General features: G+C 48.3%; 1 protein-coding gene across 1 annotated transcript; it reads left to right on the forward strand.

Moving 5' to 3' along the window:
* The first annotated feature begins 59927 nt into the window (after positions 1-59927).
* Positions 59928-114678, forward strand: SHISA6 (shisa family member 6). The gene is made up of 3 exons (XM_054046717.1): positions 59928-59985; positions 88979-89131; positions 114025-114678. The coding sequence occupies exons 2-3, from the start codon at positions 88990-88992 to the stop codon at positions 114576-114578; spliced, it is 696 nt and encodes a 231-aa protein (XP_053902692.1). The 5' UTR covers positions 59928-59985; positions 88979-88989; the 3' UTR covers positions 114579-114678.
* Positions 114679-144179: the final 29501 nt, after the last annotated feature.

Here is a 144179-nt window from a genome sequence, read left to right on the forward strand (position 1 = left end):
TCCATCTAATCCAGTGCCTCCAAAACGCAGCTAACCCAGTACCTCCATAACCCAGTGCCTCCATAACCCCAGCTAACCAAGTACCTCCATAACCCAGTGCCTCCATAACTCCAGCTAACCCAGTACCTCCATAACCCAGTTAACCCACTGCCTCCATTACCCCAGCTAACCCAGTGCCTCCAAAACCCAGCTAACCAGTGCCTCCATAACGCCACATAACCCAATGCTTCCATTACCCTAGTTTACCCAGTGTCTTCATAACCCAACTAACCCAGTGCCTCCATAACCGAGCTAACACAGTGCTTCCATAACCTAGCTCACACAGCGCCTCCCTAACCCAGCTAACACAGTGCCTCCCTAACCTCAGCTAACGCCGTTCCTCCATAACCTCACCTAATCCATGGCCATCCCTAACCCCAGATAACGCTGTTCCTTCATAACTTCACCTAACCCAGTGCCTCCATAACCCCAGCTGACCCAGTGCCTCCATAATGTCAAATAAACCAGTGCCTCCATAACCCCAGCTAAACCAGTGCCTCCATAACCCAGTGCCTCCATAACACTGCTAACCCATTGCCTTCATACCCCATGGCCACCATAAACCAGATAACCCAGTGCCTTCATAACGCCAGCTATCCCAGTGCCTCCATACCCCAGCTAATCTAGTGCCTCCATAGCCCAGCTAACCCAGTGGCTCCATAATCCAGCTAACCCAGTGCCTCCATAACCCCAGCTAACCCAGTTCCTCTATAACCAAGCACCTCCATAATCCAGCTAACCGAGTGCCTCATAACCCAGCTAACCCAGTGCCTCCATAATCCCAAATAACCCAGTACCTCCATAGCCCAGTGCCTCCATAACCCAGCTAAACCATTGCGTCCATAACCCAGTGCCTCCATAACACAGCAAATCCAGTGCCTCCATAATGCAGCTAACCCAGTGCCTCCATAACCCCAGCTAACACACTACCTCCATAACCCAGCTAACCAGTGCCTCCATAACGCCACATAACCCAATGCTTCCATTACCCTAGTTTACCCAGTGCCTTCGTAACCCAACTAACCCAGTGCCTCCATAACCCAGCTAACACAGTGCTTCCATAACCTAGCTCAAACAGTGCCTCCCTAACCCAGCTAACCCAGTGTCTCTCTAACCCCAGCTAATGCCGTTCCATCATAACCTCACCTAACCCATGGCCATCCCTAACCCCAGCTAACGCTGTTCCTTCATAAGTTCACCTAACCTAGTGCCTCCATAACCCCAGCTGACCCAGTGCCTCCATAATGCCAAATAAACCAGTGCCTGCATAACCCCACCTAAACCAGTACCTCCAAAACCCAGTTCTTCCATAACCTCAGCTAATCCAGTGCCTCCATAATCCAGTGCCTCCATAACCCAGCCCATTGCCTTCATACCCTATGGCCGCCATAAACCAGATAACCCAGTGCCTTCATAACACTAGCTATCCAGGTGCCTCCATAACCCCAGCTAATCTAGTGCCTCCATAGCCCAGCTAACCCAGTGGCTCCACAACCCCAAATAACCCAGTGCGTCCGTAGCCCCAGCTAACCTAGCACTTCCAATACTCTAGCTAACTCATTTCCTACATAACCCAGTGCCTCCATAACCCAGCTAACCCAATGCCTCCATAACCCAGCTAACCCAGTGCCTCCATAACCTCAGCTAACCAAGTGTCTCCATAACACAGTGCCTCCATAACCCTGTGCCTCCATAACCCAGAGCCTCCATAACCCTGTGCCTCCATAACCCAGCTAATCCAGTGCCTCCATAACCCAGTCCCTCTATAACCCAGCTAACCCAGCACCTCCCTAACCCCAGCTAACCTAGTACCTCCATAACCCAGCTATCCCAGTGCCTCCATAACCCCAGTTAACCCAGTGACCCCATATTCCATGTATACCATGCCTAACAGATGACATCAAGAACACTGAAGTGTTTAACGCCCATTTTGCTTCAGTCTTCACTAAAGAGATTAATATCTTAGGGTCACACTGATCATATTATTACCGCAATTAATATTAACAAGAAGGGGCAAGGACAGAAGCCAGATTAGGGAAAGAACAGGTTAAAGAATATTTAGTTAAATTAGAGGTATTTAGGTCAGCAGGGCCTCATGAAATTCATACTAGCCATGGCACTGAAGGAAGTAGCTGAAGCAATCTTGGAACCATTAGCGATTATCTTTGAGAATTCTTTGTGGACAGGTGAGGTCCCAGAGGACTGGGGAAGGGAAAGGATAGTACCTATCTTTAAAAAGAGAAACAAAGGACCTGGGGAATTATAGACCAGTCAGCCTAACTCTGATATCTGGAAAGATACTGGAACAGATTATTAAACAATCAATTTGTAAGCACCTAGCTGATAATAGGGTGATAAGGAATAGCCAGCATAGATTTGTTAAGAATTAATTGTGCCAAACCAACCTAATTTCCTTCTTTGACAGGGGTACTGGCCAAGTGGAGAGGGAGGAAGCTATAGATGTGATGTGTCTTGATTTTAGTAAGGCACAGTTCCACATGACATAAGCAAACTAGGGGGCAGTGTGGTCTAGAGGAAGTAACCATAAGGTGAATGCACAACTGGTTGAAAGACTGTACTCAAAAAGTAGTCGGCAATGGTTTGCTGTCAAACTGGAAGGATGTATCTAGCAGGGTCCCACAGGGGTCGGTCCTGGGTCTGGTACTATTCAACATTTTCATTAATGATTTGGCTAATGGAGTGAAGAGTATGCTTTTGCAATGCGTGGATGACACCAAGCTGGGAGGGTTTGCAGGCACTTTGCAGGGCAGGATTAGAATTCAAAACAACCTTGACAAATTGGAGAATTCATCTGAAATCAATACAATGAAATTCAATAAAGACAAGTGCAAAGTACTACACTTAGGAAGGACAAATCAAATGCACAACTGCAGACTGGGAAATAATTGGCTAGGTGGTAGTACTGCTGAAAGGGGTCTGGGAGTAATAGTGGATCACAAACTGAATATGAGTCAACAATGTGGTGTAGTTACGAAAAAAGTTAGCATCATTCTGTGGTGTATAACAGAAGTATTATATGCAAGGGATGAGAGGTCTATTCGCCACTTGGGAGGCCTCAGCTGGAGTACTCTGTCCAGTTTTGGGTGCCACACTTTAGGAAGGATGTGGAAAAATTTTAGTCCAGAGGAGAGCAACAAAAATGATAAAAGATCTAGAGAACCTGACCTGAGGAAAGGTTAAAAAATTGGGTATGTTTACTCTTCAGAAAAGAAGACTGAGGAATGACCTGATAAAAGTCTTCAAATATGTTAAGGGCTGTTATAAAGAGGAGAGTGATTAATAGTTCTCCATGTCCACTGAGGGTAAGACAACAAATAATTGGCTCAATTTGCAGCAAGAGTGATTTAAGTTAAATATTAGTAAGGCTACAAGTTGGTCATGGATTTCATGATTTTATGTGACCTCCACGATTTCAGCCCCAGGCAGAGCGGCTCCAGCTCTCAACCCCAGGTGGTGGCACTTCTGCTGTCAGCCCCGAGCAGCAGGACTCTGGCTGTGAGCCCTGGGTGGCAGGACTTGGGCTGTCAGTCCTGGGGCAGTGGGGCTATGGCTTCCATGTCCTGTCTGTGACTTTTACTAAAAATACCTGTGACAAAATCTTAGATATTAGGAATAACTCTCTAACTATAGAGGTGGATAAGCTCTGGAACAGGCTTCCAAGGGAGGTTCTGGAATCCCGTCAATGGAGGTTTTTAAGAACAGTTTGGGCAAACAGCTGTCAGGGATGGTCTAGATATTACCTAGTTCAGGCTCATTGCAGGAGAGTGGACTAGATGACCTATCAAAGTCCCTTCAAGTCCTACATTTCTATGATTATATAATTCTATATAAACCCAGCTAACCTGCTACCTCCACACCTTGGCTAACGTGCTGCCTCCATATTCTATTTTATTCTATTCTGTTCTGTACAGGATCTTATCCCACCCTCAAAACCATAATCTCCAATAGCCTTCCCCAAGTGCATAAACAACATGACTACCTCTTTCCTGTGTGGGCCATTCGCTCTCTCATCTTCCCCACAGGGGAGAATTATGTGCAGCGGAGGGTTTGGTTTTTATGTCCCTGTTACTCTGTGCTGAAGTCAGAGAAGACAGGTAGAAGTGCTCCTTGCACTTGGAGCGGGAGGTGGGGAAGTTTAGGATGGACCGTGGTTTCTGGGGAGTTCAATCCACAGCCTGGGACCAGGCCCTGAGAAAGTTCTGTCTCCTGCACAGACGAGCTGTAGCCTAATGGTGGAAGGTCCATTGTGCCATGGGAGCAGAGCTGTTGACCATAGTCCTCATCCTGGCGCTTTAGACTCTTTTAGATACATTGAGACAAGACTCTTGAGTGCCTTGAAGGTGGGGACTGAACCCTTGAGTGTGGCTGGCTGTTCTGTGGGAAGCCCATGTAGCAAGCAGAGGACAGATACGATACCCTGGTGATACCCTGTATTGCCAAGGAAATACGTTGTATTCTGTACTAGTTACACCAGCTAACCAGCTTGCTTCCATAACCCAGCTAACTAACTGCCCCTTATATGGGCGAGGTCATGCCTCGCACACCACTGACAAAAGAGGAGTCATGGCTGAACTTTGGCATGAAAAGAGGTGCTGGACTGAGCCCCAGAATACACCAGCTCTGCTGCTAACCTTCTGCTTCTTTACACCAATTAACCAGCTACCTTCATACTCTGCCAACCTCCAAACCCCAGCTACACACATGTGCGTAACCTGGCTAACCCAATGGTTTAACATCCCAGCCAACTGGCTGCCTCTGATCCCCAGTGAAACTGCTTCCTTCATAGCCATAGCTAACTCACTGCATAATTAACCAGGATAGTTTCCTCCTACCTACCACACTTAGGTAGTGGCCTCCAACCAATAGATAAGCTGCTGCTTCTAAACTCTAGGCTGAGCCAGTGTCCCCAGAACCTGGCTAAACCCCCGCTCGTATAGCTCAGAAAACCTGTTGCTCCAGTGACTTGCCTAACCTGCTGCCCCGTTTTCCTGGTTAAATTCTTGCTCCAATAAACGAGCTACCCCTCTGCCTCCATAACCCCAGCCAACCCATTGCCTCCATAACCCCAACTAACCCACTGCTTCCATAACCCCAGCCAACCCACTGCCTCCATAACCCCAGTTACCCCTCTGCCTACATAACCCCAACTAACCCACTGCTTCCATAACCCTAACCAACCCTCTGCCTCCATAACCCCAGTTACCCCTCTGACTACATAACCCCAACTAACCCACTGCTTCCATAACCCCAGCCAACCCACTGCCTCCATAACCCCAGTTACCCCTCTGCCTCCATAACCCCAGCTACCCCTCTGCCTCCATAACCCCAGCCAATCCACTGCCTCCATAACCCAACTAACCCTCTGCCTCCATAACCCCCGCCAACCCTCTGCCTCCATAAACCCAGCTAACATGCTGCCTCTATAACCAGGTTACCCCACTGCTCTAATATCCCCAGGTATCCCTCTGCCTCCATGTCTTGCATAACCGACTTCCTCTATAACCCAGCTATCTTGCTGCCTCCTTAACCCCAGCTAACCCTCAGCCTTCAGAATACATCTAACTTTTCCTCAATAAACTCAGCTAATCAGCTCCCTCTATAACACCAGCTAACCCACTGCCTATGTAATCTCAACCATCCCGCTGCCTTCATCACCCATTATCATTCTCCACCTGCATAACCCAAGCTAACCTCCTAACTCAAAAATGCAGCTATCCTCTGCTTCCATGACCCCACCTAATCTAGAACCTCTGTAACCCCACTAACCCGCTGCCTCTATATCCCAGCTAGCCCACTGTCCCGAGAACCCCAGCTAACCCGCTGCCTCCATATCCCAGCTACCCCACTGTCCCGAGAACCTCAGCTAACCCGCTGCCTCCATATCCCAGCTAGCCCACTGTCCCGAGAACCCCAGCTAACCCGCTGCCTCCATATCCCAGCTAGCCCACTGTCCCGAGAACCCCAGCTAACCCGCTGCCTCCATATCCCAGCTAGCCCACTGTCCCGAGAACCCCAGCTAACCCGCTGCCTCCATATCCCAGCTAGCCCACTGTCCTGAGAACCCCAGCTAACCCTCTGCTTCCATATCCCAGCTAGCCCCACTGTCCCAAGAACCCCAGCTAACCCTCTGCCTCCATATCCTAGCTAGCCCACTGTCCTGAGAACACCAGCTAACCCTCTGCCTCCATATCCCAGCTAGCCCACTGTCCTGAGAACACCAACTAACCCTCTGCCTCCATATCCCAGCTAGCCCACTGTCCTGAGAACACCAGCTAACCCTCTGCCTCCATATCCCAGCTAGCCCACTGTCCTGAGAACACCAACTAACCCTCTGCCTCCATATCCCAGCTAGCCCACTGTCCTGAGAACACCAACTAACCCTCTGCCTCCATATCCCAGCTAGCCCACTGTCCCAAGAACCCCAGCTAACCCTCTGCCTCCATATCCCAGCTAGCCCACTGTCCTGAGAACCCCAGCTAAGCCACTGCATCCATGTCCCAGCTAACCCACTGCCTCCATAATCTTAGAATCATAGAAAAGTAGGACTGGAAGGGACCTCAAGCCCCCTGCGCCGAGACAAGACCAAGTAAACCTAAATGCTATGTAACACTGGAAGATAATCAGAGCAGTGATCCAATACAAATAAGGCCACTCCCAAAAGAATAGCAGAAGGAAATAAATCTTTTGGGCCACTACATGTCAAAGCTGATGGACCCAGGGCCATTCGAGGTACTAATGGCCTGTGGGGAAGAGTCGCAGATAGAGAGAGCCAGAGAGAGGTTGGGAAGGAATTGTTGGTTTTCCTGGCTATTCCCCTCTGGATGAGTGAATTTACCAGGAATGCAGATTCTCTCCTTTGTAGTAACTGTGTCTAAGTGATTTCAGAAATGAGTCATCACTCTCCTGATCCCCGGGGTAGGAATTGGCCTCTCCAGGCAGGGCACATGTACAATCAAAGGGCTGCCCTTGCCGGTCAGATTCACCCCCCTGGGTTCATCCAAACAGGTCACAGAACTCTGCTTTGGCACATGACTGATAATGGATCTGTGGACAGTCGGCCCCTCATGCTGGACACTGCCAGCCCGGAAGCTATGGAGTTATTGGAGCAATTCTGAGCTCTTGCAGGCCCTGGGAATGTGCCACCTGTGTGTGTTTAAACAAGGGCATTTGTGAACAGAACAAGTGTGACTGAGTGGGGCCTCTGACCTAGCAGCAGGTAGGAACCAAATTAGTCTGGGCCCAGGCTTTGCCGTGCTGGGAGCATAGGTGGCTTGGCTGCACATCACAATGCAGATGGCAGGCTTCCTAACTAGAAATCCTGGCTGCAGGCAGAAAGGCCTCTGCAAATCAGGTCAGCGCTTCAGCACTGAGGCAGAACTAGAGCAACAAGTGTGGTCTTCCTGACACCCAGTTCTGCTGATTCCTGCCTAATGGCTAACAGAGATTCTGGGCCAGATTCTTACGGCTGGTGTTGGCATGGCCAGAAGCAGAAACGTTTGGACCCAGCAAGGGCCCTTCCCCTGAGCATGGAAGGGCAATCGACAAGGAAAGAGAAGCACAGAGATGGAAACAGGCAAGCTAGTGCTCTTTGCACTCACAGCGTTCCACCTGCTTTGAGTGACCTGCTCAGACCTGTGGCTGTGGCACTGGCCCAGGATTGGGGAACTGGGCTCAGGGCTCCCATATGTCCACAGCCACACCTCCCTGCAGCCCAGCTCCTCATGTATGAGATTCTGCCCTCCCCCCGAGGGGCGCTGTGAGCGTACATTTATTAATGGCTTTCAGCCACAGGCTGCATCCAGGTAGACAGACACATTCTACATATCTGTACAGAGCTCTGAGACCTCTGCCTGCTGCCAGACTAGTGAGGAGTTACGCTAGGTGTAGCTGTCGCAGTAGCTGCCGTGTGGCAGTGTACGTCTCCTGCACTGGAATCTCTGCACTCTCATCTGAGCAGCAAGAAGTGCAGGAAACCCAGCCTCGCGCAGCAGAGTCCTGCTGACAGATTATCACTCAGGAGTTTGGTTTGTCAGAGCATATAATTCAAACCAGAAACCTGGCAGAACCTGGCTGGCTGCAGAGACGAGATAATCACAGGCTGCTTCTTTAGGTGCTGTGCGGGAGCTAAGTAGGCCGGAGGCTGTTGACAGACTTCAGGAAGCACCAAGCCTGGGTGTTGGGAGGGAGACCCGTGGGCAGGGCAGATGCACTGCTGACCCCATCTGACATTGCACTGCTAAGCACTCGTGACATTGTGATGTCCCTGTTCATGGCCATCCCACCCATAATACTGGCCACCCAGCAATGACCCTGCTATCACCTGAGATGTGCTAGCATATGACTGAAAGCTCCACTTTGCGACTCTTGGGAAGGGTGCTCCAGTGGTTAGAGCCCTAACCTAGGACCCTGGGGAACCACACTCTGCCCCAGACTCCCAGGGTTCCTTTGGCCCTGTCACAGTCTCTCTGGGCCCCACTTCCTCTTTGCACTAATCATTCTCAGGAGGCTGTATTAGTACCTGGGAGCTGGTCATGCCCTCAGAGTTAGGCAGGAGACCTGCCATGGGACCAGGGAAAGGTGGAGCCACCTCCACAGGCACTAGCTGGGGCCCAGACCTTCAGGGAGAGGGAAAGACTGGTAAGGACAAGGAAGGAAGGAAGGCTGGGGGAAGGCTGACAAAGGGTTCACTCAGCACTTGCTCCTCAGGTAGCCCTCACCACTCAGAGTCATAGATAATATTCCTGAGTGCTGGGTTTGTGTAGTTAGAACCTAACAAGCTTTGTCTCCTTCCAAACACACCAGGCCTGTGTCCTGGGCTGGCTCACAGGGAGGGGAGCCTGTCAGCACCTGGGAAAACTGCTCTCGTTCCCATAAGTGGCTAAAACATTCAGAGTGGGCCAGGATGGAGCAGGATTTGCACATAACTCCAGGTTCTAGCTGAGCATGACCCTGAAGATCAGAGCTCCTCAGAGCCTCTTGAGTGTTTACCTTCTGGGGGAGGGGGAGAGGCAACGTTGCACTCCATGTGTTTTATGGAAATACATTTATAAGTGCGAATATGATGTAACTGGAATATGCTTTATGCAAAAGTTCTCTTGTAAGGTATCATTACAAAGCTTATAATCCACTGAGTGTGATCATCCTATTTGTTTGCATGTGTTATTTCTACGTCTGGAATTAGGAGAATAAGATATAAACTTGTATTACTGATGTAAACATATTAATTGGAAGCCATTAAGGGTGCTTCAGAATCAATGACCTGTAAATGGCTCTGTTTACTTGCAAACCTTCCTGGGTACCTGTGGGCCAGCCCTGGAAGAATGGAGGCTGGGGTCTCACAGGACATGTGAACATGTCACCTGATACTGGAATCCATCTTAAACCTGGTGCTTTTCCATTTAGAAGGCGGGATGGGGATCCAGAGAAACAAAGGATTCCCGCCTTGTGCCAAATCTATAAAAGGGGGTGGATCAGGACAAAGGAGGTCCCAGCCATGAGAAAGCCCCTGCTTGCCACCTAAAATGTCTTCTGGAACTAACAAGGACTGTACCAGGGGAAAGGATTGGGCCCAGAGTAGGAGGGAATCTAGTCGGTGAAAGAAGCTTATTGGAACATCTCTGAGGGTGAGATATTACCGGTAATCAGTTTCTTAATGTATTAGGCTTAGACTTGAGAGGTTTTGCTTTATTTTGCTTGGTAACTCACTTTGTTCTGCCTATTATTACTTGAAACCACTTACATACTACTTTTATACTTAATAAAATCACTTTTGTTCATTAATAAACCCAGAATAAGTGATTAATACCTGAGGGAGCAAACAGCTGTGCATATCTATCAGTGTTATAGAGGGGGGACAATTTATGAATTTATACTGTATAAGCTTTATACAGAGTAAAATGGATTTATTTGGGGTCTGGATCCCATTGGGAACTGGGTGTCTGGGTGCTGAAGATAGGCAACCTGCTGAGCTGTTTTCATTTAAAGCCTGCAGCTTTGGGGGCATGATTCAGACCCTGAGTCTGTGTTGCAGCAGGCTAGCATGTCTGGCTCAACAAGGCAGGGTTCTGGAAGTCACAAGCTGGCAGGGGAAATGGGCTCAGAGGTAATTTCAGCACATCAGGTGACAGTCCCAAGGGGTCTCTGTGACCGAACCCGTTATAGGGGGAAAGTCTTTTTCCTTCTCGTCTTGTCTTGTGTTCTCGCTGGTATGTCCTTAGAGTGGAAGCGATTGCACCAGGTGATGATTCTCCAATCATCTGGGACCTCCCCCGATTGCCACAAGTTTTCAAAGATAATGGCCATTCACTCCGCAATCACATCAGCCAATTCCCTCAGCACCCTTGGATGCATTGCATCTGGCCCCATGGACTTGTGCATGTCCAGCTTTTCTAAATAGTCCATAACCTGTTCTTTCACCACTGAGGGCTGCTCACTTCCTCCCCATACTGTGCTGCCCAGTGCAGCAGTCTGGAAGCTGACCTTATCTGTGAAGATGGAGGCAAAAAAAGCATTGAGTACTTCAGCTTTTTCCACATCATCTGTCAGTAGGTTGCCTCCCCCATTCAGTAAGGGGCCCACACTTTCCCTGACATTCTTCTTGTTGTTAACATACCTGTAGAAACCCTTCTTGTTACCCTTCACATCCCTTGCCAGCTGCAACTCCAGTTGTGCTTTGGTCTTCCTGATTACATCCCTGCATGCTCAAGCAATATTTTTATACTCCTCCCTAGTCATCTGTCCAAGTTTTCACTTCTTGTAAGCTTTCTTTTTGTGTTTAAGCTCACCAGCCAAGCTGGTTGCCTGCCATATTTGCTATTCTTTCTGTACATCGGGATGGTTTGTTCCTGCGCCCTCAATAAGGCCTCTTTAAAATACAGCCAGTTTTCCTGGACTCCTTTCCCCCTCATATTATCCTCCCAGGGGATCCCTCTCCTGAGGGAGTCAAAGTCTGTTTTTCTGAAGTCCAGGGTCCGTATTTTGCTGCTCTCCTTTCTTCCTTTCGGCAGGATCTTGAACTCAACCATCTCATGGTCATTGCTGCCCGGGTTGCCACTCACTTCTACTTCACCTACCAATTCTTCCCTGTTTGTGAGCAGCATGTTAAGAGGAGCACAGCCCCTAATTGGTTCCTCCAGCACTTGTATAACCCTCACACCTTCTGGGTGTGGTGTTCTGTCCCATCTAGTGGCACCAAGACCACTTTTAGAGAGCAAGATTAAGCAGTCTGCTCTACAGCTTTAGCTAACAGTCATGTAGCTTTTACCTCATGCAGTAGAGGCTCATGCATTTAGCTCCAGAGGTCCCAGGTTCGATCCTGCCCACTGACGACTGGCATCTGGGATCAAAACTGAGATCAAAGCCACATTACCCTGTAGAGTAGACTCATTTCTCTAAGCGGTCTCAGTGCCACTATATGGGACAGAGCACCACACCCAGGAAGTGTGTGGGTTACACTTGCACCAGGAATTTGTCCCCAACACTCTCCAAAAACTTCCTGGATTATCTGTGCACTGCTGTATTGCTCTCCCAGCAGATGTCAAGGTGATTGAAGTCCCCCATGAGAACCAGGGCCTGTGATCTGGAAACTTCTGTTCATTGTCCAAAGAAAGCCTCGTCTACCTCATCCTCCTGGTCTGGTGGTCAATAGCAGATGCCCACCACGACATCCACCTTGTTGCTCTTGCCTCTAAACTTAACCCAAAGACACTCAACGGGCTTTTCTCCAGTTTCATACTGGAGCACTAAGCAATCCTACTGCTCTCTTACATACAGTGGGCATGATTAAGGAAGGGTTTCTGAAGCTAAAAGAGCAGGGAATGGGTGTGCTGGAAGGCACTTAAAAGAGTTAGTAGTTACTGCAGGTCCTAGGAGGCCTAGTCGCAGTGCTAGGTGTTGAGCAGATTTCTTGAGCAGCACTGAATTTTGTAGCCTATGTACATTTTTTACAAAGAACAGATCCCAAGGTGAGGGTATGTTGAGGCAGCTGCCACGATCCATGTGACTGGGAGTAACCGAGGCTGATCTTGGCATGGCCCTCACACCAGCATGAGGATTATATACAGCAGAATGACTGGGAGGGGCACATCCCACCCAGCAGAACTCTCCTCCCATTCGCAACAGAACAAGCCCCAAGGCTGTAACTGCTAATTAAACAGCATCTCCCATGCAGTGCAAGCCAAGCGGGTGACATTTACCACTTGCTGACTGTGAAGAGCCAGCCACAAGCCAGCATTTCTAATCAGTGATTACCGGGGAGATTATTTTGCCTTCCATTATAAATGATCGTTGGTTTGTTCAGAGTTAATTGGTAAAATCACACTGGGGTATCTGGCAGAGGATCCAGACCTAGTGCTGAGTGGAACTGAGGGGGCATTGCATGCGCATCATGCTGGATATGCATCAGCAGGCTAGCAAAGATGACCCCGTCACATGCCGGGAGATGCAGGTTAGGCTCCATTTTGGATTCCACCCTCCCACATCTCAGAGCCCTGCGGGCCTAGGAGTAAAGCCCAGGTGGAATGGACGCGGAGAGCAATAGAGTGTGTATGTGATGAATGAGCCACTAGGTCTCAGAAGTGGCTGCAGAGGGAAAGCAGGAAGAGACACTGAGTTAGTCTTTTTGCTGTGGGGTCCCCACAGCACCCATCATGCTCCACAATCCCTGGAATGACAAGGGGCACCTAGCGCGCTCTGCCAAGACGTAGTGGGGGCGCTCAGCAGCCCAACATGAGCGCTCTGCCTGGACATAGTGGAGTCGCTCGGTGGCCCAGTAGGGGCGCTCTGCCTGGATGTAACAGGGTGCGCTTGGTGGCTCAGCAGGGATGCTCTGCCTGGATGTAGCAGGGTGTGCTCGGTGGCCCAGTAGGGGTACTCTGCCCGGACGTAGCTGGGATGATTGGTGTCCCAGTAGGGGTGCTCTGCCCGGACGTAGCTGGGGTGATTGGTGGCCCAGCAGGGGCACTCTGCCCAGACGTAGTGGGGGCGCTTGGTGGCCCAGCAGGGCGCTCTGCCTGGATGTAGCAGGGTGTGCTCGGTGGCCCAGTAGGGGCACTCTGCCTGGACATAGTGGAAGCGCTCCGTGGCCCAGCAGGGGAGCTCTGCCTGGATGTAGCAGGTGTGCTCGGTGGCCCAGTAGGGGTGCTCTGCCCAGACGTAGCTGGGGCGATTGGCAGCACAGCAGGGGTGCTCTACCTGGATGTAGTGGAGGCGCTCGGTGGCCCAGCAGGGGCGCTCTGCCTGGACGTAGTGGGGGGCATTCAGTGGCCCAGCAGGAGCACTCTGCCTGGATGTAGCAGGGTATGCTCGGTGGCCCAGCAGGGGCGCTCTGCCCGGACCTAGTGGGGATGCTTGCTGGCCCAGCAGGGGCGCTCTGCCTGGATGTAGTGGGGGGCATTCGGTGGCCCAGCAGGGCGCTCTGCCTGGATGTAGCAGGGTGTGCTCGGTGGCCCAGTAGGGGCACTCTGCCTGGACATAGTGGAAGCGCTCAGTGGCCCAGCGGGGGCGCTCTGCCCAGACGTAGCCGGGACACTCTGTGGCCCAGCAGGAGTGCTCTGCCTGGATGTAACTGGAGTATTTGACAGCAGCAGGGACATCCAGCCTCACAGCATGTGAATTTCATCTTGGGGAGTTCAGAGTGTGGCTGGGTGTGCTCCTCAGGCAGCTGCATAGTGACAGGTATCCAAAAGCCCCTGGAGGAATGCAGGGATGTCCCAAAAGTGCCCTGTGCCATAATTCCCTGGGACGGGTCCCTTCCTACTCCTGGCAGCCAATATTAAACATGGGGAAGTAACTCCACAATCAGAGCTGGGAGAGACGGGCACCGAGCGGAGGTAGGTCCGCTGCTCTGCAAACCGCCTGTGCTTGTGTCACTGTGGTTTATTCAGTTGGCTTGTGCTGGGCAGGCTGGAGTCCTAGTGCCATAGGGACAGAGACAACCATTCTCATCTGGAGGCAGGAGAATGCAGCCGGCATCTCCTGGGGCAGCAGTGCAGGCCGACTGGAATGGCTGTTTTTCCAGCTCTCACTTCCTAACGCCTGCTGACTTCTCTCACTTAGACTCCAGCCTAGCAAGACCATGTGCCTAGCTCGAAGGCCACAACCAGTCGCACTGAGGTCAGTGCAATAACTCACGAGCTGAAAGCTAAGCCACTCTTGTCTCATTTGTTTAGGCCATTCATGGCAGGGACGGCCGTTCCCTCTGTGTCTGTACAGCACCCAGCGCAATGGGGCCCTCGTCTTGGCTAGGGTGCTACTGTCACACCGGTAAATCTTATAATGTGCTGAAGTGCACTGTCGGGAGCAGAGGTAGGTAATACAGAAGCCTGAGGAGTTGTGTGCAAGCCACCAGTGACCCAGAAAACTAAGGACTAGATTCTGATCTTACCGCCTCTGATGTAAATCCTGGGTAAAGCCACTGAGTTCAGCATTACACCAACATGAGATCGGAATCAGGCCCTAATTGCATGTGGGCCTTTGATACCATGAGTTAGATTATTTGAGCATGACACAGCATCCCCATGCCACACATGACTGCACAGTAGCACTGATGTTGGGCACTCCAGGCTGGTTGGCAAGCACCTAGCAGTCTCTCTGTAACCTTTCACACCTGGGAGTGCCAGTTCTCGGTCCTCTCCACAGTGACATGACTGCGTGTATGGCCCTGAGCCTTCCCATCATGTCAGAGCACACAGCCATTGTGTGTGGGGGGGGGAATCATCCACCGTTTTATTAGCGCTGACAAACGGGATGTGCCTGCAGGCTCCTGGACAGCGCGTGAGCCGCAGTCCACCAAAAAGGCCTGGGTTTTGTTGTTGTTTTTTTCAGTTTTGGGCATCTCAATCTACGAAGAACCTTAATGCTGGTATCAAACCCCCAACTCAAAGGAAAGGCTTGGAGCTGGGATATGGCTATTCATCTCCAGACTATTGGTTTGCATTTAGCTGAAAACTCATTCCCTCAGAAGGCAGCGTGGTGGAACGATGTGGAACGAACCAGCAGCCCTATTTGAGCTTGGAGCAGACAACTGTCCACCTGACAACCTACCATTACATTGGCACCAGGACTGGTCACAAATGTTTTTGAACTGTTTGCACCAAATCTGTCTGCTTTCCATAGGAAACTTCAATATTTCAGCTAAAAGTCGAATGCCCCCAAACTGAGCAGTTTTGAAATATTCTGATTCCAAATGGTGCTGCGGTGCCTGAAAAGAATGGTAGTTTAGACGCCTGAGGCTCCCATTCTGCTCTCTGGGCCAGTTTCTTTAGCTGGACTACATCTCCCAGAACACACCATAGCCAGGGACCTATGACGCACCCATCCCTTTACCAAGGGGGAGAAAGTGGTGCAACATGAGAGATGTAGTCCAGCCAGAAAGCCCAGCCATGGAGGAGAATGGGTGCACCAGGCACTTGAACTAGAACTCCCACGAGGCAGCACAGCACCATTTTGAACCAAAATATTTGTTTTCAGCCAGATATTCTGGTTTTCAGTATTTCACCAAAAAGTTGAAAATTTCCATGGGAAAACCCCTCTATTTTCAACCCGCTCTAATTGACTCCCATGTTGGAGGGCTCAGCTGGGAAGGCAGGCGCTGACTGGACATGAGGTACCATCCCATCCCCCAAGCTGGCACGCATGGCTATGGTTGTACACACATGTGAGGAAGATTGCCCTGCTACTACACATGCTATATAAAAAAACAGAGGTCAACCCAGCACCTTTGATCAGCACCAAATCCACGGTGTACCTTTTACATGATACTTGGCCTGGTCCTTGTGCTTTCACTTTTCTCTCTTGGGTAGTTAAACAGATCATTTTATAAGCCAATCAAAACTTCATAACCCTCCCTTAGTTGAATAGTAGTGATTACTAATAATTATCCATACCCAGATGTCATGGTGATGGGCAGGTTAGAGCTATCCAGACAGATTTGATTCAGTTAGATTTAAATAAATATAAGGCGATATACCTTATATATATATAGCTCATAGAGCTGAAAGGGACCATGAAAGGTCATTGAGTCCAGCCCCCTGCCTTTACTAGGCAGGACCAAGTACTGATTTTGCCCTAGACCCCTCAGTGGCCACCTCAAGGACTGAACTCACAACCCTGGATTTAGCAGGCCAATGCTCAAATCACTGAGCTATCCCTCCTCCTCGTTAAGCATTATATCAGACGCAAGTTAACAATTCAGTGTAAAACCATGATTTCCTTATTATCCCCTGTTCCAGACATGGAGTTAGTTCTTCTGGCCATTGTCATTTAGGATTGGGTCATCAGCCACATGCTTCCTTCTGTTGCTAAGCTATCATCATCTGACATTCCTCTTCCAGGCTCTGTTATTCAGCCCCTGGGCAGTGTCTGAGGAGCCGTGTTCTGAGATGTCCTTGCAGATTGCAGGATAACTCTGGGGTGGATCGCACTTTTGTCTTTGCACACCCTGCAGTTTCCCATTAGTATTTAATAGCCCAATTGTTCCTATTATTAATGATATTGAAGTGGTAGCAGCAGGTAGGAACCCGCCCAAGGATCAGGGCCCCATTGCACTAAGCCTTGTCCAGAGAAATTAACAAAGACAGTCCATTCTCCAGAGACCTTGTTCTGAGCAAATACCCAGAAATCCTCGGCATTAGCGCTCCTTTAAAAAAAGTCCTCTGCCTGCCCATGGGAAGGAGGGAGCCCTAAACTGATAAAGGGGCTGGGCTGCTCCAGGGGAACTCACTTGACTAGGGGTTAGGAGATGCCTCTAAGCAAAAGCAAGTGAAATGTTCCCTAAGCTAACAGGTCTGATCCAAGGTCCATTAAATCAATGGGCGACTTTCCATTGAGTTGAGTGGGCCCAACTGGAGGTGCTGAGCACCTTCAACTCCCACTGCTGCTGTTGGGAGCTTGGGATGGTGTTCGCACCTTCTAGGATCCATTGTTAAGAGGTGTCGTTGCCTTGCTGGGGCAGCTAATGCGAGTTCTGCAGGGTTTGGCCCTATTGTGTTTTTGGTTGGAACCTCTATATTGCAGTGGCCTGCTTGCTGTGATGATAGGAAACACTGTGATCACCATGGGAGCATCCTTTGCACTTGGCTAGCACCTCAGAGCATGTCAGACTCACAGGAGCTTTCTCCAAGGGGAGTTGTGAACCGGCTCCCCCTTCAGCTCCCACAAATCTGGGCTGGTCCATTCTCCTGATGGATTATACAGCACACACAGTCCACCGGGGAACCAGCACCAAATGTTTATTATTGTTTCTTTCTTTTGTCCCGATATTCCACAACAATTAATCTAGTGTTGATGGGCCTCATTTGCTGGGTATTTCACACAGGTTAATGCTTCTCTCCTGTCTGGTAAGTCACAGAGCAAAAACTTATATTATAATAGAGGATACAGATATTGTAAATGAGGTTAATGCAGGCAACAACTTACAAGCATTTTATTAAGTCTCAACACTAAACACATTCTTATAATTCTGATACCTATTTTAACAACATCAACATGCAGGTGAGCCAGACTGGTTCCAGCTGTGAGTTTGTCAGTGCTCAGTTGATACCTAGGGGCCATGGCTTGAGCTGGCACCTGGTCACAGAGGGAAAGGGGAGAGAGGAATGGAAGAGACTAGTTTTCATCCTGTGCACCATCACTGGTGCTGGAGGGAGTGTGCACCAATATTTTCTCCACTCTTTTCCCTCTAAGGAAGTGGGGATATGGTATTCCCACCTGCCTGCAGGGGGGAGAGGTGTCCCGGGGTCCCATGGGTACCTGCGCTGCGTTATTCTCACTGGCTGGCTGCCACATCTACCCTGGGGGTGTGAAATTGCTCACAGGATCTGAAATAACTGTCACTTGGTGCAGCTTCACTTTCAGCCGGGTCTAGGGATCAAACTGAACAGTGAAATGGGGCCGCCAGGGAGCCAGCGCTCACGCTGGGAGGGGGAGGTTTGCTTTCAGTTAGCTTCACTAAAATTTAGACTCTGATTCAGGGCTCACTCAGTTATGCCTGGGAGCAAAGTCACCCAGGTCCATGGAATCCCCTCCCCCTACCCCCAGTCCACGAATGTGTTCCAAGCCCAACCCAAAACACAGCCACCGAGCTGAGAAATTCACCCAGATAAATGTAAAACAGTGGGAAGACTGTTGGAAGATCTGCCTTCCCCTCAGCCTGGCAGCAACTCTTCAGCCAACAGAATGCTGTTCTACGCACTGCAATTCCCAGGCTTCCTTCGGGGCAGAGAGAGGCAGATTTTCATTATCTGGAGGCATCTAGTGTTGTTATTATTACATCCTCCCTCCTCTGTCATTTACTCCTCCTTGCCTCTGCTCTATTGGGGTTCAGATTGACAGGTCTGCCCTCCTGGCTCAGGGTTTTTCACCCTCTTCCTCACCCCAGTTGGTTTCCAGTTGTGACCTTCATGTGGGACTCTGTGTTGGCATCCGGAGTGTGTACCTGAACATGTCCAGTGCTTCCTGCTGAGTCCATAGGTGCCAACTCCGTAGATGCTCCGGGGCTAGAGCACCCATGGAAAATAATTGGTGCTCAGCACCCATCGGCAGCTCCCCGTGGCCCCGCCCCCCTGCTCCAGCTTACCTCCACCTCTGCCTCCTCTGTGAGCACACCGCCACATCCTGCTTCTCCTCTCTCCCTCCCACCACTTGCGACACAGCTGATTCATGGGGCAGGGAGGGAGGGGGGACAAGGGGGAATGCGGTGCACTGGGGGAAGAGGCAGGACTGGGGCGGGGATTTGTGGAAGGGATCCAATAGGGGCAGAGAGGGGGCAGAGTTAGGGCGGGGACTTTGGGGATGGGGTTGGAATGGGGGTGGAGCCAGGGGTGGGGATGGGGTGGAGTCGGGGTGAGGAAAGGGGCGGGGGGGCACGGGCACCCACCGGCACCGAGAAAGTTGGCGCCTATCGCTGAGTCTGGTGGAAACAAGCTGGTTTCTTAATTGGGATGACATCTTTCCAACCCATGCCCAGACTCTTTCAAAGGTACTTATGTTCGGAGGTGTCTAGTTTTCTGTCTAGCATGTTGGTAGCTCTCCAGCTGTCACAGATGTATGTTAGCACTGAAATTATGTTTGAACTGAAAATTCTCAGTTTGGTTGTGATGCTGTATATCTTTGATTGCCATATGTTGTTGAGTTTAGTAACTGCTGTAGCTGCCTTTTCTATCCTTGAGGTCACTTCCTTCTTGAGGTCTCCATTGGCCAATATGGTGCAGCCTAGGTAGATGAACTGTTCCACTTTCTTGATCTTTTTGCCTTCTAATGTAATGTTACTGCTTGACGTCTGGGTTTTAAGGATGTTTGTTTGAGCATAACAAATGTTGAGCCCTGCTGGGCCTGCTGGATTTGCCAAGTTTGTCTTTGTTTTTACATTTTCAGGGGTGTCACTCAGAAGTGCAAAATAGTCAACAACATCTAGGTCTTCTTGGCATTTGCCATGTACCCAGGCTATACCAGTGTTTGTGTTGCTAACACACTTCTTCATGATCCTATCTGTGCCAAGCAATAGTGGAGATAAAATGCAACCCTGTTTCACACCATTCTGCTGTCTAGCTGTTCGCAGCTGTGTACATGGCGTTGAGGATGTTGATGACTTTAGCGGGCATTCTGTAGACCCGAAGAATATCCCACAGCATATGCCTGTGCAGGCTGTCAGATGCCTTTTGGAAGTCAATGACAATGATGATTAGGAGAACTTGCTGTTCTAAACATTCTTCTGTGTTGGTCCTTAGTGTGCATATCTGGTCTACACAGGATCTCTTGGGCCTGACGCGCCAGCCTGTTTTTCTCCAAGCTTTGCATGCATTGCTGTTTATTTGGGAAGAAAGCAAAGCATAGCAGCTTCTGCTTTTCTCTGGGGGGCGGGGGCGGGCGCACAGGGGGTGATCAGGGAGACGTGCATTAGAGCTGGTGTCAAGTCACCTCTGAGCAGCAGGAGACTGGGCCGATCGGTTGTGGTGCTAATGTGTGTGGAGCTTTCATTTAAACCAATTACCAAACCCCCTTGGACATAAATGAGAGCAGGACTGGAGCCTTCAAAATTCAGCTCCGAGAACTGCATGAGCTCCCAGACCCCTGTGATCTCTACATTTCCCAGGGACCAGAGGTGTGGCTGCAAGAGCACAATTTTGCCCTTAGTCTGGTGAATCGGGATGGGTGCAGCAGCCGGTGTTTCGTGATCTAGTGAGCTGCACTCAGGGCTGGGAGTCAGGAATCCTGGGGGTTCTGGTCTCTGATGGGTTCTTTCCCGTGATGAGGTAAGTGAGAGACTCCTGGGAAGAGGCACAGCCAGCAGGCAGGCAGGCACATAACAAAGTCGTATGTTGTATGTCTGCTTTATCTGGGGCCGGGCGATTGTAATTAGACTCTGGTCAGCCCCACTGATCTATCTGAGCTACACAACAAGTGGGAATCTGGATGCTCTACCTGTTCTTAGCACCAACAGAGTCTAACACTGAGACACGTGTCTGGCTGTGCAGACCAGGACTGCATGTGTCTGGAGCAGAGCAGGGGGCTATTTTAGGGTGACAGACGTTGAGACCTTTAGCTCCTCCAGCCAACCTGCTGCTGCTCCCGCTGAGGCTGGCAGGGTGAGTCGGGAACAACTTCATTGTGCTGGGTGTCTGCACTGGGGGAGTCTGGAGAGATACCCCATCTGCCCTTCCCCCTTGTGTCGTCCACACATGACCCAGCACAATCCCATCCTACGGCAACATGAGCAGAAGAGCAATATAACATATATATGGAGATATACCTATCTCACAGAGCTGGAAGGGACTCTGAAAGGTCACCAGGTCCAGCCCCCTGCCTTCACTAGCAGGACCAAGTACTGATTTTGCCCCAGATTCCTAAGTGGCCTCCTCAAGGATTGAACTCACAATCCTGGGTTTATCAGGCCAATGCTGAAACCACTGAGCTATCCCTCCCCCAAACCACCCTTGTAAGCCCACCAGCCAAGGAACAACTGGAGAGGTGCTAAAACTGCAGTAAAGGGATGCTGAGGTTACACATCGACAATGGCGACTTACTTAATCAGGTCAGTAAGTTGCCATTGTCCTCTACTGGATGGAATCAGGATTATTTGTCTGTGTGTCATTGGCCCAATACAGCTAACAGAGATTCTTCTTCTGCTCGGGTGGCAGGAGCCTGTAGTTAGGACCATGCTAAAGATGAGTAAATAGTGTAACACTATTGCAAAAAAAGCAAACATCATTCTGGGATGCATTAGCAGGAGTGTTGTAAGCAAGACATGAGAAGCAATTCTTCCTCTCTACTCCGCACTGATTAGGCTTCAACTGGAGTATTGTGTCCAGTTCTGGGTGCCACATTTCATGAAAGATGTTGACAAATTGGAGAAAGTCCATAGAAGAGCAACAAAAATGATTATTAAAGGTCTAGAAAACATGACCTGTGAGGGAAGATTGAAAAAACTGGGTTTGTTTAGTCTGGAGAAGAGAAGACTGAGAGGGGACATGATAACAGTTTTCAAGTACATAAAAGGTTGTTACAAGGAGGAGAGAGAAAAATTGTTCTCCTTAGCCTCCGAGGATAGGACAAGAAGAGATGGGCTTAAACTGCAGCAAGGGTGGTTTAGGCTGGACATTAGAAAAAACTTCCTGTCAGGGTGGTTAAGCACTTGAATAAATTGCCCAGGGAGGTTGTGGAATCTCCTTCGCTGGAGATTTTTAATAGCAGGTTGGACAAACATCTGTCAGGGATGGTCTTGATAATACTTAGTCCTACTAGGAGTGCAGGGGACTGGACTAGATGACCTCTCAGGTCCCTTCCAGTCCTACAGTTCTATGATTCTATGGAGTCTGTCTCCACTGTGCCTGTGGAAGTTGCCAGTGGCCATGGCTCAGAGTACAACAGTCCCTAGATCCCCATGGCTTTAGTCACATTGCAGACTGAGCTCCTGCGAACCAGCCGTTGGATTTCTGCTCCCCAAGGCACTTGGTTAGTGTGACAAAAATAGGCTGCAAACGATTTAAGCATAGAATTGCTGGCCAAATTCCTGCCATGGACACCAATGTCACCCACCCACGTTACCCCCCATGCTCTCCTTTACATCAGTTTCCAGAGTCAGACTGTCAGAACAAGAGAGCAGCGAGCCCGTTACGCCTCCTCGCAGTTCTGCTGCCTGCCCTGGAGAGTGAGGGAGGGCAAGACCAGCCCCATCATCAACCAGATTAGATTTGATATCAGCACATTCCCTGAGGACAGCAAGCCCCAGGTTCATGCTCTCACTGTCAAGTGCCTTGAACAATTTCTCTTCTAGTCAATGAGTTTTCAAGGAAAATGACTCCAGTGACGGAGACATTGGCTTTGAAAGCAAAGCAGGAAGTAAAGCTGCCTTGCTGGAATATAAATGCTAAATTGCCATAGCCAGCACCTGGCAGCACTTGGAAGGGACCGGGAGGTGGCTCTCGCTGTCTTGTGAGCTGTTAGAGAAGCGATGGGTATTTCTCCTTGGCCCCTCTGCTGTCACCTGGCAAGCAGCTGGCCTGACCCGGATCACAGCCTGGTTGGTGAGAGAGGGTAGAAAACAGCTGGCTGGAGATAAGTGCCGTCATGGAAGAACCTGTGCTGTCCAATGTGCCATGTTTTGTCAGGACATACCGGAGGAGCCATGGTTAGCATGGCCTTTGCCCAGACAGCTCTTCTGTGCCCCGCCAGCATCTCCAACTGGCCTCGCCTACTCAGCCAGCAGCAGCTACTGATTTCTTCCTACGGCCAATCGTTTCCCAGCCTTGAGATGAAGGTGAGGCAGTTGCCTTCCCCTGCAGGAGCCGAGGGCAAGGCTGGCCTGGCATCCACAGGCCCTCCTGCAAAGACAAATGCCCAGGCAAATGCAGTGGCCTGCTCTGCCTGTGGGTGTGGTGGGGCCTACAGCAAGCCCTGTAGGGTCCTCACCCCATCCTGCTACTCTATCTGGCTGGAGCTGGGATTGCTCAGTAAGGGCAGGAATGCAAGGGCCCCCAGCAGCTGAGCTCCTGGGCCCAAGCCCCAGACAGGCCAGCAGAAATCACATTGTTGCATATTGCACATATACTGGACATTCCTGGGGGAGCAAGCCAGAGTCTTAACTGGGGGCACACAACTCTAATGGCAGGGATTCTGCCCAAGCAGTGCCCCAACACAGGGCAGGCACATGCCGCCCTCTTTGTTCTTCTCCTGGGGAGCACAGTGTTCCTGGCAAAGCCCAAGGGGTGAGATGGGCTCCAGACCAGCCTGCCGACTATCCCGGCATGCCTGGCTAGACGCTGGAGCCAAAGGAGGACTGCTCGGACTCCTGGGCCCTGTGCTGGTTCTGCCACTGACTTGGGCCTCCTCTCCATTCCCTATGTGTAGGAAGGGGATCATGATGGGGCGCTGTGGGGCTGACTGTAGCAATGCTGGTGAAGTGCTCTGAAACTTTTGCTAAATGGTGCTAGAAATGTGCAGAGGTGTACAGGGTTACTGTCCATGGGCAGGGACCGCCGTCAGGGTGCGGGTGTGTACATGTGTTTGTGTGTACATGTGTGTGTGTGTGTGTGTGTGCATGTTCATGGGTGGCATGCACATTTGTGTGTTTACACTGGCCGTCCCAGTGAGGGTGATCCAGAGCTTGCAGCATCTTCCTGACTATGCGGGAGGCCTGGTGGCACCAGGCACTAAAGTCCAACGGGAAGGGATGGTCAATTCCGTATCTGACTTCAATCAGAAAAACTACTGCAAAGAGCGAATCAAAAGAACATTGCTACCCAACAAGCCAGAAACCTCAGCAGCCCTTTACTGCAGTTTTAGCACCTCTCCAGTTGTTCCTTGGGTGGGCGGTTTGGGGGAGGGATAGCTCAGTGGTTTGAACATTGGCCTGATAAAACCGAGGGTTGTGAGTTCAGTCCTTGAGGAGGCCACTTAGGAATCTTGGGCAAAATCAGTACTTGGTCCTGCTAGTAAGCCAGCCTCTGGAGAAGTGATCTCCTGCCCAGCTGGGGCCCATGTCTGGGTACTGAGGTGGGAGGCTGTACATGGGGGAAGTGGCAGGACAGGTTTGGCAAATGAAAAGGGAAGAGAACCTGGCCTGGGTTTGTGTGGGGCAGGGCACATATAGGAGGTGTGAGGAGAGGTAACTGCATTCAGGCTTGTGTTAAGGGTCTGAAACAGGAGGGGAGCTCTCACTGCACCAGCCCAGAAGGAGAGGGAACTGGGGGGGGTCATTGCTTAATTACCCCGGCAAGGGAGTGTGTGGGCACGGGGAGGGAAGGGGAAGCTCTGCTCCCCTTACTTGACCCTTCACTCAGCAATCTAGAGCGGCAAATGCAAATCCTACAGGGCCATGCGCCAAGTGCTGTACATCTCCCCATGGCCCCTTCCTAGCCATGGCTTACAACATCCACTGGGCAGAGCGGGCGGGTGGGAGCATTTGTCAGACAGTGCCGCAGCATTTCCAACCCTTGCTCCAGCTCCGCGGAGCCAAGTAAGTTAGCTGGACGCAGTCCTTTAAAACCAGCCACGGCAGTCCTGCCCACGTTCCCCAGCAAAGGGCACACATGGAAGGGCTACAGAAGCTGCATTAGATGCTTTGAAATATTGACGTCGCTCCATAAACAGTGATCTGCAAAAGCTGCCCCTTCCCTTGCTGGGCCCAGGGCCATTCTCTGGGGCGCGAGTCCTGGGCAAGCCCTGCTCCCAGAACCAGAAGCCAAAAGGACTGGCAGGGCGTTTTCTGCTAGCTCCTCTCCTCCCTGACTCCTGTGCTGGCAGGACATGGGCGGAGCACAGGAGGGGCCAGGCAGTGCCAAGGCTGTGCTGGGAGGTTGTGAGCCAGAGCGTGGAAAGGCTAGTGCTTATTGATGGTAGGGCTGTGAAACGTGCAGCGCCTGCATCCCATTCTCCAGCCTTTACAGGCGAGGGCAGGAGGGAGTTGAGCAGGGAGCTTCCTACACAGGGACAGAGCTAATAATGCCGAAGTCCTGGGCAAGGGCAAGGAAGGGAGCTCAGGCATACAGCAATGCATTGCAGCCCAAGGAGAGGAGAAGCCTTTTCGCCCCCTAGTGCCATCTGAGCAGCTCTGCACTGCATTTGGGAAAGGAATATTTCACATAGGGCTTCTCTGCACTTAAATCACAGCACTTCAGTGTAGACACTGTCTGCGCTGGTAGGAGGGGTGCCCCACGCCCCAGGATCTGGTGTTCCCTGCTGCACTCTGCACACTGGGGACTGGCATTACCCGCTGTGCCCCACACCCTGGAGTCTGGCGTTCCCCTCTGCCCCCCACAAACTGGGTCTGGCATTCCCCACTGTGCCCTGTGGTGCAGGGTGGTGTTCGGGGTTAGGCCACTGAGAGCCGACTGGGCACACAGTGCCAATTCCCTTCTGTGTCCAGGAAGAAACTTCTATTAATGACGGCAAAAAAAATACATGAAGCTCTTCCCCCTAATGCTGCTTACTGTGTTGGCAATCGCTGCCCCAGCATGGCTGTGATGGGAGAGGAAGGGGGGGCTGCGACATCACTAAGAGGGTATGTGGGGGGTCTATGCCATCACTAGTGGGCCATGGGGGGGGGGGGCTGTGCCATTGCTAAGGGGCTGTGGGAGGCTGTGCCATTGCTAAGGAGTAGTATGGAGATGTGCCATCACTAAGGGGCAGTGGGAGGCTGTGCCATCACTAAGGGACGTCAGGGGGTTGTGCCATCGTTAAGGGTTAGTGGGGGTCTGTGCCATTGCTAAGGGGCCGGGGGCAGGCTGTGCCATCACTAAGGAGCAGTGGGGGGGGGGCTGTGCCATCACTATGGGGCATTGTGTCATCACTAAGGGACAGTGGAGGGTTGCCATCGCTAAGGGGAAGTGCGGGGGGGGGGGTCTGTGCCGTCACTAAGGGGCCACAGGCAGGCTGTGCCATCACTAATGGGCAGTGGGGGGGGGGGCTGTTCCATCACTAAGGGACCATAAGGAGGCTGTGCTATCACTAAGGGGCATTGTGGGGGCTGTGCCGTTGCTTAACTTAGTGCAGCTGCTATTGGCCCGAGCTCGGTGTCTCCTCTGGAGAGAGGGGTCTGAGTGCTGGGGCAGAGAGCTGCATGCCCATTCAGTCTCCGGCCCACTGGCAGAGCACAGGCTGAGTGTCTAGAGAACTGGCCAAGCTATCTGATGCCAAGACTATCAAGGAAGGATTCAGCCCCTCGTCCTGAGAGAGGATGATTTGGGGCCCCTCCAGCATGTATTTGTGGGGGGTTGACCCAACAGCCTGGGTAGTGGTGTGGCCTAATGAGTAGAGCTCTGTGACTCAGGAGTCCTGGGTTCTATTCCCCAGCTCTACCACTGGTGCTGGGTCACTTTCCTGCTCTGTGCCTCAGTTTCTCCACTGTAAAATGAATGGGGATGATGCATCTGAGCAGCCTTTGTTAAGCTCTTTGAGTTCTACCGATGAATCATAGAATATCAGGGTTGGAAGGGACCTCAGGAGGTCATCTAGTCCAACCCCCTGCTCAAAGCAGGACCAATCCCTAACTAAATCATCCCAGCCAGGGCTTTGTCAAGCCTGGCCTTAAAAACCTCTAAGGAAGGAGATTCCACCACCTCCCTACGTAACCCATTCCAGTGCTTCACCACCCTCCTAATGAAATAGTGTTTCCTAATATCCAACCTAAACCTCCCCCACTGCAACTTGAGACCATTACTCCTTGTTCTGTCATCTGCTACCACTGAGAACAGTCTGGATCCATTCTCTTTGGAACCCCCTTTCAGGTAGTTGAAAGCAGCTATCAAATCCCCCCTCATTCATCTCTTCTGCAGACTAAACAATCCCAGTTCCCTCAGCCTCTCCTCATAAGTCATGTGCTCCAGCCCCCTAATCATTTTTGTTGCTCTCCGCTGGACTCTTTCCAATTTTTCCACATCCTTCTTGTAGTGTGGGGCCCAAAACTGAACACAGTACTCCAGATGAGGCCTCACCAATGCCGAATAGAGTGGAATGATCACGTCCCTCGATCTGCTGCAAATGCTCCTACTTGCCCAAAATGCCATTAGCCTTCTTGGCAATAAGGGCACACTGTTTACTCATACCCAGCTTCTCATCCACTGTAACCCCTAGGTTCTTTTCTGCAGAACTGCTTCCTAGCCATTCGGTCCCTAGTCTGTAGCAGTGCATAGAATTCTTCCATCATAAGTGCAGGACTCTGCACTCAGGGACGGCTCTAGGCACCAGCAAAACAAGCTGGTGCTTGGGGCGGCACATTTTTAGGGGCGGCATTCTGGTGCGGGCCATGCTGCCTCTAAAAATGTGCCCCGGCCGCCCTAACTCACCTCCACTGCTGCTGCTCGCGCGCCGCTGCTCGCCCTCCCTCCCAGGCTCTCAAACCCGGGAGGGAGGGGGAGACCCCGAGCAGCTGCGGCGTGCGAAACAGCTGATTTGCGTGCTGCGGCCACTCGGGATCTCCCCCTCCCTCCCGGGTTTGAGAGCCCGGGAGGGAGGGGGAGCAGCGGCACACGAATCAGCTGTTTCGCGCACCGCGGCTGCTCGGGATCTCCCCCTCCCTCCCTCCCTCCTAGGCTTGAGAGCCTGGGGGGAGGACGCAGGGCTGGGGATCTGGGGAAGGGGCGGAGTTGAGGCGGGACCGGGGCTGGGGTAAGAAAAAAACGGCGGGGGTGCGCAAAATTGTTTTTGCTTGGGGCGGCAAAAATCCTAGAGCCGGCCCTGACTGCACTTGTCCTTGTTGAACCTCGTCAGATTTCTTTTGGCCCAAACCTCTAATTTGTCTAGGTCCCTCTGTATCCTATCCCTACTCTCCAGCATGTCTACCACTCCTCCCAGTTTAGTGTCATCTGCAAACTTGCTGAGAGTGCAGTCCATGCCATCCTCCAGAACCAGATCATTAATGAAGATATTGAACAAAACCAACTCCCAGACCGACCCTTGGGGCACTCCGCTTGATACTGGCTGCCAACTAGACACGGAGCCATTGATTACTACCTGTTGAGCCCGATGATCTAGCCAGCTTTCTATCCACCTTATAGTCCATTCATCCAGGCCATACTTCTTTAACTTGCTGGCAAGAATACTGTGGGAGACTGTATCAAAAGCTTTGCTAAAGTCAAGGAATAAGACGTCCACTACTTTCGCCTCATCCACAGAGCCAGTTATCTCATCATAGAAGGCAATTAGGTTAGTCAGGCATGACTTGCCCTTGGTGAAACCATGCTGACTGTTCCTGATCACTTTCCTCTCCTCAAAGTGCTTCAAAATTGATTCCTTGAGGACCTGCTCCATGATTTTTCAAAGGACTGAGGTGAGGCTGACTGGCCTGTAGTTCCCCGGATTCTCCTTCTTTCCTTTTTTAAAGATAGGCACTACATTAGCCTTTTTCCAGTCATCCAGGACCCCCCCGATCACCATGAGTTTTCAAAGATAATGGCAAATGGCTCTGCAATCACATCAGCCAACTCCTTTAGCATCCTCGGATGCAGCACATCCGGCCTCATGGACTTGTGCTCGTCCAGTTTTTCTAAATAGTCCTGAACCACTTCTTTTTCCACAGAGGGCTGGTCATCTCCTTCCCATGCTGTGCTACCCAGTTCAGTAGTCTGGGAGCTGACCTTGTTCATGAAGACAGAGGCAAAAAAAGCATTGAGTACATTAGCTTTTTCCACATCCTATGTCCCTAAGTTGCCCCCCCCATTCAGTAAGGGGCCCACACTTTCCCTGACCTTCTTCTTGTTGCTAACATACCTGTAGAAACCCTTCTTGTTATTCTTAACATTCCTTGCTAGCTGCAACTCCAGTTGTAATTTGGCCTTCCTGATTTCAGTCCTGCATGCCTGAACAATATTTTTATATGCCTCCCTGGTCATTTGTCCAAGCTTCCACTTCTTGTAAGCTTCTTTTTTGTGCTTAAGATCAGCAAGGATTTCACCGTTAAGACAAGGTGGTCACCTGCCATATTTACTATTCTTTCTACACATCGGGATGGTTTGTTCCTGCAACCTCAATAAGGATTCTTTAAAATACAGCCAGCTCTCAGCTTAAAATATAGCTAGAGCAGATCTGGGGATTATTGTTTGATCCTAATCTGACACTAAGGGGCTCACAAATGTTTGCTTCACCTGTTCCATGCTCAGCTGTGTGATTGGTCACCCAAGTCACTTGCCGGTGTTTCTGCCCTTCGATTGGATGCCTGAAACAGGGAAAGCGAATCATATGCTTTCCTATGCGGATTTCTGGATAAATCGTTTGTCCAGTAATCCATGAAAGGGGCAGGGCTGGTGAGCACCTGTCAGGGATGGTCTCAGCACAAGGGGCTGGACTTGATGTCCCCATGAGGGCCCTTCCAGCCCCACATTTCTGTGAGTCTATGGTTTGCACGAGGGCAAATGGGGCAGGGCTGGTGAGCACTTGTCCCAGTGTGCAGCTGCCATTCGAACCCTGTTGAATGATGAATCATTCGGCCCCAAGGATCTGAACGCACATGAGGTGTTTTACTGGTCAGACAGATCTAGTGATAACAACAGGCCTCAGGCATGGAATCAACGGCCTATAGTGGTCTGTGATAATCGCTCAGCAAGCCCCAGAACTGCAAGGCTCTCACGTACCACAGTACTCACTAACCGAAAGGCTAATTTGCCTTTCGGACTCTGGTCTCATTTTGAGCTGTGGGAAAAGTGACATTTTGCCAACAGCTTCCAGCCACGTGTCTCCGCAAGGCTAGGGCCAGGATTAGCAGAGAATGTGCATCACTCATAGCCAGGGCCGGCTCCGGCATTTCTGTCGCCCCAAGCAAAAAAAAAAAGCTGCGATTGCGATCGGCGGCGACAATTGGGAAAAAAATAAATAAATAAAGCCGCGATCGGTGGCGGCAGTTCAGCGGCAGGTCTTTCGCTCCTAGAGGGAATGAGGGACCTGCCACCCCCGAATTGCCGCAGGTGCTGCCCCTCTCCCTTGGCCGCCCCAAGCACCTGCTTGTTAAGCTGGTGCCTGGAGCCGGCCCTGCTCATAGCTGTGGCTGTTTTGGGGCCTTCTCCGGCCCCCGCAGATCCCAAGGGCTGCGTTCCCCCATGGCAGCTCAGTGTTGAGCATTTGCTGGACATAGCTGTGGCGGCTGGGGAAAGCCTCCCTGCTGCATGGCGAGGATGCTCTGTTCCTTGAACGCTGCTGCAGAGGAGAATTTATGCTCCTCCTGAAGTCTCCGCTGGGGCATGTTCATGCACAGCCGAGCTTTGGCTCTGAATCCAGACAGCTCACTTCACACCTCTGCCACTACTCCTGCCCAGTGGAGAGTGCAAATGGGGCCTAGCTGCTGCAGAAAACCAAGCTCTGAGCAGCCAGTATTCACACCTCAGGCTGCTCCAGGGAGCCAGTTGTGCTCTTCAGAGCCTGTCCCCTCACTGGCATGTTCCTGTGTCTGGCTGCTCTCCCTCGGCAGGGGCAGGGGAGGGGTAGTTCCTGCCCACGGAGTAGCCAGTGCTCACTGCGGCCGCAGGGCTCCTGTTAGCAGAGCACTGAGGTACATGTGGCATCCCATTGGCAGCAGAGCCTAACTGCAAACCCGTCTCAGACCAGCCTGTGACTGGAGGGGGCCATCTTAATACGGTTCAGCAAGCAGACGGGTCCCCTTGCCCGAGATTCATCTGTGCCTGTCATGCCCTGGGCCCAGCTGAGCAGGTGCTATTGGCGAGCCCTCAGGTGTGGCTGATGCTCATTGAGGCTTTCTGAAGAGCATGCAGCCCTGGCCAAGGGCTGGGCTGGAGCAGAGGGGCAGGAAGCCATCCAGCACCTGGGGTCTGTTTCAGGCAGAAGGGCAGTTCCTCTCTGCTCTGGCAGCATGGAGCAGGCCACGCTTCCTGACAGAGCCGGACACTCACAGATCGGCCCTTGCTACTCTGACGATGTGAACACTGCCCCTCCCTGGCCCCAGAGCCCAGGCTGCCTTTGCTACAGGATCACACATTGGCACTAGTGAGCCACGCCACCTGTTGGGTGGCTGCTCCCACCCTGCCCTGCAGATGGCGCTCTCTTTGTAGGGAGACAGACTGTGTTGCACAGAACTGCCCCAGGCTGCAGGGTGCTACACCGCAATTGGCAGGGATCCCAACAACTGGGCCGACTGGGGACAATCCTACAGCCCCGAGTGGGATGGCATGGGGGTCAGAGGGCTAGTGCTGCACACCCCACTCAGCCATGCACCCCGGGCTGGTAGCCCACTGGGTCGTGTGACACTGCTGGTGCATTGCCACACTCGGGGACATGCCAGGCTGGCTCACATGCACATGCGTGTAGGTCTGGCTTGTCAGTATAGCTGCTAATGCTGCAAACGGTGGGCTGCAGTGTCACTAGTTCTCATGAGTTTGTCTCCTTGGCTGCAGGGAGGAGCAAAGGGGCGGGGTCATCCCCAAACTGGGGTCTGCCCGGGAGCACTGATGCTGTGTGAACTGGTCCTGGTGTGTGTGTGCGCACCATGGAACCAGAGCGGCTCGTCGTCGTCCTCCTGGAGCAGAGTCTGAGTTCCCTTAGCCCACACTGACAGCCACGCCATGCTGTGAGCAGCGGAAAAGCCCACCCCTCCCCTTCCCTCCCAGCCTGCCAGTGGGGCAGCTAAACAGAGCCAGCCCAGCTCTGCGGCGTCTGGGGCCTGAATCCTTCTGACTGGCCCTGACCCGGCCCTGTGCTCAGCCCAGCCCCCTGAAAGCTCCTGACCCTTACCGCGTGGCTACCCAGTCCCGTGACCAATCCCCAGCCAGGATTTGCAGCTCTCTAGCCCACAGCTTGAATGCAGCTGGGGCTTCCCTTGTGCCTTGTTGGGCTGAGGGAGAGTAGCCCAGGGACATGGCCACAGGACAGTGTCAGAAGAGTCCCTGCACCAGCAAATTGGGGCTGCAGGAGGTTGCCTGAGCTGGGGACACTAACGGTGTCTCCTGCCTCAGAGGAGCATGTCAGCATCCCGCGGAGGTTGATTTTCTCTAAACGCTGCGACATTATCCTGCAGCAGGGGATCATTATTCAGCCCCTGCCTGCACTTCCCTGACATGCTCCCCTAAGTCAGGGCCTTCATTGGTACCAGCTGGAAGCAGAGTTAGCGTCTTGCTGAGCGGTGACTCCTGCCACTTCTACTTCATTTGCGGCTTCAGGTTTTTCTTCTGTCTGAAAGGATTTAATAAAACAATTCCTGGCATCTGAGCGGCTGGCAGCCCGTGCTCACTGCAGGACCGATCAGTCAGACGCCACCGGCCACCTAGCCTGAGCCATGGCTTTCTGCAGGCTCTGCCCTGGGTAGTCCCTCCCCTCCCCCAATCTGCCATGAACCCCTGGCTTCAGGCCATCAGGGTATGCTGCAGTCAGCACAAACTGGGGGTGCCGGGGCTGACCATGGCCATGGTTTGTTTGCCACATGCTGTTCTTCCCCACGCTGCATGCTTTAACAGCCTCCTCCTTTACACTGCCATGGCACCACTGTAGGTACAGTTAACCCAGACAATGCCCCAGGGCAGCATCTGAGTTAACCGTTTGCGTAGCTCTGGATGTTTGGAAGCTGCTCGTTCCTTATTTCATCTGATTCTCCTTTATGGATGGAAGGCGGACCCCAACCGGGATCCAAACACCTCCTGGGTTTAGGTGAATTCCGATCTAGATCCAAACTTGGCAGCTTGGGCCCAGCACTGGCTTCCAGGAGCTCTGTTCTGAAGATAATGCAGCACCTGTCTCCACTGCACCCCAGGGAAGCCTGCAATAGGCGCAGAGGGGCAGGCTGGGATCCAGGCAAGAGAGCTGGATGTCAGTGCAGAGAAGGGCTGGATCCTGTCGGGGCTCAGCCTGCTGCCTTCGCGATGGCAAAGCCTATCTTCCCTGCTAAGGGCCAAGCACGGGAAAGTGGCTCCCTCAGCAGAGCACTGGGGTTTCCGGTGTGGGAGTGAGCAGTGCTGCGTAACAGGCAAGGAGCAGTAGCTGTGTGAAGGGGAGAGATGCCTCCAGGATGAGAGAGATTTCAGCAGGGGCAGCTGAGGAAGGAGCTAGTGGCAGCAGAAGGCCTGGGGGAGTTGGGGGACTCTTGCTTTACAGACTGCGTAGGATCAGTGAAGCAGCTGAATATTTTCAGTGAAGTGGCTGGAGAGCTCCATTCCCCTCATGCTCCTACCAGTGTGACTCTAGAGTGCCTCCACTGAGGGTAATGGGCTCATTCATCCCTGGTAGAACCCCTCTGGAGTGAATGGAGTTGCACCAGGGGATGCTCTGGCCTGGAGAAGTTACTCTAAGGAGAGAGGAGACCCAGTGTGGCTAAGGCACAGAACTGGCAGAGGCGGCAGAGGGCACAGGGTCTCCCGAGAGCCAGGCAGGAAATGGTTTTCCCATCCAAGGAACATTCTGAAATTTCAGAAAGTTTCCTGCTCTGCATTGGGACAAACTCGTGACCTTTCCTGTGTTTCTGGAAACCCAGAGAGAGAATGAGCCTCCCTCTGGAACAGCCAATAGTCAGGCACTTGGGAACCCCACCTCCACATCCAGCAGAGCAAGGACCTGGCCACAGCCTCCACTGAGTGCCATGACCAATGGGCTGCTCTGGACTGGGTCTCTGACTCTCCTGTACTGTGAAACATTGTGAAAGGTCTTGGGTTTGTTCCGCATCAGAACTAAAACCACTATCAACCCCTCCCCATTAGTCGTGAAAAGGAAGTCTCTGGCCAGCCCCTGACCCGGTGTGGTCAGACGGCTCAACGCGGCATGGTTCTGTAGCTCAGGCCCAGCCCACTCAGCGATCTTGCCCAGCAGCACTTTGAAGACCGACATACACGTTATTGCCGTGTCCTCTGAGCACACGGCACAGCAACGTGGGTTCCTCCTGGCGACCTGATTGCACAGCTGAGCTGAGTGAGCCCAGCAGCCTGGGCAGGTCAGCATGTGAGGTTGTCACAAGGAGCGACCTGGCTGGAGAGCGTCCCACGTCCAGGCAGGGAGGGCGTGCACAAGCTTTCAGTTCAGGCAGAGCTTTTCCAAATGCTTGCTGGGAATGATCCTGACTCCTCCTGCTAGAGTTATTTGAGCACTGTTGCCTGGTGGCCTCCTGACTGGAGGCTGTGTCCAGCGCTCTGCAATGGAGGGCAGAGGTCACGTCTCAGCACGTGTGCTGGGCTACTCCACGGTGAATGTGTTGCACAGAGAGACCAACAGCGGAGGGGTGTTTTCAAGGAGCAGGTTCTGGGTGTTTGCCAGCTAGATTGGCATTCCAAGTGGAGACAAATTTGGCAGATGTAACAATGAGAGAGGGGCTCAAAGGCCTGGCCCACCCATGGAACAGAGCTCTCCTAAACTGGGCACCGCTGGCTGGATAGTGAGGGGAACATTTCCAGGGAGATCAATGCAATAGTCAGGGAAGAACAAAATTAGGTGTGCATGGCACTGTGGAGAACTATAGGCACCGCAGGGTGCTACAGGTGTGCGTGGCACCGTGTGGTGCTATAGGCATGCGTGACACCATGGGGCACTATTGGTATGTGTTGCACTATGGTGTATTATTGGTGTGCATGGCACAGTGCAGCGCTATAGGCATGCGTGGCACCATGGGACACTACCAGCGTGCATGGCACTGTGGGATGCTATCAGGACGCATGGCACTGTGCAGCATTAATGGTATGCATGGCACTGTGGAGCTCTCTAGGTATGTGCAGCGCTATAGATGGGCGTGGCACCATGTGGCACTAGAGGGACTCAGACATGTGACCCAACTAGCTGTTCTGTGGGAAGCCATGTAGGGAGTGGAGAACAGGTTTGAAGAGCTCGCTATAGCCCATATTGCTGAGGAGATGTGCTGCTGCAGTCTGTACTAGCTGGAGTTGATGATTTCATGCCCAGGTACATTGTATTGCTGGTGTCCAGACGGGAGGTCGGAAAGCCAGGTGGCCATCCACGAGGATAGCTCGCAGACACCATCTTGTAGGTGGTGGTGATGGGGGGCGGGGTGCTCTTGGCTCTAAGTCAGGGCTGAGCCAATCCCCTGGCATGGAGCATCTGACAGTGCTGTATTGACCAGATGTACAGCCGAGAGCGTGACCCCATTGTAGAGCCCATGAAAGCTCATTTGCACTCTTACTGCATATTGTGCCCATGGATCCCAGATCTGTTATTTCACAGGGTCTTAGCAATGGTGTCCTAGGCCAAATTACAGCCTGGGTCACTGTAATTTCACCACTTCCAATTAGCTCTTGTGTAGCATTTTTCTAAATAGCTGCCATGTTCCACCCCAGAGCTAGCTGCATTTCAGTGGTGGGTGAAATTGTTTACAAAGTTATACCTTATAAAGTGCCTTGGGTTCCTTTGGAATGAAAGATTCTGTGTAAATGTGGGCTCAGAATCCTGGCACACCAGCAGGTCGGATCTGCTAGTTTTGGAATCGCATTATGCTCCTGGATTGCTGAGATCTGTCATAGCCCAGAGCTGGAGTGGACAGGACACAGTCCCTGAAGGAAGGGAGTGTAATTGTTTAGAGCTGTGCCGCATTCTGTGCTTCCATCACCATTTTTTTCTGAATTTTAGATGCAGAACATGCATCCTGGTCAGAAACTAATGAATCACAATTCATTATTTCCCTGCCACTGGCTAAGAATGCAGAATAGCCAGAGGAGAAAGAACCATGCAGCAGGAAAAATCAATAGTCTAGGGGTAAAAGGGGGGGTTCTTTCCACCCTGCCCTCTGTGATCTACTATCGCATTTCAGGGTGCAATCCACACCAGTGAGGGGTTGTGTCACCACTTGCCCTGCAACCTGGGGTACCTCACACCCTGACTGTCTGTGTATAGCCACAGCCCTGGTCCAGCAACTCTGATCCCGCAGCCTGTTAGCAACACCAGCCACATTCTGGCTGCCTCCTGCCTTGATTACTACTTGCAGGGTGACCCCAACACACTCCCAGTCCTGGATCGCGTGTTCTGCACTGTCCCACCCTCTCCTGGGCAGTTCAGATACTAAATGTCCATTACCCCTACAAAGGCTCAATGTACAACAGTTTGCTACTTTAAATGGAGTTGTCAAACAGTTCAGTTTAAACACAGCACTGGGTTAATTTTGATTAAAGAATAAAGCAAGTTTATTTAACTACAAAGAGAGAGCTGTGGAGTGAGTACAAGTACAAGGTATTACAGTCAGAAATGGTTACAAGATAAAATGCTGCCTAGTAACTTAAACTAGACTTGGTTCGGGGTAAAACCCTTACCACAGGATCCCAACAACAGGGCTGACCAGATTCTCAAATCAGAAGCTGCCCTCCAAGTCCAAAGGGCTGGGTCCTTTATCGTCTTAGGTGAAAGGGCAAGAGAGAGAGAGAGAGAAAGAATCCCAGGGCTGGTTTTGTCCCTCACTTGTATATTCCACTCACCCTTGGAAATGCATGTTCCTGAAGGTTTCCCTTAGGGAAAGTTACTTCCAACTGAGACATGGAGTCTCATGGTGAAGGAGGTTCCATCTTGTTGCTAAACTGCAGATCGATCTGTTCCTGCCCCCTTCCTGCCAAAGAACGGCCACTTGACAGGTGATGAGCAATCAGCTTTGATGACACCTGGCTAGAGGCATCAGCTTGTCCTTTGTCTTTGAGGAACAGGTTTATCCTTTCCCCAGACTTGCCGGGTAAAGACATTTCAGTCATAATTTTAGTTTATGTTCATAACTATATAACTACATATATAACTATAGTTATAGTTATATATAATTTTCAAATGATACCTCACAAGGCATATTTTGTACAAAGATTATTACACTGGTGTGCAGGGTGTGACTACAGTAGTGCATTTAGTCACACTTACACTGTACTGCAGCACATCTCACACCGAGACCGCCTTGCAGTTTGGAACTAGTATAAGCCACGGCTGCAAGTCCAATCTATTCTCCCTGTGCATCGCCTTTAGAGTAAAGACAAATAATCCTGATTAAAGTCTGAAACCACAAGAACAGAGAGGCTGAAGGGACGGGGCCTGGGCTCTGAAAATGTAGATGGAGGGATCTGATCCTGCTTCAGCTGCTGTCCTTTCTGGGAGTCGCCTCCCAAGAACCTGTGGCTGCCCTACTGTCCTGCCTTTCATCCTGAGGCTTGCGGAGCAGTGGCCAGGCATTGCGCGCGTGCCGGGCTGCTCTGCCTTGAGGAACCCTGTATGGAGCCGAGCGCTTTGTCCCTGCTAATCGCCCTGCTGTGGAATCAGGTTGCAGGATCAGCTCACCTGTCAGAAAGTTCTAATTTGTGCCATGGCCTCAAGGCCAGACAGCAGAGTCTCTGCTGCCACCCACATGACAGACTGCAAAGCCCCGTAGTCAGGGAGGTTTACAGCCATTTACAGATGGGCAAACTGAGGCACAGAGAGGGCAAGAGAGCACCTCGAGCTGACACTCTGAACCAGCTGCAGTGCCTGTGATAGCACCCAGGTCTGCTTCCTCCCAGTCCATTGCCCAACCGAATGCAGAAGGGGCTGGTGCTACTACTCTGCTCTCCTGCCCCCCTTGAGGGACGGATGGCTCCCCAGCAGCAATAGCTCAGGAGAGCACAGGAACTGTGATGGCACCGGATGTCAAGACAGGCTGTGGGGATGGAGAGGGCAGAGGCCAGGCACATGCTACTGCTTTGCTGCTGCCCCTGAAACGTTCCACAAGAAATGTCCCTTTCTCCATTCAGAAAGATCCCAGCCTCATTGCTGCAATTCGTGTCCGGCTGAAGCAGAGATTGCACTGGGGGCTGAGAGCCAAGAGAACCTTGTGTGTCCCTTCAGCTCTTCCTAGATAATCCAGCCTGTCTGTGGTGACAACGCAGGAAACAGAACGCCAGGTTTGTTGGTAGCCAGAGAGCTTTACAAGCCTCTTGCAAAAAGCCTCCCAGGAAAACTTTTTCTGGGGTTTTTATTTCTCTCCTGGCTTTGTTTACAACACTTCTTAGTGGTTACATTCCTGCGCATAGAAAAGCCAGGCAGTATACATGCACATAAGATAACGAACCCATCTCGAGCGCGTGAACGCCAGCTGCGAGGAAACAATCAAATCAGCCAAATAAGTTTCCCAAACATAGGCGCTAGAACAAGGTCACTCCTGCCTCATTGCTAAGGGAACAGTTTGCCGTTCTTCAAGGCTTGTGATTAGGGAGGAACACATTCCTACACCTGTCCCCCACCTCCTCCAGCAGGGGCCTCCAGGAACCCTTTACTGTTGGCACTAGGAGCATAAATATCAGTGGTTTGAGCATTGGCCCGATAAACCCAGGGTTGTGAGTTCAATCCTTGACGGGGCCACTTAGGGATCTGGGGCAAAATCAGTACTTGGTCCTGCTAGTGAAGGCAGGGGGCTGGAATCAATGACTTTTCAAGGGCCCTTCCAGTTCTATGAGATGGGATATCTCCGTTAATTTATATTTATAACATAGCCTGAAGGAGGGATGGTCAGTTACTAGGGTGATAATCTGGAGCTCAAATTCCTACTCTGGCACTGACTTCCTGGGCAACATTAGGTGAGTCACTTAGTCTTGGGGTACCTTGATTCCGACCTGCGCAATAGACCCACTCCATCTCCCAGGGAGCTGGGTGAATAAATATAGTGAAGATTCAGAGGCACTCAGATATTGTGAGGGGGGCCAGAGAAGGACCATAGATATGGAGTGGGAGCAGGAAACATTTTCTCTCTCTCACGTTTATCCAAGGGAAACAATGTGGAGACATGAGATCATATAACACGAAGCCGATTTTGTGGCGTCTCATATTGACCTGGACTGTGAGATACAGACTGAATCTGGGATGCCCCTTCCCAGGCGCTTAGAAAGCAAAGCTGGTTTGGGAGGAGCTGGAAGGCTGGTGCCTTGATTTCCCCTTACAACAGACAATCTCTGGAGTAGCAAAGTTGCTGTCCCCAGCTGAGGCCATGTGCTTCACGGCTAATGTGCAGTGAAAACACCTCTGTCCAACAAGACCTCTGAATAATGCTAGTGCTGTGGACGGGGGCACTGGGAGGGTAGCTCAGCATGAGGCATTGGGGAGCACAGGCCATTGGCTGCACAGAGGTGGGAGATCACTGTGTAGCTCCCCCCACTCCAGAACATGGACTCAGTGGTGAGGCTGCACCAGGCCTGCCCCAGAAACACCCCAGGGCCCTGCCCCTCTGTGCCAGGTGCATCAGGTGTGGGCAGGCAGGCTCAGCAAGGCAGGATCCAAGTGTGGAGGGGCTTAGTGTGGGGGGATCCAGGTGTGGGTTGAGAGGGTTCCGTGTGGGGCAATCTGGGTGCGGGTGGATCTAGATGCACAGAGGCTTGCTGGGGGGTTCTGGGTGCAACAGTAATGGGACTATGCAGGGGGGTCCAGGTGAAAGTGGTTGGGCCTCAGCAGGGGGGTCCAGATGCTGGGGGAGTGGGACTCAGTGGGGTAGGGATCCAGGTCCAGCTATTCAGGGCTTGGTAGGCTGGGGATCCGGGTGTGGGTGGCTCATCAGGTTGCTCCAGATGTAGAGGGCGTGGGGCTTGTTGGGGGGGGGTCTGGGTGCAGGGGGGTGAGGCTCAGTGGGAGGGTCTGGGTATGAGGGGATCTGGATGCACAGGAGTTGGGCAGATGGGGGAGCAGCTCCCTGTACAATGATCCCTCCCCCTGCAGCTAGCGATGGGTGCAGGAAGTGTGGCAGGGGGAGTTTGCAGAACTTCCTACAGCTGGGGAAGAAATATAGGGATGGGTCTGACATGGCCTTGGGTGCTGTGCAGGGGAAGAGGAAGTCTGTCCTCCCCAGTCCAGCCAGGACTAGCAGCTGAGGCCGGCGCAGGGTAGCAGCCAGGTCTTCCCTAGTCCCACCCCCTGCCTCACAGTGATTTCCTCTCTGCTGGCTGCCCTGTGCACATACCGCTGGGGAGGGTCGCATGACTGCTGTTGTGGCTTCCCTTTGCTTCCCCGTCAGAAAGTCACTTTTCTGCAGGGAAGCAAAGAAATCTGCAGGGGACGTAAATTCTGTGCATGTGTAATGGCGGAAAATTCCCCCAGGAGTAACAGCTAGAACCTCGTACAAACAAGACCAAGCCTGGGGAGACAGACTGCACAAAGTGCAGGAGGGAGGAGGTGGCATGTGCAGAGGCATGCCTTGTGTGAAAACTTGGAAGGTCTCTGAAGTACAGAGTTGCTGATTTCTTGGGGCCACATTCTGGTGCAAATACAAAACATGCAGCTCTCATCGGCCTTGTCGATGCTAGGGAAATGCACCGTGTTAGCATGACATGCTTTAACCGGCCTGATGTTAAACCTGACTTTATCCCTGGATGACATGCTTAGAAACATGATAGCCCAAGGAGTTTGGACTCCAAATACAAATGGGAACATAATGGCCCCACTGCACAAAGGCTCCTGTCCCCTTCACCCAAAAATGCAGCTTCCTGGTGACTGTGCTGTATTGAAAACTGTGTAAAAATTACAAACTGTCACTTTAATTCTTAAGGGTTTCCTGGTCCTGCTTGCAGGCTAGGGGCTCTGTAGGGAAGCATGTGTCTTTCAACACTGCTGCAGTCAGTCTGCAAAGAGCCAGTCTAGAGTAAGGTGGGGTGAGTTGTGCTGCTCTGTTTTGGGGAGCCGCCTGCTTTGTCTCTCTCTGGTTCTTGTGTGTTAAGGTTCTGGATGCTAAGAAATAATGTAGTTCAGGTTAGTGCTGACTCAACTGGTCCGTCCATCACAAAGGGCTTTCAAACTGAGTCTTGAGTGTCCCATTGGTGACCTAGCCAGCTGTGCACAGAAGCGGGTACAGCTGTGAGGGCAGAGGCAGGAGGGGCAAGGAATGGGGCTCTTGATTCTGCAAAGTCCTACAGAATCACTTGCAGCTGGCATCCATGGAGGGGCCTAGTTGAAGAGGCCACAGAGCTAAGCAATAGCAATTGTCAGCAACCACAGCAACAGCAGTGAAGGGCCAGACCCAAAGGACCTGGTGTCACACTCAGTAGACAAAACTACTTAAACTTGGGTGAGTGTCCCCTGTGCCAGCACGCTGCTTGGCATGAAGGACAGCTCCAGCCCTGATGACGCATATTACTGCTGCCAGGCAGCTCTGCGTTCTGTCACTGGCATAAGATCCTCTATAGTGGATGGAGGGTTGCTCCATTCTGCCCCACCCCATCCCAGTCCCCAGCATGCCTTGCTCCCCCAACATGTCCCCACGGCTGGGAGGATGGGTGGATGCACAGGGCCGGCTGTGGTTCCCCTCTAATAGAAGCATTCTCTCCTGGGCATTTGTAGCTGGATTTGTGCCCCATGGATTAGGGCTTCTTTGCACCATGATGGCACTAAGGGGCTGTGACTCAGTTGGAGAATCTGTCCCAGTAATTGTGGAATAAGAGTGTGACGGGTTGGATCACAGAAACCCCCTTGGGAATTGCCAACTGATGTGCCAAGACTACTTCTGCCCCTGCTTTCCCTGCCAGCCTGGGAATCCAGCACCCTGTCTTGCTGAGCCAGACACACCAGTGTGCTCCAACACAGACCCAGGGTCTGAACCACATGCCCCAAAGCTGCAGACTTAACTGAAAGCAGCTTACAGAAGTGTTCCTGTCTTTAATACTCAGATGCTCAACTCCCAATGGGGTCTAAACCCCAAATAAATCCGTTTTACCCTATATACGGCTTATACAGGGTAAACGCATAAATTGTTCACCCTCTATAACACTGATAGAGAGATAAGCACAGCTGTTTGCCCCTCCCCCCCCCCCGCAGGTATTAATACATACTCTGGGTTAATTAATAAGTAAAAAGTGATTTTATTAAATACAGAAAATAGGATTTAAGTGGTTCCAAGTAGTAGCAGACAGAACAAAGTGAATTACCAAGCAAAATAAAATAGAACACGCAAGTCTAAGCCTAGTACAGTAATCAAACTGAATACAGATAAAATCTCACCCTCAGAGATGTTTCAATAAGTTTCTTTCAAAGACTGGACGCCTTCCTAGTCTGAGCACAATCCTTTCCCCTGGTATAGACCTTGTTCCAGCTCAGGTGGTAGCTAGGGGATTTCTCATGATGACCGCCCTCTTTGTTCTGTTCCATCCATTTATATATCTTTTGCATAAGGCGGGAATCCTTTGTCCCTCTGGGTTCCCACCCCTCCTTCTCAATGGAAATGCACCAGGTTAAAGATGGATTCCAGTTCAGTTGACATGATCACATGTCACTGTAAGACTTCGTTACCCACTTGCCAACACACATATACAGGAAGACTTACAAGTAAAACAGAGCTATTTACAGTCAATTGTCCTGGTTAATGGGAGCCATCAAGATTCCAAACCACCATTAATGGCCCACACTTTGCATAATTACAATAGGCCCTCACTAGAAATATGAAATATAACTCTTTCAGATACAAGAATGATACTTTCATACAAATAGGATGACCACACTCAGTATATTATAAGCTTTGTAATGATACCTTACAAGAGACCTTTTGCATGAAGCATATTTTAGTTACATTATATTCACATTCATCAGCATACTTTCATAAAATCATATAGAGTGCAACGTCACAAAAAGGATGGCAAAAATATTCCTATTTGCTAGAGCTAATCAAATAGCAAAATCCACTGGAAATTGATTAATGTTATTGATTGATTGGCTTCCACCCTATGCACCTTTGTGCCGCAGAGCTCTGTTCAGTCAATGAAGATGGGCAGTATGGATTCTCCCCATCTGGCTGCCATTCATTCATCTCTGGAGCTTGCTGCCTGGCTTTTACCAACTGCCTGGCTTTTTACCAGCAATGTCACCTGGCTTGTCAGCTGGGCCATGGCGGCTTGTCCCTTTGTGGACTGCAGAAGCTCTGGAGTTCCTCTGATGCGCTGCCCATCCATGTTTCTCCGGTACATCTGTTTGTCACACATCTTGAACTGGTGGTACAGATTTGAGGAAATGAGATCAAGATAAATGCTTGTTGGGCTGAATAAAATATGGTGTCCCTGAAGAGGAGTCACCGTTGGGCTGGGTTTGCAACATGATCAAATGAAATGAGATTGTCATAGGACTCCGATGGAACTGCCCACAATCTGTTTTTAGACAGATCTATTTCCCCAAAGAGAACAGCTCGGAAGGAGGCTGGGAAGGGAAACTAAAAAGAAGGAAGATGATGTATGCACTCCGCAGTTACACAGCTCAGTTAGCAGGGCTTGAGTGGCAGGCACTTTACACTTTGTTATCCGAGTTTACAAAATGCTTTTGACAGTATAAAATTGGTGTTAAAAACTGCAGGTCTGAGACTCCTAGGTGTCTGGTGATAAGGTCAGGGTAAGTGACATTCACCCAGGACATGCTGATTTTCAAGCTGCTTGCAGGAGGAAGGCAGCTGGAGTCACAGAAAGGGAGAATACACTCCCCAGCAATGCTTCTGGAGAAACACAGGGACCAGGGAATTGTGCAGAGTAGGGAAAACGGGCTAGAAGTGGTGATGAAAGGTACTGAGGGTATGTGACACACAATAGACACCTAGCAGGCCAGATTGGTGTGAGTTATAGAGGTGTAAAAGTGGGCTAACCCACTCATGTCACCGGAGTTATACCACTGGGACCATAAGAGTAGAATTTAGCAGCTGTGCAAAGGAGGGTAGGATTTTGCTCTGTCTGTACTGAAGGCATCTAGGAAACTGTGTATAAATAGAGATGGCTGAAAAACTTTAACCAGAACTGTCTCACGGAAATCAAAACATTTCTCAGGAACTTACTGATTTTGACAAAAATGGATGGGAAAAAGTTGAAGCAAACTCTTTCAGTTTGATAATGTCAAGCTGTTGTTTCAATAAAGTAAAAAAAGATTTGTTTTGACTTTATCATTTCAATTAATTTCATGTAGATACATATTAAATATTAATTTGATTGTTCTAGGATCTATTATATTAACATTTAAGTTATACTACAGTTTTGACATTATTGAAATTAAACTTTTTTACCTCATCAAACAAAACAGGTGGACATTATCGTAACCAAATATATTGCTGGATCCAAAGTGAACTTGTTTTTTTGAATTTTCATTCTGTGGGAAATTTCAAAATTTCAACTTTTTGTTCCAATTCCAAACTAAATATGAAAATGTAGGCATTTTCTGTGGAATGGATATTCCATTTCCCAGCCAGCTCCATGTTCAATGTTCCAACCAGCTGAAAAATCCTGAAGTCCATCACACGAACCCTGATGCTTCCCAGGCTATGGTGTTGCCTACAGATATATTGGAGATTGCTGAGTTTCTGTTGCATTTAGTGAGAACACCAAGCTCTCCCCATGGTGATAGCTCTGTTTCCATTTGGCCCCTTTCTCCTGCCCCAGCTGACCACAGTGCATACCCTGCTTTTCCCTCTGCCATAAATTACTGACTAGGCTTCAGTGCAGAAACAGTAATAAACCCTGTATAAACGATCATCAAAGTTTCTGTTTATACCATTCACGAACATTCCAAAATCATGAGTCAAGCATGAAAAAATCATGAGATTGGATTACAAATCATGAATTTTAATAAATAATGATGATATCTATTGCTTTTCATTAGTAGATCTCGGAGAACATTACAAAAGAGGTAATAAATGTTGGTTCTTGTTATTTGTCTCTGGTTTCTGACCCTTGGGGGTGTACTTGCGTCACATTTTCAACTCTAAGGGCTAGAAACTTCCTTTTGTTTTTAAAAAAAGCAGAGGGTCTCACCTAATCATATGACTCCAGCAGCTGGGGCTATAAGAAGAATACCAAATATTGTGAGACGTGATAAAATTGAGAGTTGGCAGCACTGTCGTTTGTTTTATGTTACATATTTCAGTGGACAGTTGAAAATATTATCATACTAGGAGCTATAGTAGATATTACCCTACATCTGTAAATCCTATAACGTGTTTGAACACTCGTAAATCATACAATGATAAATTAGTGTAACTGATTGGCATTATCTATTTATGTATTATTTACAATGACTTTACTGCCCTAAGCTGGTGCTACAGGTAATAGTAATGTGTGTTTCCTAGGTTATCTGGACTCTGCACATTTTCCTAATGTGCTCTAAAGAGAAGTCAGTTCCCTGCTCTATACACATGTGGCAGGCCTGCACTGTATGTGGAGAAAAATAGGCCCCACTTTGTGATGCTCTGCAGCAGTGCCAAAACTTCTCCAAAAGTCACTGTGCAGACTCGTGTCTGGCCCGGGGCCTGTGAACGTTAGTATTTTGTTTACTGCTGGTAAGTGGGAATTTCCAAAGAACTCAGCACTGACCTAACTCTGCTCCCAGTGAAGTCAGTGACAATGCTGAGTCAGGGGCCTTTAAGAAATCCCACCCGATATGTAGATGTTCGTTAACAGTTTTTGACATCTCCCGGCACAGCTGGGTATTAGCGCAAGTAGTTAAAACCATAAACAGCTGGCAAAGCACACTAGATGCAATGAAATTAAATGTGACACATCAGCCTTTATTCAACAAGGTAGAGAACTCAAACGCTGAAATGTTCCACACCCTATAATTTTTAGGGCCTATATTACAAACATAAAAATATGATAGTCATATTTCTAGTTCAGAAGGAAAAGAGGGGTAGAAAACTGCACAGAAAGCAGGGCCGGCTCCAGGCACCAGCCAAGCAAGCTCGTGCCTGGGGGTGGCAGATTCTACGGAGTGGCATTTCGCCCAATCCTAGGGCGGCATGGCCTTTGGGGGGGGGGGGGGGGGGGGGGTTCGCCGATCCGGCCGTCCTGTAGGGTGCGGCGGCGCAGAGGAGGGGAGCGCCCTGCTGGGAGAGGGCTGAGCACGCCATTTGCCCCAGCCGGTGCCAGGTTTGTAGCAAGCCCGGCAAGTGCCCCGCTGAAGTTCTGGCTGCCCTCTTTCTCTCTCTCCCCCTGCTCCCTCCCCCACCCCCACCCCCCGCTGCCCGGGGCACGTCTGCAGCGCCGGGAGTCCCCCTGCACTCTGGCTCCGGATGTGCCGCAGGTTTGTTTTTTTTTTTTTTTGCTTTATCATTCTGGCCACCCCGATTTTTTTTTTTTTTTTTTTTGCTTGGGGCAGCAAAAAAGCCAGAGACAGCCCTGACAGAAAGAAGGAGTCCAATCTGAGCAATTTAACTCCCGGAATTTCCTGAGTTTTGATTGCTTGATTGCTACAGTTGCATCATTATGGTTGTTTTCATTTTATGTCCCTGAGCTTTTGGAAATAAAGGCAGAAAGAAGAAAACTCGAATCTAGCAATCTGGCTGGAGGAACTTAGCAGTTTCCCTGCTGCTGATCGTAGCCACATTCAGTGGAAGTTTTCACAGCCCAGCTAACCTTTAGTTTAATGGGGCAGCTAAACAAAGGCACTGTTAAGCATCCCACAGCACTGTGCATCAACAGCCGCCCCCGACTCCCGGGGAAACAAAGCTCTACTGAGCGTGTGTAAAACTTCCCATAAAACTTGCAACTGTGAATTCTCAGCCAGTTTCCCTGATATTTACATCTCCATGAGCTTTACACACAAATCAGCTTCCCAGCTTCAGCCCTTTTGGAATTAGCTGAGCAGAAAAATTCTAATGAGAACAGTTGTTTTTCTTTAATTAAATATTTATTCATGTTTTAAAAAAATAACAAGCCTGCATAAAGCATCCCTAGATCAGTGTCTGATGTGAGGAAGGCAGTGTTGTTTTGCAGTCAGAGGTAACAGGCCTCTGTTCCTTAGAGAACATTTCCTAAAGCCTTCTAATAGCATGCATTCAATTCCCCATCAATGGATTAACTCAGTGGAGTGGAAGCACCCAGAGTGTGTGATACTAGACAAACAAGACAGGCAGTTACTAACCCTGGGCAATAGTCTGATATCCTTGCTCTCAATGAGTGATAGCAATGATTTCAGGGGGATTGCTGGTGGAGTAAAGCACTACCCACTCTGACTTAACTGGACTTAAGCACCTGCTTAAGCACTGTCCTGAATAGGGATGGGCATAAACTTTCATGTTTCAGTACCTCATGTAGGGCTCAATCTTGCATGGCGCTGGCTGAGCCCTCTGTCCCTGTCCCAATACAGCACTTAAGCACAGGATTAACAAGCACATGAATAGCCCTATTGACTTCACTAACTTCAAGTTAAGCATTTGCTTAAGTGCTTTGATGGAGCAGGGCTAGAGAACTCAGCCCACTGCTGGCTCAAGCCCATATTGAACACGTAACGGATACAATGGACGGACATACAGGCAAGGCACCCAGTACTGGGTAGAAAGTACCATAAATCAGCTAACAGGGGGGAAATAAAACAAAATTCACCCTGCAGGAGCATTTATTTGCCTATAAATTAGCAGAAGGTGGCATGATGTGACGAGAAGTCCTAGTTCTTGTTCAAATACCTTCAGGCTGGCTGTAACCTCACTAACAAATAAGGAGCAAGTGTATTTTTCTCTCACTTGCAAAGTTCAAAAAGATCAAATAAAGATTGATCACACTTAAAAGCAATCGTTTTAGGCTGGGGCCAAGGTTGGAACAATTCTGCCCAAATTCTACTCTATATTGGTTCATAAACTCCCTTGATCACTGTAGTATGAGTACCTTCCAGTCATGCATCAAGTGACGTAACTAACACTGTCACAAGCAACTGAGAAAGGAGGCATTGGAAACCAAGCTGGAACTCAGCCTTGTGCCCTTCGTTCCTTGCTGCCTGGTCTCGCAACTGTGCATTTCAGAATGTCCCCTGCTCTTGATTTTCTTATGAAGATCACCTTTGTTAAAGTTTTGTATCACAGAAACCCCGTGGTCCAAGGACTGGCAACATTCCCTTAACTCTCCAAGATGTGGGGAACATGCAGGCCGGACAGATTTCATTTTTAAGGAAGTTGCTGGATTAGGGTTAATCTTGGACTTCTAATGGAAAGAGGAGTTAGAACCGTTTATCTATGGAGTTGCAACCAGGCACTGTAATTTACCTTATCTACTAACATCATGTTGTAGCAGAGGTGATGGGATGCGCTGGAACCAGTTATCACACTTATTGGGCCATGGGAACATTTGGGTGCGACAGGTTGGTTTTACTTGCTATAAAGAAAATAACCCCCTGATAATAAAATGAATGCCGGTTGGAGTTTTCCTTCCCATAGTGTGCAGTTTGGAGTCTTTCCCCACCATGTTAGAGGAAGGCATTGCATTGTCTATATTGAGCAACAGAGGGTCCTGTGGCACCTTTAAGACTAACAGAAGTATTGGGAGCATAAGCTTTCGTGGGTAAGAACCTCACTTCTTCAGATGCCACTTGATTAATTTAAATTAGCTGAGATCCTTGCATCTTACAGATTCAGACTAACATGGCTACCCCTCTGATACATTGTCTATATTGTTTCTCTCTCTGGATGCTGGCCACCCATCCCCTCTCATGGACTCCTCCTTCCCTTTGAGTCTCTTGAGGAATTTATTCTTGTTTACCCTAGAAAAAAGCAGGCCAGCTGAATGCCTGTTGTGGCCAGGCCCAAATGCTCACAAACACCTACAGAGAGGCCTTGATTAATTTAAATTAGTTGAGATCCTCTCAGGGGACAGACCTGTCCATCAGCAAATGTTCCAAGGTGCTTCAGGGATTAAAAGCCCTTGAAATTTTAGCTGGCAAACGTGAATGCTTGCCAATTGTTCTTGAGAGCAAAATTTTCTACTCAGCCTGGATCCAGAATCCTGCTTGCCTTAATCTTCAACAGGATCCCATCCTTGTCACCAAAAAAACGTTCCTGCTGTTTGTGTGATGAGGAATACACGGAGTCACAATATAGTCTTATTGGGGAGGCAAGGGGTTTGGGAAGAGGAAAGTCAAGGACGGCTGCCCATTAGCATGGAAGCGGAGCCACAGGGACTAACCCCAGTGAATCTTTTTTTTTTTTTCCAGATAACAACTCATGGCTACTCACAGCATTGCCTTTGATGAGCACTTTCACCCCCATAGAAACTACAGTGCCCCCTATGCATACATAACAGAGTTACAGCCAAAGCATAATGTAGAATCTGGCCTGGAGGATCTCACCATATGCCCTTGTGGCTGGATTTTGCTACAATGCCTCACTTGCACACCTGCATTTCTGACCTTGAGCTCTGTGTGCTGCCCCTGCTTCTGTTATTGTTGCTGCCCTCCTGTTGTTTTCTTGTGGGCAAGTCTTGTATCAGTTTTGTACTGCTGTGGATCTTCTGAAGTCTGGCATTCTTAAAAGGGGGTTGATGTTTAACGTTGACACAATTGGGAAATATTTTCTCTGTATGATTTTTCCTTTAGCTGCAAATTTTTTAGTGCTGGTTGATGCAGAATATGTGAGCCTTATACTTTAGCCTGAGCAAACACTTCCAATAAACTTTATTCTTTGCTGTTCAATAGTGCATGGGCCACAGGCACTGAGAAGGTGGCCCTGTGGCTTAGGCAGTTTACTCTCGCCCAGGAGAAGTGTGACCTATTCCCACCTCTGCCACAGCGTTCTGTGTGATGCTGGGCAGGTCAAGTCATCCACACTTTTCACAGGTGTTATTCTCATTTTCTGGGGCCCAGATTAAGAGACCTGCACCAGGATTTTCCAAAGTGCTGAGCACTCATAACTTCAATGCAGGCAATGGATGAGAGTTGTGGATTCTCAATATCTTCACCGGTAAGATGTAGTCTGGAGTAATAAGCACTGGGTTGACTATCGGGGGCCTGCTGGTCTAATCCTAGGTGTGCTATGAAGAGGCCTTAGGCAAATGACTTCACCTTTATTCATTGCCTTTCCTACATGTAGCATGGGGATAATTATACTTATCCTATGTATCTCACAGGATTGTGAGGATTAATTAGTTAATGTCTGAACTGCGCTTTGTGCAGATAAAGAGCTATTAAAAAATCTAAGCGCTCTGAAAAAATCAGGCTCTAGAGGTCTTATGTTGAGTACTCAACAATAATAAGGACTTTTGCAAATTTTGGCCTTAATCGCTCTGTGGCTCCATTGCCCATTTAAAATATGGGGATAGTAATACCTTCCTAACACAGAGGGGAGTTGTGTAGATAAACTTGTGTATGCGTGTGAGACTCAGGTACCAGAGTGAAGAGAGTCAAAGAAAATCTCATGAGAAATTTAACAATTCCATATTCAGTGCAGGGTTTGGATGGTGTGTAATAAAGTATGGGCCATACATTGATTAATGAGGCTAAAACGAAATGTTGAATAGGTGCCCCGTTCCCAGAGTTTCCTGTGCAATGAATGAGGCAGCAGTCCTGTTGAAAAAATAGCATGTGATAATGGCATTAAAGGCTGTCATAATGCATATGTAAAAGGGGTTTGAATTAAGGTTGTATGAGCAACTTAAATCTGCCATTTCCTAACTTTTAAGAGATTGTCATTGCAATTTTGCTAATATTCTTTTAATGCATTTTTTGTATTTTTCACTGTATATTGTTACATATGGTATAAGCATTCTATAGCACAAGCAATGAAGATGTAATGACGTAGCTGTAGATGTAGATGAAGATGTAACAGCCCAGCTGTCCTGCTCCTGATTGCCTCGCCATGATTAGGATTTGAAGGTGTGATGTTCGAACATATTGGCTAATCCACCCTAACCAACACGTTGGAAAGCTCTAGTGTAGCTAAGGCAATGTGAATTTTAACACATGCTTAACTGATCAAGTTAAACCCTAGGCTTCCTCTTGGACTTTAACTTGATGTAGCGAAGCGACTACTCACCGGCATGGCGCCGCCTGCTGGTCGTCCTGGGAATTAGCTCTCCAGCTCCAAAGCGCCCTCTGTTGGCCGATGTCCCTCATGCCTTAGGCCCCATGTCCCTCCTGGACCCCTTACCTCAGGGGTCTGTCCTCTGCAGTACCCCTGCAGTCTCTGGGTCTCCCCACCCAGGGGAACCCCCAACCCTCTATCCCCACCTTGCCTCAGTGACTACTGCCAGTCATCATCTAGCCCCCACTCACTGGGGCAGACTGCAGTCTGTAAACCACTCATCAGCAGCAATGGGGGGTTAGGACCTGCTGCCTTTGCCTAACCTTGGGCTGTACTTCTGCCACCCTAGTACCTGCTTTAGGCCTTCACCAAGGCCTGCAGCCTGGGGAGTTGCCAGGCTGGAGCTCCCTGGCTCCTCTTGCCTTTCCCCAGCCCTGCTCAGCCTCAGGTACCTTGCTCAGCTCCCAGGCAGGCTGGTCCTTCTCTCTCTAGCAAGAGAGAGACTCTCTCAGCAGCTGCCTGACAGCCCTTTTTATAGGGCCCGGTGTGGCCTGATTGGGACATGGCCCCAGCCGTGGCTGCTTCCCCAATCAGCCTAACTCTATTGGCTCCCCGGTGCAGCCCTTTCCCAGGGCTGTTTTAACCCCTTCAGGGCTGGAGCAAGCTAACTGCCCCGCTACACTTGACAAACTAACACATGTTCAAGGCAGCATGCCTTGTCCATGCTAGATGTTTCACATGTCAGCTTGTTATTCTAGTCTGGGTAAGGCCTTGTTTAACAAAGTCTTCCTTGCTTCCTGGTCTGCAGCATTTATTTAAGCCCTAAACTGCACAATAGCAACAACAAAATAAGACACACCATGAACTTCTCTGCCTAGTGACTCAGACGAGGTGTTTCTGTTACAGTCCTTGGACATCAGTAATTTTTAAGAAAGAGATATATGAATGGCCTAAGTCATGAAAAATCACCCCTCTCTATTTGGAGCAGAGTCCTTAATGCAAGATTTCTTAATGCTTCACCTGCCAAGAAAACTCACTGCTGGACTTAATATATCCACTGCAGTGGAGACAGAGAGAATAGATTTTCTATCCAGGGCCCAGGGTTCCTTGCCCTGAATTCCAAAACACAAATGCACATTGTTACAATAGGGTGGATAAAAATATTATTACTAGGTTATACCAGTGCAGATAAGTAGATGTTATATTTTTCAGCCGTGGCTCTTCTTTCTGATCTTCTGAGGCTGCTTTGCTTTCTGTCCCTAACTCTTGGTTTAATTCCTCTTCAAGGCAGATTTCTTACACTTAAGCATTGTGGAATCTTAGCACTTGAAGAGAATTCACTATCAGTCTATGCTGGTGCCAAACAGCTACCTTGTCATAAACCACTTGTTAATTTTTTCTCTGACTGTTCGATAAAAATTGGGTGATGGGAGGATGTGGAGATTATTGGAAAGAGCAGATCATCAGGAAAGGAGATAGGTGGGAAAACAAGGAAGCGAAAGCTGTTTCATAGGTGGATTGAGTCTGTTTAGTATATCTCTTTCTCCCCACTGGACTAACGATTCCAGAGGAGTTACCTGCATTAAATGCTATAAAATGAACGTAAAAATATTGTATAACTTACAGAAACGTCATATATCTGTAGGATACTTGAGATATATTACAATATTTTAGTACTCCGCTTTTTATAAGGAACTTATTAGCAAAGACAGACCAGAAAATTTACTCTTTTCTCTGCAGAATCTATTTTTTCCATTGCAGAACAAAATTAATCCATTTTTATTAACAATAAACACGTGGGAAGAATTAACTGCATAACCATGCCCTAGTGTAAAGAGAGACAAACATTCTCCAAAGAAAGGTTGACTGCCTGCACAGGAATATCTCTCTTCAATGGAAAGTACAATGAGGTCTCTTTGGGGGCTATTTAAAGTTTTCTTCATCAATTACCAGAAGTTCAAGACCTTGAATCAGGAGACTCAATGAGTGATTTATGCTGCAAATTAGAACTGTCAGTCCCAGCCCTTGGAAGAACAGCTCCTTTCTAAGTTCAGATCAATACATCAGTAGCTGAGAAGATCCTCTTCTGTCAAGAATCGGGATGAAAGGCTGTCAGACACCTTCAGATCCCAGAAAGCTTACTGAAATGTTCTGATCTGAGTTGCTTATTAAGGGCTCCATCCTTAATGCTGTGGACTCTCAGTTCCTACTGGGCCTAATCCTGAGAGGTACTGAGCATCTGCAATGTCCACTGATGTCAGCAGGCGTGCAGGTACTCCATCGCGCTCAGAATTTGGTCCAGTGACTTCCATGGGATTAAGGGTGCTCAGGCACCTGACTGAGGAGTTGCTCAGTCCTTGGCAGGATGAGGCCCTCAAACACTGGTGTGTCCTGTAAGATGGAAATGGATGATTTTATGAGGCATTTGAAAGGGGACTCACCCATTTTTAAATCACTTGTTTGTCACCAACCAGACTAGCCAAGTCTTTCCCAAAAGTCACTTGTACCCTGTCCAAAACTGGGGGAATCAGTAATTTGAATGGTTTAGGAGGCTTTACCCTGCTCCTTCTGAAGTACAGCTGTGAATTCCTCAGTCGGGGGAGTTCAGAGGAGCACCCAGCCCATGGATGTCTCTCTGCAGTCTCTTTCCCAAATCAGCATTTCCTTTTGAAGCCCAGCTCCACAAACTTCCCAAACCTCCACTCCCCAGCAAAGGCCCAGTCTCCCTCTGCCTGGCCACAAGGCTCCTTCAGGGTGGTTCCCCCAGCATGTGTGGGGAGAGGAGAGAGTGTGGAAGGAGGAGGGAGAGGCGGGACAAGGTGAGGGGAGGTTAAGGTGCTGGCTCACTGGACTCTAGACCCAGCTGCTACAACAGCAAGGATGCTGTGTTCATTTCCTCTGCAGAAGAGACTCCCGTCCACACTTCCCCTGTAAGGTAACCCAGGCTCGGGCGTGGCTGAGCTAGCCACTAGCAGGGGAGAGCTGCTAGAATGCTGCACCCGCACGTGCTTGGGAGCTGTAATGTGTGCAAATGACAGCTCCACCCAGGCATAGCCGGCAAAGACCATGCATCCATCTAGTCTGATAGCCTGCCTCCAGCACTGGCCCTTACTTGGTGTCTCTCCTTGCACAGACAGCCTCCCCACCTTGGCAGCCTCTCCCCATCCCCCACATTGACACTGCCCCCCGTCCCCCCAAAAAATGAGACTGCTGAGCGATAGCAGGATGCGCTCTCCTGTGTGCTAAGTCTTGTTTCCTGGGGCAGCAGTTACTGGCTTTATGTATGACTCGGCCTCTTGTTTAATCTCTTGGGCTGCTGCATTTGGCTCTATTCTAATTACATGAATTTGCTTCCTTTGCAAAGACGTGAAAAGTCCTTAAAAGCTCCTGTCTGTCCACATGGCTTCTCCTGGGGTTTGAAGTAGCTCAGAACACAGTGTTTTTTAGGGCTCTCTGGCTGTCAAACAACCCCCATTCTAGCCATTTAGTCTTGCTCTCTCTTGCTTAGTTATTGTTAGTTAATGTCTGCTCCAGCTGTGCCCAGAGAATTCATATTGTTAGCTGACAGTCAAGAATGCTGTTAATCTTTCATTTCCTTAATGGAGCATCCCAGTAACTAGACGTGAGCTCAGGGCTCATCTCTAGGGCTGTACATCCATCCACTAGACATCATCCCTCTGCTGAGCCAGCATTTCACCATGAACATCAGCACAGTAAAGCTGGACAGGTGCAGGAAACTCTCCCATCTTTATTAAAGTCGTTTATTTTTTTTTAAGTGGGTTCGGCACGGCGTCCAAGAGAGTGAAACTGAGGCCAGTATTGCATTCAGATACCTGAGCAGCCCAGACATATTGGGTACTGTAATTAAACACCTGCAGCTGGACCAGGTCAGCTGACTCAGGTTCGAGGGGCTCAGGCTGCAGGTCTGTAAAACTGCAGTGTAGATGTTCAGCTCGGGCGGGAGCCCAGGCTCTGGGACCCCCACAATGGGAGAGGGTCTGTCTATCCTTCAATGCAAACCCAAGGTTAGTAGAATTAGAGTCAGCAGACCCAGCATTTGTTAACCTAGGGCGTGAGCATCTACACTCACTTGTAACCCCAACTTAGGAAGTGTTGGACCCTGGATCTCAACCTGGGGCTCCAGCATCTGCATTATTCAAGCCCAAATTTAACCACCCATGCCCCAAACTCCCTAGCACCTGCCCAAAATGTGGCCATTCTAGCCCTCTGTTCATGGTGCAGTGAGGAAAAACTTGACTGTCCAGACAACAAAGAAAGTCAGACTGGGGGATTATGGGATACTTTTGGAGGATTCCCAGAGCACCATTCCAGTGGGGCTGCATCTACATTGCACAGCAGTAGTGCTTGAACTACACCAAAAAAATTAAAATTTCTGCGCACGATATTTTAAAATTCTGCAAAATTCTGCATATTTTATTTGTCAAAATAACACAATATAATCGCACAATTTTCAATTATTTTGGTCATTTACTTCAACGTACTTTGAAATAAATGACTAAAATAATTGAAAATGGTGTGATTATATTGTTATTGTGTTTCTGTTTTATTTTGATAATTCAAATATGCAGAACTTTGCAGAATTTTAATTTAAAAAAAAATTGTGCAAAATTCCCTCAAGAGTATCAGGGTTCTGTGTGACACAATCTTTGTGTGAGCAGCTCAGTGTGGGGTCTGGGTGCAGAGGGGAATGGGACTCTGCAGGGGAGTCCAGGTAAAGGACGTTAGGGCTCAGAAGGGGCTGGGGCTCGGTGGGGTGGGAGGTCAGAGTTTTGCTGGTTGAGGCTCAATGGGATAGGGGTCTGGGTGTGGGGGGTTCCTGATGCAGGGGATGAGGCTCTGTGGGGTGGAGATTTGGGGGGGCTCAGGGTGTGCAGGTGGGGGGAGTGGTCACTGTACAGGGAGCTGCTCCCCCTGTTCACCCAACCCCATGCATCCAGACCCCCCTGCATCCAACCTCCCCACTGAGCCTCACCACCCCCTGCACCTGGAACCCCCACCCTGAGCCTCACCACTCTCCCACACACCCAGACCCCCATGCAAAGGCTCCACCCCTGTGGTGCAGAGCTCCCTGCAGCCAGAGGAAGTTTTTGGGGCTTGATCTGACCCAACCCAGCTGCTGCTCCATTCAGAGAAGAGGGAGGGGGAACTCTCCCTCCGTTCTCCTCCCCTCCCCCTGCCCAGATGGGACTAATGTCCCTGGGCGGACGGAGCATCATAAGAACATAAAAACGGCCATACTGGGTCAGATCAAAGGTCCATCTAGCCCAGTATCCTGTCTTCCGACAGTGGCCAATGCCAGGTGCCCCAGAGGGAATGAACAGAACAGATAATCATCAAGTGATCAATTCCCTGGTGCTCATTCCCAGCTCCTGGCAAACAGAGGCTAGGGACACCATCCCGGCCCATCCTGGCTAATAGCCATCAATGGACGTATCCTCCATGAATTTATCTAGTACTTTTTTGAATCCTCTTATAGTATTGGCCTTCACAACATCCTCTGGCAAAGCGTTCCCCAGGTTGACTGTGCATTGTGTGAAGAAATACTTCCTTTTGTTTGTTTTAAACCTGCTGCCTATTAATTTCATTGGGTGACCCCTAGCTCTTGTGTTATGAAAAGGAGTAAATAGCACTTCCTTATTTACTTTCTCTACACAAGTCATGATTTTATAGACCTCAATCATATCCCCCCTTAGTCATCTCTTTTCCAAGCTGAAAAGTCCCAGTCTCACTAATATCTCCTCATATGGCAGCCGTTCTATACCCCTAATCATTTTTGTTGCCCTTTTCTGAACCCTTTCCAATTCCAATATTTTTTTTTTAAATAGGGCAACCACATCTGCAGACAGTATTCAAGATGTGGGTGTACCATGGATTTATATAGGGGCAATATATTTTCTGTCTTATTATCTATCCCTTTCTTAATGATTCCCAACATGTTGTTCGCTTTTTTGACTGCCGCTGCATATTGACCCCCTCCCCCCCCCCCAGTGATTTACCTCTCTGCCCAGCTGACGGAACAGATGCATCTGAGCTACCAGGGAGAGGTGAGTGAGCACTGGTGCCGCTTCTCTTTACTTCCCCACAGAAATCATTTTCTGCAAGGAAACAAAGAAAATCTGCAGGGGGGCACTTTTCTGCCACGCCACAGTGGTGCAGAACTTCCCCAGGTGTATTGAACACTGGGTCCCACCTTATCTCAGGCTCAGACCCTCCACCCAGGGCTGAGCCCTGAGTTATGTGATTTGTGTGTAGATAGAAGGGGGGTTAGGCTTGTGCCTGGACTTACATTGCAGTGGAAAGGAAGCTAGTTCAGTGTCTCCCCGCCACTAACTATTCTAGGTCCAAGCTCCAAACTAATAGCTACACAGAAGTGAACATGGCTGTAAAATGACCCCAGAGCTTGAGTCACATTAGGGTTCAGAAGAGAAAAAAAATGACCAATGAGGAGACTTGAGGTGGAAGGGGCATTTGGGCAGAATGATTTAATGCAAAGAGGAATAAACACCTGGGGTGAAGTCCTGGCTCATTAAAGACTATTGACTTAAGTGAAGCCAGGATTTCACCCAGGGGTAAGTTCCCAGAGTAGGTGACTGCATTGTAGTGTTCTTCGTGGACTCTGCAGGAGAGGGTAGTCTCTGCTGCTTCTCTCTTGGCACATTTTAGATATGAAAGTTTTGTTGACTACAGTTTTAAATGTGGGTTTTTCATATACAAAACTGTATCCAACCTCCATTCGTAAACCATTATCCATTTGCTGCTGAGGAGTAAATGGAACCAGTTGTGAATACAGGTAACAGCTAGATCATTGTGTAACCCACACACCTCCTGAGTGTGGTGCTCTGTCCCCTTTAGTGAGTCTGCTCTACACCGTTAGCTAAGGGCCACATGGCTTTTAGAGCATGCAGTAGAAGCTCATGCACTAAGCTTCAGAGGTCCCAGGTTCCATCTCACCCACCAACGAGCGGGGTCTGTTGGCATTACAATTGCTTTGATGTCTAAATTAGCCCGAGCTGGTCTCTTAGATTCTGATTTTGCAAACTGATCCTCCATCAGTGTGCAACCCAGTGGAGCTCAGAGCAAGTGTCAGGGTCCCCTGCACAGCACAGCTGCAGAATGGAGGCCTAACTGTGGAAATGCTGATGTTCTCCAATGAGGAGATGGGAGTGGGGTGGGGAAGTTTGTAAAGACACATTTCAAAGAAGGGTCATTTTAAAATGCACCAGGATTGATGTGGATTTACTTGCAACTTTAAAAAAAAAAAAATGAACGCAACCAGCAAAGTAATTGGTTTGAGACTGAGACTGGTGCTCAGCCTAAGGCAATCTGACGGGCTCCTGAGAACCTACAACTGCTCTTGAAGTCAATAACAGTTGCAAGTGCTGAGCAGGGGTCTGACCCAAAGCCCATTGAAGTCAGGCCCCATGTGCTCCTCCCCTTGCAAGATCAGGCCTAAAAGGATTTGACTCCACTTTCACTACAGAACTCAATACACACCTCTGCATGGATTTGTCAGAAATCACATCTGACTGAATTGTATGGCCCAGATGGTGGATTTTTCACTTTTAAGGAGATCGGTCTGTTTAGTTTATCCAAGAAAAGTCACAGAAGTCCCGATGTGGGGAAGAGATTTCTGATTGGGGAAAGCTCTTTAATCTAGTAGGAAAAGGTAGAATCCAGATTAGAAATAAGGTGCAATTTTTTGAACAGTGAGGGTGACAAACCAACTTACCTAGAGATGGGATGGCTTCTCCATCACTTGAAATCTTTTAAGACTGGGTATCTTTGTAAAAGATCTGCTCTAGCTCAGACAAGAGTGATGGGCTTAATGCAGAAATTGCTGGGGAAGGTCTCTGACCTGTCTTATACAGCAGGTCAGATCAGCTTATCACAATGCTCTGTGGTCTAGGTCCTTCTGGCCTTGGAATCTGCGAACCGGTGAAAGCCATCTAGGCTTTTTGTGAGATTCCAGAATGTTTAGTGTGTTTTATTTTATATTTTTGATTATCACACATCTGCCACTTCCTGTCGTCTGTCAGGATCTGATGGGATGAACAGAAATGCTGTAGGGAAAACTATTCTTGCAGCATTTCCGAACCCACAGAAATCCATCAGCATTGGAGGGTCTCAGGAGAATGGTGCATTTGAGGAGATTTCCAGGCCATTGGCTCACTCTAAAAGGTTTGGTGAGGTTCAGAATATTTGGATGCTTGTCTGAATCGAACCTCCACACTTTTGAGGCTTGTTCGCCACTTGCTGAAGGTTGGGTTAATATTCTTGGTCTCCTTGATGGAATCTCAGTTGAGTTAGGTATCTGGTATACCACCACCTAAATAAATCACCTCTGACCACGAAATCTGTCTGCAGCAAGAAATTCTGCATTTTAAAACAGCAAGATTAGACTCCCCAATAAGACGATATATCTGATGGTGATGATTCAACCTAAGCATGTACGTTACTTATTAAGGGCTTGCCTGGAAACGTATGCAAACATATGGTAGGGATTAGTGGCTACTTGCCTAGTGCTATGCTGCTGTTTATTACAGTGGGAAAGAGGGAAAGATGCTTTGCAGTTCATAGAGGATTTACTATTACTATATTAGTAGTAGTGGTGGTGGTGATACTGCTGTTAATCCTTTTTTGTCTCTTTGCAGCAAAATGTGTTTAGTACTGAATGCAAAGAAGCCTGTGGTCATTCTCATCTCTTGTAGGAGGGAGCTCTGTTGTCTAGGTCCAGCTCCTATGAAAACTCTGCCTCCAGCACATATGAGTCTTGCTGGTTGCTATCTTCATTGTTCCCAGGGAATGTAGCTATTGACAGAGGGAACATGTTTTTCAGATAGCCAGGAACAATTCCAGATGAGGTTCTGAATGTCAGGACACAGACCAGGAACTCTAGTCAGTGGGCATGGATCACTCTAGTGGCTTCAGAGGGAGTTACTGGAACCCAGGATCTCTCAGGGTCCCACCCTGGATGTTGAAATCCATGTCATGGTTTATTCCTACTTAGAAGTGCTTTTTACCTTGCAGACGTTCCATTCTGCAGGCTCAACAGAATGGAGGCAGTTTTCCATTATCATGTTCCTCTAGCATCTGGAATGTTAAGTGAATAACATGAAAGACTCTTCTGCTTTCTTAAGCATTTTCTTCTCTTTTCTTTAATCATGCCGAGATTTCCTGTGAATAATGTGAACTGTAATTATCGTCTGCAGATCAGTGGATTCGCTGAGCTGTTTCTTAAAAGGATTTTTTTCTGTGAATTTCAGATGACCAAGAACAAAATTATAACCACCTGATACTAAACAGTGCAACCCAGACACCTACAAATGGTAAGAGAAAATGGCACATATTGTAACTTTCCTCTGACAGCCAGTAACACTTACTGGCATTAAAATTATGTTTAATGTGAATAGAATAGTTCATATGTCAATGAATGATTTATTCTATTTGCATTAAATGTAGGACCATATTTCTAATAATGGATGCGTTTAAATATGGCCCAATCTCATAGCTTCAATTAAATACCAGCTTTGTGTTTCCTCCTGTCTGGAGGCTCTGTACTCATTTCCATGTCCACCATGTGCTGTCGCAGATCCTGCTGCCTGGGACAGCACCAGAGAGGAGCCCCTCCCAAACCTTCACCAGCAGGCAGATGGCACCACTTCACAATTGCTAAGATAGACTAGCAATGCATATTAAACACAGGGACACCAGCGCCTGAACCAGCAGGCTGTTGGTATCACATGGGGGGGGAGGGGCGAGATTGAGTTCAGAGTGCTCCCAAACTGACCAGACCCTCAGGGCCCAGGGATGTGCAGAGATCTGCCCTTCTGTCACTGGCCAGTATCCCCTCTACTTTCTCTTTTCAGGCCCACAGGCTGGGAGCACTTCCAAGGCAGCACGCTCAGCCCCTAGAGTAGGGATGGCCTCACCTCGCTCTGCAGTGACCCAGCCTGGCCAGCACTGGAAGTGGTATTGATGGGAGTTCATGGGCTGTTGGGGGGGGGAGGGTGTCACTGTGATGTGAGGTCACTGAGGGAGCAGGGAAGAAATGGAGAGAAAGTGAGGGGATCCAGAAGGACTCTCTTTTTCTCACCCTGCACAAGGACGAGAGCCTGTTTCCATGCTTTGATCTTTGCTACCCTTCCAGCCATGTGAAAACTGGGCACTTCACCAGCTGTAGGAATGAAAGGGCAACAAACAGCAGTGATCACTCACTTTGTTCCCCTGCTGAGTCATCTCCACAACCCTAGTACTGATCCCTCTGTATATGGTCTGGGCAGCTTATCACCCCATGGCTGTATAAAACGTACTGTCACCTCTCATATAGGCCTAGTGCTGCCCTTCCAGTGTATCTACGAAGCTTCCCTTGATTCAGTCTTCCATCAATCTGGACAGCCCTTCGAGGGCTGCCTTTGATAGCCTTTCCACAAGAACGCCCTCAGTGAGCCCTGGATTTCCTTTCTCTCTGCTGTTTGTGTCTTTGAGTACCTTTAGTAGCCCTTTCCTGTCCAACCACTGTGTCCTCTTGGCCAAGTAAACTGGTGGTTTCATCTCAGCTTCCTTCAGCAAACTGTCTCTGTGGCCAAAGTGCTTCTCTTGGGGAGGCCTCAACCTCTACTCAGACTTCCTCTTTGAGTCAGAGCTTCCACGTGACTCCACTGTTCATAACCTGCATCATCCAAATGGTGCCCATGTCCATATATCCACCACTCTGCCTGTCCATGCCAGGTCTCACTTCCACCTCTGCTGAAAACGCCTTTTGTTTATTCATCTCCTCTCACCTGGTCTACTGCAGCTCCCTTCTCCCTCTGGCTTCCCAAGCCCCAGCTCCCCAGATTCCAGCATGTGAAGAATGCTGCTGCCTACATTCCCTCAATACAAAATATTCTAATCAAATCACACCCTGCCGGCGCCCAGTTCACTTCACCATCCAGTTCAGAATTATCCTCCCTGTTTCCACATGCCTCCTTGGACTTGTTCCACCTGCTTCCCCTGCTCACTTTGCTCTCTCCTTCGTCGTAATCTCCCCGCTGGGGTTGTGAGAAACATCTGCTGCCTGAACCATCCCTCTCATTACACCAGCTTTCCACCTCTGTGTAAATCCCATCTGAATACATATCAGTTCTCCTTTTCCTGTATCTCTGAATTTCTCTCTCTGCTGGTATGTAATATCTAGCTCTGTAGCTATGTTGTGGTTAAAATATTCTGGGATACATTTATTATGAAAGTTGTCTTGTGTTTGATCTGAAGCTTCCACATCTCCACATCTTAAGAGAGGATGGGAGAATAATTTGTCTGGGAAAAAAGTTACCTTGAACCTTTGTTTGGCCCACTCCTACTCCAGAGAGGTAGTAGCCACTTCATCATTCAGGTTACAGGTAATTTTTCATTATTAGTCTGAATTTTATCCTGTCCTCCAAAAATCGCAAAAGAAGTTATGTCTATTTCAAAATTGGTAGGTTAGGTCCAGCAGCAAGATGGACTACACATATTAAAGCTGAGGTAAACGGGACAAGGAGTTCCTGAATTAATGACACCCTAAAAACATAGGTGTTAACTAGAATTCAAAATCCTGACACATTTTTGTTTTGTTTTGTAGCAAAAAAGAGAAAGAAGAATAGGGATAAAGGAATAGGGAGAGCACTCAGCATGTCCCCCTCAGAGCAGTTCCAATCTGCTTCCAGAGCAGCACAGGCTTTATAAAGCCCTGGCCTGTATGAATGCCCCGCCCACTGGTTAAGGCTCAGCCACTTACCAGAGGCTTCTAGCTTTCAAACCATCCTTAGAAAAGTTAGATGCCTGCAATTCACCAGGGCCTGATGAAATGCATCCTAGAATACTCAAGGAGCTAATAGAGGAGGTATCTGAGCCTCTACCTATTATCTTTGGAAAATCATGGGAGACAGGAGAGATTCCAGAAGACTGGAAAAGGGCAAATATAGTGCCCATCTATAAAAAGGGAAATAAAAACAACCCAGGAAACTACAAACCAGTTAGTTTAACTTCTGTGCCAGGGAAGATAATGGAGCAAGTAATTAAGGAATTCATCTGCAAACACTTGGAAGGTGGTAAGGTGATAGGGAATAGCCAGCATGGATTTGTAAAGAACAAATCGTGTCAAACCAATCGGATAGCTTTCTTTGATAGGATAGTATCAGGGGGTAGCTGTGTTAGTCTGTATCTGTCAATTCCAGGAGAGGAAAAGCTGCTTCTGTAATGAGCCAGCCACTTCCAGTCCCTATTCAAGCCCAGATTAATGGTGTTAAATTTGCAAATGAATTTTAGTTCTGCTGTTTCTCTTTGAAGTCTGTTTCTGAAGTTTTTTTGTTCAATGATAGTGACTTTTAAATCTGTAATAGAATGACCAGGGAGATTGAAGTGTTCACTTACTGGCTTATGTATGTTACCATTCCTGATGTCCGATTTGTGTCCATTTATTCTTTTGCGGAGGGACTGTCCGGTTTGGCCAATGTACATGGCAGAGGGGCATTGCTGGCACATGATGGCATATATAACATTAGAGGATGTGCAGGTGAATGAGCCCTTGATGGTGTGGCTGATGTGGTTGGGTCCTCTGATGGTGTCGCCAGAGTAGATATGGGGACAGAGTAGGCAATGAGGTTTGCCACGGGGATTGGTTCCTTGGTTGGTGTTTCACACATACAGAATGGGAAGAGACTGTCTAGGAAGGAGTATGGCAGAAAGGGATCTAGGGGTTACAGTGGGCCACAAGCTAAAATGAGTCAACAGTGTGATGCTGTGGCAAAAAAAGCAAACATGATTCTGGGATGTATTAACAGGTGTGTTGTGAACAAGACATGAGAAGTCATTCTTCCGCTCTACTCTGCGCTGGTTAGGCCTCAACTGGAGTATTGTGTCGAGTTCTGGGCACCGCATTGCAAGAAAGATGTGGAGAAATTGGAGAGGGTCCAGAGAAGAGCAACAAGAATAATTAAAGGTCTAGAGAACATGACCTATGAAGGAAGGCTGAAAGAATTGGGTTTGTTTAGTTTGGAAAAGAGAAGACTGAGAGAGGACATGATAGCAGTTTTCAGGTATCTAAAAGGGTGTTATAAGGAGGAGGGAGAAAACTTGTTCACTTTAGCCTCTAAGAATAGAACAAGAAGCAATGGGCTTAAACTGCAGTAAGGGAGGTTTAGGGTGGACATTAGGAAAAAGTTCCTAACTGTCAGGGTGGTTAAACACTGGAATAAATTGCCTAGGGAGGTTGTGGAATCTCCATCTCTGGGGATATTTAAGAGTAGGTTAGATAAATGACTATCAGGGATGGTCTAGACAGTATTTGGTCCTGCCATGCGGGCAGGGGACTGGACTCGATGACCTCTTGAGGTCCCTTCCAGTCCTAGAATCTATGAAAATCCACTGCCCTTCAGAGTGCTCATGGCAAAGCTATGATTGAGCCCTAAATACTTTTGCGCTGTATTTCCATAATACTATGTAAAAAATAGAAAAGAAAATTGTGCTGCTCATTATAATCCCCATACATATCTGTAAATCACCTGGGAGAGAATGAGAGTAGGGGTAATTAGCTGAGAGAGAGAGCCATTTCTTGTTCCAGGAGTCCAACCTTATCCCCCAATTGTTTGGTTTTCTAAGGTGTGTGTGTGTGTGTGCACGCTTTTGTTGTTGATTTAAACAAACACAAATATTCCTGAAAGGCAGCGCACACTTAAATCTGCACTTGCTGCATCGATTCCAGTTTACCTACTTTTTCTGCCTGTGAATTGCGCATTAACTCCATCACCTTTAGCTACTTAGACAGCCAGGTTCTCTGTTGCATTTAATAATTTTAAGTAACAACATGTGCCAAGATAGTTAAACTCCTCTCTTGATCTGACAGATGCCTTCTTTTTCTGTGTAGTTGGGAGAGAGAAAGAGGATCAAAGCAGACATATTCATGATCTTGGGTTGCAGATTTTGAAGTACTTTTCTTCCCTTAGCTCTCTTATCTACTGGGTATCTTTGTGACACTCATCTATAGAGCAGGTTGAACTATTTAATTGCAAACAGTATGTTAATTTGATTTGTCCCTTTATTCTGCTCACAAATTGTCCACGAACACTTCGTGATCATGATGAATGTTTGTTATGGGTAATCCATCAACACATCATTTGAACCTTTTTCAGTGCGGGCTCCAATAAGTGTTCAATATTCAGAATCCACTCTTCAAGCTGTGTGTTTGGTCAGCTAAGCATACGATGTGGTCTTAGTGCCTGACTGGATGGGATAAAGTAAGCATGTCCACTGTGACTATGCAAATTGACATATGCCTATCTCACTTGTCCATGAACAAAAGCTCCCGCCAAGCGTGTATGAGACAAAATACCACCCAACACACATTTAAATAAAAGTGACTAAAAAGGCACCTGAGGAAGATCCGCGCAGAAAGTGACATGGATTCCAGGACTAGGTTTTGAATATTTTCCCGGGGAGTACAAGGTAACCAGGAGACAATTCTGGTTGGTGTAGCTCTCAGTCATTACAAATCTCAGAGGGGAAATCACTAGCTTTTAATATTTTCTAGGTTGGCCCCAAAACTCCTGATCCGTGTGAGTTCTTGAGTGCTGTCCCCATAACCTTTGTCTCATATATGCAGGCCTGTGGCTAGCCTGGCTCCAAAACAACGAGACGCTGTTTCCCCATCCAGGCAGGTGTGAGAGCTGTGATTTGATTGCACTGAGTTATTTTCTTTGAGGAAGGGATGTGTGACAGACCCAGACCAGTGGGGTACAGGAGTCTGTTAGAGGGCAAGTATACTGGTCACTGGATGAGTAGTTTTCTGTTCCCTGAGTGACCTGAGCAGGGGCTGCACTAGAGTAATCAGGAACCTGCTAGAACCAGTTAAGGCAGGCAGGCTAATTAGGACACCTGGAGCCAATTAAGAAGCTGCTAGAATCAATTAAGGCAGGCTAATTAGGGCACCTGGGTTTTAAAAAGGAGCTCACTTCAGTTTGTGGTGCGAGTGTGAGGAGCTGGGAGCAAGAGGTGCAAGGAGCTGAGAGTGAGAGGGTGTGCTGCTGGAGGACTGAGGAGCACAAGCGTTATCAGACACCAGGAGGAAGGTCCTGTGGTGAGAATAAGGAAGGTGGTTGGAGGAGGCCATGGGGAAGTAGCCCACGGAGTTGTGGCTGTCATGCAGCTGTTACAGGAGGCACTATAGACAGCTACAGTCCACTGGGCCCTGGGCTAGAACCCGGAGTAGAGGGTGGGCCCGGATTCCCCCCAAACCTCCCAACTGACCTGGACTGAGTTCTTCCAGAGGGGAAGGTCTCTGGGATGTTCCCCAACCCACATAGTGAATCTGAGGCAAGAAAATCCGCCAATAAGCGCAGGACCCACCAAGATAGGAGGAACTTTGTCACAGGTGACTATTAATGATGGGATTGTGGGTTATGTGTTCTGCCAGGTTGCCATTCCTTAATTACAGTTGCATTATTTGCGTTAATGGCTGCTGAAGCAGAGTTTAAAGGAAAGTGTCCCCGTTCTGTTCTGCCTGGCAGAGTGGGAAAGCGCACAGGAGGGTGAGACATATGTGAGGGTGTTGGGGAATGTTTTCAGGGACAACTCTGCGGAGGGGCACAGCTTCAAAGGAGTGGGGTTTTCCACCCCCTAATCTCTGTCAACTAGTCCCTCTGTTCTGACAGGGATGGGGTGGTGTTAGGAGCTGGTTTGGGAGCTAGATCAAGATACTTTCCTGCAGGGAGACGAACACAGGAGAAAAGTAGACCACTACCTGGCAAGCACTCTGTTCTAGGGAATGGCAATAGGGACCCACAGGTTTGTTACAGGCTTTGGACAAAGGTGTATATGGTGTGTAGACACCAAAGTCATAGTCACCTAAGAAATACCATAGAGTAGATTTGGGATACAATTTTCAGAAGTGCCTACGTGCTTTAGGAGATGAAGAGTCTTATGCCTCTCAGTGGCAGAGCCAGGTTTTGCCACCAGGGGGGAATGGGTCATGAGTGGGGGACTGTAGAGTGAAACTACCCTGCGCCCACCCCACAGCAGTGGCCCCTGTCCTGTGCAGCTCTGGAAGTGGTGCTGAGCCCCCATTTACCATGTTACAACATTCGGAGTGGGGAGCTGAGCCCACCCCTGTGGGACATGAGCTGCCACTCCTATGTGAGCATGGGGCAGGTTTTCCCTCCAATCGCATGTGAAAGGTGCCACACATACACATTAAGGCTGCTGGAGTGGCAGTTGATCGCCCTGCGCACACTGCACTACTGTCCACACTGCCACCAGAGCTGTGACTGCAGCCCTTGTATCTAGCTAGCTGGAAGAACAATAGCTGTGAATCTGCAGCAGCAAATCAAGTATGTAACCCAGGTCCTAGGGGAGCTTATACAGCCCATGCTGCTGCCAGGCTGACACAGCTTACTGCTGTTGTCTCTGGAGCATGCTAGATTGCAGCTAGTGCAGTCATGTCTACATGTGCTGTGATCACATCTCTGGTGACAGTGTAGACAGACTCTCATGAGTCCCAGTGAAAGTCAATGGGACTTAGGCTCCTATGTTACTAAGGCCAGATGTTTAAAGGTATTTAGGTGTCTAAATAGCTTTGGAAACCTGGTCCTCAGACACTTTTGGAAATTGTGCTCCAGATCTTGGTCCCACTGAAGACAATGGAAGTTTTGATATTGACCTCACTGGGACCAGAATTTAGCCCAACATGACTAAAAGAAGAACTTTAGGTCTAGATTTTGAGAAAGATCAATCTGAGCTTTGCCTATACAATTTGCATGTAAAATTACAGTGCAACTGAGTGGTCAAGTATAGGCTTTGCACGCACAATTCCACATTTTTCACATGCAACTCAGATTCATCTTTTGATAATGTAACTGTTAATGTTTAGTTACTAACTTTTTACACAAGATAAAACAGAATTATTGAAAATACAAGTGATTCTCTTACATAAATATTAAAAGAGAGGGTGACACATAACAGATAAGGGTATACAGTGGAGTTGAGGCAGCATAGTGTCCATTACACTAGATGCACATACTGGCTGGTTGGCTGTATTTCTGTGCAACCAATTATTTTAGTGCTGCTGACTTTAATTAAAAGTTTATTTATTGTATAATTATGTCAGGGCACCGGGGTCAGCATAATTATTATTTTAAATCTAAATACATAATTAATAAATGAAGTTAGTAGGAAAGTTAGTCATAATTTTTTTATCCACTCATTGCATTTGGCTAATTGTCCTCCTACTGGTTTAGTTGTTAATCTAATACGGGCAGTAACTTGATCCATTTCTCAGTTGTTTTATTCAGATCAACCGCTTTTCTCTAGACGCTTTTGGTTTTGCAGGGATGACGGTAAGATTCACTTAATGGCTGCAGCCACTAGAATTCTAAGCAGGTATCTGTCTTTGTTTAATTTCAGTAAATCAGGGCATTTTTCTAACGGCACAGTAATAGGACTTTGGGGGATATAGCCCTGAAATAACTCTTGCATCTATTTTCTAACATCAGGCCAGAAGCATTCAATTTGGGACAATCCCAGAAGATAAGAAAATGATTCCCAGTACCATGGCATCCACTCCAACAATTTGCAGTGGATTTTGTGTCTATTTCTTACAAAATCATAAGAATTAAGGATAGTTTAAATGAGCTTTACTCCCAGTAGAGCAGTGTGTAAGGAAATTAAAAGATAATCAGATTTCCAGTATAAGAAATGCCAGACAAATAGATATGTTCACTTTTTTCTGTACAACTGCCAAGCAATACTGACAATATGAAGCTGGGGGTGAGGAAGGGCCATGAACTGGCCAGTCTCTGCTTTGTCTTGTAGAATATAGTGCTAGCCCTTTGTGAAGAGCAGACCAGTGGAAAATCATGATTCAATACTTTTGTGATGCTCTGGGGTTCAACCCTGACCAGTAGGGAGTTCTGTCCCAATCTGCCCTGTAACCCTGGGTACTTCTGTGCTGTGCAGGTTTGGCACAGAGCCCAGATAATCAACACCCTGTTCACAGTACAATGACATCACCCTGGCTTCCACCATCCTGGTCCCGCCTTGCAGGGTGGCACCTAAAGCCCTTCAGTCCCAAGTCCACCCAAAACCATCTCCCCTGTGGTGTCCAGTCCCTTGCACTGGTCCCTCATACAAATTACTAAGCCTACTGCCTCTAAAGAGACAGCGCACACACCGGCCTGGTAGTTTAGCTGCAGATGCACATTTCAGCTTAATACACAGCACTCAGGTGGCTTTGTAAGATGCTAAGTCACAGGCAGGGAGAGTAGCTGCAATCTGCTCCAGCAGTCCCCAGCTGGCAGATGGTCCCCTAGAGGACTGTAGCCAGCTGACACAGTGTAGAGCAGCTCTCAAGTTAAAAACATAAGTACATAAGGACGGCCATACTGGGTCAGACCAAAGGTCAATCTAGCCCAGTATCCTGTCTACTGACAATGGCCAATGCCAGGTGCCCCAGAGGGAATGAACAGAACAGGTAATCAAGTGATCCATCCCCTGTCACCCATCCCTAGCACCTGCAAACAGAGGCTAGGGACACCACCCCTGCCCATCCTGGCTAATAGCCACTGATGGACCTATCCTCCATGAAATTATCTAGTTCTTTTTTGAACCCTGTTATACTCTTAGACTTCACAACATCCTCTGGCAAGGAGTTCCACAGGTTGACTGTGCGTTGTGTGAAAAAAATACTTCCTTTTGTTTTAAACCTGCTGACTATTATTTTCATTTGCAAAAAGAACAGGAGTACTTGTGGCACCTTAGAGACAAACAAATTTATTAGAGCATAAGCTTTCGTGGACTACAGCCCACTTCTGAAGTGGGCTGTAGCCCACGAAAGCTTATGCTCTAATAAATATGTTAGTCTCTAAGGTGCCACAAGTACTCCTGTTCTTTTTGCGGATACAGACTAACACGGCTGCTACTCTAATTTCATTTGGTGACCCCTAGTTCTTGTGTTATGAAAAGGAGTAAATAACACTTCCTTATTTACTTTCTCCACACCAGTCATGATTTTATAGGCCTCTATCATATCCCACCTTAATAGTCTCCTTTCCAAGCTGAAAAGTCCCAGTCTCATTAATCTCTCCTCATATGGAAGCCGTTCCATACTCCTAATCATTTGTGTTGCCCTTTCTGAACCTTTTCCAATATGTCTTTTTTGAGATGGGGTGACCACATCTGAACTCAGTATTCAAGATGTGGGTGTACTGTTTACCCCTTTTTCCAGATCCTTTATGAATATGTTGAATAGGACTGGTCCCAGTATAGACCCCCGGGAGACACCAATATTAACCTCTCTCCATTCTGAAAACTGACAATTTCCTATCCTTTGTTTCCTATCTTTTAACCAGTTACTAATCCATGAGAGGACCTTCCCCTCATCCCATGACAGCTTAGTTTGCTTAAGAGGCTTTGGTGAGAGATCTTGTCAATGGCTTTCTGAAAATCTAAGTACTCTATATAGCCACTGGATCCCCCTTGTCCACATGCTTGTTGACCCCTCAAAGAATTCTAGTAGATTGTTGAGGCATGATTTCCCTTTATGAAAACCATGTTGACTCTTCCCCAAAAATTGTATTAATCTAGGTGTCTGACAATTCTGTTCTTTACTATAATTTCAACCAGTTTGCACGGTACTGGAGTCAGGCTTACCGGACTGTAATTATCAGGATCATCTCTGAAGCCCTTTTTAAAAACTGGCATCACATTAGCTATCCTCCTCCACTCATTTGGTACAGAAGCTGATTTAAATGATAGTTACAAACTACAGTTAGTAGTTCTGCAATTTCACATTTCAGTTCCTTACAAACTCTTGGGTGAATACCATCTGGTCCTGGTGACTTATTACTGTTTAGTTTATCAATTTGTTCCCTAACCACCTCTAATGACACCTCAATCTGGGACATTTCCTCAGATCTGTCACCTAAAAGGAATGTCTCAGGTTTGGGAATCTCCCTCACATCCTCAGCCATGAAGACCAAAGAATTCATTTAGTTTCTCTGCAATGGCCTTATTATCCTTGAGTGCTTTTTTAGCATCTCGATCATCCAGTGGCACCACTGGTTGTTTAGCAGGTTTCCTGCTTCTGATGTACTTAAAAAATTCTTTGCTATTAGTTTGTGTCTTTGGCTAGCTCTTCTTCAAATTCTTTTTTTGGCCTTCCTAATTATATTTTTATACTTCATTTGTCAGAGTTTATGCTCCTTTCTATTTTCCTCACTAGGATTTAACTTCCACTTTTTAAAGGATACCTTTTTGCCTCTCACTGCTTCTTTTACTTTGCTGTTTAGTGGCATTTTTTTTGGTTCTCTTACTATGTTTGTTAATTTGGGGTATAGATTTAAGTTGAGCCTCTATTATGGTGTCTATTATGGTGTCTTTAAAAAGTTTCTATGCAGCTTGCAGGGATTTCACTTTTAGCACTGTACCTTTTAATTTCTGTTTATCTAACTTCCTCATTTTTGTTTAGTCCCCTCTTCTGAAAGAAATGCTACAGTGTTGGGCTGCTGTGGTGTTTTTCCTGCCACAGGGATGTTAAATTTCATTATATTATGATCACTATTACCAAGAGGTCCAGCTTCTTGGACCAGATCCTGTGCTCCACTTAGGACTAAAAGAATTGCTTCTCCTCTTGTGGGTTCCAGGACTAGCTGCTCCAAGAAGCAGCCATTAATGGTGCCAAGAAACTCTATCTCTGCATCCCTTTCTGAGGTGACATGTACCCAGTCAATATGGGGATAGTTGAAATCCCCCATTGAGTTTTTTATTTTTATAACCTCTCTAATCTCCCTGAGCATTTCACAGTCACTATCACCATCCTGGTCAGGTGATCAGTAAAATATTCCTACTGCTATATTCTTATTATTAGAGCACAGAATTACATAGAGATTCTATGGTACAGTTTGGTTCACTTAAGATTTTTACTTCATTTAATTCTATGGTTCCTTTCACATGTAGTGCCACTCCCCGACCAGCACAACCTGTTCTGTCCTTCAGATATATTTTGTAGCCTGGTATTACTGTGTCCCACTGATTATCCTCATTCCACCAAGTTTCTCTGCTGCCTTTTATATCAATATCCTCGTTTAATATACGGCACTCTAGTTCACCCACCTTATTATTTAGACTTCTAGCATTTGTATATAAGCACTTTAAAAACTTGTCACTTTTTAGCTGTCTGCCATTACATGATGTAATTGAATGGGACTTTTTTTTCCATTTGGCTGTTTCTAATCACATCCTACCCATATTTTATCATCTTCCATCCTCTCCTCCTTACTAGGACATAGAGAATCTCCATTAATAGATTCCCTCCCCTAAGGGATGTTTCTGTCCAAACCACGTGCTCGTCCACACCTGTCTGTTTTCCCCCAGCCCTTAGTTTAAAAAGGGCTCTGACCTTTTTAATTTTAAGTGCCAGCAAACTGCTTCCATTTTGGTTTAGGTGGAGCCCATCCTTCCTATCTAGGCTCCCCCTTTCCCAAAAGTTTCCCCAGTTCCTAATAAATCTACACCCTTCCTCCCTACACCATAGTCTCATCCATGCATTGAGACCCTTCAGTTCTGCATGTCTAACTATCCCTGCACGTGGAACTGGAAGCATTTCAGAGAATGCTACCATGGAGGTCCTGGACTTGAATCTCTTACCTACCAACCTAATTTTGGCCTCCAGGACCTCTCTATCCTTCCCAGGCAGGCAAGTCACCATGCACTTCTCCCGGTCATCACAAACCCAGCTACGTATGATTCTAATGATTATAATCTGTCTCTTCCTAATAATTGGAGTTCCCTCCCCCGGAGAGGTAACCTCAGTTTGAGAGGATACCACAACATAAACAAACTAGGGAAATGCAACCTAGATGGATCTACTATAAGGTGGGTGCAAAACTGGTTGGAAAATCATTCCCAGGGAGTAGTTATCAGTGGTTCATAACCATGCTGGAAGGGCATAATGAGTGGGGTCTTGCAGAGATCAGTTCTGGATCTGGTTCTGTTCAATATCTTCATCAATGATTTAGATAATGGCATACAGAGTACACTTATAAAGTTTGCAGATGATACCAAGTTGGTAGGGATTGCAAGTGCTTTGGCGAATAGGATTAAAATTCAAAATTATCTGGACAAACTGGAGAAATGGTCTGAAGTAAATAGGATGACATTCAATAAGGACAAATGCAAACCCCACTTAGGAAGGAACAATCAGTTGCACACATACAAAATGGGAAAGTACTGCAGAAAGGGATCTGGGGGTCAGTGGACCACAAGCTAAATATGAGTCAACAGTGTAACACTGTTGCAAAAAGAGCCAACATCATTCTGGGATGTATTAGAAGGAATGTTGTAAGCAAGACACAAAAGGTAATTCTTCCGCCCTACTCTGCACTGATTAGGAATATTGTGTCCAGTTCTGGGAACCACATTTCAGGAAAGATGTGGACAAATTGGAGAAAATCCAGAAAAGAGCAACAAAAATGATTAAAGGTCTAGAAAATATGACCTATAGGGGAAGATTGAAAACATTGGGTTTGTTTAGTCTAGAAAAGAGAAGACAGAGGAGACAGGATAACAGTTTTCAAGTACATAAAAGAATGTTACAAGGAGGAGGGAGAAGAATTGTTCTTCTTGACCTCTGAGGATAGGACAAGAAGCAATGGGCTTAAATTGCAGCAAGGAAGGTTTAGGTTGGACATTAGGAAAAACTTCCTAACTGTCAGGGTGGTGAAGCACAGGAATAACTTGCCTAGGGAATCTCCATCATTGGAGATTTTTTAGAGCAGGTTGGACAACCACCTGTCAGGGATGGTCTAGATAATACTTAGTCCTGCCATGAGTGCAGGGGACTGGACTAGATGACCTCTTGAGGTTCCTTCCAGCCCTATGATTCTATGGCATCATCTGGAAGGAGGTGTGACAGGATGCCCCCCCTTCTGGGGTGCCCCCTGATGTACTGGGGTACCACTGACCCCACCTTTTCCACCAACCTGGGCTCCCTCATAGTGTCCTGCTGAGCCAGGGCCTCAAGCCTCCTTTAGCACACACACAGGTAAGGACACACCCAGCTGCAGAAAGACAAAGACTCCGAAATCAGTACTGCCTGGGAGGGCTTTCAACCAATGAATTGCCCAGCACTCAAGTACACACCTCCTTTGGAGCATAAACCCAAAATTGTGTTGTCTTGCACTGCACAGAAAATTTAAAATTTGTCTCCTCCCTCAATGTGGAGGAAGATATGCACAGGGTTTTGCCCCCTCCCAGTTATGAATTTCAAAAACTGGTTTAGAGAAAACCAAAACAAAGATAGATTATAAGTGATTATAATGGATAGCAAACAGATCAAGGCAGATTACAGAGCAAAGAAAACAACCATGCAAACTAAGCTTAATACACCAAGGGAACTGGTTACAAGGAGTAATTTCTCACCCTAAATGTTGTTTTGCTCTTGCTTGCAGCTTAAAACTCCAGATATTCCGTTCATGGGCCAGGCACCTTTTCCAGCCTGGGCTCAGTCCTCCCCCTTTTGTCTTTGTTTCTTAGATGTTTCCAGCAGTCATCCTGGGCGGGGATTCAGTGAAGAATTGAACCAAGATTAACTCACTTCCCTGCTTTAAATAGGATTTACATATGGTGGGAATCCTTTGTTTCCCAGCTTGATCCCCACCCCCTATTAGTGGAAAAATACTAGTAGTCCAAGATGGAATCCAGTACCAGGTGACATGAGCACATGACTCTGCAGTGTCAAAGCAGCCAGGAGTCAAAGATTGTTTGCAGCATACCAGGAAGTTTCTTAGGAAGGTGGGAGATTTGCATTTTCAAATTCCTATTTCTCTCCCTAATGGCCCATTCAGGCTGATTGCATTCTGTCTGGTGGGCATTCCCCAGGTGTAAGCCCACTTGTAATAGTTACATAGTCAATATTCCTAACTTCAGATATAGAAATGATACATGCATACAAATAGGATAATCATATTCAGTAAATCATAACCTTTCCAATGATACCTCATAGGACCCATCTGGCATAAAGCACATCTTAGTTATGCCATATTCATATCATAACAGTATCTCTATGAAGAATATGGGGCATAGTGTCACAGGAGGGTCCCAGGTTGCTATAGTCTATGCCCATGGCTGTGCGAAATACTAGGGGGCTGTCACCAATTCCCTGACAGCATACCTCCTCTGCTGCCCCTAGCATAAACTGGATGCAGCAGACAATTGAGCATGTATCTTAAGAGGAATATAGGCAGGGCCGGCTTTAGGCCGATTCCCCAGAATCGGGCCCCGTGCCTTAGGTGCCTTTTAAATTTTTTTTACTCACCCGGTGGGGTGTCCGCTCCGGGTCTTCGGCAGCATTTGGGTGGCAGGGGGGTCCTTAAGTGCCACGGAAGACCCAGAGTGGACCCCCCGCCAGCGAAATGCCGGCGAAGACCCAGAGTAGACCCCCTGCCACCGAAGTGCCGCCAAAGACCCGGACCGCTGCCGGGTATTCAAATTGGGCCCTGCAGTTCATAAAGCCGGTCCTGAATACAGGCCCTTTAATTGTTATTTCTCTGAGAATCTGTATTAACAACAAGTAGAGCAGGCAGCCACAATGACTTTTGTGACTCTAGTTCAATATATAATTGTTTATTTTTCTTTCTTATGCTTTACTTTGAAAGCACTACGGGTTAGCTTTGTAACAGGGTCCCTTGCCTGGCAGTGTCCATGGAAACTGCTCTAGCTCAAAATACAGATGTCAAGTGACCATCCAGTGTAGTAGTACCTCTAATACTGGCATCTAATACTCCTGAAAGTAAGTAGTAATTTGAACTCTGCTTTTAACAGGAGAACATCCCCTTTGAACCATATACAAGGGGAAGCAATTTTTCTAAAGTGAATTCTAAATCTTAAAGTGAAGGTAATGCTGATGAAGAATGCCAGATTAAAAGCTCCAGAGACTGAATCACAGCAGCATAAAAACCAGATATAAAACTGATGTGAAGTCAGAAGATGCACAAGGTGTCACTGCTGAGGAATGTGTCTAAGCTGGCTCTGCCTCTTACTGTCTTCAATGCTGACTGTAGCAGGTGGCTCTGGAGTTGTGCAATATCACTTTTAGGAGCATGCTGGCCATCATTCTAAACAGCTCCTTTTATTAAGGCTAATTTTGGTTGTAAGAGCACGTTTCAGGAATGAGCAGATTTCTTCCTGAACCTTGAAATGGCTGAGCAGAAGGAAGTGCTAAGGGAACGGGAAGTGCTTTGACAGAAGCCTGAAGTTGTGATGAGCAGACGCTGAGCAGCAGAAGGTTGGGCTGCATCACTTCTCATAGGTGACACTATTTGCTTTCACTGGGTGAATGTTGTAAAAAGGCATCTGTTGATGTGTCACACAAAATATGGGCAGACTCTTCATGCAAATAAAACTCACGTCTCTGTGTCCACCTGAGCTTAGCATACACCTGCCCACAAACTCATCACTCTAGCTTTGGGGTGCATTGGCACCCCTCCTTGTACACAAGCTGTACCAGGCCCTACATAAGTGCTCTCCTTGGAACAGAGGTAGGGGGCAGAGAATGGTGGCAGAGCCATGGGTTTGCCCAGATTTTCCTGCACTCTTCAGAATCTAAGCCTTGATCATTACAAATAATGGAATTTCCCCTTGTCCTTCTGGTTGCAAAGAGCCGCAGTGCAGCCAATGGTGGACAATGCCCAGGCTGCATGCAGCACTGGCACTGCGTAATGGGAGGAGAGCTTGGAGCCAGCTTCAGTGCAGTGGGGACAAGACCAAGGGGGCTTCTATGCAGGGACCAGATAAAACTGCAGTCTCTGTGCACAGAGCAAAAGGGCTGCTCCCCACCAGCTTCTGCATGGATGTTAGCCACGCACAGGGTATAGCTTCCCTTGAGCTGGGAATGACAGCCCTAGCTCCGAGGAACCAGACTCCCACAAGTGCTCCTCGAGCAAGCATGCTAAAAGTAGCAGACTAGCCAGAGGAGCATGAGGAGCAGCAGTGGCAAAACAGGCTAGCCACACTGAGTAAACCCACCCTGAACTCGTGAGCATGTACTCGGGGCGGCTAGCTCACGCCACTGCCTGGGCTATCACAGCTACACAAATGGGCCACTGAGGCCATGGCCCTGAGGGGTGTAGCAGCACGCATACTCCCTTGGCAGCCTACTAGCTCCAGGAGGCATTGTGGCTCCCTTAGGAACTGGGCCCCTGGAGTAATTATTGAAGTAGTTCTGCTCCTTCCCCCAGCCCCAGTGTTGGCCTGGGCCGAACAGGCACAGCACAGCCCTACATTGGCAGGGCCAGCAGCCCCTGGTGGGCACGGAAACGCAGCTGAAGCTGAGCTATCTGACTGGGCCCTGTGGGCTCTGACCTGGGCCCCAGTAAAAACACTGGTCGGTGCCTGGCGAGGGAGAGAGATCAGAGCAGCACGGCTGAGCCACTCGCTGCCAAAAGCAGCTTCACACCCAGACCCTGGCTCCCTCGCAGTGCCCAGCCTGCTGTGCTGCATGCAGCCTCGGGTCCTTTGTGACCCCTTGGTGCCATACCAGACACGATGCCACCTCGCCCACTACATGGAGCCGATGCAGCCCCACACCCACGGAGCACCACAGCAGGCAGTGCCTAGCAGAGCTGGATGTTCTCCAGACTTCAGCCCCCTCCCATTGAAGTCAATGGAAAACCCTGGCATTGCCCAGGTGGAAGAGAAACCCGGCTGCAGGGAAGGGGCTGGCAGAAGGGGGATGGTGGCACTGCACTGGGAGCCAGGAGCCCTGGGTGCCACCCCCAGCTCTTCCGCTGCCCTCTGTGCGAGCTCAGCAGGGCGCACTGCCCCTGTGTGCCTTCGTATGGTGCTTCCTCTAGCTGGGCAGAGTGATACAGCTGCATTACTGTGGCAGTGTAACTACCGGGGTGCCCAGCACACCGAGCCCCTAGGGTGCCAATATAGCACCAGGTGCACCTCAACTCAGACAAGCACTGTGGGTGCTTCAGCAGTTAGTTCTTGTAGGCGACAGCCCTGGTAGGTCCCACACCGACATTTACGAGGGCTGTCAGGAAGGGGAAGGGTGCAGGTACCCTAGCTCTGGAGGCTGAACCACTTCCAGGTGAGCGATAACAGCTTCTGTCTGGGTCCCTGGAAAATCCGGCTGTGAGTCAGGGCTAGTGCCTGGGGTATCCTCTAGTCCAGTCTCTATTCAAGCAACCAGGTGCTTGCAGGTTTTCAGGCCAGGCTGAAGAGAAACCAGGCCACAAGGGAAGGGTTGGTGGAAAGTGGACGGTGGCAGTGGGCTGGGAGTCAGTAGTCCTGAATGCCACCCCTAGCTCTGCCGCGAGTGTCTCTCATTTGGCCTCTCTGCACTGGCTCTCTGCCCAGCGGCTGCAGGATCCCCATAAGCACCACACAGACCCACACCAGGGCCGGCTCCAGGATTTTGGCCACCCCAAGCAGCCAAAAAAAAAAAAAAGCCGCAATCGCGATCTGCAGCAGCAATTCGGCTGGAGGTCCTTCACTCCCAGGTGGAGTGAGGGACCGTCTACCGAATTGCCGCCGCATACCTGGACCTGCCACCCCTCTCTGGAGTGGCCGCCCCAAGCACCTGCTTGAGAAGCTGGTGCCTGGAGCCGGCCCTGACCCACACCCAGCTTTAGCATCCATCAGTCACAGCTTCTTCTGCACACGGCTCTGCAGCTGGTTCCTGGGGATTCCTCTCTGCATCCAGTTTCTCTGCAACTCCTGGCTAGCCATGCAGCTGCCACTGCCCAGCACAGACCAGCCACTTCCTGGTGGAGGACCTCCCCACTCCCTGGCCAGGGGAAAGGGATGTGCAGTGGGAGGGCACTGATGGGAGTTGCAGTCCCCTGCTTGGCAGATCCATCACAGCAGTATTACTCAGAGGCCCCGCCCGGCTCAGGGCCCTGTTGTGCTGGATGTTGTACCAACACAAGAAAATATGGTCCCTGCTTATAGTTTTTTTAAAAAAAAAAGCCTTCCCATGTAGTTAGAATCAGAAATGACTGCAGTATCTCAGCTGTCAACGTGTGGGAACGGTGAGTAAAGGCTGGCTGTTTAGTGGCAGTCAAGCGCAGTAACCTTGAGCATTCCTTCTATCCCCTAAAGCATCCCAAAGGACTGTACATTCTGGGCATTTTCTCTGTGTTTGGGGGAAGTGTGCGGAGGGGCAGGGGAGATTTAATTCTGACTGTGCCGAAGTGGGGAGGGACTGTGTTCTCCCAGCCTGCACCTGGCTCACAGAAGCCAACAGGTGATGTGAACAAAAAAAAAAAAAAAACATCAATGTCTGAGAAGAACCTAGCTCATGAACTGAATAAATATGAGGGAGGGAAATTCTAACACTTCCCAAGCAGAAAGAAACTGCCACTTAATTAGTGATGGTGTATAAATTGCACACACAATTCCTACTGACTGGAACCCATCAGTTCCCTGACCTTGAGTCTTAAATACATTATGCAAAAGTCAGCTCAAGTAGTCTGCACCCATCTCAGTTTATTCTTTAGTTTAGTTTAGTTTTGCTGAAGATAGACAGTAGTTTTCAAGGTGACCTCTCATTTGCCAGATTCATTATATGCTACTCCTGATTGACTGGATGAAAAACAGATGGTAAGCAGACATACTGATTCTGTGCAAGCCTATTAGAAAAGTGTGGCACTTAATTTCACACACCTCTTGCAAGCAGTCAATTAACTCTCTTGCTTTGACACTAAACACAAATCCCATACATATGACTGGGCTTATTTTAGCTTATCCAAGCCTCCATGCAAAATGTAGATTGTATGCAGGTTCTTGCTGACAGATTTGCAAAGGGATGTTACCCTAATTCTTCGCTACACAAGCGCAAACAGAGGAGTGGGGGCATTGTCTCAGTGCTGATGAAGTCGCTGCTTACAGTATAATATCTAATCAATTGTTTCCACTGCCACAGTGAGTGCAAATGCACTTCCTAATCCTGGGATCAGGCCATTAGACATGGACTGAAGACATCACCCAGACAAATCGATCTCAAAGCAATAACGCATTCACTAGATAACTTCAGGTTAGGTTTTGTTTACCAGAGAACAACCCCAGCCTGGGGAGCTATAGACATGCCTCGGCTGAAGAGGAGAGGTGTTTATTAATACAGATTTGGTTACTACTGAGCTAACAGGAAAATGGCCCAAATTCCTAGTGTTGGTGTGAAATGGCTAATGATTTCTCAGAGAATTGGGATAAAAAAAATCAGACTCTTCTAGAGTCATAGGCTTTTCTTCTTCTGTCCAGCGGATGAAAATGGCTGTTTGGTGTTGGTAGAGGGATGGTGAGTCCTGAGGACAGCAGCAAATCATAGTGCATGGTTCCTGAAAGTTGCCATGCAGCTCTGGGTGCCTACACTCACCCCACTGCACTATAACTAGACTGTAATGTGCAGTTGAGACGAGTGGAGCTCCCACCTTGCCTCATCAACAGGCAGCCTGGCGATTTCCCGGGGGAAGCTGCACCCTGACGTCGGTTATCCTGCAGGAGGCCCCATTACAAGTGAACTTGTGTAGCTGCAGCAACTGCAGCACTGTTAGTGAGGACAGCAGCTGAAAGGGGGAACGGGGGAGGCTGGGCTGGGTTTGAAGTGCTGAGCATAGTTCTGCCTGGAGCCAGTGGGGTGCTGTCGGAGTGATCCAGCTGCAGGGAGCTGTCAGTGTGTGAGGACTGGGGGAGGAAGCTATTTCCTTCGGGGATGTAGGGCTGTCTGCTCAGCCTCTCTCCCCGACTGTGTGTCTGAGCTGTGGGAGGGAAGACTTGCTGGTGACAGAGAGGTTTAAATTAAGCACAGGGAACACACGGTGGGAGGGAGGTTGCAACGGCAGCCCTGCATTTCCCTAGAAGTGCCATGTGCTCAGAGAACTGGGAAGAGTGTCAGTGTGAGCACTGTGCTAAGGGACACAGTACAATGGGGGCGGGGGAGGTCTCGGTGCTAAGAATTCACTAGGTACCAGAAGACACGGAAACCTCCTAGATATTCACATCCTACAGGAATGGAGCTGCCTGCCTGTCTCCATCCCGTCTGACATTAGAATGGAAATGCTCCGAAGGAGGAATAGGACAAAGCGGAGAGCAATTGCTAGGGACAAGAGCAATACAACCGTGGGTTTTTGAAGTGCCTTTCTTTCCCACAGCCTTTACTTCAGTTTCTAGGGTCACTAGTGCAACTGTATCTGTGCCATATGCAAAGGATGTGTGTGTTGGCTCCGGTCAGCACTGCTGACAGAGCCATTAAAAGTCTGCTCAGCGGTGCAGGGGGCCTGCCCTAGCTCTTAGCAGCTCCCGGGAAGTAGCTGGCGTGTGCAGCTCCTAGACACAGGAGTGAGGGGGCTCTGCATGCTGTCCCCACCCCAAGCGCCAGCTCCGCAGCAGGGGTGGCACCTGTGCATGGGGCAGCACACGGCGCCCCCTGGTCCCTCCACCCTAGCAGCCAGAGGGGGGACATGCCACCATTTCCAAGAGCCGCCTGAGGTCAGCGCCACCTGGAGCCCACACCCTGAACTCCCTCCTGCACTCCAACCCCCTGCCCTACCCCTGAACCCCCTCCAACTCTCTGAACCCCTCATTTCTGGCCCCACCCCAGAGCCTGCACCCCAAGCCAGAGCCCTCATCTCCTCCCTCACCCCAACCTCCTGCCCCAGCCTGGAGCCCCCTCCTGCACCCCAAATCCCTCATCCCCAGCCCCACCCCAGAGCCCACAATCCCAGCCAGAGCCCTCATCTCCTCTTGTAGCTCAACCTCCTGCCCCAGCCTGGGTGAGGAAGAGTGAGTGATGAGGGGGAGGAGGGATGGAGTGAGCGGGGGTGGGACCTTGGAGAAGGGGTGGGGCAGGAGTAGGGCCTTGGAGAAGGGAGTGTGGTAAGGGTGTTTGGTTTTCTGCAATCAGAAAGTTGGCAACCCTACCTGTGGGGGAACTGTCCAGGTATGCTTTGAACTCAGGTATGAAAAGCTGTGTTTACAAATTGCATCCCATTTTTTGTAAATTGTGTTGAAAATTTTGCTGCAGAGGAAAAGCAAATTTCTGCCAGGAACAAATGTGAGAAGTGATGGTTTTTGGTGAGGGGGTAAAAGGTCCCTATTTCTCAGTGTGCAGGGGAATTTGTTTGAAGAAATTGTGCCTTAGTCCACTGGGTAATGGGGTTAGACCCAGAGGTCAGATTCAGCCTGCAGCGGATAGCATAATGCCACTGACTTACAGCAGGACTGAATTTGACCCAGACCTGTGGAAAGAGCAAGACGACTGCGAACGCACAGAGCCATGCAGACTGGATTCTGGGTTGTAATGAGGAAGTATCTGCTCCCTAGGGAAAAGGAGAATGTCTGAAGATCCCATGGGAGAGAACCCATTGCTGGAACTGAGCCAGGAGACCCAGCCCCTGCTGCTTTTGCCATTAAGTCCCGTCTCGGTTCAAAGTACTCGCAGCAGAGCCTGTGTGTTTGCAGATTAGGATAATGGCTTAATCCTGTGTCTGCTGGACACACACTTTGGGCCCAGTCCTGCTTCCATTGAACTGAAAGGCAAAACTGCCATTAGTTTCAGTGAGCAGAGGATCGGGTCCTTTCATCCTCAAAGCAAAAAAGAGGGCTAAAGATGCTGGAGGCGCCGAGATGTTACCGTCGTTTGCCTCAGGGCAGCAGTAATGATGAAGAGTTGCTAGTGCAGGAGTCTAGAAGTGCAGGAAGAGGCAAGCCCTCTGCATCCCTCTGTGTGCTCCTCCAATGCCCATCTGCCCATCAGTGAGGCAGGACGACTGAGGCAAATGCAGATGAGCCTGATGGGGTGTCGGGACGCAGCGCGCTCTCATGGGGCTGGTACCACTCTCTGGTAACAGAGTCACTGGGGTGATGGGGCCCCACAAAGACCTTGATTAGAGGTGGGATGTTCAAAGGTATCTAAGTGAGATTGGAGCACAAGTACCACTGGCTTTCAATGAGCTGACTTTCAACGGGACTGCTGCTCCCAAGTCATTACACACTGTTCAGAATCCCACCACGGGGTCTGTTGTTACTTGGGCTGGTTTATATCCAGACTCTGGCTGCCCATGCACCAGGGCAAAAAGCCCCCTTCTACCTCCCCCCCCACACACCTTGCAGAAGTGAGGCCTCTCCTGCACCATGCCAGGCATAGAGCTACTTCTGCACTGCCTCCATAGCAGTCCTGGGTGCCAGGGGCGTTCTGGGATGTGTGTGTGTGTGTGTGTGTGTGTCATGGGGAGAGCAGAGGTAGAGGGAGGCACAAGGGGATATATTGGGGTCAGGAGAAGGTGTGGCCAGGGCAGTCCCATACCCCCCATTTGATGCCTATGCAAAGCTCCCTGGGGCCAAAGCAGGGCCGGCTCTAGGATTTTTGCCGCCCCAAGCGAAAACAATTTTGGCCGCCCCCCCTCCCCCGTTTTTTTCTTACCCCCCGGCCCCGCCTCAACTCCGCCCCTTCCCCAAATCCCCAGCCCTGCCTCCTCCCCACAGGCTCTCAAGCCTAGGAGGGAGGGAGGGAGAGAGAGAAGCAGCGCGTGCGCCGCGGCCACTCGGGGTCTCCCCCTCCGTCCCAGGCTCTCAAACCCGGGAGGGAGTGGGAGATCCCGAGTGGCCACGGTGCGCGAAACAGCTGATTCGCATGCCGCTGCTCCCCCTCCCTCCCAGGCTCTCAAACCCGGGAGGGAGGGGGAGATCCCAAGCGGCCGCGGCGAGCGAATCAGCTGTTTCGCGCGCCGCAGCCGCTCGGGATCTCCCCCTCCCTCCCAGGTTTGAGAGCCTGGGAGGGCGGGTGCGCGAGCGGCAGCAGCGGAGGTGAGTTAGGGCAGCCGGGGCACATTTTTAGGGGCGGCATGGCCCGCGCCAGAATGCCGCCCCTAAAAATGTGCCGCCCCAAGCACCAGCTTGTTTTGCTGGTGCCTAGAGCCGGCCCTGGGCCAAAGAGCTGTCCTAGCCTGCACAGCCCCAGCAGCTCCGGGATAAGGGCCATGCCAGCTGGCTCCCCTGTGTCCCTGGGCTGGTGCTGGGCTGCAGGCTGAGGTGTGCAGGCCCTTCTCCCTGAGAGTGCTCCTTGGGGAGGTAGCTGCAGAGAGCTGTGCCACCAGCTGTGCTGCCGGTGTGAGAGCTCGGAGGAAGGACTGTGGCTGAGTCAGGACTAGGAGTCTGGTCGCCCCTACGCCATCCTTGGACTGTCTCACCTAGCCTGCTGGGAATGCTAGGGTTACCATATTTTGTCCCACCTAATGGAGGACACTCCCGGGGGCCCCGCCCACGCCCCAACTCCGCCCCCTCCCAAAGTCTCCGCCCCCTCCCCTGCTTCCCGCGAACATTTAATTCGCGGGAAGCCTGAAGCAGGTAAGGAGGGGTGTGGGGGGGAGGAGGCGCGGCCCAGCCCAGCTCAGCTCAGCCCAGGCTGGCTCCCCCGGCGGCTCCCGCCTGGGTCGGCTCGGGCCCTGGGGTGCCGGCCCCGGCCGACCACCCCCGGCGGCCCGGCGCACCCCCCGGCTCCCAGCCCCTCGGGCCCGGCCCCCCGATCCCGGCCCGACTCCCCGACCCGCGGGCCCGGCCCGGCTCCCAGCCCCACGGGCCCGGCCCCCCGACCCCGGCCCGACTCCCCGACCCACGGGCCCGGCCCAGCCCCCAGCCCCCCGACCCCGGCCCGACTCCCCGACCCACGGGCCCGGCCCAGCCCCCAGCCCCCCGACCCCGGCCCCCCGCCCCGCGGGCCCGGCTCCCCGACCCGCGGGCCCGGCCCCCCGACCCCCGACCCCGGCCCGGCTCCCCAACCCGCGGGCCCGGCTCCCCAACCCGCGGGCCCGGCCCGGCACCATGCCTCCGGCCCCGCACAAAGAGGCCCCGGCCGAGCCTCCCGATTTTCCCGGACATGCCCGGCTTTTGGGGATTTCCCCCGGACGGGGATTTGAGCCCCCAAAAGCCGGACATGTCCGGGAAAATCCGGACGTATGGTAACCCTAGGGAATGCTCAGACAAAAGCAAAGCCTGGACAGTGGTGCCTTTGGGGGCTCCTCAGGCAGCACGAGCAGCCTGAGCGGAGCCAGGCCCTGTTGCTGCATGAGGCTGATGCAGGGATGAAGGAGCTCAGCTCTCGGAGCAGGCTGGCTGGCAGTGTCTCCTAGTGACATCAGAATTTTGCGCTCTTGCCATATCTGTCAGACCCAGCCGCTACCTGAATCCCTTCAGACTAGGTCACATGACCCAGGCCTACTGCACGCTCGGCCAGGACCCTGTCCCTCCCACAGCCTGACACTAGGCTCCCAGCAGTTGTGATCACTGCTATTTTGAATGGCCTGATCTCTGCCTACTTTAAAACCCGTACACCGGAGAGATATCAATGTCATCATTCGACAGGCCTTTGGCTGGGCTGATGAAAGACTATTTTAAACTCCGGCTTCAGTCACTCCACCTGACTTTCGGCAAAGAGATGTGCTTTCAATATCAAGCAAACTCTGCAGACTGCCTGGACCGAGTGGCTTGGCCTCTTTTCTCCACTAGCATTTTAAAATACAGATGCACCCGTCATCATCGCTGGAGGCATGCTCAGTGCTAGCAAGCAGGCAGAGGGCTCTGTTTCAAGATGCTGACCCATGGCCTCCCTCTGTGACAAATAACAAAGCAATATGCAAGTGAGGAGCCTGAACTCTGCTGGAGGCTGCCCCTCGTTCCTGCACCAGAAATTGCTGCAGAAATCTATACATCTTTTAGTGAAAGGAGTTTTATGAATGCAGGCCTGATTCTGCAAGCTCACATGCCCAAACGGACCCTGCACCAATGGGAAGTCCTGTTAGGACCCATTGTGGGTGCAGGGCTCTAGGAGCTTGTGGGATCAGAGCTTTGGGCAGAAATAGTTTGGCAGGCTTGCTATAAGTGGCCCTTGGGGAAACACCTGAGGGAAACATCTACAGTGTCACATTGTAACCCTAAGCAAACACTTTACTCCCCAAGGCCAGAAAGCAGGATACCTAGGGCTTCCATATGTTAACAAGGGACACACAAAACCTGGGAGCTGACATTGGAGAGAATGGACAACTGGTGCAAATTTCATGTCTCCTGCAGCCCGGGAGGGCAGTAATGCAGAGGCCGGTGTGCACAACAGCACTTCCTTTAGGGAGTTCACAGCGATCGGCATGAACCCTCCTTCCCGGAGTCCCATCACACTGTCTTCCTATCACAATCACTCTCGGCAGCCTGCATCACAAAAGTCTCCTTACACAAGACTGGTTTTAAACCAACTCCTATTTCTGGAGTGACAAGGAAAGCCCACAATTAGAATAAAAATCATGCCAAGCTTGAAAAAATGATATTTCTGACAATAAGTATAGGCTGAGCCTTTTTCTGTTACAATACTAATTGTCATCATTACGCTGCGTGAGAACTAGCACTTCCATAGTGCAGTGCAGCTGAGGATTTCAAAGCACTTTACAAAGGTGGGTAAGTGTCACGAACCCCATTTATCAGATGGGGAAAATTCAGCACCAAGGGGTACAGTGACTTGCCCAGGGTCAGCTAGTGAGTCAGTCACAGAGTTGCAGTAGCCCCTAACTCCAGGTGTCACTGACATCAAAGGGAGCATCTCCATGCCTGTCCGTGGGAGCTGGGGGTTGTGCTCGACATGACATTTGGGGTCAGGGATTCCCTCAGTGACTCATCGCCTATGAGCAATGCTGGGAGCAGAGCCACCTGCCAACAGAGGAAGCCATATCAAGCTCTGCTCCCAGGGCCGGCTCGAACTTTTTTTTGCTGCCCCGCCGTAACATCACTCCCCCCCGAGCGCTGCGCCGCCGACCCCGCCCCCCCAGCGCCTCGCCGGGCCACCCAACCCCCCGCCCCCCCGAGCGCCGGGCCGTCCAAACCCCTGGAGCGCCCCACCGCCCAAACCCCCCCACCCCCCAGCGCTGTGCCGCCGAAACACCTCCCGCCCCCCAGCTCCGCACCGCCGAAACACCCCCCGTGCTGCACGGCCGAAACAAAAACAATACCCCTTGAGCGCCGCCCCGCCAAATGAAAAAACAAAAACACCACGAGCACCCCCCCCCGCCACCCCAACATTGGCTGCCCCTTCTAAGGTGCTGCCCCAAGCACGTGCTTGGTCGGCTGGTGCTGGAGCTGGCCCTGTCTGCTCCCTGTAGGCAGAGTCACCAGGAAGCAGGATGCTGGGGAGGGGGCTGCCATCATGACTGGTGTTCTATAAAAACCATGGACCGATCAGTCAGCAGGAAGGAGTGTTGTGGTTTCCTGACCGAGAGCCAGACCTTGTCATCCTCACTCACTGGGCACTAACTTCCCCCATATGCTGCAGCACGACTGAACCCAGTGAGGCCTCACACACCTGCGAGGGATGGTCTAGATAATACTTAGTCCCAGGGGCGGAGGGTATCATAGGGCAGGGAAGGCTAAGGCCGAGGCTGTGGTCCCACCCACGCTCTGTCCACCCATCCTGAAGCTGGTGGGGGCTCAACTCCAGCTGCAGCCTGAAGCTTGGGGATCATCTGGTGGCCAGGGATGGCTCAGGCTGGTGCTCAGGCCGGCCCAGGGATTGGGCCAGCTGGGGCAGCTCAGACTGGCCCCAGGGTCAGCGTGGCTGGCTGGGGCTGGGGCGGCCAGTGTGGCCCAGGGACATGTGACTGGGGTCGCTCAGGCTGACCCGGGCCAGGCCAGCGCAGCTTGGGCTGTGGGGGGCTTGGGGCTCTAGGTGTAGTGAGGGAGGAGGGATTGGGGAGGAGGGAGCTGGGGGGTGGAGCTTCAGGTGGAAGGGGCAGGGCTGGTGGGCTAGCCTCCCCGAAAGTGGGGTTCACCTGCTGCCCATGCTTAGTCCTGCCATGAGTGCAGGGGCCTGGACTAGATGACCTCTCAAGGTCCCTTCCAGTCCTGTGATTCTATAGACATGCAGTCTCTGAGCCCCATGCACAAGAGGTGATGGGGCCCGTGGCCATTCCTGCGACTTCAGGCCCTAGCACATGGCCCCTTTCTCCAGAGCAACCCACTCACTCCTGATGGGTGGACGGTTAGGTCAAGAGACCATCCTGGGTTGTCTGATGGGACAGAGTTCCCCTGTGCCCTGTTGACAGCTCCAGCAGAGGCAGGAGCTCAGCTCGAAGACTATCTAGGATGTGTTGTTAGATTTGAGAAACACGATGGTCTGAAGTTCAGCTGTGCACTTTAGACCGTGACGCAGAAAGGTCAGTCACTGAAAGCAAACGCCCCCCATCTCCCTGAGAGACACTCCTGTCTGTTTTTAGTGCACTGTTTTTAGACACTCCCGTCTATTTATTGCTGTTTTTAGTGCACTAGCTTGAGTAGCGCTAATGTGTCTGTCTACCCAGGCTGGGAAGCACTCTTCCAGCTGCTCTGTGGAAATACCCTTCAACAGAGCTACCTTAAGGCAGCTCAGAAACATCAGCAAAAACCCAGTTCTCAAAACAAAAGTTCCCAACATGCATCTGACCCTTCCTAGAATTATTTTGGCTTGGGACATCAGCCTTTTTTAGGATGCCAGGATGAAAGTTCAATTGTGCATGGGCCTTAAACCCTTTACAGTCTCTGTCCTGTAGATTTCCTGTCATGACAGGAGTCAGGCTGGCATCAGACAACACAGGAGGCTTCAGGAACCATCACTATTTCTCCTCAATCCAACCCTTAAAACAATAGTCTCCTCCCAAAGAGAGAATGGGATGATACCAGAACTCAGACAGTGAATTCTTAGGGCTAGTAGCCAGTCTGAATTGCACATAGCAATAGTAGACTCCATCTAGTGCAGGGGGGGAGGAGAAATGAAGAGCCCCCATCCCCAAAAGGGGCAGTGTTTGAAATTGTGGCTGACTTAAAAGGAGGGTGTGTTGTATTTTACAATAAACTTGAGACACTAGAGTGCAGAATGCAAAAAATCATTGTCCCCATATGGCGGGTTTGATTGCTCATACATAGATGTTAATGGCATCTGTGCCAACTCTGTCCTTAGAGATGAGAAATTGGAGCCCCTGGGGAATAGGCAGGAGTGTAGCATTCTCTGTCCATAACGAGATGACTCTCTTTACCATTGACTTAGCAAAGGTGTCTGTGCTCTGCACTTCACCGCAGCGTGCATTTGTTAATAGTTGCAGTGGAGAATAAAGGCAGCAAAGTCTTGGGTTTCATTTCCCATGGCTTGGCGGGTGTCAGTTTGAATTATATTGTAGTGCCTAGCTGTCAGATTTGGTTCAGATATATGGGAGTGGCTTTGCTACCCAGCAGGTGGATGGGCATGGCTCACCTCTCTTCCCTGACCCCTGGTGCATTGTGTGGACATGTTTTTATTCTTTCTTGCAGAAAAACCACGGATGAACAATATCCTCACTTCCGCCACGGAGCCCTATGATCTCTCCTTTTCCAGGTCCTTCCAGAACCTCTCCCATCTCCCGCCATCTTACGAGGCTGCAGTCAAGACTAACCCAAGTAAATATTCTTCTCTGAAGAGATTAAGTAGGTGTCAGCTCATTTCATTTTTTTTTTTGTATCTCATTAGCCTGTGAGCTGCAAGGGCATAATGACAAGGCAGTAATTCCACTTCCTTTCCTATTGCACTTGCTGCACTGACATCTCTGGTCTGCAACGCTGTTCCCTGTCACTTTCTATTGAGGCAGAGCTGCAGCGGAAAAGTCACTTCATTACCCCAAGCGAGTGATGATACATGTGGCTGTTTCCTCACTGACTTCTCTGCTGCGCTGCCTCTGATTACTCATCACAACACGCTCCCTCATCCTTACAGAACCATCCGGAATTCCACCTACTTTATACCAGAGATGGGGAAAGCCTGCGTGGCTCTCTCTGAACCTCCGATTGTCTCCCCAATCTGCAGTTAGAGCAGGTAACTCACTGTCTGGCTGCCCTGGAGCAGGTACTTCAGACTAAATATCAACCAAACACCAATCTCAAAAAGCTCATGAAATGATTGGGAACATTCATGTCAGTGAGGGAGGGACACGTGCCTCCTGTATCTGGGCTGTAATCTGATCCATTTCATGGAGCTGGTGGTGGTCTATTCTATGGACTTATCCCTAATACATTTCTATGTCCCTTGGAGTGTCAGTCTGTCTTTGTTCCATTCTATGGATCCATTTTCACTCTGGCTAGTATCAGCAGCTTGCTGCTGATTTCTACCATGTGTTGTGTTCTGCTACCACTCTCCAGCAGAATCCAATTCCAAACTCTTACTGATGTTGAGTACACACGTAGTCTCATCAGCTTCAGTTGGATTACTCAGGTGAGTGCATTTGGGTATTTCCACCACAGAAAGTGCAATATAGATCTGCTTTAGGAGAAATCCCTCTCCTTGGTTCAGCACAGCAGTTGAGCATGTGCTTGACTTTAACCAGGTACAGTAGTTGCTACCTGCTTTAAGTTAAACACATGCTTTAAATGCTGTGCTGCATAGGGCTGGTTTGCTGAATTAAGTCTAATTTCCTATGGTGATGGGTACATCACTCTGAGCAGGACACCCCATCTTCTCCTGGAAGCCTTTTACCCTTTATAATCTACGGGATAAAGAAGTCACATGCCTGCTTATTGTAAATATCTCCAACTTGCCCATTCACCCCCCTCCAATGCTCTTTGTCTCTTCATAGACAGCTTTTCTGATATAAACTGGTATGCCAGTGAAGCCAATGGATTATAATTTCACAGTTTTTGAATTTCTGCTTTCTTGAGATGGTAAATGTTTTCATTTCACAGTGGAAGTCATGTAAATATATGTCTGTTTATTGATTACCAATTGAAAATACTGCCTTTTGTTCTGTAACTGATTTGCATGTGTGAGGCTTCCTGAAATGTGTCATTTGCTTTATATACTATGCCTAGGTACTGGATAAAAATGTTCTGTAGCACAGAACTAAGGATGTCGATATACCTCACTGAAACATAAAATATAGTGTATTTTAAAAAGCCAAAAAGAAAAATTTGAAAATCTGGAAATGTAACAAAATTTGACAACAAACTGTAAGCCCTCTCCCTAGGACTTGCTCCTGTCCCCCCTACTCACACTGAGCAGTCCCATTGAACTTTATCCCGCTGCACTCTCCAGACATTAGGGGCTTGTAAAGATGTTCACTGAACTCTGTCCAGCTGCCCTACACATCTCTGATGCGGACACATTCTTGAGAACACATCACTGAAACTGCCGCTGCCCGGTGAAATGGGCCTTGATATGGATAAATGTAGGGAGAGCAGCCAAATGATAGCACTGAGTACAAACTCCTATCTACTTAGCTTTTGGCCAGGATGACCTGTGCCAAAGACTTTTCCCAAAAGACTACCAATAATTGATTACATTTCCTGTAAGGCTTAGCTCTATCTCAGTAATCAAGTAAGTGACAGCTCTCAAGAAGTCTGTTGTGTATGACATGGCCTGTGCTGGACAGCTCTGTTTCTTTGATACAGACACAGGAGTGCCCCTTTCACAGGGACCTGGTAGTCACAGAGTACAAGTCTGAAGTCATAAACAAGAGAAAGCCCAATATTACAGTGACACAGGCTACAGTCCAGACTAATGAGCAGCCGTGTCACCCCTGCCCTGCAACCTTGGGTGCCTTACAATGCCTTGCTGAAGTAGCTCCCACTTGGGCCATTCACAAACAGCCTTCCAGCAGGCAAACCGCACCCCGAGTATTTGTGTGTAACTGCAGCCTGCCAGCCATGCATGGGTTACACTCTGGCTCTCACCAGCCTGGGTTATACTGCAAGGTGACCCCAACACATCTCAGGTCTCAGATTTTCCCCAAGAAATGCATGTCCTCTTCTGCCCAGCCCTCTCCTGGACAATACAAGTTATACTAAGTCCATTATTTCTTTAAAAAGAATAATAAGCCCACATCCCATCACCCTAAATGGAGTTTCCTGGACACTTACATTTAAATACACTGGATTAGATAAAACAAAAAGTTTTTAACTACAAAGAGAGAGATTTCAAATGAGTCCAAGTAATAAGGCATAAAGGTCAGAGATTGTTACAATAAAAATAAAAAGATGATATTTACTAATACCTAATTTAACAAACTATATAAGATTCAAGCAGTTTCTCACCGAATGCTTTTAGCAGTCTTACTGATCAAATCCTAGAGGTCAGGACCCCTCTTCCAGAGTCCAGAGAATGCTTCCTTTGTCACTTCAAGTGCAGTGAATGCAATGGGCAAGGGGAGAGTGGGAGGGTGCCTTGGGGTGTTTTTCCCTCCTTTTATAGTTTCAGTCTCCCTCTTGAAAAAATATTCCCAGCTGGGCACGAGTAGACAAGAAGTCTGTGTGGAAGGATGTTCCCGCTGCTTGTCTTCACGCGTTTGAGCTTCCCTAGTTTCCCTTCCTGCTTGGTGACTATTTACTGCTTAAATGAAACTTAAGCAGCGCGCCTATTCCTTTGTGTAGGACAGACCTGTTTGCCAACCTGTTTGGGCAGGACTGGGAGGTTGGGAACATGTGTTAATAACACCATACAGGGGCATCCTAAAACGTCACTGTAACAGTGCGTAGACTCACCACCGTGGTACCTTCTGATGGTCGTCTCGGGGAATTAGCTTCCAGCCTCCGGAGCGCCCTCTGTCAGCCGGTGCCTCACTTTTCCGCTGGCCCCCATGTCCCTCCCAGACCCCGGGCAACCCTTTCACTGGGTGCTGCCCCCTGACAGTACCCCCACTGTTTTTCCAGGTCTCCCCACTCAGGGGAAGCCACATCCACTACCCCCACCTCACCTCAGTCAGAGGCTACTGCCAGTCACCAACTTGCCCCGCACACTGGGCAGACCACAGTGTAAGCCATTCATCATAGGCAAGGTTGGGTCTGGACCTGCTGCCTCTACCTATTGCTGGGCTGCCCCTTTGCACCCCCAGTACTTGTCTTAGGCCCTCAGCTAGGCCCGCAGCCTGGAGCTCCTCAGCTCCTCTAGCCTTCCCCCAGCCCTGCTCCACTCCCAGTACCCTGCTCTGCTCCCTAGCAGCCAGGCCCTTCTCTCTCTACAAGCAGAGAGAGAGTGTTTGGGCTTCTGGCTCGCAGCCTCTTATAGGGACCAGTTGGGCCTGATTGGGGCATGGCCTCAGCTGTTCCTGCCTTCCTAATCAGCCCAGGCTTTGCTTCACAGCCTCAGCCCTCTCCCAGGGCTGGCTTTAACCCTTCCAGGGCTGGAGCAGGTGACCACCCCACTACAGTCACATACACTGTCACTACGCATATTTTACCAGGACAATAATGACCAACAAATTATGAGTTTTCAGATACCACACAAGGAATACTTTGTACAAAAATATTACAATAATGTATAGGGTGTGAATACAAGGGTATAATGTCACAATCACAGGGACTGGGTCAGGTCAAGACCTTCAGCTCTGAAACCGTGGAGATGTTTGTGCACCCTACAGCTAAACCAAACAAATCCATGCCTGTGAGAATCAGACATGGGCCTAAGGGCTGCAGTGTTTATTGTGCTTACCAGCGGCAATGCAGACAGGGTCACTCTATTACAAATGCACGCTCCTGACCCAGCCCTGCCTCTCCCCCAGTCCAGCTAATACATGGCAGCCATATTCTGGGTAAGAAGCTGCACTGGTTACCTTGGATCTAAGGAAGAGAGGATTTGAGATCTAGTCTGTGGCCCTCAGCTGTGGAAGATATATGGGACCCTTAATTCATGAGGATTCCAAAGACCGTGAACAACAGAGGTTCATAGATGAGCCCTGTCTCCCAGTGCAGAGGAATGTGTGCATTCATATATTTTCTGGCAACATTCAGAAAATCTTTGCCCTGTGAAATGGGAACACCACCATGTCCCAATATGCATTACAGATCTGTTCACTAGGGACTCATCCATAGACTTACATCGTCCGCTGCTTTGCATACCCAACAGTGGAATCATCTGGACCTTCCAGTGCCAGGCCAGCAAAAGACCCTGACTGTCCCATCAGCACAAGAAGGTTCCTTGGCTATGCAGCCAAACACACGCCTCTAAAGTGTGGCTCTGTGGAAACGTCTTGAGGAAGAAGCTGGAATTAGGCCAAATTAGGCTCCAAAACTGGATGCCTCAAATTAGGCTCCTAAATGCATATTTAAACATATCTAAATAATTGGGCTGATTTTTCAAAAGTGCAGAAAGCCCAGCATCTCCCCCTGATGCCAGAAGGAGCTGTAGATGCTCAGCACCTCTGGAAATCATCGATTTACATGTTTGAGGCTAGAATTTTCAAAGCAGTATAAAGGGAGTTAGTGCCCAGCTTTCACTGAGTTGTGGGCTCCTTTGACAATCCCAGCCCAAATATGGACTTTGAAGCCCAATATGAGCACCCAGTTTCAGAAAATCTTGGCCTAGGTGTCTTACATTGGACTCCCAATAGCTGAGATCCAGAATATTAACAAGTACTCTTGAAAATGTAACCCTTGACCTCTCTGTGCTTGAGTAATTCTATCTGAAAATAAAGATAGTAACACTTCCCATAGAGGAGCTAAATTTGTCAAAATCTATCATCCAGCTATCTATCCAGGCTCTTGTATTGACACCCAAGACTATGGTATCTGAGCACCGTACAAAGGCTTATAAATACATACAGGTTATAATAATCTCCCATCTCCTGAAATTGCTCCACTGTCCAACAAAGCTGTAGGAGGATATGTTTAAATATATCACATAGGGATACAAGGTAAAGTTTAGGGTTAAACCTTAACCTAAAAAGTGAGTATTTGAAAGCCTGGAAGTTTTCATTAACTATGACATCTTTTGATGTTCTCTAGTGTTTAAGTGCGGTATATCTGCAACCTGGACTCTCTTAATGACTTTTTCTTTTGACAGGTAATTTTACTGTTTTTTTCAAAGGGCCGTCAATCTGAAGTATATGAACACGGCCTCTTTCTTTCTGACTTTCTATAACTGTCAAACTCTGTATTTGTCAGGTGATGCTGTCGTGTTTTCTGAGAAGGTTTCTCTTCTAGCAATCATCAAAACCATTAGCATCATTACAGCAGATTGAACATCTGTGGCCCAAGTTGTGAAATCCTCACTCACATTCTTTTCAGGCAAATCCCTCCTGGCTTCACTTGGATTTAAGGACTGAGACCCTGTCTACACAGAAGTTGTATCACTTCAACTAGACCAGGATAGTTTAAGCAGTGCACCTCCTAGCGTGGATGCAAGTATACCAGTATAAATGTGTTTATACAATACAGCTAGTCCCAAACAGGAAGGAGCATGAGCTATAATTGTATAATACACTTTGAAACAGATATAATGGCATCCACAGTAGGGCTTGCACTGGTATAACCTCCTCAGTAAAAAACCACCCGGCATAGCTACACTGGGACAAGCCCTGTGTGTAATGCAGGCCTGAGTAAGGCAGGGTTTGGCCATAGTCACCTAGAGCTCCACCCTGCCAGGTGAGGATGAGGGTGGAGGTGGCAGCATTAGGCTATCAAGATGGCTGGTGCCCAAGGTGCTGATTGGTCACTGTCCCAGTGGGTGAAGTGGGCTGAGGATTGGGGGCTGGCAGGAACATGGCCTCTGTCAGGATAATAAAAGGCCCCTGTGGTGCCTCTCTCAGCCTGGGTCTCCCCTCCACCCAGACAAAGGGAAGTGACTGAGAGCTGGAGAAGTAACCCCACAGAAAGCTGGGCAGGTCACGAAGTTCAACTGGCTCCTGTACAAAGGGGCAACACCAGTGCACTGCTCAAGCCCCACTTTAGCACTATCCTTAGTGCCTAAGTGGTGCATAATCCATTGCACTGGCCCTCAGAGAATAACCCTCATCCGCCCTCAGGGCATAACGAGCCCTGGCTGGTCACTAGCTAGCTAATCAGTGGGATATTTCTGCACATACAGTTCCACCTCCCTCTCCAGACACACGGTACTACTAGCTAAAGTGTGCAGAGCCTGTCTGTCTGTGGAACTGCTCCTAGCAGCAATTCCTGGAACAGCTTTCAGATTTTTCTATGTTGCTGTTCGTTGGTTATTATAGGCAAGATGCTGCCTGCTAAACCCAGAATGAACTAGCAAAGCACAGACCTTCTGTGCCATGTCTAGCTACTGTAGTATGATGATTGATTTGGGCTGGGATTTCCCCAGGTGTTGAAGGGAGAGAGCTTGCCTTAGTCCCCTGGAAAACCCCAACTTTATTTATCCCTTTATTTCCAGTAGGTATTTCTGGGTAAATTATACGAAAGTCAGTCACACCCCAGTGGGGAATCCAGCTCTTCCACTGACCCAGCACTTAACCCATCAGGGCTCCAGCACAGTGGCATTAACTAAGAGGGCTGGGGGAGGCGAACGACCCCCAAAGTTGTTTTCACCTGCTCAGAGTTCCATAGACCGCGGAGCCGGGGGCCATGGCCTGTCCACTTTCAGGCAGTGATCCCACACTAAATCAATACAGCTACTGATGGAGCGGTTCAGAGTGTTGCTCCAGCTGCGTGGTTGCAACACTGCTAAAATTTGACCCAGCTGCCGCTCTGCACGGAAAACTCAACTCCTGGCAGCACCAGCTCATGCACTGTGGTGGTCGTTTGGGGAGACTCCCCAGCCGAAGAACACTCTGTGGGACAAGAGGCAGGGGACAAGCAGGGCTGGAACAGGGTCCCTGCTAGGGGTGGGGGCAGGGACTAGATTTGTCCCCCATGACACTTTTTTGGGGAGCCCAGAGCTATGGGTGGCCTTATTACCCCCCTGCCTCAGCAAGAGAAAAACCTCCTGGAACCAGACTGTGTGTCTGTGCTCAGCCAGTCACTCAGTTAGCCAGCCAGACAAACTGCATTTTGTGACACCTGATTTGAGCTAGACAGGGCTGAAACTGCCATGCTGGCCTGTATTATTATTATTATTGATAATCATTTGCATTATACTGCTGGCTAGAGGCCCCGGCAGACCAGGGCCCCATTGTGCTGTTTGCCAGAAGCTGGGAATGGGCAAAAGGGCAAATCACTTGATGATTACCTGTTCTGTCCATTCCCTTTGGGGCACCTGGCATTGGCCACTGTCAGAAGACAGGATACTGGGCTAGATGGCCCTTTGGTCTGACCCAGTATGGCCGTTCTTATGTTCTTATGTAGAGGCTGCACAGCCCCATGGTAAGAGAGTCCCTGCACCAAAGAGCTTACAGTCGAAATGGAGAGTATGAGCACAGGAAGGATGGGGAACTGAGGTCCAGAGCAAGTCAGCGACTCACCCAAGATCATACCTGGTGCCTCTAAAAGATCCTTCCTTTCCTTCCCCTCCCTGATGCCTCCCAGGCTTCTTCAATGTACCTGTAGCTACCCATGGTGTAGTTCATTGGTTATTATGGGCTAGATGATGCCTGCTACACCCAGCCCTTCATGGCACTGCCATGGCTGAGCACTCACCTCATCTCCCTGGGGGTGGGGTCTGCAGCTGTGCAGACTGGTGAGTGGGGAAGCAGAGCTGTGGGCAAACCTCCTCCCAGCTCCGTCCAGAGGACAGGATCTGGGACTCGTCCAGGCCATACATAGCCTGTACATGGAAGGAAGCCGGGTCTCACCCATGCGAGAGCCCAGTGGAACGGGACCCTAAAGCTGCAGTGATGCTGTTTATCCACCCAGCTCTCACATGGGTTCTGAGCTCTCTTGGGACCCATTTGCTACACCTACCTGCAAACAGCTGTGGAGTAAAGGCTGCTGGCTGCGAGGCAGCATCCCCATGGCAGACCCCATCCCCGATCTGCATTGACATCCCCAATGAGGCTGGCATGTGGTGCCCTGACAAGGGGTGGGGTTATATCACAAGTATTATTGAACAAGAGCAGCTGTGCAAATTCCATCTCTGTGCAAAACTCTGGGGAAAAATCACTGTTTATTGCTAACTGGGAAAGGTCAAAATCAGACAGGGAGCTATTATTGCCAGACTCATTAACCAACTCTGTGTTAGCTAAGGGAGGCATTACAAGGATTAGGCAGTTTAAAAAATATATTATGGAGAAACCAAAATAGAGAGATCAGTTGGAATAGGGTGAATACATGTGTGCTTAACAAAAACAGAGAATTCATAGTGATTTCTGTATGTTAGCTTATTAAGCTTGGGAGAGGGAATAACCCACAACCCAAAAAAGAAAAAAATAACAAAACACAAAACGATCTGGTGATCGAATATCCCTAATAACTGTATCAGGAGGTTCCTTCCAATCTATAAACTGTATTGGTCTAAAACAACAGAAAGCCAAGAGGAAATAAACCAACTATCCTGAAAATGAAGATTCCAGGATTGCCAATCCCATGCATTCAGAAATCAAGAGTTCAGGCCCTCCAAAATCATGAGAGTTTAAAAAATAATACATTTAAGGTTCTTTTTATTTGCCTTCTAGTGTCTCACCCGGTAGGGTGTACTCAGGGTACATTTCAATCTCTTCTCCCCAACCCTGAGGGCTCGAAACATATATATATATTTTTTTTTAATGAAAGCTGAGACTCTCACCCGCTCAGCTGACTCAGGGCGCTGGCACTTTAAGTATCACACCAATATCATGAGACTTAGGATAAAATCACGAAAGTTGGCAACATTATCTCAACGCTCAGACTTACTGGCCATCCCTAAGGCTTTAGACAGGTTTGCACTCTGCACAGCTCAGCCATGCCTCTGTTGCCACTACTACAGCTACACTGCTATTTATACTCGAGCTAGAGCAAGTCTGGGTGCACAAGCAGGAAAATCATGTTCCTAGCTTGTCGCATAGATGTAGCCTACAGTTGAGAGAGTACTTCCCACCGTGGGTAGACAGTGCTAGCTTTGATCTAGACATACCCTGAGAGGCCATCAGTATCAAATTGGTCATCTCAGATCCCAGAACAATGAAGAGTTAGCCAGACTTCACCAGTTTTCACCCTCATGTCTGTTGGGAGGAATGCAGGGTTCTGAGCCTCTGTGCTCGAATTCCTTTTTCAATAAATCATTTCCCTCAATGCAGACATTGGGAAGAGACTTGGCAAACCACACTCCACCTATTGTCGAGTTACGTCTCCCCTTAGGTTCTCCATCACTGGTTCAGTATCACTCATTGAACTGACACTACCTTTCAAAGGCAACAGGTGGTTAAATGTGCTGTGTGCTGCTTGCTTAAACCAACTTGTTTTTCAGATCAGACTGTCACTTTGGTTTTGACCCCTTTGAGACGGAAGACTGAGGGCTTGTCTACATGCATAAAGATCAATTTGAAATCACTTTAGTTAAATGGATGCACCCCCTTAACGTAGATGATCCAATTGCTTTACCCCTCACCTGTATCATTTCAATTTCTGTTGGTAAATTATGCATTAAGACAAACCCATTTAAACAGAGCTTAAGTAAGTCTACATAAGGGGGTTGCACCAGTTTAACTAGACTGATTTAAAGCTAGTTTGGCTCACCTCTTGCAATTCTTCTAATGTAGGCCAGTGCCCAGATAGAGCAGTGCCAGGTGCCTGGACCCTGTTCTCCATACAGACTTGCACATTAAAACCAAGTTAGTTCTGCTGAGGCTAATTTGTATGTGAACATTCTTATTATGGAATAAAAATGGCTAAAGTTGATTTAGCTAAAGTTAGTTTGTTACCATAAGAACATAAAAACATAGAACGGCCATTCGGGTCAGAACAATCATCTATCTAGTACAGTATCTTGTCTTCCAACAGTGGCCAATACCATATACTTCCAAGGAAATGAACAGGATAGGGCAATCATCAAGTGATCCATCTCCTGTTATCCATCTCCTGTTATCTGGCAGTCAGAGATTTAGGGACACTCGGAGCATGGGGTTACATCCCTGACAATCTTGGCTAATAACCACTGATGGACCTATCCTCCATTAACTTATCTAATTCTATAATTTTGACCTTCACAACATCCCCTGGCAACGAGTTCCACAGGTTTGATTGTGTATTGTGTGAAGAAGTACCTCCTTTTTTTTTGTTTTAAACATGCTACCTATTAATTTCATTGGGTGAGCCCTTGTTCTTCTGTTATTAAAAGGGGTAAATAACACTTCCTTATTCACTTTCTCCACACCCAGTCATGATTCTATAGACCTCTATCATATACCCCTTTAGTCATCTCTTTTCCAAGCTGAACAGTCCCAGTCTTCTTAATTTCTCCTCATATGGTAGCTGTTCTATACCCCTAATCATTTCTGTTGCCTTTTTCTGTATCTTCTCCAATTCCAATATATCTTTTTTGAGATGGGCCAACCCCGTCTGCACACAGTATTCAAGATGTGGGCATACCATGGATTTATATAGTGGCATTATGATATTTACTGTCTTATTATCTGTCCCTTTCCTAATGCTTCCTAATATTGATGGCTTTTTGACTGCTGCTGCATGTTGAGTGGATGGTTTCAGGGAACTGTCCATGATGACTCCAAGATCTCTTTCTTGAGTAGTAACAGCCAACTTAGGCCCATCTTTTTAAAGATATTATTGGGATTATGTTTTCCAGTATGCATTATATTATCAGCACTGAATTTCATCTGCCATTTTCTTGCCCAGTCACCCACGTTTGTGAGATCCAAAGTGTGCTTTGGACTTAACTATCTTGAATAATTTTGTATTATCTACAAATTTTGCCACCTCACCATTTACCCCTTCTTCAAGATCATTTATGAATATGTTGAACAACACTGGTCCCAGTATAGATCCCTGGGGGACACTGCTATTTACTCTCTCCATTCTTAAAAAATGACCATTTCTTCCAAACCTGTTTCCTCTCTTTTAACCAGTTCCTGATCCATGAAAGGACCTTCCCTCTTATCCCATGACTGCTTAGTTTGCTGAAGAAGCTTTCATGGGAGACCTTGTCAAAGGCTTCTGAAAGTCCAAGTACACTATATCCACTGGGTCAATCCTCGTCCACATGTATATTGATTCTAAAAGATTTGTGAGGCAAGATTTCCCTTTTCAAAAGCCATGTTGACTCTTCCCCAACAAATTGTGTTCATTTATGCATCTGACAATTCTTTTCTTTACTATGTAATGAAAGATGGAATGGATCAGCAAGGAATGCTACCTCTTGGAGGTCAGAAAGTGTATGGAAAATGTGAGAACTGCCAAAAGCCAAACAGAGCTGGACCTTGCAAAGGAGATTGAATCAAATTAATATCAGTAGTAAAAGGTTCTATAGCCATATAAAGAAAAAGAAAACAAGGAAAGAAGGAAGTGGGACAACTAAGCACTGGGGATGGGGTGGAGATTAACGATAACGAGGAGGGATAGCTCAGTGGTTTGAACATTGGCCTGCTAAACCCACCATTGTGAGTTCAGTCCTTGAGGGGGCCACTTAGGGATCTGGGGCAAAATCAGTACTTAGTCCTGCTAGTGAAAGCAGGGGGCTGGACTCGATGACCTTTTGGGGTCCCTTCCAGTTCTATGAGATAGGTATATCTCCATACCTATATAATATAGGTATGGCCAAACACCTACACAAATATTTTGCCATAGTTTTTAGTAAGAGTATTGAGGAGCTTTGGGGTAACGGTAAGGTGTCTAATGGAAATGAGGATATGGAAGTAGAAATTACCACATCCGAGGTGGAAGTCAAACTCAAACAGCTTAATGGGACCAAACTGGAGGGCCTGGATAATCTCCATCCATGAATATTAAATGAACTGGCACATGAAATCGCAAGCCCAATAGCAAGGATTTTTAATGAATCCATAAATTTGGGAGTCATACTCTAGGACTGGAGAATTGCTAACATGATACCTATTTTTAAGAAAGGTAAAAAGAAATGATCCAGGAAACTACAGGCATGTAAGTTTGACTCAATTGTATGCAGGGTCTTGGAACAAATTTTGAAAGAGAAAGTAGTTAAGGACAGAGGTAATTAGTAATTGGGATAAAATACAACATGGTTTTACAAATGGTAGATTGTGCCAGACCAACCTGATCTCATTCTTTGAGAAGATAACCCATTCTCTAGACAAGGGAAATGCAGCAGATTTCATCTACCTGGGTTTCAGTAAGCCATTTGATACAGTTCCACATGGGAAATTATTAGTTAAATTGGAGAAGATGGAGATTAATATGATAATTGAAAGGTAGATAAGGAATTGGTTAAAGGGAAGGATATAACTGATGATACTGAAAGGTGAACTGTCAAGCTGCAGTTCCTCAGGGATCTGTCCTGGGATCAGTCTTATTTAACATTTTTTCAATGATCTTGGCACAAAAAGTGGTAGTGTGCTCATAAAATTTGCAAATGACAAAGTTGGGAGATATTTCCAATATGGAAGAGGACTGGAATATCATACAAGAAGATCTAGATGACCATGAAAACTGGAGTAATAGAAATGGGATGAAATTTAATGGTGTAAAATGCAAAGTCATGCACTTGGGGACTAACAACAAGAATTTTTGCTATAAGCTGGGGACTTATCAGTTGAAAGAGACAGAGGAGGAGAAAGATCTTGGTGCACTGGTTGATCACAGGATGACTATGAGCTGCCAATGGGAACCGGCCATGAAAAAAGGCTAATGTGATACTAGGGTGCATCAGTCAAAGTATTTCCAGTAGAGATAGGGAAGTGTTCATACTATTAGACAAAGCACTGGTGAGACCTCATCTAGAATATTATGTACAATTCTGGTCTCCTATGTTTAAGAAAGATGAATTCAAACTGGAATGGGTTCAGAGAACGGCTACTAGGATGATCAGAGGAATGAAAAATCTGCCCTCTGAGAGGAGACTTAAGCAGCTTGGCTTGTTTAGCTTAACCAAAAGAAGGCTGAGGGGAGATATGATTGCTCTCTATAAATACGTCACAGGGATAAATACGAGGGAGTGGGAGGGGTTATTTAAGTTAAGTGCCAATGTTCACACAAGAACAAATGGATATAAACTGGCCATCAACAAGTTTAGGCTTGAAATTAGACAAAGGTTTCTAACCATCAGAGAAGTGAAGTTCTGGAACAGCCTTCCAAGGGGAGCAGTGGGGAGCAAAAAAACTAACTGTCTTCAAGACTGAACTTGATAAGTTTATGGAGGGGATGGTATGATGAGACTGGTACATGCCATTGTAGGCAGACTCTGACTGCTAGTAGCAAATATGCCCAATGGCCAGTGATGGGACACTAGATGGGGAGGGCTCTGAGTTACTACAGAGAATTCTGTCCCAGGTGTCTGGCTCTTGCTGAAATGCTCAGGGTATAACTGACTACCATATTTAGAATCAGGAAAGAATTTTCTCTCAGGCCAGATTGGAAGAGCCCCTGGGGAGTTTTCGCCTTCCTCTGCAGCATAGAACATTGGTCACTTACAGGTTTAAATTAGAGTCAATGGTGGGGTCTCTGTAACTTGAAATCTTTAAATTATGATTTGTAGACTTCAGTAACTCAGCCAGATGTTATGGATCTGTTACGGGGGTCCGGGGGTGAGGTTCGGTGGCCTGCAATTTGCGGGTCAAAAGAGATGATCATGATGGTTCCTTCTGACCTTAAATTCTATGAGTCTATAGTTTCAACCAATTTGCTGGTACTGAAGTTAGGCTTACCAGCCTGTGATTGCCAGGATCACTTCTGGAGCCTTTTTAAAAAATTGGTATCACATTAGCTATCCTATAGTCCTATCCTAGTACAGAGGCTGATTTAAAGGTATAAATAACGTAGTACAATTAGTAGTGCTGCAGTTTCATATCTGAGTTCCTTCAAAGTTCTTGGATGAATCCCATCTGGTCCCAAGGACTTATTACTGTTTGATTTATCTTTTTTTCCCAAAAAAACTTCCCCTATTCATACTTCAATCGTGGACAGTTCCTCAGATTTGTCACCTAAAAAGAATGGCTCAGGTGCGGGAATCTCCCTCACATCCTCAGCTGTGAAGACCGATGCAAAAAAAAAAAAAAAAATCATGTAGCTTCTACACAATGGCCTTGTCTTCCTTGAGTGCTTCTTTAGCACCTCAGTCACCCAGTGGCCCTGCTGATTGTTTGGCAGGCTTCCTGCTTCTGATAGACTTTAAAAAAAAAAAGTCTGTTAGTTTGAATGTTTGGCTAGTTGCTCTTCATATTCTTTTTTCGGCCTGCCTGGTTATACTTTTACACTTGACTTGCCAGAGTTTATGCTCCTTTCTGTTTTCTCCAGGAGGAGCTGACTTCCAACTTTAGCTAAATTGACTTTAGCCATTTTTATTCCCTAAGAAGAATGTTAACACAGACTTACACCAAAAATAGTCAAATCAGTTTGAGGACACTCTGATGTAGTTAAATGGGTGCAATTTTGTGTGAAGAACAATTCCTGAGATAGATGAGAGATTAGATTAGATTTATCTCAAATATAAAGCATTTGATGGAAAATTCTTTTCTGTCTTTGGTGAAATACTTCTCCCTGTCCCTACCCACTGCCCCCCAGTCCAGTCCAGTCCAGTCCAGTATTCCTTGTGTTACTTGTTTTTAAAATCACGTTGCATTTATTTTGCATTCCCAAAAATTTCCAGAGTCTTCAGGGTGCTGCCAATGTTTATACTGCCAGTGAGGTTCCACTGCAAAACCTGTTGAAGGAAAGTCGGGTGCATTTTTCAGCTGGGCTGGCAACATTTGGGCTTCTTAGCCTGGAGGAAGCTGTGGCAGAGGGTTGGGGCCTAGCATACAAGCCTAAAGCCATGTTTCATGAGAGTTCTGCATGTTTCATGAGAGTTCTCCAACCCCCTCCAAAAAAATAATAATAAAATAAAAATCCAGGTCACCTTTAAAAAGTCTGAAAATGCCCAGGGAAGCTATAAGGGGTTCTGTCATGGCTTGCACTGTAACTTTGGGGGCTTTTATGCTGCGCAGGTATGGTTTAGATCCCTGACACCAGTAGCCAGCCCACAAGCAAAAGATCTCAGCCTGGCTCTCACCCACCTAGCTACTCTTTGCAGGGTGACATCAACGGTCCTTCCAGTCCCTCCCCACAACCGTCTTCCCTGCGTTCTTAATTACCAGACACTTGGACCATTCCCTGCTGGCTTCTCAGCCCTGAAGGGGTGAAACCAGCCCCCAGTTATCAGGTCATTTTGGCGCACACAGTTTGCACACTGGAAACCTGCTTGGGAAAAAAATAAAACAAAGTTTATTTAATAGGAAAACCACAGATTCAAAGATGAACTAGTAAGGGGAAAGCAAACAGATACAAGTTCCATAGAAAACAAAGATGCCACTACAAGTTTTATACTTTCATATTAGAAAAAATCCCTTTTTAAATAAGAGTTACCTAGTGGCTTAAAACAGTTTGCCAGCATACCCCCCTAACTATAGAAGGGATCCAGCACTCATGGCTAGCCTCCTTCTTTGGGACTGTCCTATCAAGTTCTGTATGATCTTCAGTTCAAATTTGTTAGTCTCTAAGGTGCCACAAGTACTCCTGTTCTTCTTTCTTCAGTTCAAACCTCCTCCATTTTAAAAGGGTTTGCAGATTTTTTTCCTTCAGCCACTATAGATATTCAACGTGGGGGAAAACTCCCTCCTTTCTGAAGTATCAGAGGGGTAGCCGTGTTAGTCTGGATCTATAAAAAGCAACAAAGGGTCCTGTGGCACCTTATAGACTAACAGACGTATTGGAACATAAGCTTTCGTGGGTGAATACCCACTTTGTCGGATGCATGTAGTGGATATTTCCAGAGGCAGGTATAAATATGCAGGCAAGAATCAGTCTAGAGATAACGAGGTTAGTTTAATCAGGGAGGATGAGGCCCTCGTCTAGCAGTTGAAGTGTGAACTCCAAGGGAGGAGAAAGTGCTTTTGTAGTTGGCTAGCCATTCACAGTCTTTGTTTAATCCTGAGCTGATGGTGTCAAATTTGCAAATGAACTGAAGCTCAGCAGTTTCTCTTTGAAGTCTGGTCCTGAAGTTTTTTTGCTGCAGGATGGCTACCTTTAAATCTGCTATTGTGTATCCAGGGAGATGAAAGTGTTCTCCTTTCTGAGTTTCTGAAGCTGGGTTTTCTATTGAGTTTCAGGCTGTTCCCATTAGCTTTGATAGTTCCTCTTGTTCTGGGCTGGACAATGATTAGATGCTTGAGCTAGCCCTTCCTCCCTGATTACTTCACTGCCCTGTTGCGAGGTAAAGCTGAAGTCACACTACAATTATAATTTTCAGTGTCTACATATATTCATAACCATAAGCTGTATACATATCTCATGACTATTAAATTATGTGCATTACAAAGCTTCATAAACGATCTTACTCGGTATAATCTTACAGTAAAACATAGTATGTGATCAGTTGGTTAACTCGGCATTGCCTTAATTGACACCACACTAGAGTAGGCTGCTAGAGAGGTGATGATCAAGTGGGGCTACACCACCTGTGGCTGCGGCAGAGAGCCTCAAAATATGAAACATCTCCTACAGTGCCAGCTGGTTGAACATGAATGCTCTTCCAGTGACCTGGCAGAGTGCAACGATCGGGCAATTGTCTCTGCATGGATGTGGTGGGAAGCAGTATGAGAACACATAAAAAAGAAGCTGGTTTTACTGCTTATTTTGGGAGGTTTAAACCAAACCTTCTGTTCTCCCCTTGGGGTGTCTTGACTCTGAATGTCACAAAGACAATTCCCCAGTGTTCTGTGATCACTCACTCACTCTCACACAAATGATTTACAGCAACTACCCAAAAGTCACTCTCCCCACCCCCACCCCCCGCCTGAAAATTTTGAAAAATATCTATGCGATGTTTACGGCAAACAAAGAAGTTAGATAAAAATTAAAATACTCTTGTTGGAAGGTCACAGTGTAACATGATTTTATTTCTTAGGAACCAGAAGATCTATTCAGGACAAGATCTCTTCAGGTGTGGTGGGTCTTTAACAACCATCTGTGACCAGAGTCCCAGGGGAGCCAACTGAGGTCACTCAATTAGAGTAAACTGGAAAGAACGGGTCAGACAATCCCCAAAGCTGGTGGATATTCCAATACTTAGATATACCAAACCAGCACAAAACAGCTTCTATCATACCTCACTGGTTACCCAGAAGCCAACAATACAGTTCCCTTAAAGCAACCCAGCCAGACACCCAAGTCAAATATGATGAGGATTACTGAAAATCTTATTCATCGTATGAAAAAGTTCTACCAATCCCAAAGGATCGGACACATTACCTCCCAGGTTACACACTTATAGCCAATTCTTATTAACTAAACTAAAATGTATTAAAAAAGAAAAGAGAAAGAGTATTAGTTAAAAGATCAGTATACGTATAGACATGAGTACAATTCTTGAGGTTCAAATTCATAGCAAAGCTGGTGAGCTTTGTAGTTGCAAAGAGTTCTTCAGAATTAGTTCATAGGTTATAGTCAAATGTGTATATTCAGGGTGGTCCAGTCAGGATTGGGATTTTGGCATGAAGCCTCAAGCAGATCTGAGATGACAGGATCAGGACCCAAGAGTCTTTTATACAGTTTTCTAGCAGCCACTTGACCATACAGTCCTGGGTGAACATTAGGCTTTTGGTGTAATCTTCTGTTTCCTAAACCTCACCAGTAATTAACTATATGGATTAACATAAGATATCTATTAAGCAGTTTATCACAAACTTTAAAGAGCCATAAAGACAATGACATTATTGCACCCAAGATTCACTGAAATGTTAATATTCCCTTTTGATCTGTGAATCAATAGCTATAGTGACAGACAGGAACTGTCTGTTTACATGGCAAACATTTAACAAGCTATAATTAAACACATACAATTAGTATCACCTCAAATTCTCTAACAATACAGGTTTCATTTCAAAGTTCTAGTTTATCTACCATGGAGTGTCCCTAATTACCATTCACATATTCTTCTAACATGTCTCTAATGGTTGAATCTGGGTCAATTAGCCTGCAGGATGCTTAACCCTTTCTGGTCATGTGTCACACTTTGTATAAGATTCATTGCAATTATAGAACAGTGATAGCAATAATGATTTGTATGATTATATTTTAATTAGATATGTCACACCATCCTATGCAGAGACTGACACTCAGGCACTCTTCCCTACCTCCTTATCACAAGGAAAATGAGGTGAAAATTCAGCAAAGATAATCCTAAAGACTCAGACATACCAGAGTTCATAATCTCAAACAGACTTCATAAACTGTACATAGACAGGTTTCAGAGTAACAGCCGTGTTAGTCTGTATCCGCAAAAAGAAGAACAGGAGTACTTGTGGCACCTTAGAGACTAACAAATTTATTAGAGCATAAGCTTTCGTGGACTACAGCCCACTTCTTCGGATGCATATAGAATGGAACATATATTGAGGAGATATATATACACACACACAGAGAGCATAAACAGGTGGGAGTTGTCTTACCAACTCTGAGAGGCCAATTAATTAAGAGGAAAAAAAAAAAAAAACTTTTGAAGTGATAATCAAGCTAGCCTAGTTCAGACAGTTTGATAATAAGTGTGAGAGTACTTACAAGGGGAGATAGAGTCAATGTTTGTAATGGCTCAGCCATTCCCAGTCCTTATTCAAACCGGAGTTGATTGTGTCTAGTTTGCATATCAATTCTAGCTCTGCAGTCTCTCTTTGGAGTCTGTTTTTGAAGTTTTTCTGTTGTAATATAGCCACCCGCAGGTCTGTCACTGAATGACCAGACAGGTTAAAGTGTTCTCCCACTGGTTTTTGAGTATTTTGATTCTGCCATGTACATTGGCCAAACCGGACAGTCTCTACGCAAAAGAATTAATGGACACAAATCTGACATCAGGAATCAAAATACTCAAAAACCAGTGGGAGAACACTTTAACCTGTCTGGTCATTCAGTGACAGACCTGCGGGTGGCTATATTACAACAGAAAAACTTCAAAAACAGACTCCAAAGAGAGACTGCAGAGCTAGAATTGATATGCAAACTAGACACAATCAACTCCGGTTTGAATAAGGACTGGGAATGGCTGAGCCATTACAAACATTGACTCTATCTCCCCTTGTAAGTACTCTCACACTTATTATCAAACTGTCTGAACTAGGCTAGCTTAATTATCACTTCAAAAGTTTTTTTTTTTTCCCCTCTTAATTAATTGGCCTCTCAGAGTTGGTAAGACAACTCCCACCTGTTTATGCTCTCTGTGTGTGTGTATATATATCTCCTCAATATATGTTCCATTCTATATGCATCCGAAGAAGTGGGCTGTAGTCCACGAAAGCTTATGCTCTAATAAATTTGTTAGTCTCTAAGGTGCCACAAGTACTCCTGTTCTTCTTTTTGTACATAGACAGATTTCCCAAATTGTCACAACATCTAAAGTTACAAGTATGCTATCTTTTAAAGGACAAAGTTCAGGTTGTGTGTGTTTCAGCTGATTTGGGTGACAGTGAATGATTCTGGATTCTGTGAAGTGGGGAATTTAGCCATTCATTCCCAGGTGTTTTAAAGGTGCAGAAGTTTTTTAAACAAAGAGTAGCTGTGTGACACTGCACCCTATATTCTTCACATCTATATTATTATGATATGATTATGGCATAGTATTGATGTCTTTTATGCAAGATAGGTCATATGAGATATCATTGAAAAGATTATGATTTACTGAATATGATTATCCTATTTGTATGCATGTATCATTTCTATATCTGAAGTTAGGAATATTGACTATATATCTGTATGACAAATGTGTTTACACCTGGGGAACGCCCATTAGTCAGAATGCACTCAGCCTAGATGGTTCACTGGGGAGGGTCATTAGAGAAACAATAGGCCTTAGAAGAAGTTTATCTCCCACTGGGGTGCCACCTGGAATTGGGGTACCACTGAATCCCCCTGACCCACCAGCCTGGGCTCCCTTTACATTGTACTTCAGTGACCAGCACACATACAGATAGGTACACACCCAGCTGCAGTATATACAGAGCTGTGATCAGCGCTGCATGGGGAGGCTACAGCTAAGGAACTGCCCAACTACTCAAGTGCACATCCCCCCTCTGGAGTATAAACCCAAAATTATACCATCTTGTGCTGCACAGAGATCTATACAGCATAAGCTCATGAAGTTTGCCCCCACCCTCAATATGGAGAAAGATATTTAACTGCTTTCTGCCCCAAGTTATGTTTCCCACACACTGGTTTTAGACAAAGCAAAAATAAGTTTATTAACAACAAAATATAGATTTTAAGTGATTATAAGGGACAGTAAACAGATCAAAGCAGATTACCTAGCAAACAAACAAAACATGCAAACTAAGTTTAATATACTAAAGAGATTGGATATGAGTACCAAATCCTCACCCTAAATAATGATTCAAGCAGGCTGCAGTGATTCTTAAGGGGCCAACTGCACTTGCTTACAGCTTAAAAAGCCCAGGTGTTCCTTTCACAGGCTAAAAATCCCTTTAGCCTGGGTCCAGCACTTCCCTCAGTTCAGTCCTTGTTCCACAGGTGATTTTGGGGGCAGGGAGTCAGTGAAGAACCAAGATGATGTCACTCCCCTGTCTTAAATAGCTTTTGCAGATGGCAAGAACCCTTTATCTCAAAGCTTGGCTCCCATGCCAGTCAGTGGAAAAACACTGGTATTCCAAGATGGAGTCCAGTACCAGGTGACCTGATTACATGTCCCTGTAGTGCCACAGCAACCATGAGTCAGAGGCTGTTTGTAGGATCCTCAGGTTGCTCTCCCCACCCCACAACCCCACCCTCCATCTTCCCAGTGGGAGATAAACTTCTTCTAAGGCCTATTGTTTCCTCTACTAGCCTTTCCCAGCCAGTCATCTAGACTTAGTGCATTCTGCCTAATGGGCATTCCCCAGGTGTAAACACATTTGTCATACAGATATATAATCAATATTCCTAGCTTCAGATACAAAAATGATACATGCATACAAATAGGATAATCATATTCAGTAAATCATAATTTTTTCAATGGTTGGTTTCAGAGTAGCAGCCGTGTTAGTCTGTATCCGCAAAAAGAAGAACAGGAGTACTTGTGGCACCTTAGAGACTAACAAATTTATTAGAGCATAAGCTTTCGTGTACTACAGCCCACTTCTTCGGATGCATATCAATTTTTTCAATGATATCTTACATGACCTATCTTGCATATAATACATCAGAATTATGTCAATCATATAATAATATCACTGTGATGAGTATGGGGTGCAGTGTCACAAGCTGAACTCCACTAAAACACTCTTGCAACAGTTGCTTTTTTCAAATAATAGTTTAGTGGGAGAGACACAAAATGTCTCCCAAAATACTCCCTAGAACAAAATCCTGCAAATACAGAACAAGATGATAGAGACAGAAATGTAGGTATAACCCAGACCCTATCCATGTGGTGCTCTGTCCCCATCTAGCGGCTGGACCACATATAAAGGGGGATGAGGTTGCTGTGGTCTTGGGCCCTGTAGATCAGGTAATAGTGGCTCATGCTTGGAGATTCAGAGGCCCTAGATTCAATCCCTGCAGATGACAACACACCCAGGAGCATGGTGCAATATAGGCAAACTAGAAATCAGAGGCTTTCCCACCCATGGTACTGAGACAGGACAGAGTGGAAGCCAAGCCAGTGTTAGTGATAACTCACTGACATTCACTCCTGTACGGAAGACTGGCCCAGGCACTGCTTAAGTCTCATATCAGGCTTTGGTCCATGGTCTCAAGCTGCTGTTCATAGAAATAATAGAATATCAGGGATGGAAGGGACCTCAGGAGGTCATCTACTCCAACCCCCTGTTCAAAGCAGGACTGATCCCCTGACAGATTTTTGACCCAGATACCTAAATGACCCCCTCAACAATTGAACTCACAACCCTGGGTTTAGCAGGCCAATACTCAAACCACTGAGCTATCCCTCCCCCAATGGTTAACTTGCTAAGAAACTGCTGACATCCCACTGGCCACGGCCTAGGTTTTTAGCGCTGACCAGCAGCACCAGGAATGTTTAACTGTTCTTGTGTCTAGTGGACTTCTGCTGACACTGGCCACAATCAGGCAGCTGGGCCAAGTGGGAGTGCTGGTATTCTCTAAGGAAATAGACTATCTGGTGGGGAGAATCAGCTGGGCTTCTCTGTCGAGCCTCTCCTCGTTTCTTCCATCCTGTAGAGACTTCAGGGGCCATATCTTCTGGCATTGCTGCGATATTTTTCCAGCTGACTTCATATCTCTTCCACGAGGGCATTTCAGCCTTACATTTTTGTGGCTGTATCAGACAGAGAGGGAGCATTTGGGTTGCGTTTCTGTGTAATTGCCCCCTTAGCGAGGATAGATTCAAAGGCATCTATGTTGTGCCCCACTTGCCTTGAGACTGCTTCGACTGGCCTGTGAGCAGTTTTGCTCTTTCCATCATCTGAACACGAAAAGAGGCTTCCACGAGCTGAAGCTTTTCATCCCCCACCCCTACTGTTCTCTTTAATATGCTCTTGTTCAGCCTGAGTGAGAATAAGAGGCTGGAGAAACCAGTGTTTTGCATTGTCCTTAACATATTCTCAGGTATGCAGCCTTCACAAAGCAATTCACTGACAAGCTTGTGCCATCCAAGGAAGCTAGGGAAAGGGAAACAGCAAAGGACCGATATTCCTGCATGCACTTCTCAGCCCTTGCTATCCCATGCAGTTGCAGGAGAGGTTCATTTTGATGAACCTGTCTGTTCTGCATGGACAAATATTGCACAGGCATTAGCCTCAATGTCTGTGGACACAGCCACCACCACACACACTTTTGCAGCATGCTGAGAGCTAGTGGAGTGCTGCACTCCACGGCAGAGGTGACTTCATGTCAGGGGTGCTGTATGTGTTTCATTCTGGGGTGAAGACTACTGACAAGTCCTGGGGTGCTGGGACCCCCTGGCCTGGTTGTGTTGGATGTTTCTGGACACGCTGTGAGCAGTCACTGAAAGCCTTGCAGTGAAAGGAATGCAGAGGAGGCAATTTACTGACCCTTAATCCTGGCCATTAAACAGTCCCCCAGCCCAATGACACAAGAATTACATTGAATTCTGCTGTTAGGGCATGGTGTGCAATAAGACTAGATGCTCCCTTACATATCATCACAGAGGTGTCAATATTAACTTAAGGTCACCATGGCAGTATGCAAGCAGGCCAGTGTTCAAGGGCCAAAGACACTGCACAACTCTAAACAGGTGGTCATATTTCCCCAGGATTAGGGCAAAGGTAAGATCCAGAAGGTGCCACAGAAACTGCTTCCTTGGAATAATTGTGGGGTTGTTTCTTCAGGCTGTAACCTAGTTTTGGCAGGTTGTTCTACCTGCTCAGGGTCAGGTACTGTGGTGGTACCAATGAGTCAGACAGACATCTCAAGGCCAATGTACCTCCACTCCAAGCCTTATGTGGCTTAAAATCCAACAAAAAGGGAAGATGTGCTGAGTCCCCATTTATGTAACAGAGCATCTAAGACAGAAAAATGACAGGCAGACCAGTTCACTTTTCATGGAACAAACAGCACCGCACAGAGCTGAATGGTTTGTATGTCAGCCTCTGTTTCCCTGAGCTTCTCAGAGACTTTGGGATGAACCTCATATTTCTGCATTGATATCCAGTGCCCTTAGGAAACTAAACACCAAACAGAAAATACAGTGTCCCACAGGAGCACCCCACGCCCCTCAGAACGAGTTCGCAGCTGAATTTACAAAAAAAAAAAAAAAAGTTTTTTTTTAAAAAATACAGAGAGAGCGACTCTGATTGAAACCAACATCTATGGGACATTCATGGCCAGTCACTGACAAACAACAAAATCACTTTATAATATAATATAATATAATATAATATAATATAATATAATATAATATAATATAATATAAAAGTCAGGATGATACCGTTGAAAGGAAACATCTCGACCTTCTAAATGAAATGTTTTTATAAGGATGCTTCAGTGTTGCTGAAACAAATGTTTTGTTATTTTTGTTTCATGCTAAATTTGGAAATTTCAGCTTTTTGTTCCAATTTGGGACAAAAGGAAATTTCTAAATGTCAGAATTTCCCACAGACTGGAAATTTTGTTTTCCAACCATCTCGAATTCTCAGTAACCTGGTAATACTACAAATCACACAATATTGTGACATGGACTCAGTACATGGGGTTCATTGTGTGACATGTTACAATTGCGATATAGCACACAGTCACTCATGTACGAACTGATATCCCCACTGTACTTGTATGGCTGTGTGTGCATACACATGATGTACACTGTGTCCATGTGTAATATATACATATTCACACAGTGCAAGTAGACCTTTGAGTTCCATGATTGATAGCACAGTGCTATGGCTGTCTCTGGCAATGGCTAAACCTCTGAAGGATAAGGTGAAAGGCCTGATGGGTCTCCATGTTTGTGCTGCTTCAGACATTATCCAGTGCACCAGGAGGCCTTGTTCCAGAGCGCTGTTCTCTGCACACCATCCCTACTCTCCCTCCTGTGCCAACACCCTCAGCTGCTCCTAACACTGTTTCCCTTTCTTTTCCCCTCCCAGCTGACAAAGAAGCTGATGAATATTACATGAAGAGGAGACATCTTCCTGATTTGGCAGCACGAGGGACCCTCCCTCTCAATGTCATCCAAATGTCTCAGAAACAGACCAACCACAGAGAACGGCCCCGCCGACCCATACGGGCTATGTCCCAGGACAGGGTGCTGTCCCCTGAGAGGGTCATGCCCGAGGAGTTCAGCATGTCCTATGAACGGATCCTCTCTGATGAACAGCTTTTGTCCGCAGAGCGCCTCCATTCCCAAGACCCCCTGCTCTCTCCGGAGCGCACAGGTTTCGCAGACCAGTCCATGTCGCGCGCATTGTCACACACAGACGTCTTTGTTTCTACGCCTGTCTTGGATCGCTACAGGATGACAAAGATGCACTCCCATCCCAGTGCCTCAAATAACTTGTACAATACCTTATGTATGAACCAAACTTCCGCCAAGCGCCAAGCATTTGCCTCCCGACGGCACAACACAGTGGAACAACTGCATTATATCCCAGGACACCACCACCATTACCGCACAGCGAGCAAAACAGAGGTGACTGTTTGATATGACACAGTGCATTGTAGATAATCAGTAAGGACTGGTGTGACCCCAGCACCCCAAACTGCAGTGGCCTTACAGGCCAAGATAACCTCTAACTGAGTGTCTGAAAAAACTTTTCTGACAGTCACATCTGCATTGTTTTTAAAACCATTCTCATGTTGTTGACATAAGAAGAAAAAACGGGCAATTGGAGAGAATCCCCAACATGCGCCAGTTTCTGTCAAAGAAAGCCATAGCAGTTGGTGGCACCTTCCAAGGGCTTATCTGCTGTAACTCATTCGTTTTTATGAATTTAGGACTTTTAAACTTCAATTGCTCCAAGTCTCACAGAGCCCACAGTAGGTTTGCAGCATCCTAGCCTGGCAGGGTGGGGCCCTGTCACCATCTCTCACACCAGCCCTTTTGGCCGGTACTGAATTTTTCAGTGACTACTTATATTGCTCTTGGCTGCTAATAGTCACAGTCAAGCATTAGCTGTTAGGATGTCCCCCAGGTAGCTGTTGTTCTTCCTAATTTAAAAATCAAAGCTTACTAGGGGACTGTCAGTTCTAGTGACACAATTAGACTAGCTAATAAATGAAGTCTTGTTTATATTAAATATACTCATAAACCAGAAATATAATAGTGCCTAAAAATCGCCTGCTCTCTCAGTGTAGGAAGTAGTGGGGTTGACATGTCAATAAGCACAATTATGCTGAAATGCTCGTTAGGCCCTTTCTGCACTCATCCTAATTTCTGCAGTCTGTAAATAGAAAACAGGGGTGGGATTTCATTGTTTCAGCTTCTTGCCAACATGATGCCAGAGGCACCAAAACTCACCCATCATTACATTGCTAAAAAGCACTTTGGGTGAAACACTGGCTCTGTTGAAATAGTAAAACTCCCATTGACTTCAGTGGAGCCACGATTTCACCATCCTATTAACATCTCATCCCAGTCCAATTCCTCAGCTCTGTTTCTGAGCCTAATTATTCCTCTCAGTGACAACTGAGGACTCACCATTTCAGAGGAATGGAAAACTCTCTGCTAAATCTGTTTGAACAGAGACAGACAGAAAAGTTTGTCTATTAACCCAAAACTAGATGGATATTTTCCAATCGTCATATGAGCAGACAGTTACATTTCATGTGCATAAATTATATATCCAACATAATTATACTAAATGGGCATGTTGTATATCTGATGTATAATACTAATTAGATACAGAGTATTTGTAAATTCTTTCAGAAATAGACTCATGGGTCCAAAAGTTGTGAGGTGTTTTGTATTTCAGTCTGTATTTACATTCTGTAGAAATAATTCAAACTAGGACATACCTCTGTGCACTGGGAAGAATCTCAGAGCTTTCAAAAGGCAGGTCAGTATCCCAGACCAAGTCTGTGGCCATGTTAATAACTCTTCAACAGTTGCTCAATATGTCACACATTCAGTTCCCATCACATGAGCACAGGTTTTCCCAACTGACAGAATGGAGCCCCCTGCCTGGATAAGATCATGAATGACTTCAGATTTTAAATACACGTCTTAATAATTGCTAATTTAACTGGCCCATCTCTCTGTCTCTCCCCCACATACTCAGTAACTGCCCTTCCCATCATATCCCATAAATGGTCCCTCCTCTCTTACCCTGTAACTAGGTGTCTTTGCCCCTCCCACACACTCCCCTTAAATGGCCCCTCTCTGCCTCTCCCCCACAGACCCTCCCCCACTAGCCCCACATACCCAGTAACTGCTGCTCCTCCTCATAACCCTCATACCCCATAAATGCCCCTTCCCCCTAGTATTCTGAGGCACTCTGGGTCCCATGGTGCCAGGCTGGCAGTGGGAAGGTGTTCTCCTGGGGTAGGCTGTTAAAGGCAGACCCTAGTGAGGAACCTGTTCCCATTTGACACTCATCATGCTGCAGTGCTCAAGGGCCCCGTTCTGGGCTGTGCTTGACCCAGTCTCTAGGTCCCGGGGCTCAGTACGTTGGGAAGGGAGTCAAGCTACGAGGAGTACAGGGCTTTGTTTGACAGAAACTGTGCTGGGATGGAACAAAAGAGGGTCACCCTGGTCTAGGTGCCCGTATTATGTTCCCTCGGGGCTAAAACCTCTCTGGGCCATGTGATCAGAATGAATCCTCTCCCTGCTTGTATAGCGTTCTGCCGTGGCCCCAACAGGGGACAGAGGAACAGCCTCTCTGAGCAGCTCCTGGCTTCTTTCGCTCCACTGTCGTTCCACTCCCACCTCCTCAGCCCAGTCCCAGCCCTTCAGATGTGGACGCGTCTCAGAAAGAAACCAAGCCCCTGAGCCTTCACCCAGATTCCCCACATCTTGAAGGGTGGGGCTAATTCCAAACAGAATGGAGCTGTTTGCAGCTGCTGCCATCTTTGATAGGGAGACACTGATCGCAGAGTCTGTGGAGCTCTGCGTTATGGACCAGGATGTAGGCGGTCTGGCCTAGTAGTCAGAGCAGGAGTCAGGACTAGTGAGTGGAGCAGGTATGCAGGTTGGGGAAATGAGACAAGAGTCAGCACCAGAGTCAATGGCTAGTTACCAGAGCCAGGGATTGAAGCTGAGAGTCAGAGCCAAGGTCAGATTCCAAATGCCAGAGCCAAGGGTCAAGCCAGTCAGAAGTCAGAGGCCAGGGAAGGAGCCAAGACTGTTAACTGATGATTGGAGGTGAGGCACAAGGGTAGGAACTGGAGGAAAGGCAAGGATCAAGCACAGAGCAGACCACAGTGGGAATGGGACCGAAGGTGGCCATGAGGCAGGAGCGGAGCAGGAATAGGGTTGGGTGCAAGAGGCAGGCACAAATAGGGGCCAATGCAGCCACAACAGGAAATCACCTTGCTGCTCAGACAAACGTCCTGTTCCTCCTCCTGCCTTAAATAGCATGATTGGACCAATCAGTGGAGCTGGGCAATCCACCAATCAGGGTGCCCATGGTGGTGCCTTGGCTGAGGCTATATAGTCCTACTAGCTTCTTGGCCCACCAGGTTTTGGCAGACATTGGGTAGAAGCCAGGATACAGCAGCTGTCTGGGAAATCCCAGGACTTGGTTCAAGACCCAGGACACCACACTCTGATTCCCTTCTCACTCCAGTGTAAACCAAGAGCCATTCCACTGTGAACAGAGTGTGAGAAGAGATACAGGCCTGGTTTCCAGCAGTTTCGGGGGAAGAGCAGGGCTCAGTTTGGGATGCTCAGGCACAGGGTTAGGACACTCATCTCTCTTCTTCTATGGCCACACACAGCTCTCTGGGATGGCTCTTTTCCCACAAACTCCATTCTTTGCTTCCATTTTCAGTTCATGAGTTAAGGAGCTACTGGAGTAGGTGTAGCTACCAAACCTCTTTTCCTAAGTACTCTGCGCAGATGCTGTGTTGTGCTCCAGACCATTTGATTGCAGAGCTTCACCTGTCCTGTTTCACAAAGGTTGCAGGCCCTCTGCCAGCCTGTCCTACTTGGGCAATAATCTTCCAAAGAAATTCTGGCCCCTCTCTCCCTGTCTCTTTCACCCATGCATCTGGGTGAAGCTGATGTATCCCACAGGAGCAATCAACAGACCCTTCAATGCACACCCTCTTCAGGGAAGCAGTCGCCATCAAAGCAAGGTTTGGCAGTTTCTCTTGAGAATGCTTCTTGCACTGGATGCTGCATCTCTCTTCTGGACACCGCTCTGTTGTGTGACTTGCCTTGTGTGGCATGATAGGCAGGTAACTGGCACAGCAATGATCAGCACAAGCCACTGTGTTTGATTGGATTGAGTTCCTCCTTGTTCCTCTTTCTGAGGGCTTGTCACTCAGAGGATGCATGGCCTGGGGCTGGGAGTCATGATGATGCTGGAGGACTAGTCCCAGCTTTGCCAGTGACTGGCAGGGCGACCTCGCTGTGCTTTGTTCAGCTCCCCTTTACCCAAAGGAGAATAATAATAATACTGGGGTGTGGTGGGGTTAATTCACTAATGTCTGTAAAGTGCATTGAGAGCTGCCGAGTACACCGCAGAAGAGCAAAGTATTATAATTAGTACTAGCATTGTTATTTGTTGGTTGGAAGATCATGTGCTACATTACTGTGTCTGGGCTGCCAAGAGTCCACATATGGTCACCCTATTCAGAGGGAGAGTGTGCTGGTTGGGGCAGCTTCACAGAATAACCCGCTGGTTTACTTCTCTCCTTCCTGTAACCTGTCCATTGTCTCTCTAGCCAGCTGCAGTCCCCATGGCAGTTCTCACACATCCTTCAACTTCCTTACTTCATCCTGCCCAGGTCTGAGCCACCTTATGACCCTCTCCTCAGGAGAAAAGCACCACATAGTCCAGATTCCTCAGTACGGTAGATCTGGCTTACACTGACTCTTCGGGGGGTGGGATAGCTCAGTGGTTTGAGCATTAGCCTGCTAAAGTCAGAGTTGTGAGTTCAATCCTTGAGGGGGCCATTTAGGGAACTGGGGTAAAAAACTGTCTAGGGATTGGTCCTGCTTTGAGCAGGGGGTTAGACTAGATGATCTCCTGAGGTCCCTTCCGATTCTATGATCTTCTGTCCTAGCTGTGGGTGGCCATAAGCAGAGTGCCAAGTTCCCAAAATACATGGGGGGAGGAGAGAAGAGGAAGGTCCAGCACCATATGTCCCAGGTTTATAGCATTGTCCTACAAGCTGGTATTGACTTTGCATGCCCCAGGCAGTGTTATACAACAGTGGGTTCATTGAGGAACCCCAGAATTCAGACTGACCCTGTAGCAATCTTATCTCCTGAGATCTACAGACACAGTCTTTGAAATATGGAAACTATTTTTAAAGGAACCACATATCACATAAAAACTTCATCACAGCTGATGGAAATGTTATCAGTTATGTTTTAAAGGCATCAAATTGTGTTTTAATGAAAAATGACAATATTTTCCAATGTTTTGATGTTCCTTTTTTAAACGACACTCTGATTCAGGGATGTGGAGAAGCGTGAGGTGGGAAATGGTTACCGAGATACAAGATGTCCTTTCCTTGCCCAGAGTTAATTTCTACTTTCTGCTCTGCATTCCTGACCACATGCAATGACAGGCCCATGAAGCTAGGCTTCGCAGCTGCAGATACATGGTATTATATCAAAACAATCCACATCCGAAATGTGCAACATGATGGGATTTGGGCGCTGACTCTATACAAGCAGAATCATCCCAGGGAAAAGGGGGAGAGTTCCCAGCAGTTGGGAAAAGTTCTTCATAACAAACAAAGCTTCATGAAACAGGGTAACATTTAACTGTAATGGAAGTATATGTTCTAATTTGTGACTGATTAGCCATTTTCAGTTTATGTAGCAGAGGACTAGCTCGTTTTAGCTTTAGTTTCAGATTTATTCTATAGAGTTGGAAGGAGGAACTACACTGAAAGCTGGTTAATATATGTAGATTTCATGTCCTGGGGAGGTAAAACTATGGGAAAGTTTTGAAAAGTTGGATTAAATATTTTCATTAAAAAAGTGTTGTTAGCAATAATTGTGTCCGGCTGTTTCTTAGAAAATAGCCACTTGTATGTTGTATGTTCACAAGCTGATCATAAAGATGTAATTAGCAGGCTGTCTTTAGCTGGCTTAGGCTTACAACTGAGATATGCTTGTTAGTTCTAAGTCTGACTGGCTAAAAAAAATAAAAATCTACATTTGACCCGCTGAAAGCCCGTAGGCTAGAATGGAGATGGGATTATTCTGTTCCAATATATTTATGTAAATCTGAAAGTGATCTACTATCTCAATAGTTAGAGAAATGACATTTTGTGTCTCTTTTGTGCTCTTCATTATGCGTGAAAATTCTCACTGTCGGTGCCATTCACGACAGCAGTGAAATGTGAGAGCCATGACATTCTGAAGTTCTGCCCATGTGCTTTGTAATAGCTTCTTACAATCTTCATTCCGTAAATCAGTTAGAAATTTTGTAGCGAGAATTTCTTGGCTCCAAGAAAGACATTTCTTACTGTAATATTTTTAGTTTGGGGGACAATATTTCCTAAGAGGGGGTAGGTGGACATTTTTGTGCTTTAGCCCAATTTATGGATTCCGTGTTTATTATACAGTAGTCCTGATGAGAAAGTACATTTGTATCTGTAACTTTGCACAGACTCTTGGTTAACCATTAAATAAGCTTCAAGATGAGCAGTATTTTACTGTTTTTCTCTGTATTATTCTTGTTGTTATACTTACCAGTAAAAGCACATTCTATATGTACTGTAAACAAAAATATTATCAGTTTAGTAAAATTTAGAGTCTTAAGGATTTTTCCACTTTTGTCAGTAACAAATATTTATGGATTCCAAAATAAAGCAATTTAAACATATCAATTGTTTCCTTTTTTATATCTATTGGGGGGAAATCAAAGGCCATTCTGTTGACAGCTTTTGCAACCTTTGTAAGCAGAGTTTGAAAGGTGCATATCTCTATTTCCGTCAGTGTGCTTAAATAGCAACTATTAAAATGAATACTATGAGGTCTGGAGAGTCTTTATTTTTTATGTATTTATTTATTGCTTTTCATCATCATGCTAGGAAATAGAAAGGAGGTATGAAATCATGCCATTTGCTGTAGAAGTTCTGTCCTAGATAACAGTAAATCATTTACCATTTTTAAGACTATTTTTTAAATTTGTCCTATTTAATTTAGTATTAGAAAAGAGTGCTCTACTTTGCATTCAGAGTTTTACCTCTGCCCATTCATCACAACACTCTAGTACAGGGGTGGCCAACCTGTGGCTCCAGAGTCACATGCAGCTCTTCAGAGGTTAATATGCGGCTCTTTGCATAGGTGCCAACTCCAGGACTAGAGCAACAGGCACCAATTTTCCAATGTGCTACAGGGTGCTTACTGCTCAACCCCCTGGTCTGCCCCAGGCCCCACTCCACTCCTTCCCCCAAGGCCCCCGCCCCTTCCCCCTGAGTCTGCCGTTCTCTTGCTCTTCCTCCTCCCCCGCCCCCAAGCTTCCTGCACATCACAAAACAGATGATCGCAGCGGACGGGAGGCGCAGGGTTAGGTGCTGATCAGCAGTGCTGCTGGTGAGTGGGAGACACTGGGGAGCTGATGGGGGGCTGCTGACGTGTTACTCAGCTCTTTGCCAATGCACATTGGTAAATTCTGGCTCCTTCTCAGGCTCGGGTTGGCCATCCCTGCTCTAGTACACTGCAAGTGAACTGTGTGACAAACCTCCGAGCCGGTATTAGTGGGTCCCGTGCTTCCAGGTAGATTCATGGCCTCAGAAGCTTGCTAAGGCCCTCAATGTGACCCCCCTTTCTCAGTGTAGTGGCAACGGTCACAGCCTATCGAGCAACTTTCATCACAGGCCAGTATGGGAGGTGGAAAGGGGGAATACCCCACAGTCTCTGTTGCTCCCTTGAGCTAGTAGGTGCAATTCGGCCTCCTGCCTGGACCAAGGCCTGCTTCCCCTCTCAAGGGGATCTCTGTAGAGCAGGGGGGCGGGGGGAGACACCCTGGCACCCTCTACTCCAGGTTCCAGCCCAGGGACCCTAATGGTAGCAACTGTTGGTGGTTTCCCCTTCGCCACTGGAGCTGCTTTGATTCCTTGGGCCACTTCCCCATGGTCCCCTTTTCCTAGCTTCACCCTTACCTCAGGCTTCAGCAATGCTTCCTCTCTTCTAGCTCCTTTCACTGGGGCTTTCCTGAGGGAACTGGAAGGAGAGCTTTTAAGCAGTACGAGTGGGACCTTGATTGGTTCCAACTGTCTTCATTAACCCAACGGCCTTAACTGGTTAATTGGCATCAGGTGTCCCAATTGGCCTGGAGCAGCCCCTTTTTGGCTATCCAGGGAACAGGTACCTGCTCATCCTGAGGCTGATACACCTGCCTTCCCCCACACTCTTATCTCCTTCTGGTCTGAGTCCATCACAACTGTTACAGAAATTCTACACCTCTTGTATTCTTCACTAGGTTATTAGTAGAACTTTGCATATAACATGTGCGCGCACACACACAATTCCACAAATATTCGTTTGTGGTTTTAGTCAAATTTGCTTTGGCGGCCTTTGTCACACGTTTGTAGTCATTCTCTGCAAATAGAATGTTCACAGAAACAGAGAATTTCAAGTGAATATTAGAGAAAAGCCATGAAAACAAATTTTTAATTCATAAGGGCTTGTCTACATGAAAATTTAGTTCAAGGCAAGCTGGTGTGTAGATTTACCCTGCACCAACCTGCCATGCACAGAGGCTTAGTCCACACTAGGAGTTTAAGTCAGTATAAATATGTAATTCTTGGACGTGAATAATCCACACCCTTGAGCGACACATTTAACTGACCGAACCCCCAGTGTAGACAGTGCTAGGTTGGCAGGAGAATTCTCCCGTTGACCTAGCTGCTGACTCTCAGGGAGGTGGAGTACCTATGCCAGTGGGAGAACCCTTCCCATCAGCACAGGTAGCATCTTCACTGAAGCTACAGCTGCGCCACTGCAGTGTTTTAAGTGTAGACAAGCCCCGAGTGTCTATGTGGACCTTGCTGAAGCATACTAACAGTTCCTTAGTGCACTTGGATCTACCCCACTATGAAATGGGAGTGGATCAAAGAGCACCGAGGAGCTATTAGGGCATGTCAGCAGGATCCACCAGGACAGTTAGTGCACAGCAGGCTGGTATGGGGTAGATTTACACCCCAGTCTGCTGCAAACTAAATGTTCATGGAGACACGTACTCCCATTCACAGCAGGAATCTGAACCAAAGTGTCAGGCTCCTCCGGTCAAGGGCAAGAAACGCACAACATGGTCTGTTTGCCCAAGTGAAACTGAATAGCACAGCTAGAATTCGGCTGTAGGAGCCTTGCAGAGAAGTGGTTGGAAGGCTGGTCTGGTGGACAGAGCGCTGGCCAGGGATACAAGAGACAGGGCGAGAGGTAAAATTTTCAAAAGCGTCTAAGGCCTGGAATCTACACCAGGTGTCTACACTACATGGTTAGGTTGGCGTAAGCTGCCTTACATCGATCTAGCTGTGGAAGTGTCATCACTTAAATTTGGCTCCCACTGACATAAGTGCCTCTCTATGCTGATTTAGTAACATACCTCCCTGAGTGGTGTATGTAATTAGGTCGACTCAGTGTCAGTGCAGACACTGCGTTGCTTACGTTGACTGTTCCTGGCTTTCAGGAACCATCCCACAATGCCCCACACTGACAGTACAATCAATATAAGCACTCCTGGTGAGGACATGCACTGCTGACACAAGGAGCCAACTGTGCGCCCACACAAGCGATATAGTAACTGCAGTGGCTAATGTAAATTAGGGAGACATAACTTTAGTGTGGACATGGCCTGAATGACTTGGAAGCCTTAGTCTCACTAACTTTCACTTTTGAAAATGGGGCATAGGCACTGTGACAGGTTCGGTCACAGAGACTCCCCTCGAGACCGTCACTCGATGAGCTGGGATACCACTGAGAACAACCTTCTGCCAGAACAGATGCCCCTCCACTCCTGTCTTGCTGAGTTAGACACTTCAGTCAGCTCCAGCACAGACCCAGAGGTTGACCACACTCCCCTGCAGTTCACTGAAACTGAGATTTACTCAGCCTAGGGGCTTCCCAGTTAACAGGGACTTTCCCAGTGCCCAGTGTTCAGCCTTTCTGGGAGCCTGAACCCCAAATACATCCGTTTATTCTGTATAAAGCTTATACAGGGTAAACTCATAAATTGTCCACCCTCTATAACACTGATAGAGAGAGATGCACAGCTGTTTGGTTCCCCCGGTATTAATCACTTACTCTGGGTATATTAATAAACAAAAGTGATTTTATTAAGTGTAAAAAGTAGGATTTAAGTGGCTTCAAGTAATGACAGTCAGAACAAAGTAAGTCACCAAGCAAAATAAAGCAAAAACACACAAGTCTAAGCCTAATACATTAAGAAACTGATTACAGATAATATCTCACCCTCGGAGATGTTCCAATAAGCTTCTTTCACAAACTAGACTCCTTCCTAGTCTGGGCCCAATCCTTTCCCCTGGTACAGTCCTTGTTAGTTCTAGCAGACATCTTAGGTGGTAAACAGAGGTTTTCTCCTGACTGGCAGTTGCTTTTGTCCTGCTCCACCCCCTTTTATAGCTTTGGCACAAGGCAGGAATCTTTTGACTCTCTAGGTCCCCACCCCTCCTTCTAAATGGAAAAGTACCAGAGTTAAGATGGATTTCATTATCATGTCACTGTAAGACCCCCTAGTCTCCATTCCCCATGGGCAGGCCCACAGTTACACAGGAAGGCTTTCAGGTAACTAAGGTCATTTACAACTGATTGTCCTAGTTAATGGAAGCCATCAAGATTCTAAACCACCATTAATGGCCCACCCTTTGCATAATTACAATAGGACCTCAGAGTTATACTTCATATTTCTAGCTTCAGATACAAGAATGATACCTGCATACAAATAGGAGGAATATATTCAGTAGGTTATAATCTTTGTTATGATACCTTACAAGAGACCTTTTGCAGAAAGCATATTCCATTTACATCATATTCACACTCATAAGCATATTTCCATAAAACATATGGAGTGCAACGTCACAAGCACCTAAGTCATTTTAGCACACTGGAAAGTGTTAGCCCTGGATCTATCCCTGGCTCAGCCACAAGCTCCCTGTGAGAGCTGTGGCAAGCCATGTAATCTACCCTTTGTCTCCATGCCCATCTGTACCAGGGGCTTTGTACCAGCTCTGCCATATCTTACAGGGTATTGTGGGGAGAAATACAGCAGTGATTGTGAGGAGCTCAGGAACTTTCCTGGTGAAGGTCAGGGGAGTAGATAGAAGCATTTACGCACCAGGAACTAGTCAGCAATTAAATGGGAGGAAATCGTAAGTTGCTCATGGAGAATTTACTGAAAGGAAAATCATTCGCTCAGCCCATTATTATTAGAGCTACAGCATTAGTGCCAGATTTTTATAGAGATTTATTTTGAAATCAATGTAAGTGAGTTGCCTGCTCAGGTGCTCTTGACAGTCCCACAAGGCGCCTATCTGTATCTTTAGGTGCCTAAATCCCTTTGTAAATCTGGCCCTTACTGCTTACCTTGTCATAGATGACAGGGCAGGTCAGACATTCTGCATCAGGCAGGCTGCATCCTGCTGGTCACCATGTTATCTGGCGCTCCCCCAGCATGCAGCACGTGAAGCAGTGAAAAGCCTGATTTCCTGCAGGTGGGCGATGCAACAGACACAATTAATTAACAGACTTCCATGATTATCCTATTGTTCAACACTCCACACTGTTAACAGCCAGTGCCAGACCCAACAGCTTCCTCCCCCTTTGCTAGACATGTAAAAAAACAAATTGGGAATAAACATGTCCTGCAAGCTTGAGCATTTGCGAATGGAAGCAATTTGCCGCATGTCGCCCGTCAGCATCCCCAGCAGCAGACATAGGGCATGTGCATGTGTAGAGGTTGGGAAAAAAATCACATTTTTCTCAAAAATGCAGAAGATGTTGTGGTTTCACTTGGTGTCCCCCCTCATCCTGGGAAAGTGAAAGCCCATCACTAGAGCTGAGAAGGCGCTCCCAACCACTCAGGGGAGCTGGGATGACCCCGAGCCCCTATCTCCCAGCTAGTGGTGCTGCACCATAAGGCTGGGTCTGTGCTAGGAATGGGGCTGGGTCACAAACAGCTCCCCTCCCTCCAAGAACTCTTCTTTGGCTGCTGATGCGGACAGGAGCCTAGATTCACAAGGGCACTTGGGCTGTGGCACCATGATGCTCAGCATCACATCACCTAACTTAAGAACCTAGAAAATCACAGGAACAATACTGCAATTCACCCAGCCTGAGTTAGGCACCTAGACTCCTATACAACCAATGGGGAGAGACAGGGACTCCAGACTTGGATCCACAAAAGCCAATGCTCTAGGCAGAGAGCCGCCTAAGCCAGCCAATGGGAGATGCTGACCGGTGGCAGAGGGGGTGTTTAGCCCCAGCCCTCCTACAGAGATAGACACCTGTGTCTAGGCAGCAGGGATGCAGTTAGGTCTGCTATTAACCCACAACCAGGAACCCTGTCCGGGGGAGTCAGGTGACTTATGTGTTTCTTGTGCGAATGAACCAGACTGGCACCTTATAGCAAGGGGAGGGGGAGATGCCCATCTTAGCACCCACCAGGCAGAAAAGGGATTTGAACAGGGGTCACCCCTCTTGCAGGGGAGTGCTCTACTCATGGAACTATAGGATAGCAGGATGTGGGGCTCCCTCTGTCTGTCCTGGTGAAGCTATTGCCCTGGGAACTTAATTAAATAATTAAAGAGTCATTGGAGCAGGGAGACTAAATCCTGTGCTCCCAGGAAGGGACCAGGGACGGATTAAGGCAGGGGCTGTAGGAGCTGCATCCCAGAGCCCCAGCTCTACGGCCTCTGGCAGGGGAGGAGGCAGCTCAGCACACTGCCCCTGCCCCTAGGACTGTCCCCACAGCTCCCGTTGGCTGGGAACCAGTCAATGGGAGCTACGGGGGCAGCACTTGTGGGCACGGGCAGCGCACAGAGATCCACTGACCCCTCCCCCCAGGGGCCGCAGAGACATGCTGGCAGCCAGCCGCCTCCAGGAGCAGCATGGGGCCAAAGCATGCAGGCAGCCTGCCTGAGCCCTGCTGCACCGCCAGCTGGGAGCTGCCTGCGATAAGCGCCTCCCAACCGGAGCCTGAACCTCACACCCCCTCCCCCAGATCAGAATCCCCCTCCTGCACCCAAAATTCCTCCCAGATCCTGCACCCCCTCCTGCACTCCAATCCCCTGCCCCAGGCCCCTCCTGCACCAAACTCCCTCCCAGGAAAAAGACTTGCATACAGGGGCCTCACAAAATCTAATAGCCCTGGGCCCAGAGGAGAGTTAATCCGGACCTGGCCCTGAGGTTGGGACTCACACTCCTGCACCACCACTGGGAGCATCCCAGTAAGGTTAACCAAGTCTACCCTGTCATTTCCCTTCCCTCTCCCCAGTGAAGTTTCCTGTTTAAAACCCTCTGGTCACTGTGCTTGCAACTGGGGAATAAATTGCCTGTCAATGGCACCAGAGTGATATACACATTTGTAGGTTACGAGGTTACCCAGTGGGGGCTCAAACCTAAGTATTAGAAGAAAGTCTAGAAAGTGAGATCCTGGCCCTGGATTGTGTGCAGAAGGGCTGCAGCAGCACTGCAGTATCAGTCTCACCAAGGCCCAATCCCTCCTCCTCCTGCCTCCTCCCATTTCTGCACCCAAGGGTCACATGAGCTCTTTTTGCCCCAGCGTCGCACAGGGAGCTCATTCGAGGTGTTTGTCCTCTGTGACCCCTGAAGCCTTTCCAGAGGCCCTGCTTCCCAGGATCTCGCTCAGACCATGGAGATGTCAGCTGCAGAGCCTTCCTGTGGCTCTCAGCCATCACTTTGTTGATTCTTACCTGGAGAAATGGATTTGTGTGAGAAATCGATTGGGGCTCCTGGCCCATGTTCATTAGCCTTAAAAACAGCTACATCCAGTGAAACCCAGGATGTCATAAGCAATTTCCCTCTCCTCTTTATTTGACATTATGAGGGCCAGTGTTCTGCACTTTCGTATTTGCCAGTCATGCTCCCTGCACACGCAGAGCTCATGCCCTGACTCCAGTCACCTGTTCCCCTCACACAGGCAACTGATGGCAGATGATGGCCAAGCCAGGAGAACAGCACATTGGAGTCCAGATCCTCTGCACACATTCCACAGTGGAATTTAACCCAGCGAGTTAATTCTCCATGTCCTTACACTGGGACAAATCCTGAAGTCTGTATTCAGGCAAACAGGCAGCCACTGGGGTGAGAGGACGTTTATCCAGCGAAGGTGGGTAAGAACTTCAGGATTTGGACCTGGCTGTGCATCCCTGGGGATGGAGAAGCGTCCCACCACAACAGTCTTTCCCACATTGCTCTCCCCATGGCCAGTCAGTGACGTCTCCATTTGAACCACTCATTGTCAGTCAATGCTACAATTGGAGCAGAGTGAAAGAACCAGTATGGAGAGGTGCAGATTGCAGGCAAAGCCATGGTTCACTGCCCAAGTTCTGCTCCCACCCCGACCTCCACACACTCCTGATGGGATTCATGGCTCATCATGCACCTCCTTGCAATATGACCATCTTTCTCTCTCCTGAGGGCTTTGAACATAGTCATCAGCTCACACACCACGACCTGCTTCTCTGAATCAGACTCCAGCCAATGGCCCAGCAAGCCTCAGATGTCAGTGCAGAAGGCCTGTTAACTACGATGATGGAGCAAACAGCATCTGTAGTATTTTTTATGGTTCTGGTAAGTGGTAATGGAAATCACGGCACGCCCATGGGCACTCTGGTGCCCCCACAATCTCCATGGGCTATGGAACCTAGCACTGATTCCTTCAATGTGCATGACCTTTCCTGCAGCAGCTCCCCACAATCCCTAGAAGTGTGCCCATCTGACACGACCAGCTCTCCAGGCCAAGTGTTCCATGGGCGAGATGCTGATACCCTGGTTCATGCTGAAGTCAGTGTGACTGCTCAAGGACTTTGGTACTAGGCAGCACAAGTAAAGCCATCAGACGCTGGCCCAGAAGAAAAGCCTGCTAAATACTATACATAGACTTGAGGCAGTGATCACCATCCCGTTTCCTAACAGACTCTCCTCAACACATTTTCCATGGTGCAAAAAAACCCCACTCTGCCTTTTCAGTGCATTGTCCTGGCAAACCAGCCAGCCACTGGTGCCAGCATGAGACTGCATTGACATCAGCGTGTCAGCTGCTAGCAGTGTCCTCTCCTTTCTTTGCATCTCTCTTGGGTGCTCTCCCAGTTACGAAACAGAGTCAAACCTGATCCCCAAATTGTGCCGGGATCAGGATATTTCTGAGCCCAACTGGGCCATACTGTCTTGGATCTTGAGCTTTGTCAGTGAGGGTTTTACTGCAGTGTTTGCACAGAATGTACATTCCAGGGAGCTGTTATGGATCTCTGACCTGGTGTCTCATGGGAGACCAGCCAGGATCTAGCCAGTGACAATTGCCTCTATCTATACATTCAGCAGAGCCCACAGCCCATCCTCATTGTAGGGGGACAAGTTGCTTGCCAAAGAGCTCCTCCAGCTCATTCACTACACTGGCATCTCATAGTGCCTCCAGCAGCAAGCTCTGGTCTGTGGCTGCGCAGGTGTTGGATGAGGAGTTTGGGCTGAATTAACACGTGAGCTGCCACTCTGGACTCTTTCCCCAGCAAGATGGATAACCCCCCAGCTTGAAAGGAAACCCGGCTGCTCTGCAGGAAGTGTTCAGTGCAGTGACTGCACCTCAGACAAGCCAAAGCAGCCGCAGTTTTCATTGAGATGGAGGAACTGAACCTGGAGACAGTCCCACCACTCTCCCGTAGTGCAGTCAGGACTGCATGCTTGCTTGAGGCTGTGGACTCATCCACCATCACAGCATGCCCTGCCCTCTTCTCCTGTGTAATTGTGATGCCTTTTCTCTTTGCATCCTACCAATATATGTAGTGATGCCCTCAGGCACCCTCTGATGGAAGAACTCACCCCTGGAGGAAGCTGCTCAGTTCTGTACATCAGTGCAAGCAGGCAAAGCTCTGAGGCCGTCTAACAGCACCATTTTGTATGCTCTGTGGCGAATTTGGCAGGTGCTTCGCGGTTGGCAGATGTACTCTGAGACACTGTGTTTGCGGGCTAGTTTGGCTGCTTCTTCAAGTGCTTCCAGCTGGAGAATGTGCCTCCCATAGCTTGTGTTTGCAAATCTGGTTTTGTGGGGCCACCTGGAGCACCGACCTGCTAAGTAAAGAGATTCCATGGTTCGCCTGCTCCACAAACACAGACTCTCTGAGATTTGCTTCTTTCCCTCTTTCTGCAGAGAACAATCTGCCTTTCCCTTCTTTGTGATGGGGCAAGGGCCGTCGGATTGCTGCTGCACATGTTGGTGGCGAGCCCAACAGTCCCGGCACCTGCTCCAGAAAGTGGAATCTGTAGCACATAAGGAGGCATAGGTTACACACACACACACACACACACACACACACACACACACACACACACACAGCCTCTATTTACTGCCTTTTGCTCACAATCTCCCTGCTGAGCTTTATATTCCAGAGGATGCTCCATGCTCTCAAGGAAACTCATATTTTGGGGAAGGCAAGCTGAGGTCTCCTCCTGGCAATCAGAAACACAGAGCAGACAAATTAACCATGATAAAAACATGAAAGTAACAAGACTTTGTCCACCCTAGATGTGGAGGTGCCCAGCTGTGGCTGATCCATCTGCTCAGCTCTGTTTAGTGCTAGGAACTCGCTCGTTACACACCTATGTGAGACAGATATTGAGAAAACAGAACTAGTTAGTCAAACTGAATGAACTTCACTAGGGTACAGCTATTGTGGTCTGCACCATTTCCACTGTTGCCATATTCCCATATCATCCCATTGTTAGATTGTTTTATTGCGGCGAACAGCAGAGGGGAGCGGCGAACAGCAGAGGCTAACAGCAGGAGTTTGCCTGGGAGCTGTCCAAGAGGAGGTACGCTAAGTGCTGCATTAGGGGGGCTGTGTTGGTGGGCCTTGAGTGGGCCTGACTGGTATATAAGGGCAGTCAGCAGCGAACCAGCTGAGCGGCGAACAGCAGAGGCTAACAGCAGGAGTTTGCCTGGGAGTTCGCGTGGGGAGAGCACACTGAGGCTTTCATCTGCAGGTTTCTCCGAGTAGTTCCTGCAACAGTTGAGGAAGCTCCTAAGAGGACGGTGATATGGAAGGTGAGCGATCAGCTGTTGTAACCTGCACAGGTTGTGCCATGTTTGTCTTTCTTCCGCAGGACAGAAGTGACTTTGTCTGTACAAAGTGCAAGCTGGTCTCCATATTGGAGGAGAAGGTTCGAGGGCTGGAGAAACAAGTATCGACTCTGCGTTGCATAAGGGAAAATGAAGATTTCCTGGACAGACGTCAGGAGATGCTTCTACGGCCACAATGTTCTGAAGATTCAGAGCAGGCGCAGCAGGGACAGAAGGATTGTGAGGAGGTTTGGCAGCATGTGACCTCCAGAAGAAGAAAGAGGAGCGTCCATGCACCAGCAATGGAGATACAGGTGAGCAATCGTTTCCATGTTCTCTCTACAGGTGCTAATGCGGAGAGTGGACTAGATGGCCCATCTGAGGGAAGGGAGCAGAAGGAGACTCCACCAATTGGAAGGCAAAAGATGCACTGTCCTAGGGATGGGGGTTCCACGACCACCACTCCCAAGAGGAGGAGGAGGGTGGTGGTGGTCGGGGACTCCCTCCTCAGGGGGACTGAGTCATCTATCTGCCGCCCTGACCGGGAAAACCGAGAGGTCTGCTGCTTGCCAGGAGCTAGGATACACGATGTGACGGAGAGACTGCCGAGACTCATCAAGCCCTCGGATCGCTACCCCTTCCTGCTTCTCCACGTGGGCACCAATGATACTGCCAAGAATGACCTTGAGCGGATCACTGCAGACTATGTGGCTCTGGGAAGAAGGATAAAGGAGTTTGAGGCGCAAGTGGTGTTCTCGTCCATCCTCCCTGTGCAAGGAAAAGGCCGGGGTAGAGACCGTCGAATTGTGGAAGTCAACGAATGGCTACGCAGGTGGTGTCGGAGAGAAGGCTTTGGATTCTTCGACCATGGGATGGTGTTCCAAGAAGGAGTGCTAGGCAGAGACGGGCTCCACCTAACGAAGAGAGGGAAGAGCATCTTCGCCAGCAGGCTGGCTAACCTAGTGAGGAGGGCTTTAAACTAGGTTCACCGGGGGAAGGAGACCAAAGCCCTGAGGTAAGTGGGGAAATGGGATCCTGGGAGGAAGCACAAGCAGGAGAGCGCAAGAGGGGAGGACTCCTGTCTCATGCTGAGAAAGAGGGACGATCGTTGAGTTATCTTAAGTGCCTATACACAAATGCAAGAAGCCTGGGAAACAAGCAGGGAGAACTGGAAGTCCTGGCACAGTCAGGGAACTATGATGTGATTGGAATAACAGAGACTTGGTGGGATAACTCACATGACTGGAGTACTGTCATGGATGGATATAAACTGTTCAGGAAGGACAGGCAGGGCAGAAAAGGTGGGGGAGTTGCGTTGTATGTAAGAGAGGAGTATGACTGCTCAGAGCTCCGGTATGATACTGCAGAAAAACCTGAGAGTCTCTGGATAAAGTTGAGAAGTGGGAGCAACAAGGGTGATGTCGTGGTTGGAGTCTGCTATAGACCACCAGACCAGGGGGATGAGGTGGACGAGGCTTTCTTCTGGCAACTAGCAGAAGTTGCTAGATCGCAGGCCCTGGTTCTCATGGGAGACTTTAATCACCCTGATATCTGCTGGGAGAGCAATACAGCGGTGCACAGGCAATCCAGGAAATTTTTGGAAAGCGTAGGGGACAATTTCCTGGTGCAAGTGCTGGAGGAACCAACTAGGGGCAAAGCTTTTCTTGACCTGCTGCTCACAAACAGGGAAGAACTAGTAGGGGAAGCAAAAGTGGATGGGAACCTGGGAGGCAGTGACCATGAGATGGTCGAGTTCAGGATCCTGACACAAGGAAGAAAGGAGAGCAGCAGAATATGGACCCTGGACTTCAGAAAAGCAGACTTTGACTCCCTCAGGGAACAGATGGGCAGGATCCCCTGGGAGAATAACATGAAGGGCAAAGGGGTCCAGGAGAGCTGGCTGTATTTTAAAGAATCCTTATTGAGGTTGCAGGAACAAACCATCCCGATGTGTAGAAAGAATAGTAAATATGGCAGGCGACCAGCTTGGCTAAACAGTGAAATCCTTGCTGATCTTAAACGCAAAAAAGAGGCTTATAAGAAGTGGAAGATTGGACAAATGACCAGGGAGGAGTATAAAATATTGCTCAGGCGTGCAGGAGTGAAATCAGGAAGGCCAAATCACACTTGGAGTTGCAGTTAGCAAGAGATGTTAAGAGTAACAAGAAGGGTTTCTTCAGGTATGTTAGCAACAAGAAGAAAATCAAGGAAAGTGTGGGCCCCTTACTGAATGAGGGAGGCAACCTAGTGACCGAGGATGTGGAAAAAGCTAATGTACTCAATGATTTTTTTGCCTCTGTCTTCACGCACAAGGTCAGCTCCCAGATTGCTGCACTGGGCAGTACAGCATGGGGAGAAGGTGACCAGCCCTCTGTGGAGAAAGAAGTGGTTCGGGACTATTTAGAAAAACTGGACGTGCACAAGTCCATGGGGCCGGATGCGCTGCATCCGAGGGTGCTAAAGGAGTTGGCGGGTGAGATTGCAGAGCCATTAGCCATTATTTTTGAAAACTCATGGCGATCGGGGGAGGTCCCAGATGACTGGAAAAAGGCTAATGTAGTGCCCATCTTTAAAAAAGGGAAGAAGGAGGATCCGGGGAACTACAGGCCAGTCAGCCTCACCTCAGTCCCTGGAAAAATTATGGAGCAGGTCCTCAAGGAATCAATTATGAAACATTTAGAGGAAAGGAAAGTGATCAGGAACAGTCAGCATGGATTCACGAAGGGGAAGTCGTGCCTGACTAACCTAATTGCCTTCTATGATGAGATAACTGGCTCTGTGGATGAGGGGAAAGCAGTGGATGTGTTATTTCTTGACTTTAGCAAAGCTTTTGATACTGTCTCCCACAGTATTCTTGCCACCAAGTTAAAGAAGTATGGGCTGGATGAATGGACTGTAAGGTGGATAGAAAGCTGGCTAGATCGTCGGGCTCAACGGGTAGTGATCAATGGCTCCATGTCTAGTTGGCAGCCGGTTTCAAGTGGAGTGCCCCAAGGGTCGGTCCTGGGGCCGGTTTTGTTTAATATCTTTATTAATGATCTGGAGGATGGTGTGGACTGCACTCTCAGCAAGTTTGCAGATGACACTAAACTAGGAGGCGTGGTAGATACACTAGAGGGTAGGGATCGGATACAGAGGGACCTAGACAAATTAGAGGATTGGGCAGAAAAAAACCTGATGAGGTTCAACAAGGACAAGTGCAGAGTCCTGCACTTAGGACGGAAGAATCCCATGCACAGCTACAGACTAGGGACCGAATGGCTAGGTAGCAGTTCTGCTGAAAAGGACCCAGGGGTCACAGTGGACGAGAAGCTGGATATGAGTCAACAGTGTGCTCTTGTTGCCAAGAAGGCTAACGGCATTTTGGGCTGTATAAGTAGGGGCATTGCCAGCAGATCGAGGAATGTGATCGTTCCCCTTTATTCGACATTGGTGAGGCCTCATCTGGAATACTATGTCCAGTTTTGGGCCCCACACTACAAGAAGGATGTGGAAAAATTGGAAAGAGTCCAGCGGAGGGCAACAAAAATGATTAGGGGTCTGGAGCACATGACTTATGAGCAGAGGCTGAGAGAACTGGGATTGTTTAGTCTCCAGAAGAGAAGAATGAGGGGGGATTTGATAGCAGCCTTCAACTACCTGAAGGGGGGTTCCAAAGAGGATGGAGCTCGGCTGTTCTCAGTGGTGGTAGATGACAGAACAAGGAGCAATGGTCTCAAGTTGCGGTGGGGGAGGTCCAGGTTGGATATCAGGAAAAACTATTTCACTAGGAGGGTGGTGAAACACTGGAATGCGTTACCTAGGGAGGTGGTGGAGTCTCCTTCCTTGGAGGTTTTTAAGGCCCGGCTTGACAAAGCCCTGGCTGGGATGATTTAGCTGGGAATTGGTCCTGCTTTGAGCAGGGGGTTGGACTAGATGACCTTTTGAGGTCCCTTCCAACTCTGATATTCTATGATTCTATGATTCTATGCTAGTCTGCTTAGCGATACTCTTGCCTAGCTGAATGCTCCCTGCACCTCTTGCTGGGGCTTAACAGAGGGCTGGTGATTGCCAGTTAGGCTAGTGGTGTGGCTATTTACTGTACAACTTGTCTTCTATTTACTCTACAACTTGAGTTGTATGCTGGTGGGAGAGAGAGGAGTTACTTTTCATGACTGTGATGGGGTGCACTCCCTAAACCAGCACCCAGAGAGCTGAATGAGGCCAGGTGGGGCCAGTCAACCAATTAAGCAACAAAGGAGGGGGATTTAGGTGTGTGGAGAGAATGGGCCCCACCCCTTCCACCCGAGGCCCCATCCCTTCCACGCCACCGGCCTCCCTGCCAGTCCTGGAGCGCTGGGAGGGCGGGCAGCGTGGCTGCAACCCCCCACCCCTGGAGCACCAGGAGGGTGGGTGGTGCAGGCACAGCCAGAGTCAGGGCCATGGAGACTGGAGCCATGCTGAGCAGGAAGCAGGGGAGGCCTAGGGGTGGAGCATGGGCAGGGCCACGCCTGGCTGCTTGGGGGGACACAACCTCCCCCCAGCCTATGCTACCTGCCATCCATGGTGGAGAGCCTTGATTAGGAGGAAGCTCATCTGTGAGGGAACAGGCGTGGCTTCTATAAAGCCAGGAGGCTGGAATAGTGTAGGAAGCAGCAGGGAGGAAGCCTGAGCTAAGGGAGAAGGAGCCCAGTAGGAGGGTGTCCAGGGGTGAGAGCAGTAAGGTGGTGAGATGCTGACCATAACTGTTCACTGCAGGCCCCTGGACTGGAACCTGGAGCAGAGGTGGGCCTGGGTTCCCCTCCCAGCCACTGCCGCATGGTATTGCTGAGGGAAGTGGATACAAAGACTGTTGGAGTCACTGCTGGAGTGACATAGCGCAGCGGACGGACGGACTGCCTGATGTTGCTTGTGGAGAGAGACCTAGAAAGATCACCCTGGAGTGGAAACCTTTGAGTGACCTGGCTGAGTCACCGAGGAGAAGCTGCAGCTCCTAGAGTGAAACAGGGGCTACAGAGTGAGAAAGAGACAGGGTGCAACCACAGGAAGGGATATCGACCTTCCAGAGCTAATCCCCACAACCGCCAGGAGGAGCCACCATCCAGCAGTGAGTAGAGCAGCCCATCACAATGACCCATCTGCTCCCTACATGGGCTGGGACAGCCCACAATGGGGCCAGTCGCCGGGGTGTTTGGGGTAATACAGCTCCTGTGCATGAGAGTTGAGGGGGAAACTGCCAACTTATTTCATGCAGACCCCTGTTTGGCTGGTGCTGACTTTCAGATGCTACTGACCTGGGCCCTGTTCAGACTGATGCCTCATGGGTGGAAACTGAAGCCATGTGGTTCCGCTGCTCTCTGGTTTGTGGGGCGGTTGGTTTGTATTAAGGAGGCATGTGTGGAATTGACACTGGGAGTGGCTCTGTGGGCTGTGTCTGTGCACTGAGCTGTTAATTAGCAGGCCTGCCAGGTTTCAGTGTCTCCCAGGACTATGAGAAATCACCTCATGCTAAATTGTACACCCTTGAATTCCATTGCACCGGGGCTTGGACATTGACTAATAGGGTCTCCAAGAGGTGCTAATTTGAATTTACCTTGGGAAGGGGATCAGGTCTGGAAGGGGAATTAATCACAAGCCCTTATGTTTTACCAAAGCCATTTCTTAGCGCCCTTGGCTCCTTCCAATCACCTGCCTTGAGAAAACAGCTTTAACTCATAACAAAGACAGATGGAGATTATGCTCCAGTGCCCTTTGGCTTGAGGCTGGGCCAGGAGGAAGGCAGCAGGGTCACATGCTTTTAAGACCATCCTGGGAATAGATGATTAGTTCCGTTCATTGTTGCCCCAGAGTTGCAGGGCAGGGGGAAGGGCCCCAAGGGAACACCCTAGCACTGGGGACCCCAGAGCTATGCCAACTCTGCACTGCCTCTGCAGGAGCCCCTGGTGCTGGCAGGGTTCAGAGGTGGGGAGGGTCCAAGGAGGAACAGCGCCGGGGGGCATGGCTGCAGCATTCTTACCCCAGCTCTTCAGCGCTCTGCAAAGTCTCTCGGGGGCACTGAAGCAGGGACACAAATTAAGGTCACATCAGAGTTGTGCCTGGGGCTGCAGCAGCCTCCCTCAGCACTTTGGCAAGGAAGGTGCAAGCTGTCTTGCACTGGTGGTTGCAACAGCACAAGGATGGATCTGGTTGTATGAGCTAAATGGTGCCCACCAGGGGCCACACTTGCAGCCAGTGCCGGGTGGTGTTGGAGGGCTGGGTTGGGGGGCCAAGGCCCAGGACAGGAGAAGGAGGGAGGGAAGGAGCAAATTTGCCTTTCATCCTGAAATGGTAGAGGAGCCAAAACCCACAAAGCCAGTGAACCAAAGGAAAATTAGCAAAGCCTGAACCCCAGAAGCAATGCTGCCCCCCCTTCCCCCACCAGCACTATGGAATCCAAGCTGTTTGGGGCAGGGGCTGGTCCTTGCACATGGCGAGGAAGCAACCAGCACAGGTTGGGCTCTTGCTTGAATAATAACAATACATCCTGAGAGCTGCTGTACCCCAAGACAGAGCTCCCGCCTCCCACCTGCCAGCATGGGACCCCAGCAGTCCAGAGGTGTGATGAGTGACTGGCATGCGGGCCACCTGTATCTTGCTGCTATCTCACCATAATTGACAGGTACAGGTCTTTAATGGTAACACCTGGCTCAAAGGCTGTTCTCTCACTGCGCAGATTAAATCAATCCACTTTTAAAAGAAAAGCAAAGGAGTAAAACTGCTGCTCTGTGACTCACAAGCAGGATTTGGACAGCAAACCCCAACACAGCTTCGTGCCACTTCAGCTACAGCACCAATCCTTGGGCTTCGCGTGGACCAGCTACCGGAGGGGGACTGGAACCTACCTTCCCAATGCGTTACACAAGTATTTGCTAGCCAGCAGCATAGCCTATTGGAGATGAGAAGCCTTGGGTACTACCTATCCTGCACTTCAATAGCTACAGCAGAACTTAGCAATAGGATACCCAAAGCCCAGTGGGGCTGTGACTCGAGTCTAGTCTATCAGTGACCTTGGTTCTGTGTCGGCTTCTGCCTACAGTGACCCTGCGCTACCTTTCCATTAACTAATTTACAAAGTGTGTGGGGGGGTTATTATTTGACTCTACCTTGTGCTGGGGCAGATCAGCCCCTACCTGCCCCAGGACTGGGGAGGAGAGAAAGATGATGAACTCCTCCCCACGCCCAGCTGCAATGGGCACTGGCCAACTCGCTGGGAGTTGAGGTGGCTCAGCTGCTGGATGAGCTTCAATCTGCCCACGTCTGGCTGCCATTAGTGCTTGCTGCCAGATCCTTTGTGGTGAAGCTTACAAAGAGATTCACGAGCAGAGCTCCCAAGAACACTGGCAAGGAGCAAACCTGACATGCCACAAAGCCCTCCGCACTTCTCAGACATCGGCCACGCACAAGGTGCTTGGAGACCACAGCCAGGGCAGCTCTGCAAATCCCAACAGCCATGGGATGTTTCTGTGTAAACACAGCCGGGAAGAATTGCTTTGTAAGTGCCTCTGTATTTTGCTCACAGCAGGATGCTCAATCTCTCTCTAATGAGTAGTAACATGCTCTCCTGCTATTACTCAGAGCTATTACTTAGGACTCACTAGCTGAATATCTAAAGCTTGGGTGACTAGCTAACAGACTGCTCCGCATATTAATGTCCCTTGGTAGTAATTCTTCATAAACCTGGGACACAGCTGTTGTGTGCAGGAGGATACGGCACTAAGCCGCTAGACTGACCCAGCAGCACAGCACAGGACACTAAATATGTTGCCTAAGGCGACAGGATGTTCGTGGCCAAGCTGAGTAGAGATCAGCTCTCCTAGCACACAGCCGCTACCCAAACACCACACTGCTGGATGCGCTGTAACGCGCTGGATAGATAGGAGACAAGCGGGGGCCTCCTAAAAAACCCAGGCCTCAGCCACTTGTGAGCTCTGCTATTTACTACTAAGGCTCGCAGCCTCTTTCTGCACCAGCCATTGGGGATGACCTAACACCCATTGGACTGTCCTGGGTCATCAGCTATCCAGCCACCAGCTATCTGGGACCCCGGGCATCCCTGTAGTCACCCCACATACCATTACAACAGTATTTGTACAAAATACGCCTTGTGAGGTATCATCCGAAAACTCATAACACATTGGATGATAATATCCTGGTGAAACGTGTATGCCAATGCTGCATGGGGAGTTCTGGCTGCCCTCTGATACGCTGTCTTGAACGAAGTAGAGAGCAGGTCTGCCCAGGTCTTGAATACAAATGAAGCAGGGTGACCAGTGACAATGGGTTTGCAAAGTACACGTGCGGTAAACAGAACCTTCAAAGCTCATGTGGTGGCTGGGGATTCAACATGCCTGGATCACAAAGGACGGCCAACTCCTAGTCCACTGGTGTCGGGAATTCCTACAGGGACATTCACATGATAAAACTGCAGCAGGAAGCATGACACTGGAACATGCCGGGGGGGACCTTAGTCAAGATGGAGTTGCCGCCCCATCAGGGTGGCTGAACCCCAGAGGATCAATTTGACCCTTGAAGCAAAGGCAGACATTGAGCTATAAGGACACACAGACAGGCTTTGGGTTATCCTTCACCTGAGGAGACAAGGAAAGCCAGCGCCTCAGATACTAGGGGACCTGGCCAAGAGCTAGAGAGCCATTGCCGGAAATGGAAGATTGGAGAGGAAACTATCTTAAACAAAGACTGTAGCTTGTTAAGTTAGGCCTTACCCAGTAGAAAGCACATGTTTACTTGTTTGTTTGTATTCCTCTCCATCTTTACTCCTTATACTTGGTATCACTTACACCCATGACTTCTTGATTAATAAACTTGTTTTATTTTTACTGCAAACTGATTCAGGGCTGTGATTGAAGTCAGAGTGTTTGTCAAACCCCAGTTCAATGAACAAACTGCAGTCTATTGACTCGGTAAAGGAGTAACAAGCTTAATATCATCTGTGACTGCACAGTGACGGGGCTGTGCTTTACAGAGAGACATCTACGAGGAGCTCAGGGGCTGGAGTTCACTGGTTGTTACCTGCTAGGCGAGGTTTGGGCTGGCAGAGCCCTGAGGAGTTGGCTGGGGAGGCAGCCAGGCTGGTGTGGCAGGCAGCTGACACACCGTCTAATCGCCAGCAAAGCTCATGCTTGCTGAAGCAGAGGCAACACAGTGGCTCACAGCTGTAGGTGTCCCCAGCAATGTATTATACTATCACAGGAAACCTTGTCATATAATCCTGTTAATAAATGTATTAACTTAATCTTAAAACCAATTAAGCTGTTTGCCTATACTGCGTTTATTGGGGGGGGAAGGGGCTGCCCCAGAACCTCCTTCCTCTGATGGTTGAAAATCTTTTCATTTCCAGCCTGAATTTACTCATGGCCAGGTTACACACATTTATTCCTGTGCCAGGATTATCCTTTAGCTCAGTGTTTCTCAACCTATTTGATACCAGGAACTGGCTTGCTGCCTTCCTAAACTGGGTCAGGGAGATCTGAGGGGCTGACGCTGGTCCACAGAGCAGTCATTGAGAAACACTGCTAGCTTCACTAGCACTGCCCCTCCCCACCCCCACCTCTATTTATAGAGAGCAATCAGATCCCCTCAATCAAGTCTCCTCCTGCCAGATAGTCCCTCCATTCCCCTGAGCAGCCCAGTAGCCTTACCCTGCATACTGGGCAGGTCTCACATTACCTCCAGCAGCAGGTGGAGCTGAGACCCACCCCCGTTATGCTGCCTCTATGCCGTTCAAGGTTCAGATCTTGCAGTCAGGTGCCTGCTTGCACAGATCCCTGCTGTGCTGATGGCAGGGAGGCCTGTATGGATTTTATGGACTCGGGACCTTGGATTTGAACTCTCATGAATCCTGGCCTCTCAGGCATGGGCTGGGGAAGAACATGTTGGCCCTGTGTGTATGAGAGCTGGGAAATCATGAATAACTAAATATTTATTTACTGAATTTGAGGTCCGGACCCATCTGTTAGCAGATTGTGATTTACTCCACATCACTGGTTGCTTGGCTTTATTCATAGAATCGTTTCTGCAAATATGTCTTGTTCTGTAGTTTGCTTGTGAGTAGGTCTTTGAGAGTATTTGGTACTAGAAATTCAGGCTGTTTTGATTGGGCACAGAAGTTACATGGTTTTTCTCTGGTCCTGGACTGGAAAATTGGAGGTCTTAGAATTGGGTTTCCCATGTGAGTACCTGTGATTTAGAATCTAAAATTCACTTTTGGCTTTGTTTAATTTGGCTGTTCTGGAGAACATGCATATGTAACCCATGCACCTCTTGGGTGTGGTGTTCTGTCAGAGACCACTTAGGGAAAGAGAGATTAATGAGTTTGTTCTACAGCCTCAGATAACAGCCACTTGTCTTTTAGCTCATGCTGTAAAGGCTCATGCACCAAGCCCCAGAGGTCCCAGGTTCAATCCCGCCCACCAACAACCAGGGTCGTTGTCAGTGTTACACATAGATTCCAAGGCCAGAAGGGACCATTGTGATTATCTCTGATCTCCCGTATAGCCCTGGGCACAGAATTGCCCCACAATAATTTCTAGAGCAGATGTTTTAGACAAACACCCACTCTTGATTTAAAAATTGTCAGTGATGGAGAATCCACCACAGTCCTTGGTAAATTGTTCAGTGGTTAATTAATGGCTAATAGTCCCACTGTTAAAAAATTCTACATTATTTTCAGTCTGAATTTGTCTAGCTTCAACTTCTAGCCATTGGATCATGTTATACCTTTCTCTGCTAGATTGAAGAGGCCATTATTAAATATTTATTCCTTATGTAGGTACTTATAGACTATGATCAAGTCACCCCTTAACCTTCCCTTTGTTAAGATAAATAGACTGAGCTCTTTAAATCTATCACCATAAGGCAGGTTTTCTAATTCTTTAATCATTCTTGTGGCTCCTCTCTGAACCCTTTGCAATGTAGCAACATCCTTCTTGAATTGTGGGCACCAGAACTGGACACAGGATTCCAGCAGCGGTCACGCCAGTGCCCAATACAGAGGTAAAATAACCTCTCTACTCTTACTCCTGTTTATGCATCCCAGGATGATATTAGCTCTTTTGGCCACAGCGTCACATTGGGAGTTCATTCCTCCCCGTAACCTCCCGTGCTGGAACAGTGAACAGACGGCGTCTGAAGACGGTGAAAGTAAATTTATTTAAAAACTCAAACCTGTCTACAGTCATTGCCAGCAGCATTTGCCCAGTGATAATGTGTGAGAACCATGCCCACCACTTCTCCTTAGTGGGTGATGTGCATGACATTGATCATAGCAGCCTGTAGTGACTACAAAAGATAAAAGTCTTATGACAGCAGCTCACAGGAATTTGCCTTCAAGTCTGTGAGGACTGTGCATAAGATCTGTGTTCTTGGCTGATGCCAGCAAAGCACATGTGTGCAGTAGCTCACACCTGTTATGTCCTTGTCTGCCTCCCCGGGTTCATTCCAATGCCAGTGTGTTGACCTCGGAGCTCTTTACATGATCTGGCTTTTACCCACCCCGCCCCCCCTTACTTATTGATTTTCCTTATCTAGACAGCTACGCCCTCTCACAACAGGCATCAAGCCAAGCGGAAACACCATGGGAATAGACATGAACATCCTCTTGCGGTGCCTGGGAACATACAATGCTACAACCATTTCAGGCTATGTCCTCTGCTCACATGGGCTTCGCCAGGGGCTTGTGAGCTGCATTGCCCAGCGAAAAGGAGCTCTCCTGATGGGTCATGGAGGGGTGTGTGGTCACTGCTGAGTCCTGTTCCCCTGGAGGCTTTATGTGTCAGGATAAAGACCTTGAGCTGGCAATGGAAGCAGATGGAAACCAGTGGAGTGCGATCCTGGGCTGTTTTCTGCTTGATCCAAAAAAAGCCAGCATGCAACTGAGCTGACACTAGCTTCAGGCAGAGTTAAAAACAGCCCTTGCCTTGCCGAGTCTCTTGTAAATAGAATATGGTGCTTCAGTTTCACATTTTCCCCTTGCTCCCTGAACTTAAGGCATGGCACTTCATCTTCCCTTTCCCTATCGGTTCATCCTTCCTCCAGTTCCTATTTATAAACCCTCTTTAATGAGCCCCTAGTTAGCCCTTCCCTGCCTCTCTTAGCATGGGCTTTCACAAGCTGCTTTTATGATCTCTCTCTGTAATTCTCCCACTGACCCATCTCAGAAGAACTGAAAGACTTCTCAGTAAGGCCAGCACCAGCAATCTCAGCCGGAGCTTCCTGGACAAGCCGTGGGGGGTTTTTTCAACCAGCCAAAATATGAGGAAAATGTTCAGAAAATGAATGCCAGATAAAATTCTGAATGGCTGCAGTTCTGATCCTCGGCTGGTGTAGAATCAGTGTAGCTCCACTGAAGCGAAAAATAACTCAAAAGTATTCTAGTAGACATTAATATGTAATAAGGACATCTGCAGTTACATCAGACGTCTGAAATATAGAAGGGACATAAAACCTTAGGCATCATTTGGTATGGACCATGGCAGTGAAGGCACAAAATTGGTCAGTCATGTCTTGAGCTGGGTGGGAAATGGTTTTCCCATTCCATGAAAATATGGGAGATTTCAGCCAGAGAGAGACCGATGCTATAGCTGTGTGGTTAGGTTAGGTTAGGTTACTCCCCTAGGATGTGGCAGAATGTGGTTCAAGTTACTGCCCCAATAAATATTTAAACAAAGTAGAACAGCTTCAGCAGGAGGTATTGAGAGAGGCTGATATTCAGAGCAGGGACTTTATCCCAGGTTTTCAATACCTCAAGTGAGTGTCCTCAGCACTGAGCTGTCAGCAGTGGGTTGGTCTTCTGTGGAGCACTATTCATCCTGGGCCTCAGAAACCAT

The sequence above is a fragment of the Malaclemys terrapin genome, chromosome 13, assembly GCF_027887155.1.
Source record: "Malaclemys terrapin pileata isolate rMalTer1 chromosome 13, rMalTer1.hap1, whole genome shotgun sequence".
Lineage (NCBI taxonomy): Eukaryota > Metazoa > Chordata > Testudines > Emydidae > Malaclemys > Malaclemys terrapin.

What these genes read in the sequence shown, in the direction of transcription:
- SHISA6 (XM_054046717.1), top strand. Translation starts at nt 88,990, where the DNA reads ATGAACAATATCCTCACTTCCGCCACGGAGCCCTATGATCTCTCCTTT. An exon ending in TTCTTCTCTGAAGAGATTAA is followed by an intron (nt 89,132 to 114,024) that starts GTAGGTGTCAGC and finishes TTCCCCTCCCAG; the next exon opens with CTGACAAAGAAGCTGATGAA.